This window comes from Notechis scutatus, chromosome 3, assembly GCF_049901735.1.
Source record: "Notechis scutatus isolate UNSWTSFEM ecotype Mainland chromosome 3, rNotScu1.2, whole genome shotgun sequence".
Lineage (NCBI taxonomy): Eukaryota > Metazoa > Chordata > Lepidosauria > Squamata > Elapidae > Notechis > Notechis scutatus.
The window spans coordinates 91,523,694-91,667,872 of record NC_142011.1 but is presented as its reverse complement, the minus strand read 5'-3'; positions in this window follow the sequence as shown (position 1 = coordinate 91,667,872).

Here is a 144,179-nt window from a genome sequence, read left to right as displayed (position 1 = left end):
GGTCACTTAAGAACGACAATATCTTACAACCAAATTCCGGAGCCCAATTGTGATCTTTAAGCAAGGACTATCTATAGTCTAAACATCAGAGGGGTTGTTTTCAAGTGGTTGCCATCAACTTTGGGTAGCAATTGGTACAAGTTTTTGCTAGCAAATGTCAAAGAGATGCTGAAGAACACAAGAAACTCTCGGGAGACTTCAGTTCTGCTTCCCTCTCATGAGAAGAAAGACACCTATTGTGGTGAGGGGTTGGGTGGGAATAGAAGAACAAATTACAAAAGCAGCATTAGGCACTTGTGATACAACCTCTACGCTTTTTGTATGTGACTCTTGATGTTGAATACCTATATGAAATTTGGCCAAGCTTATTCCATTTTCATTGTTTGACAAAAGCAGACCAGTTTTGCCAGCTCATGGGCAATTCATGGCTGACATCCATTTGAAAGCATGCTGATTTGCTTGCTTTTTCAGCCTACAATGTGCTTTTGATAAGACGATATTGATTAATATGTTAAGATAGATAGAACTATGCACAGGGGAAAAACTTTTTTTAAGCTTCAGCAAGAATTAAAGCTAGATTCCCCCCCCCATAAACTAATTGTGCAAACATTTTACACAGTAAACAGACTCTGTCATGCTTTTTGATCCATCCTCAGAGGAAAGTCAGTAGAGCAATTGCTGATGCGTGATCCAGAAGAACTAGCCAATGCAGACCTTCCAGACCAAGCTGAGACTGGGAAAAGCTATTGTCCTATAATTAGTAACACCTGCACTCACCCTCTATTACAGCATTCAAGCCTGTACCTAAGAGCTTTTGGTGCTGCTAACAATTGTCAGCTAATACTGTGTGGTATACAACCATTCCTGCTGTAACGCTGTATGTTTCAGCCTGGCTTTTGTGAACCTGGATTGTTTTCAGACTTTTGTGTGCCTGGGGCACACAGACTTGATGAATCAAACCTATAGATGTTTTTGATTATTAATCCTTCTTTCTTGTGGATTTGTTGATTTCTCCATTATGCTTTTCCCTTGGCAAATAGAGATTTAGTGCCACTGAGATAAGAGAGAACTATGAGAGTGCAAACCCTCTTTAGCTGCATAAGTAGCAGTTTTGTTGCAGACTATAGAAAGCAAACCCTCAAAGCTTTGAGGAGAAAATGTACAGAAATTTCTTACAGATCCTTTTCTATAAATGATAAGGAAGTTTCTATCTGGAAATCTGAATAAATCTTGTTCAAATCCTTGTTCAATAGTTTAGTTCAGGTGGTTTCACATCTGGGTAAGGTTTTACACCTAGGCAGGAAAAACCAAAGGTACATGTACAGATTAGGTAAAACCTGCCTCAAAAACAGTAACTAAGAGAGAGACCTTGGAGTCCTAGTGGGCGATCACTTAAACATGATCCAGTAGTGTGCAGCAGCAACCAAAAAAGCTAATACAATCCTTGGTTCTATAAGAGGCATAGAATCAAATTGATGTGAAGTATTAGTACCACTTTATAAAGCCTTACTAAGGCCACACCTGGAATACTATGTGACATTAAAAGCAGCTGTGTTCTCTTCGCTGATGACAAAAAAATATTTAACATCACCAACAATGCTGCTGCCCTACAAAACGACCTTGACTATGTGTCACAATGGTTGTGCAATTGGCAACTCTGAATTTCAAGTAACAAATGCTCTGTCCTACACATTGGCAAAAAAATAATAATCAGAACACCAAATACAAGTTAGGAGGAAATGATCTCGTAGACAACCCTCACTCTGTCAAGGACCTAGAAGTACATATCTCAAACAATTTAAGCCCCAGAGCTCACTGTAACAGCATTGCCAAAAAGGCTTTAAGAGTTGTTAACCTTACTTTGCGAAGCTTCTTTTCCAGCAACATTGAATTGTTAACTAGGGCAGGGGTCCCCAACCACCGGTCCGTGGACTGGTACTGGTCCGTGGAACAAATCCTACTGGGCCACTGGTTTGCTGGCGCCGCCATCTTGTTTTGATGAAAAGTGCTTCTGGTGAGCTTTTCCGGGTAAAAAGCTCACCGGAAGCACTTTTTCATCAAAACAAGATGGCGGCGCCCAGCTGATGCCGGTACCGGGCCGCGGCATAAAAAGGTTGGGGAACACTGAACTAGGGCATACAAAACCTTTGCCGGACCAATTCTCGAATACAGCTCATCCACCTGGAATCCACAGGGTATATCAGACATTAACACAATTGAGCGGGTTCAAAGGTATGTCTCAAGAAAAGTACTCCACTCCTCCACTCACAATGGAGGCATTGAAATTGATGAGTTCCAGAAGAAGAAATTAGAAATTTAAAGGACAGAACAGAACAGAACAGAACAGAATAACAGTGTTGGAAGCTAACTTTGAGTATTCTAGTCCAACCCCCTACTGAACTCTATATCTTTCAAACAAATGGCTGTTTGAATAAGGAAAACTCTCACACCTTTAAAAATTCTACATAGTAACAGTAGCAGGTGGTTACTTGTAAATGGAAGAGGCCCTCGTATAAAAACCATAAAACGTGTTTTATTTCCACAGCCCATTGAGACCAGTTATGCCTCATTCTGATGTCAATTAATCATGAGCTTTGACTGAGACCCTGAGGGGAATATTTTGAGGCTCCAGCTAAATCAGTCACTTTGAGGGAAGTGCCTTTCGCTAGAGGCTTCTAAAGGAAAATCATTAAATCAAAGCCTTTTAAACAATAACCATAAGAGTTTTCAGCACGCCACCTGAATAAACAGCATTTCCAGATTTGTAGTGCTCACAAACTTTTAGTTGCAGTTAATTAAAGCCAATATTTAGACTCAAAAATACAGAAAGAAAACAGAGTAGGAGAAGGAAAGACCAATCTGCCTTTGACCATTCTATTTACTGGGTGCATTTTATGTCTTCAGTAGCTCACCGTTAGGGAAATTAAAGGGAAGAATACATAAAATTATAAATCCAGATAACACTTGAGTTAAGAATACTTAGAGCCTCAGACCTCAAATTTAAAACAAGTCCATCTTGTGAACGATGGTTCTGAAGTAAGTGCAACATTATATCCTACTACTGTCTACATATAGCTTTTTATATATAAATGTTTAAAAAGGTTGGGAAGATTAGGTAGATTTGAACCAAACTAAGAGAGTGTATCAAGCCCCCCCACCCCCAAAGATCTTTGTGGACTTGGATCTAAAACCTGAAGGGAGTCTGAGGCACATTTAATTGCATATGCTTCTAAACCAGCCTACAGTATGATCTCCTTATTGCAGAAGAAGGTTTATAAGCATAGTGGCCGCAGGGAAGCAAGGAAAGACAAATGATTAGTTGGTATGACAACATCTTGCCTTACAGATTTCCGTCAGGCATCAGGACACAATATGTCATGGCAATATTGTTTCTTTATTTTTCTTATATGTATCCATTTCATGTATTCATAACTATGTTTATACTTATACCTATTATCTTGTAAGCGATTGACAAATCAAATCAAATCAAATAAATAAATACATAAATAAAATATTTGCACCATGACATCATGCTGTGTGCCTCATCTTTTCAGTATCATTGCAGTTTGCTGCAGATTCCACTGTCTACAAGGGGTGTTTACCTGACTCTCTTGCCTTTTGCAGATCTTAGTGTTTAATCAATCTAGTCTTACATTCTTGTTGAACAGTACATACCATTGGGAATCTTATTCCCTGCTATTTTACCAAAATCTACTCTTGTTTTTGTTTCACACATTCAACTTATTGTCTCTTATCCTGTCTTTTGGAACAACCTGAACACTTCTCCTGTATAAGATAGTCCTTCAGATATTTGATGACAGTTATTATATTTTCTCATAGTTTTCTTCTTCTCCAGGCTAAACATAACCAATACCTCCAATCATTCTTCATGACTCTTATCATTCCTCTCTACTGTATTCCTCAGCATTTAATCACATATCTAACAGAAGTTAATAAGTGTTATATGAAAATAATAATGACTAGAAGCTTTTTTATTTAAAAAGCAAAAGCAAAATAAAACTATTTAGAAATAAATTATCCTTGAACTGGGAAATATAGTGCATCTAATGTCTTCCAGTTCCAATCCAACTGAGAGATTACAAATACTAAATTTTCTTTTTTTAAGAACAGTAAAAAAAAACAAACCCAAAACCACCCCCCACCAAAAATGTAATTGAAGGATTGTATTTTCTATGGCAAGGATGTATTTTAATTATTGGCTCTACAAGTAATTTTATCTATGATTCGTTCAACTTTCTCCCATTTCAAAGCCCTGAACTTTCTCTGATGTCATGAGATAGTCAAAGAACTATCCCAATTATAGAAAGAACATTAGGGAGGAAGAAAAAAAAAAGGAAAATGGAAAGAATGAAAATAGATATGTAGCCTTTGGCAGTTACGTTTATGAGAACATCCATGTCTGTGCAGAGTGACAGAATGATATCAATTTTGTGCTTGTGGCATGAATGGGAACAATCCTGTTCATAAACATTAATCCATTCAGACTTTATGCTTTTTCTAGAATTACAGAACAAGCTATAAATGCAAGATTTTACAAAATGTAGCCTCTCTGAAATATTTTTTTTAGAAATATCACTTTCATTTATTTAGAAGTACAAGAAAATATGTACATTTGTATGTGTGAGAGAATGATGTTTTGTCTTCATCATATTGTATGAAGCAAAAGTCATCAGTGAGCTGATACTTTTGTCTGCTCATGTGAGTTCACATTTTAGTTGATTTTTTTGCATCCATCAACATATTTACACTTTAAAAAGCTAGAAGTTGTATTTAAGATTTCTCAAGGCATCCCTGATCTATGTTGATTCTATGTAAATGCTCTCTAAGACCATCTTGTTGCCCATCTAATTATTTACAACAATCTCAAATTCTGGCTGAATGCTAGGATGATCACTTGTGAACTGGTAGCTTAATTTCTGCTCATTCTTTCTTAGGTTTTCCACTGACGTATATAATTTATTTTTTCATATTTTTGAAACATATTGTGGCTTCTGGCCTGGCTTTGTAGGTAGTGTCACAAGTCTGATGCCTTATCTCTACTTGGATGCTTAATATAGTTTAGATCAGGGGTGTCAAAAACAAGGTGTGGTCAGATCCGGCCTGTGGGGCCATCCTGGAAAATGTAAGGAGCCAGCCTGCATGGCTTCAGCCTGGTCTACCCAATGCGAAGAGGAAACATTGGGTCAGTGTGGCTTCAGCCCAATCTACCCAATGTGAAGAGGAAACATCGGGCCAGTGTGGCTTCGGCCTGGTCTACCCAATGCAAAGAGGAAATATGCCAGCAGTTTGGAGAGTGGCATCAACCTGGCCATGCCCACCCAGTTGGTCATGCCCACCCAGTTGTCCACACACACCCAGTCAGCCACACCCACCTGGCCCCTCAAGGTCAACCACAGCCCTGATGTGGCCCTCAATGAAATTGAGTTTGACACTCCTGGTTTAGATCCATACACACCTGGCTGCATCAATAATTTCATAAGGGTAGGTATAAAGTGTATAAGACAATATATACATTAAGAGAATATGTTTATGAAAAAATGTAAATTTTCATGCAAAATCTTCACTGAATGTTCATGTTCATAATATAGAAAATTTGAAATTGAAGGAACCTAACTGTCAAATACAACCATCCCTACTTTTTTCTCATGATGGAATTTAAAATAACTATGACTTTCATTCAGACCAAACTTAAACTTTCTGAGCTTTCTGAAATGTGTGAAAGCTCTACTTTTCCCTTTTTGAAGATATACTTACAAATAAGGCAGAGTAGTTCAACAATACCTGTTGTAAGTTAATGTGCAACTCATCAGCTCTAACAATTCTAAATAACATTATTGTTCTAAACATCACCAAAATGTATAGATGAGTGCAATGAAAATAAACACCCATAACTTTCTAAATTCAAAATGTATGTATTGGTTACTGGGAAATTTTTGTAACCTCTTACATACACATGCTTCCTTCTTCATACAATCCCTGATCACAAGTGGCAATACTTAAGAAACTACGAAGACCAACTGGATTGAAAAAAAAAAGAGGAAAAATTCAATATTCAGTTGGATTATATAAAAAAACCCTTTCTACATTTTTTTATATGCCTCTTGAGCTGAATTCTCAAGTGTAATAAATAACCTATTTGGGGTCAGGACTCAATAGCATTCATAAGACATTGCAAGTATAAAAGATAACTAGGTGAGTCTGTCAATTGAACCAGGCAAATGAACACTGTCACCATTGGAATTACTAAATTTTAAACATTGTAATAGCCTTGTATGGTGGAGGCTGAGCAGAATGACTGAGGGAGAGATTAGTTCAGGAATAATGGCTGAGGGAGGGCACTGAAAGCTGCTTCTTCCCACCCATCATTCACTGTTCAAGACAGCTGTCTCACTTGGCTTAATGATAGAGTTGACCCTTACTGCCATTCATTTTAGCAAGGATATTGTTGGAGACCAGTCAAAATGAATGCAAGTGGAGCAATCGCATCAGGTCACCTGTTGCCATGAAGGCAGAGATCAGTAATATTCCCTACTAATGTTCCAATCCAGATACAATTATTTCAGCTCCCCTTCAAATTCCCCAATGACTCGCTCAGCAGCAACCTGTCAAAAACATGCCGTAGCTTTAGGTGTGAAGTACTAGGCTCATTGCAAAGGATACAGACTAAAGAATTTACATTTAAATTGCAGTGCAAGTTTTCTGATTGTTTGTGTGTTTATAGTAGTACTGTATAATATAAATACATAGTATTATTTCTGCAAGGACTATAGGTTTTTTTTTTTAAATTAAGGTATGCTATAAGATATGTATGGAGGCTGAAGAAGATTAGACTTTGCTGGCCCAGAGTTGTTGGAGACCTGTATCAGCAACAGATTGATTCAAGCTTAAATTCTTTGCATGAAATTTCACGTAATTAATTTCTTTAATAGATATGATGGATTATGGCATGTGTTACTAAACCAACTAACTCTACTTGCATGCAACAAAATATTGCAAATGATTTACAGACATGGTTCGTTTGCATATCCCTATCCACAATACTAGATTTATCCACTGAGCCAGTCCAGCAAGGTATTTTCATACCTCTCTTTCGTTGTTGCTCTCATTGTTTATTTATTTATTTATTTATTTGATTTGCCAATTGTTTACAAGATAATAAGTATAAGTGTATACATAGTTGTGAATACATGAAATGGGTACATATAAGAAAAATAAAAGAAGAATAAGAGAAACAATAGGACAGGGACGGTAGGCACGTTGGTGCGCTTATGCACGCCCCCTACAGACCTCTTATACGTACCTCATTGTACGAATCTAACCAATAGACCTTAAAACACTACAGCCCTGTTGGAATTTGCCAGAGGGTGATTCTAAATATTCCACTGCTCATTGTGCCAACCACATATGCACTTAAAACCCCAAGATGTGGGATAATAGTTTTCTTTGGCTGCTGACATACAGAACACCGTTATCTTTGATTTTAGAGATAATGTAATAATGACCATTATTAGTAGCTGCTGATAGCTCCATCCTTGTCAAATCCCTTTTTAAGCTGTAATGTGAGATCCATGCAATTCGATGCAGAATGCTGGATTTCAAGTTGCACTTAACCACCGGCAGAAAATAATACATACAGGAGTTCAGATTTCATTTTGCAATCTAGCTATTAATATGTATACAACATCCATGTTCATGTTTGAAACCAAACACCCATTTCTTCCATGATGACTTGAAATTTTCTCATTTTTGAGAAAAAGTGTGCCTTATTTCCCTCTCACTCTCTCCCCCATGTGATGTGATTCTTTCTCTTTTACTCTGACATCTCTGATAAAGGAAAATACGTGCATTTTTAAATTAAAAAGAAAAAGTCAAGAAAATCTATATTCATTTTCCTGTAAGATTTGTTGGAGGCCTTTTTGTTTACATGAATTAGCATACAGAAAGATTAACAATGCAGCAAATAAATGAGAAAATATAAATTTCCAACCAAAATCAGGGAAACCTGTTCTGTTTTTTTTACTGTATCAATATTTTCTCATTTCCATCTTGTTTTCTATAATACAAGCTCTCATCAGCTGTAATGAACCTCCAGATTGATGGCTGGATGATTGATTGAGTTATAACATTTTGAAAGTTTCAACAAATATTCTTTTTCTTTCTTTTTAACTCAACAGAACCTCCCACAGGAGCTCAAATTTTTCCATTTTATCTCTTAGAGTGAGCTTTGTGACAGGCATATATAGCAAGTGAGCACAAAATATTCTGGGAACTGCTCAGTGGCCTTCAGATCCGGCTATGACATTTCATTCTCAGGACTCTCTGTTGAAAGTCACTGTAAAAGGAATCTCACTTTTTTTAGAGATACAAATCAAGGATGTGTGTGGGTGTGAGGATATGGATACCAAGTTTGAAATTTTGGATTTCCAGTCCACAAAAATTAAACAATAATATTTTCTTCTTTTCTCAAGTCATAAGAATCTTTGACCTCATTTTCTCCTTCTTTGTCAAGTTCCATGGGGGAAATCATTGTGGGTTGTAAACTGAAGGACTTATACATTAGTGGGGAGATGACTGCTTACAATTCATGGCTGTATTATGCAGGAAAAATAAATACGTGCGAAGTAAATCTTTGGCGCAAGCATGGAAAGTCAAATTATCTTGAAACAGCTCTCATTATTAGTACTGATGAGCATTTTCCCCTTGAGGACTTTTAAAATCTGTTTAAATTTTGTCTGGCTTTTTTTAAAGGTGATTAACAGGAATCACTCTGAGAGTGAGGTGTGTGGTCTCTAAATTTGCTAAATAAATTTTAAAAATGGCATTAATCTTGTTGATGAATTTTCCACCGTTTCATAGACTTGTTGTCTTTATGGAGTTTAATGAGAGAAAATGGCAATTACTACAAACCAAAACATGAGTGGGGCCCATATCATGGAATAAATCACAGTTGAAATTCAGGAAACTTCCTCTTTGTTCAAGCAAAATAAAATTTTCAGTGAAGGAAGAATCGACCTGAAATGGAAAACAACCACATCTCTAATGGTATGGCCTACTCTGAGGAAACATTTTTTTCTTCTTTACACAGAATGTGCAGGCAGATTTTATCTGTCATTCCGACATTATTTTGTGCTCAGTGTGAAAGGAGAGAGGGAGAAGGAAGGAAGGAAGGAAGGAAGGAAGGAAGGAAGGAAGGAAGGAAGGAAGGAAGGAAGGAAAATCAGAACAAATTTTAAAAAGTAATGAACTAGACATATAAAAACAAATGGTGTACCATTTCATACATTAAAATGATAGATCAAAATACATATAACATTGTTTTAAGATGAATAAAATCTGGATGGCCCTGATTTTTAACAAGGCGCTCAAGAGCTGGTGGTTCTCCAGGAATTTGGGCCAGGAAATTTCAGACCCAAAAATCAGGTCTATACATGAAAATTCAATTAAAGTGTTTATAGCTAAAGCCTATGCCCAGGTTGTCTTGTCCCAAGCAAGAATTATCTTCTCAAAATACGAGTTATATAAATATATAAATATGGAGTTAAATACTACAAAGGCTTCCATACAAAGTTCTCTCTATTGGATTATAATAAGCATCCTCAAGATATAACTCACAGTTATGTTGAGATTCATCTAATGTCCAATCTTTGCATAGTCGTCTTCATAGTGTGAAAATATGGTTATCTTCATCCCATAATGGTACAGCAAGGGATCCAGCACGCTGCTGGGTCCAGGCAAGAAATGAACAAAGGCTTCCCCCAACCCAACTAGAGGTCAGTTTAGTGACCAATCAGGATTACAGATGTGACCACATGACATGAACTACATGTTTCATGAGGCATTAACTACATTTCCCTTAAGGGGACAGCTCCCAATTCCCAATTAACTATATACTGTCTGACCAGCACACAGGTATCTTCTCAACTAATGGTCAATAACTAAGTTAGATAAGGGCCAACTGTACTCAAGAGAGGTTGGATTTAGTTCACTTGTGGCTATGTAAAGATTCTAGGCTGATCCTACTTTTCACTCTGCCTCCAGGTTCTGCCATTCCATCTTCTACAGAAATTTAGGGGAACTTTGCTGATAATTCTGCCTTTCTCAGTTGGATTTTTTACTTTGACTTCAGGGGTCATTTTTATATGCCCAAGTATAATTTTAACGTCCACTGTTGGGTGGCCATATAAATAATCAATAATAAATAAGTCACTACAGGACATGTCACTCCAGATTTTCCCTTAATCATAGCTGGTATAGAAAATCTGGTTCTGCTAACTGAGTTCTCCATAGAGGTTGATCAGAGGTTGAACAAGAAGAAAATATGTCCAGTTGCTATGACTCAACCTTCAGACAACTTTGCCTAGTTACTGAGAATCTTCATTGACCTATGCATTTTGGGGAAGAAACCTCTGAGGGAAGAACTGAAACAGGGCTGTCAAACTTGCAGCCCTTGGGTTGGATGCGTCCTGCACTGGCCACGATCATGACCAGTTTAGCAAAGGGGGAAAAAGTCGTGATACATCATATGATACTGCCATGATGATGCATGTTTGACACCCCTGAGTTGGAACATTCCAATGACCCTCTGACTAACTAACTTGCTGACTCAGGAACCTGCTTGGATGAACAGTGAAATGTCTCAAACTAACAAGAAAATAATTCCAGTTGCCATGACTTAACATTCAGACAACTTTACCTGGATGCCTGAGAATCTTCATTGACATCAGAAGTTGCAGTACTCATACTAGGTCTTGCCCAGGTGACATGTTATATATGAGGAGATAAAGAGAGCCCAAGTGTCTCTATAAAGGAAGCAGCACAACAACACAAGGCTCACCCTTATCACATGGACAGAGATCCTATTCATGAGCATCACTGGTAAAAAATCTGTCTCCAAAACAGCTGATGGAAGGATAGTATCACAACAGGCCAAAGTAAAAGCTGTTCTGATATTTTTGGATGCAAGACTAGGCAGGAACAATATCAAGTCTACTGGCATGTAGTACCATGGAGCCCAGCTGAAGTCATTATGCATGTTAATAGCACATTGATTGAATAATGATTTTGTCTGTTCAAGGCCCCAAGAAGCTAACAAATTGGGAGAGTCCACAGTACCTTACGGTGGAACAAAATGATTTTCACCCAGAGGACTAAAATTTATCATGGAGTAAGGGGAAGGGGAAAGAAAGAAGGGGCGGGGAGAGAAAATGGAAGGAGAGAGAGAGGAAGGAGGAAATTCAGGAAAAAAAGTTCAGAATGGGGGGGAATCCCACACGGAGAATAAAAGGAATGAACTCTGCAGTTGATATTGTATAGAAGTAATAAAGAGAGAGCTTCTTATGAGTATGAATTTTGATCTGGCATAATCATGGATGAAAAAGCTTTTTAAATTGTTGTAAAGAGTTACTTGAAATACTTGGGGAAAATAAGAAACGTATCAGTAGTACAACAAGCAATTTTAATTTAACTTGCTATGCTTTTAAATTGCTTGAGATGTTATTGTTAAACAACTCTGCTGCTTTCCTTTAATGATATCTTTTTGAAACCATTAATGTTGTTTATTATAGGGTAACATTCTGATTAACATAAACATGAGCACAACCACTGAAAACAATGAAACAATTACATATCACAACTAACATAAACTCTTTTAACTTGAAATTGGGTGTAATTATTAGTACTTCATTTTGAATTCTATCCTTGAACTCTGGAAACTGCCTATTTATAAATGAATAATAAAAGTATTAATGTAATAAATAATAGCATGTTCTAAAAATGAAACACAACTCTGATCTTATTTCTTTTTATTGTGATAAAATATAAATCCTGTATACAGATGGTGCATGACTTATAACCATTCATTTAGCAACCATTCAAAGTTATAAAGGCACTGGAAAAAGTAATTGATGAGTGGTCCTCACACTTATAACAGTTGCAACATCCCCATAGTCATGGGATAAAATTTTGGGCAGTTGGCAACTAGCATGTATAACAATGGTTGCAACATTTTGGGGTCATAGGATTGCCACTGTGACCTTCCCAGCCAGTTTCCAACAAGCAAAGCAAAATCAATTGGGAAAAGTTGGATTAACTTAATGGTTGTGTGATTCACTTAATTGCAATGACTTATTTAGCAGCCACTTAGCAAAAAAGGTCATAAAATTAGGCTCAACTCATTTAACAATTGTTAAATGTTAATGACCTTTTCCCTTTTCTTTATGGCCTTCTTTAGCGATGGGAATTCTGACCCCAAATATGTTTATAAATTGGGGAGTATCAGGGATATCAGGAAAAAGTCTGAAAAATCAAAATGGGGAGCACAGCCAAGCAATCAAAGCCTCATCTCTATTTATCATGTATCTTCCATCTTGACTTTTTTTGACTCTATCTGCAGACACCTCTGCTTTATGTTTAACAACTAGATATCTGGTGAACCACCATCTTCCTTGGCCATTAAAACATAGCGTTGAAAGGCTGTTTCGGCTGCTGCAATTTCTGCTTTGCAATGCTTTATTTGCAGGGGTGGGATTCAAATTTCTTAACAACTGGTTCTGTGGGTGTGGCTTAATTTGTGGGTGCGGCTTGGTGGTCATGTGACTGGCTGGGCGTGGCTTGTATGTAAATATAAATATTTATGTAAATATTGAATTTTTTATAAAAAAAGAGCAACTTTTACCCAAAATCAAGCAAAGCAAGCAGACTGATTGAGTTGCTCGCGGAGTCACAGATTCACTCAGAGATCTACCTTTCTGCAATCTGCTGCCTCAGTCTGCACTGAAAAATAGAAGCTTCAGTCCTAAAGGAGGTCCAGCTCTGCTTTTAGACTAGCTAGAAAGCAAGAAACCCAACAATTTCCTGATTTCTAACTACTCTAAATTTCACGGCACAGCAGAACAACTGATAGTCAGAAGAAGAAAAAAAGGAAAAAATAGCAACTTACCAAACACAGGCAAGTTTGATGGCATGCATGCCAAGTAAGGAGTGAGTGGGTAGGGAGGGGAGGGGCAGGACCAGCCAGTGGCACGATTTGCCAGTTCTCTGAACTGCGCAGAATCGGAACAACCAGTTCTATAGAACTGGTCTGACCAGGTAGAATCCCACCCCTGTTTATTTGTACAATTAGACATCCCATGCCCACCTGGGTCATTATTTCAGAGATATTTCCTGAACCAGCATAACCATGAATGGGCAATAAATCATTGGAACCAGGAGTGTCTTTCAACTTCCTGCCAGCTTCCCCACTGAGTTTCTTTGTTGGAAGTTAACAGGGAGCATCAGAAATCTTGCTGCCTACCTTTCTTCCTGTAATTTCTGCAATCTTCCCCATTTACTTCCCTGGGATAAGCTTGTAGGAAAAAAGTTTGAAGGGGAGTCAGCAGGAAGCTGCAAATCCAAAAACCAGGAGACAGGTAAGGGTTTGCTGCCATGTGGGGGAGGGAATAGGGTGCATGTGGGGTATGGGTCAGAAAGGATGCATGGGGAATACAAGATGTGCCATGTAGATCGGATAGAGTGCATGGGGTGTTAGAGATATGTCAGGTGGGTCAGGTAAGTGCATATTGAAAAGGGTGCATGGGGAGGGAGTTACAGGTTTGTGAGAGGTGCTGCATGGATCAGAGAAGGTACATAGGTTGGGAAGGACACCCAGAGGATAGTGAGGGTCAAAAGGGTTCATGTTCTGACCTAGGCTTTCCCCAAATGAGTTGAAGTCCTTGTCCCGATAAATCCCTTTCATTTGATTTACAACGAACTCCCAGCCAACAGACTTTCAAGATAGTTCCCAATTACAAACCTTTGGCCAGGCCAATATCTTTCAGACACTGCAATACTTAGCAAGCATGCTGGAGTGAACTAATTGCTTCCTGCAAAGCCCCATTCCCCTTTCACTCCTCTTTTATCCTCTAGGGGAGGGGCCATTCACCATCCACCTGTGGCTTTACTTCCCAGTCGGCTCTTGTCCCTCAGCTGTTCCCTCCTTCTGGCAACTCTGCACATGCTCACAGTGGGAACAAGCTCCAGCTGTTCTGCCTCACTGATGTCTGACTCCGAAGGCAGCTGATAACTGTTAAACAGCCCTGGCCCCATCTCTGCCTCCAACATAGAACACTCATCTTCCCCAGACTCTCTGACTGGCCCATGTTCCTCCACAGCCTCCTCACTGCCCGAATCTTCTGCCAGCTCCACTGGCCACTGTTGGACCACAACAGTTCATGAGGTTTACAGGTGGGTGTGAGAGGTGTCATGTGAGTCAGGAAATGTCAAGGACAGTGAATGGTGGGATGCAAGAGGTACCACATAAGTCATGGATGGCACATGTGGGGTGGCACGGATCGAGGGCATGGGGGATGGCATGGGCCAAGAAGGGTGCACAGGAAGGGTACTTGTCCCTTCCCTTCTCATTAGTCAGGTAGACTTTTGCTGGGTGGGGATTGAATGACGGATTATGAGAGCTGCTGGGAAATTGTCACATAATATTAAAAATGATCAGTGGCACTGAAGCAGCACCAACCCAGCAGCACCAAAGCAACCACAACTTCCCCAAAATTCATTCCCTCAGGAGTTATGGGTTCCAGATTTTGGACACATTCTATAACATTCTGTATAACCCATCTTTCAGGGTTATAGAGTTTTAGTAGGATATAGATAGATATTGTCTTCTACTGTGGGATTTTAAGCTATTTTATTCTTTTATTAACCGAGTTAATAACCTAAGTTAATAACTTGAGTATTGTAGGATTTGAACGTTGCTTTCATAGTGTAATTGTTTTTAATGTGATATCACCCCACTCTGGGACTGTTTATCAATGCTTAAAAAATAAGTATCTAAAGTGTTAGTTTATTGAAGTGTTTAACATTATCAATCTGTTCAGATCTGAATGAGACATATCTCTAGAATTAAAGTCCCTGAAAGCAGGGAGTTAGTAGGAGACCATCAAAAACTCAGCATATGCCTGGCAATGTAGATGTCATTTATGATACTATTCAGCTTGGGCTCAGCTTTTCTGAAGTAGAGTTAGTAGCAATAGCAATAGCACTTAGATTTATATATTGCTTCACAGTGCTTTACAACCCTCTCTAACTGGTTTAGAGAATCATCATATTGCCCCCAACAATCTGGGTCCTCATTTTACCAACCTCAGAAGGATGGAAGGCTGAGTCACCCTTGAGCCGGTGAGACCCAAACTGCCAAACTACAGGCAGCTGGCAGTCAGTAGAAGTAGCCTGGAGTATTGCATTCTAACCACTGTATCACCGTCTCTAGTAAGACCAATACACCTTTTACTTTTTATTGTTGTTTAGTCACTAAGTCATGTTTGACTCTTCACAACCCCATGGCTTCCTGTCCTCCACTGTCTCCCGGAATTTTCCCAAATTCATGTTCATTGTGTCGATGACACTATCTAACCATCTTGTCCTCTGCTATCCCCTTCTCCTTCTGCATTCAGTCTTTTTCAACTTCAGGGTTTTTTTTCCATTGAGTCCTCTCTTCTCATTAGGTGGCCAAAATATTTGAGCTTCAATATCTGTCCTTCCAGATATTGGATTTCCTTAGGTCTTTATTACACAAATATAATTATGTTTCTAGTTTACCTTCCTCTTTTAGCCTTTTCATTTCTGGTCATAATATTTTCTTTGTCTTCCTAAAATGAATGTGAAAAGTAAGTAGAATATTTTAATGAATTACATGTACCTGTTAGCCAGATCTGAGATATATTGTTCCATTCATTCATTTTTAGTTTGATAGCACTTATATATCACTTCAAAGTGGTTTTACAGCCCTCGCTAAGCAGTTTACAGAGTCAGCATATTGCCCCCAACAATCTGGGTCCTCATTTTACTGACCTCAAAAAGATGGAAGGCTGAGTCAACCTTGAGCCTGGTGAGATTGGAACTGCCAAGTAGCCTGCAGTACTGCATTCTAATGACTGCACCACTGCAGCTCTTATGTTTTAGATGTTTTATTCTATGCTATAGATATGCAGACAAGATATATCTTTGACAAAGTGTTTCATGAAGGATGGACTTTAACATGAGTGAACTTTGAATAACATCCATTGTTTTTATGTTTATTGTTTTTTTTACATATTGGGAAATTGTGAAAAAACAAAACCTAAAGCCTGCTGAAATATAAAGGCTCACTCTTTCTTACCCCAATGAAGTGTTTCAAGTTTAAGTACAATAGAAATATACATCTTGCTAAATTTTATTAAAGGATAAATATAAGCAGTTGGTAAGTGAGATTGCCTTCAACCAAAACCTCTTCTTCGGAAATGCTTGCATTCTGACATGTGACAAATTGCTGGAACAAATGATAAATAGTTAAATGGACAGGTGATGAATAGCCTCATAAGCTTGCAGGGCAGCTGGTGTAAGATACTAATTGGTTCTGTGGAACTGGTTCTAGTTAATAAATTCACTTGAGGGAGGTTTGCTAAGAGGGAGGGGGAACAAGGTTTCCTTTTTCTTGGTTAAACATCTAGAAAAAATGTGGTGCTTGAGGTGACAAACCACTTAGGACCTATTATGTCACCAACCACATTAATTTAGTCTATAATGTCCTTTGTTACTTTTCATAGCCAAAATCTTCCCATTTAAGTCAACATTCATGAATTAAAAATCTGATCAGGGAGTGTTGCCTCATGTGAACAGACCTATTTCTAGAGCTGTTCACACCTATGTCTAGATCTGTGTCTGTTCAGAATTTCCAATCTCTTTAAAATGAGTGGCTGTCTTAATGGTCTTCCTTGTAGGAGAAATGAAGATGGTTAAGCCTCATAAGCAATGTGTCAACCCTGAAGCCGACCTTACCAGAGCTATTTTGAGGCTTCAGTGTTGCCACACTGGAGCTGAGGGATAGGGAGGGGGGAAATTAGATAGCTGAGGTTTTGTAGCCGAAACAAAATACTTTCTCCTGGGAACCAAGGACATTTCTACAGGTCGCCGGATGGAGGAGGAGTGAAGATACCAGGCAACCGGATGGTACCCTGATTGGACCATGTGACTGATTGTTTGGAAGGGGGGGCATTTACTTTTAATAAGGTGAAAACCACAGGAACATTCAGATTTGGTTTTCACCAGATTATGCCAATATGATATGTCCAATAAAATTATTCTTTGAGGAACCTACCTGCCTTGGAGTTCTGTTTGCTATGAGCATATTACTTGGAACCCTGACACAATGCTTCCCTGTAGCAGAAAGCTTATGGATTACTTATCCCCAAGATGAAACTGACAACCTCTTTGATGGCCTTCCAGAAATGGTTAAAGACACATTTGTTCTGGAGAACCTATGGGGATTGAAGGCTTGCTGTTACACTTACCGTTTTTATGGTTGCTTGCCTTTTTATTGGCTTTTATGTTTTTATTCTGTTCTTATGTTTTTTATGTTGTAAACCACCGGGAGTCATTTTGATTAAATCCAGCAGTATACAAACACATAAACAAACAAATATTGTTTTGGAGAACATAAACAATGATCAAAATCTCATACCATGATTAAATGTGTTCCAAACACACCCAGCTGCACAGTTAAAATAATGAACAGAAATGATAGAAAGGAAGAGGAAGAGGAAAAGCAAAACAGAGACTTTATCTGACAGATGTTGAGAATATTCTTCACAGTAGCTCTGCAAAAGCTCCTGGTCACCTAAAATAGGAATGCTAGCTAGCAAGCTAGCTACAAACACAATAAAAACAGAAAGGTTTGCTTCACCACCCTTAAAACTAGAAGGTACTTACCTGTGCTTGGCTGGCTTCACTTTGTCTTTTCCCACCAGAACTCTAGACATCTCTTTTGGAGCTGGTAAATCATGGTTCTCGATGAGATCCACAATCACAGGGAATGCACATGGATGTAATCAAACGCATTAAACTTGCCATGTTTATTCCAAACCGCAAAAAAAAAAAAAAAAAAAAACCAACTTCTGCCACACTGTGCACCAGAGTTTTGGGGAAAACCCTAAACTCTCTCTAAAATTGCATTTAGTCCATCAATTGCTGGATAGGCTTCACCTCTCTGGTAGAATTTTGGGAATATGAAAACCATTAAGAATAACCATACAAGATTATCAAGGTGATACAAGCCACTTCTTTTAACATTCACATGATAATTCATGTTTCAACATGTAGAGAAATTCTCTGAAAAATATTCTAGAGACATAATATTTTTTTTTAAAAAAGCCATGACCTAAGAAGACAGATTATAGTAGGAAAAACAATTCCATTTTCCCCCTCTCATCTGACCCTCACCTCTCTTGCATCTTGCAAGTAATATACAGGCTCCCAGTAAAATCTGAAAGATTGTTAACAAAAGGAGAGTAATGAGATCTACAACTTTAAGTTAGTGCTTTGGTGGGAATAATACCTCTATCCTAATCAAATGCATGCCATTATCATACTATTTCTGTGTATCATCTATGCCAGGAAACCATGTGTGAGTGCTGACCCAGTACCTAGAAATGGGGATAAGTTGGACAAAAGACAGAAACATGCAATTGAATCCCTCAAAGGCATAGGCACTGTCTGTTGACAGTTCATTTAGTTCAGCCTCAGTTAAGGAACTTGCATAATTTGAATTTAATTGCTTTAAAAATAAGGTGAAGGGTGTGTTCCTAGAACCATCTTTTTAAATAGAAGCACAAATGGTCTTTTTGGAATGAAGACCTTTTTTTTTCCATCTTTCACTACTTATCAGCTCGGATCATTTCTGGACTGGTATCGTTTGGCCTCACTGATTAATATACAGTATATTCAGAGGTGGTATTCAGCAGGTTCTGACCAGTTCTGGAGAACCGGTAATGGAAATTTTGAGTAGTTCGGAGAACCGGCAAATACCATCTCTGACTGGCCCTGCCCCCATCTATTCTCTGCCTCTTGAGTCCCAGCTGATCGTCTGGGTCTTCTTTAGTTGCCCTGCACAGGAAAACAGAGCTGGAAAGCAGGTTAGTGGGGTGGGGAGGGAATGGGATTTTGCAGTAACCTTCCCTCAGGAGTGGGGAGGGAATGGGATTTTGCAGTAACCTTCCCCTGGAATGGGGTGGGAATGGAGATTTTGCAGTACCCTTTCCCTGCCATGCCCACCAAGCCATGCCCACAGAACCGGTAATAAAATTTTTTGAATCCCACTACTGAGTATATTGGCAACTTCAGGGCCGAACAATTGCAGTGTGATATATTGTAGGACTACCCTGGAATTGGGCTCAAAAGTTTCAACCAGTCCAAAATGCAGCAGCTGGGTTGCTGAAGTATATAATATTTTCTGAAAGCATTGAACTGGATACCACTTTGCTACAGAATTTGTTTCAAAGCACTGCAATGATATGCAACACCATGTAAAATTGCCTGCTGCCTTATATATCTGCCAAGCAGCAGCTCCATTTTTAACAGAGATGTTCTCTGGAGAATCCTGCATCTGCCAGCAGTTTGCTTTCTCATGAGTCAGCAGAGAGCATTCAAGGCACAATTCTGGAATTCTGTTCCTGTGGCATTATGTGGTTGTCACTTACAGTAGTCTATATTGGGTTAGAGGAACTCCTTCAGTCTTCCAATCTATCCTGATCTTGCCTGATATGTGGGTTTTTAAACTATTTTTAGATTCGAGCAATTTTTTTTTTAGAAATTTGTTCTGAATTATTAATATTTTAATTGGTCTAGTTTATTGTAAACAGTATTTTTGCTAATTTGTCACTTTGGGGTTTGCGTTTTAACGTTCACAAATAGGTTAAAATATGCATAAATACACGAGACCTTCAGTACAATCTGTATAGTTATCCTTAGGTCTGTTGTGGGTAGAATACATGTCAAAAAATAAAACAGACACAGGAAAAAAAAAAGAGAGAGAGAGACGGCTGACAGATTAAATTTATCTGTGCATTGCTTTCAAATACCCTCCATCCCCCACCCCCAGTCATAATGAAATAGGCAACATACAGATTTGTTAAATAAATACAAATAAATAAATCCACTGGGAGTGGAGAAAACTGCAGTGCCACTTTCAGATAACCAATATTATGCAGAATCATTCATAGGTATATTGTATTCAGCATAAACACCTACTTTCCCATACAGTAGATCAAGTTTAAAGTATAATCTACTGCAGAAACTGTTATAAATTAGAGAACTGTCCCCCAACTTTTTTTTTTAAATTAAAAGCAACTTACACCTTGTGAAAATCAGCACAGCAATTTGTAGTGTTTTTCAAAACAAGGGTGGGGGTGGGGCTTCCTATTAATTTCTTTACAATGGTTGCCACGCCTGTTCTTATTTATACTGGTATTTAATTTTATGTAATTATGATCAAGGGATTCGGTTTTAAGAAGCCGGAAGGAAGGTTTGTTATTTTGATGCAAAATCAAATCTAAGTTAACTAGATTTTCCACTGTTTAGCATGCAGATTTCTTATAACAAAAGAATGTTTAAAAGCAGAGTTTCAGCGTCAAGGGCTAAGTTTATAAAAAGAGGAGTGCTAGGTTTAGATTGTGGTTATAAATTGAGTACTTCTCATTGCAGGTAGTCCTCAACTTATAACCGTTCATTTAGTGATCATTCCAAGTTACAATGGCACTGAAAAAAGTGACATATGACCAGTGGTGGTATTCTTTTAACACCGGTTCGGTGGGCGTTGCTTGGTGGGCATGCTTTGGGTGCATGCACACACTTTGTGTGCACACATGCACCAAACACACACTTTGCACAGGCACAGAGGCATTTGCGCAGGCACAGAGGTGTTTTGACTCATCTCCTTCAAACCTGCACTCTCCCGGTCGCTTCAGCAGCTGCTGCGCGGCACTCTTCTGTGCTGTGCAAAGCAGCTGCGCTTCAAAAGCAGAAGATAAAAGTGAGTATGGGAGCCTGGTGAGTAGGTGGGCCCAACAGCAGAGTAGTGGAGAGAACTGGTTCGGTCTCCGCTGCTCATCACTGCTGCCAGCTCGGCAGAACTGGGCTGAACCGGTAGAATACCCCCACTGCATATGACCATTTTTCACACAATCCCTAGGGTCACATGATCAAAGTTCAGACACTTGGCAACTGGCACATATTCATGACGGTTGCAGTATCCTGGGGTCATGTGATCAATTTTCGACCTTCTGACAAGCAAAGTTAACGGGGAAGCCAGATTCACTTGAAAATTAGCACTGATGATGTTATCTAGTTTGGGTAATGAAATGTCTGCAAGGAAAACAACCAAGCCCAAAGAACACTAAAGGCCTCCTCATTTAACAACTGTGCTACTAATGACAACTGCAGTGATTCACTTAACAACTGTGGCAAGAAAGTTTGTAAAATGGAGCAAAATTCATTTAACAACTGCCTCTCTTAGCAATGGAAATTTTGAGGTCAATTGTGGTCATACCCAGGGGTGGGCTGCTACCGGTTCTCCCTGGTTCGGGCGAACCCTTAGCTAATTGGTAGGTAATGTCAGGGTCGGTTTGGCGAATCGGTTGTTCCGATGACTGACTGGCTCCGCCCACCCTTCTCCTCTCAAGAGTCTCCACACGGCCCACTTTGGATCCCAGGTAAGTGCAGGGCCCACATGGAGGCTTGGGGAGGGTGAAAAATGGGCCTCCCAAAAGTTTGGGAAGGTCAGAAATGGGCATGTTTCCAGTCTTCAGAGGGCCTCCGTAGTCCAGGGAGGCTATTTTTACTCTCCCGGAGACTTGGATAAAGCCTCTGGACCCCAGGGAGGACAAAAATGCCCCACCCACCATGGTGTAGGAGGCTGATTAGGCCATGACCACCATGGCCATACCCACCCAGCAACCGGGCAGAGAACCGCTTTCTAAAATTTTTGAAGCCCATACCTATATAGTTTCAAATCTGTACGCATATGTATATATGAGAACATTGGACTTGGGATCCATTTCAGAAAGGAAAACAGGTCATTTAACATGCTCTAGCATTATAGTCTGGAAGAACAGTCTGCTAGGAATTAATCTGGCTTATGGTTCTGGAGGCATTACTGTAGTTATGATTTTTATAGAGTACTAATTCTTTTTATTTCCTTTTACAATGGAATTTTTATATATACAATATATGGATTATATTAATTAATAGGATAATTATATTAATACTATTAATATATATTGTATGTATCACAATAAAAATAATATTTCATCTTCATTCATAATTTGAAATGTAGATTTTTTTTGGGTGAAATAATATACAGCAATCCTATTTGTCTGAACTGTCCTTGATGGATCCCAGCATTATCTTGCAATTATCTGATAGAGTGACAGAGGAGGCTGAATTGATTTGGAGCTGAATTTTTCAATACCTTCCCATGATAACAAGTCTAACTTCAAATAAAGAGCCGATAAGTACTTAAACATAACTTAAAAGCTATCATGATTTTTAAAAAATACTGTAAGCTGGATTTATAGCTATTCTGTTCTCAATATCATTTTCCTCCTGAATTAATGATATTTTGTGGTCCCCTAGTAAAGATGTATGTTATCTTAAAAACAAAAGCATTAACACCAAAAATAGAAGCTATTCACTAAACAGATATACATTTCCAATTACATTTTTCTATCCATATAAAAGACACTAAAGAAAAGAGATACAGAAAATACAGCCATAATGTTTAACAATCAGTTTTTGTAATGTTTTCACATACACCCTTCCCTCATATTTCTGTATCATGACTCAAAGATAAAGTATAAGGTTTCGGCAAATTAGGTCCATGTTTAATATTTTTGATAAAGATTTTTTAAAACAACTTAATATTGTATTTGAGACAAAAGTTTATTCCTGGTCTATTCCCTTCTATGCCAGGTTTCCTTAGGGAGCCCAACATGTCCTGGACAAAAATCAACTTATTATTTAGTTTTACACAATCAGGTATCCCTTTAAGTGCTGAGAAATGCTGCATTAAGCCCTATGAGTTTTGAAGTACTTTATTGGTTTTATTTAATTTAATAAGTTTTATTCAGTTTGGGTAGCTGACCTGTAATAAAAAATTTGATTTGATTTGATTGAATTTGGAAATATGATTCAGTGAAGCCTTGAGTGAAGTCTTTCCCTTGATTCCAAAGAAGATTTAGAACATCTCTGGTCATAATAAAGAATTTCCTTCTTTAACTATTGTATTTTCCTTCCACGGATGTTTGCAAATAAAAGTAACCTGTTTGATTGACATTATTCTGTCAATCATTTTCTATTCAGTGTAGTGTGACAGTTCATAAAAAGTCAGTGTTTCTCATTCATCTAATGACCTTTCTTTTGTAGGGATATTGTTTTCCATACAGGGCATTATGCTCTGTGTTGCAGACACAGGATGCAAAACTATAAAATATCTTACGAATCCCCAATTATTTCTTCCTGTCATTACTGGGTGGGGTGTGTTGGCTCAGCGATTAAAGATGCTGAGTTTGGAAAGCTGACAGCCTGGGTTTGAGACCAAAGCACCACATCAGGGGACGAGTTCCCATTCCTTGGCCCAGCTCTTACCCACCTAGCAGTTTGAAAGCATGCAAATGCGAATAAATTAATAGGTATCACTTTGCTGGGAAGGTAACAGTGTTCTATGAACCTCTGGTATATAGCCGTGATGACCACGTGATCATGGAAAATATCTCTGGACAATGCTGGATCCCTTGGCCAAGAAACAGAGATGAGCCCTGCAATCTAGAGTCGGACAGAGAAACCTTCACCTTTATTATAATTTAGGCTCTGGTTAGGATTTCTTTCTTAACTTGTCCGATGAAGTTTGGACAGATGTAATCATTTAGGTCTTTTCTCTTATTAATTTAATGAATTATGGCCTCAGATATCCAAGTTTTCATATCTTGTCTTATTATGTCTAGGTATATTTACAAATTCATGTAACAATCTGAGTTTAGGTGGCTCTGAAACAGATAATGCTGATAGTTCTAAATTCTTCAAATAGACCAGGTCTAGTTGTCTATTTGTTCTTAAAGCATGGGGGAGATCTTCCGTTTTGCAAATAAATGGAATCATGCAGTACACTAAATCAGGAACAGAGAATGAATCTTATTGTTATCATTATTATTTTTCCAGTCAATATGTCCAGTTGTTAGAGATTACCTGAACAAGTCCCTGTAATTTTCTTGGCAAGAGTTTTCAAAAGTGTTTTGCTATTGCCTCATTCCTGAGCTGAAAGAAAAGGATTGGGCCAAAACCTAGATGGTTTCATATTCAAGGCGGGACTAGAACTCATGGTCTCTTAGTTTCTAGTTTGAAACCTTAAACACTACAACAAACTAGCTCTCTATTATTATTACTATTAATTACATTTATATCCTACTTGACTCCCAGTGACTCTGGGTTTAAGAACAACAACAAAAAAGGAGGCAGAAAAACCATGAGGCGATAGAACAATGATGACCAAGAAAACGAACTCAGAGAGAAATATAACTATTGAACACAATGTGACCATCCTGGCGTTTCTTCCACCATACACACTAAAATAAAAGACAAATAACATATCCTAACAGCGGCACATATTTCACTGGTTCAATTCTGGAAATCACCTAATATACCACCAATACAATTTATTATTCAAAAAAATTGTGAATGTGCAGAAATTGAAAAACTCACATTAAAATTAAAAGGAAAAGAGGAGGCAGAATTTTACTCGATCTGGAATAAGTGGTACGATTGGCTAGAACATAAAAAAAATGAAACGAGGAATCAAGGGGGAAAAACAAATTTATGAAACAGATTATGATACATATGATACAGGAATTGTTAATGTTAGTCTTACACTCCCTTGTTCTTTAAACAATGAATAGAAGGAATTCATCGGTAAAAATAAGTATAATCCAACAACAAACATTAATAACAGAACATTATGTTTGATAGAACATAAATAACAGAGAACCTATAGGAAGCAAGAAATAACTGCCACATAATATAATTTAGGAAATATTTAACTCACTGTCAAATGTATTAAAGGAAAGTTTAATTAGTTTTAGCACAGAGATTATTGTGAAGTTTGTCTGTATAGATCTTTGTCTTTTGAGTTTGTATATTTGTATATTTTAATTTTTTGTATTCAATAAAGTTTGTTTTAAAATTAAAAAAAAGACAAATAATGTATATACTATTTATACATCGCTAGTTTTGTACAGTTGTTTTTAACCAATATGCTCATTTTGATACAAATGTAGTGTTACATTCCGGGTCTACTAAGCCTAATTATTTCATGTTCCAACTCCCACCTCCCAATTCCAACCATTGGTAAAATCTGTTCCATATATTGTAATATTTTGTCTCCCCTTTGTTTTTTAGTTCTAATGTTAGTCTATCCAATTCTGCGTAAACCAATATTTTCTTTATTATCTCCCTTTCTGAAGGTGTATTTTCACTTTCCCATTGATGGGTGTATACCATTCTCGCTGCTGTCAGAATGTGTAATATTAAATATGAAATTGTTTTTTAACTATGTAGAAGCCAATTTGGTTTAGTGATTAAGATACTAAGCAAGAAAAAAAAAGGAGACTGAGTTCTAGTCCAGGCTTAGGCATGAAAGCCAGCTGTGTGACTTTAGGCCACAGTGCTCTCTCTCTCTCTCTCTCTCTCTCTCTCTCTCTCTCTCTCTCTCTCTCTCAATAACTTACCCTACAGAGCTTTTATTGTGAGAAAAAAAGGAGGAGGAAGGAGTATTAAATATGTTCACAGCTTGGAGTTATTTATAAAACTAATAAAAGCTGGTGGGGAAAAAAATAAACCAAATAAATAAAACCCTATCTATCTATTAAATTGGTTAGGAAAGCAAATAATGGCATTGGATACAGGGAGGTTTGCACTGAGAAAATAGCATGACATAAGGGTTAAAGCTTTCCCTTACTTCATGATGCTGATCTGAATGGAGATCTCAGCATTTTTAACAGAATATAAAGAAAAAGGTTTAATAAATCATTCATAATCAGTGTCCAATTAAATGATATTTTAAACATTGCAAATACGTTGGAAAAATCTCATAAGGCATTTAATTGCAATCTTTTGAAAAAGTGTGATCTTTCTTATTAATGTGAGAGTAAAAACTACAGCTCTTAACACTGGACTAAATTTGTAGTTATAACCTTGTACAAAATAGATTATAATGAAAAAAAGAAGATTTCAGACCTTATCGGATTGCATCATCTTAGCTCATGACAAGTTGTCAGCACAGGAGGCAATTATTTCAAGCAAAGTATTAAGAACAACACTTAACATTTTTGTACGGATGGCAGGAGCAGGAAAGGCATTAATTTAATAGGAGAGCCCAAACTTCTTCTTTTTTTCCTTTTAAACTTTCAATTAATTAGTTTAATCCTGCTTGGCCCTTAAGAAAAAAAAAATTGGATTGATGAATGGCTATTGCAAAGTAGCTCAGCAGGCTCAAAACAAGGCTTATATTTATGAAAAGGAAAGATCATATTTCCAGTTTGCTGGGCTCAAGAAAGTTTGTGTAATAGAAAGAGCATAGATCTCACCATGATGGCATGCCAGTCTCTAGCGGGTCATTGGGAAGAGTATGAAAGGAAGGAGAAGTGGGTTTTAGGGACAGCATACCTACGGTTATGAGATTTTTAGTTGGTTGCTGTGTTGTTGTTTTTAACAGAGCAACACTTCCCAGTACAGCAAGCAGATTTAAGCTAAAAAGCTCCAATGCCTAAAAAGCCTAAGGGGGCTTGAAAAATATGTCACCGAGTGGCAGGAACTTGGAGAGCATTTCACTTCCACTGTGAGTGAAACAGTTGAACAAGTTCTATCAGCAGACATAGCCATTCCCCACCCACCCCCGCCAGCCAAACAAAGGAAATGGGAGACATTTGATCTAATTTCATGTGAGAAAGAGAGAGAGAAATGTATGGCACAAAGAGATCATGGCTACATGGGCATTGGGAAATGCAGGGAAGGGCTTAGCCTTAGTCAAAATTTGCAGGATGCAGACTCCACCCATTTTTCACACACTTTCTGCTCATTGGTTCTACGGCTGTTTGCCATAGAAGAACTCCTCTTATAGAGTGGCACAAAATAAATCCCCTCATTTTATCACCCAGAAAGAGCTGTGTGAAATAGGTTGGGTTCAGATATTGTGACTGTCACCCATTCACCTCCATTCTCAAAATCCATGCCCATGGACTATTTTCACATTTATAAAGGTAAAGGTTTATCCTGTCCAGTCATGTCTGACTCTAGGGGGCAGTGTTCATCTCTGTTTCTTAATTGAAGGAGCCAGTATTTTCGGGAGACTCTTCCATGGCCATGTGGCCAGCATGACTATATGCTGAGGTACATGGAATTCTGTTATCTTCTCACCAAAGTGGTACCATATTTATTTACTCACATTTTCATGCTTTTGAACTGCTAGATGAGCAGGAGCAGGGGCAAGTAACAGAACTCAACCCATCATGCACTACTTGGCTCTCAAACCTGTGCTGCCAGTTTTCCAGCTGACAAGCTCAGCGCGTTTAACCACTGAGCCATCATGCCCCATCAGCATCTACTGCATATCCATATGTTTGTCAGTACTCTCCCCTTCACAAGGCCCACCCTATCATATACTAGAACAACTTTCAAAAGCGGCAGGACTTTGAACATATTGCTGCCTTTTTTGATCCCTCCTCCAGGGACACCCCTGCACAAAACAGTTACATTGTACAAAAAGAAGAATTAAAATACATATGGGGGAGAGCTTTTAATTCCTAATTAGACTGCAATGGTGTTTTTTTTTTCCTTTCAAATTAGGGAGGGCAACCTGACTTGGGAACTGACGAGAGTATAGATAACAATTGTTTTTATTTTCTTTATTTTCTTTGAATATATTTTTATATTTTTGATCTGGAGGAGCCTGACAAATCCACTTTTCTAAAATAAAATAAATTTGCTAGGTCAGCCTGGCCTTCATTCTTTTTCAGTTACTTAGAGATTAAATGACATACGTTTGTGTGTGTGTATGTGAGAGAGAGAGAGGGGGGGAGGGAAGGAGGGAGAGAGAGAGAGAGAGAGCATATCCATATTAAAACTATGTATTTTGATAATTGAGGTAAAGTGGAATTTTCATTTTGCTCTTATATGATAAATAAGATTTATCTACTGAAACGACTGTTCCAGTTAGAACACAATCCTTTGAGTAATCCTTCAGTGAATGTGTGAAAAATAGGGTGGGGGATTAGATAGATGTGGGTCCTAGGATCAGCCTTGTCATATCAAATGCTCTAGCCAATCAGCATTGACCAGTTTTCCTGCTTTAGGAACAGATTTCACCCTGACACATTTTCTCAGGAGGAAACAATTCATATACCAATGAGCTCTTCTTGATTCAATGATTTTTGGACACATTCTTCTCCTCTCGTGCAGTAACAAATAATGTTTTTTTCATGCGTACCCTAATTTCAAACTAACCCCAGCAAATCCAAAGTTTTTCCTTAAAATGATTTAAATCTCAAACATCACCTGGACCTTTAGTTTTATTTAAAAAAACAAATGTTTGTGCATGCTATGTGCAAATTATAGTTGTTTGGGAAGATGGCTACTTTAAACAGAAGAGCTGCAAAAGCAATTTCTAATTTGTTTTCAATACAGTGGCTTTTCTGTTCCAAACTGTTGTCTTTCCAGGACTAGCACGCCAAATAAGTCTCTGCAAAATATATATAATTGGATCTTTGGTGGGAAAAGAATCTGGTATGTAGCATGAAGCAAAGCCAAGTCACTTCTCGGTTGATTTCAGCAATGATATCATGTTGTGGAGTTGGGATGTTGCTCATTGTTGGAAATTGAAGAGAGCTGCCCTATTAACTATAGTGTAGGGAAAACTTCTCTCTCTTTCTCTGTCATATTATGTCGTGGAGTTAAGTATTCTGTAAGGTTATCTGTTTGTTGTCTCTGGCTGCTTGAATTGAAGTCTGGATGTTGAAATTCCATGTCCCTCAAGCTTCCAATTTTATATTTGAATTTTCTGCTAGGTGATATTTCAGCTCCACCCTAGTTTGAAATGACATTAAGTAACATTCCAGTGTCATTCTCTTCAGGTTCTGACATTATTTGTAAGTTTTTAGAAAACCCTGTTTAAAATCTCCTGAACCGTGAATTAAACATTTTCTTCACCTCTGTTCTCCTTTTAGGTACAAAATGTATTTATATAACTTCCTCAAATCACTTTTATTTTGCTGGTGCTTCTTATCCTTTCCCAAAATATCCTATGTGAATTCTAACAGGTACAAAGCATGTGAGTATTCAGCAGAAGAGATCCATCCACAGAATTTTAAGTAAGCATCTGGAATGTTACTAATTGTAATTGTAGGACAGGGATAATCGAAAGAGCCATGTTCACCATGTAAAGGAGTACTGAAATGAGGGGAAAATCAAATGCGCTCTTGTGTTTAGATGCCCAGGAAATGACTGGCTGCAGCTGGATATTAGAAACATGTGCATTTTTCTACTAAACAAGATCATGACAACTGAATAGGTTTGATAACCAGCACCATGGACAGCTCATTTTCTAAAAAGCCTTGCTTGTTGAAAATGGTACTTGAGAGCATTCTCATTCAAATGCCAGCACTGAATGAAACCTGATGGAATCCATCTAAACTCTGCACAGTTAAATCTAAGCCAAATGTTTATTTTCATGACAATGAAAAATGACTATGTTAGCATAGCAGAAGTGGGTGCCAGAGGGAATTGAATGGGGGAAGCATAATTTCTTCAATTAGGTTGGCATCAGTGGAAGACATGGCATTTCCAAGGGAGGGAACAGTTTCCCCTGGATGCTCCCTAATTCACAGTTTACAAGCATCAGAAAATACTAGTCTCTAACCTTTTTAAAAATGGGTAGAATGCAAAATATGTAATCAATCTCCTGTGTATTTTCTAGGAAGGCTATATTTAGTGTTTTTAGCTATTTAATAAATACTCCTAGCAATAATTTACATACACACTGAATTGAGAAGGAAATCCCCAAACATTTATTCAGATGGGGATGGAAAATTTCTGATAGGAACTGGTAGTTGAATCTAAATCTATATTCAGAAATCTAAAGCTTAATCATTAATACAATAATTTATACCCCAAAATAAATACTATAAGTCAAGGCTGCAGTCATATTTCTAATTCCAATCATGTTGTTTTTAAATGGTGATTTGTATGTAATCTTAGAGAGAAAGGGCAAAGTATAAATGTACTTATAATTACTGTTAACAAGTTTGGAAGCCATTTGCTCATTATTCTGCCTTTTTTCTTTTTGCTACAGTTCTATCATTTTTTTTTTCATTTCTTTTTCTCTTTTCTATTACTTTTCTCTATTTCTTTTACCTTTAACTTGAAATTTGTATTGTTTTTACTGTCTGGAAAAACTGTTTAATAAGATGTGGTTGGGGAGAGAGAGAAGATTTGTGTAAATTATAAGATACAAGTGCATACACAAGTGCATATGTCATGTAATTTGGGTTGGAATGTTACAATGCAGGTTTTGTCATTTACTCCTCTTGGGATCTATGGGGACAACCATGCTGAAGAATCAATTGTTGCTATTCCATATCCATCTCTCCCCCCTCCCCCTTTTCTATGTGCTTAGGAAACTATAAGAGTGGGATCAAAATTAATTGTCTCAGTTTAAGGATTCACGTGGTTTCTGGTATTCAGATATAAGACATTTAGCCAGGCTAAAGTTTTTCCTTTTTCTTTTCCCCTGGGTAGGTCTTCACTTCTTTTAGGTCAGTCTGTCTGGCATGAATTAAACCATGGCTGCTTAGAAAGTGGTATCTTATGATGTCCTGTAAATGCTCTGTTGTGAAGATATTTGATGTTACCTGGAAAAGAGAGCCTAAGGGAGGACTCCAAGCTACACTAAGAGACACTGCATGGTTGAAAGCAGCCAAGGAAAGTATTGATTTATTTATTAGATATATTTTCTGCAAAATGGTACTCAGTGTGGTCAGTAATTCCTTGATATATCTTTCAAAAGACCAGGGATTTATGTCAAATTTGAACTAGGCAACAATGTGCTTTCTTTCATAGAGTCCATAGAACATGGAGCATAGAATCATATGGCTGGAAGAATGTTGGAGGTCTTCTAGTCAAATCCATTGCCCGTAGCAGGAGACTATCTCAGTCAAATGGTTGTCCAGTCTATTTTTGAAAACTTCCAATGATGAAGTACCACAACTCTGGGAGACAAGCTATTCCATTGATTAATTGTTCTCGCTGTCAGAAAATTTCTCCCTACTTCTAGTTTGGATCTCTCTTTAACAAACTTCCACCCATTACTTCTTATTCTGCCCTCTGGTACTTTGAAGAGTAAGTCAATCACCTCTTCTCTGTGACAGCCCCTCAAGTACTGGAAGATGGGTATCATGTACCCTCCCCAAAGCCTTCTCTTTAATAGGCTGTGATAATGTCACAGGGAATACCAGGGCTTGCACGATTCTAATCTTTGTATGTATAAGACACATCACCCTGGCTTCCTGTCAGGGTTGTCTAGATTTGGAGGCATATTACTAATGTGAAATATTACTGCCCTTGCTAAAAGCTGAGCAAGATGGAAGGGCTAGTCGAGCTGAGGATTTCTGATTGCTCTGAATAGCTTTTCCTGATATTGAGACTTATCTCTATTTATTTCATCATATAACCGAATGGCTGTTGCATTTCACAGCTCAAATTGTCCATAAATATTCACTACTATCTAAGTCTGAATTCATGAACAGGTTCTCAAGTCACATTAGAAATCTTCCAGATGCTATGGATGCCAGCATGTTTGACACCAGCAGCACAAATGGATCTCTTCCTAGCTGTTTTATGTCATATATTAATGAAATGTAGTCTCTCTGTGCCCAGGAATGTATGTGTCTGTATAAAGAAGGGAGTCGGAGGGAGCCTATTTGTGATTCAGTGAGATAATTTTGACAGCAAAAGCAGTTAGATGGCATTTGGGATGATTAGCCCAGCTCTTTGCTGTCACATTGTACCACAATGTTGAGTTCCTCAGTTCAGTGTTTGTCATTTGTAAATCTGCCAACGCCACAGTGCCTCAAATGCCAGTATAATATTTCTGGGGATGCTGCCAAAGGGGAATTGTTTTCCTCTGGGTGGTCCTTTTTTGCAAACCACATAGTGATCTGTAAGAAGGGGAGGTTCACCTGAATCATCTTAACCTCCCCCTTTTGGGCAGGTTATACAGTGGAAAGCTAATGCTATCCATAGAAATAATTCTGGCATGGCTAGCCTTTCTAGGAACAAGAAGTGGTCATTAAAGTTGTTGTGCAAATGCATGGTTTTCTGGTAGTCAGTTTCACAAGGGCTATTGTTGTGTATTTGTGATTGTCTTGATTCCTGACTATTGATTCCTGACTATTATCAGGCTAATCCCTGTAGTTTTCTTGGCAAGACTTTGAAAATAGTTTGCCATTGCTTTCTTCTTTCTAAAACTGTGGGAGAGGATCTGGCCCAAGGCCACCCAGCTGGCTTTGTGCCTAAAGGTGGGATTAGAAATCACAGCCTCCTGGTTTCTAGGCTGGTGCCTTTAGCTGTTACACCAAGCTGGCTCTTTCACAAAGTTTCAAGGACCTTATTTTGAAGTAGAAAGTGTAAGGTGAGACTGTATATTCTACCATGGCTAAAATACCAACATTATGAATTAATATTCATTTTTGCATTTCATTTATATCCCATCTTATCTCTAGGAAGTCCCCCCTCAAGGATGTTTAAAGAGCTTACATCCTTATCAGAACAATCTGAGAAATAGAATTTGGCAAGAGATAATGATTAGCATAAATTTACCATGTTTAAGGGAGAATTGGTATTTGGAATTTCTTCAGTCGTAAACAAACCACAGTGGCACTTAGTATCATCTTAACAAGTATATAGTTCCTCAAAAAGTTGTAGGTTTTAGAAATATAAAGGAATACTATCTTAGATTTCATTTTGCATATAATATCTTTATCTATTTAAGTGGATTCCACCACAGCATCAATCAATTTTCTGTTGGTTTTTTTGTTCTCTCCCCCCCACTTTCTATTTTTCTTTAAATTAATTTTGAAAATTGCATAAACATAGCACATAACTGTAGTATAGTTGCATAAAAGATCTGTGTGTACTTGGGCAGCTGATATTAGGTTCATTACAGTCTAAATATATCTCCATATTATATCTCCATATGTTTATGGAGGTATCTGTAAACAATAACTATGGATATTCTTGCTTATTTTAATGATTTGCTGAATAATTTAGAAAAGCATTTTAAATTTTAGATTGCTTTTTATTGAAGGAATTTCACTGTTTAAAATGTGTTGGCACAATGTAACTAAAATACATAATCTACCTTAAAAAACCTACCCGTAAAAAAATTCAAACTATCTTCTGAAACATCAGAGTTAAAGTCTTCAAACATTTTTTTTAATTAAAAGCAACTTGAACCCTATAAGGGATGGAGCAAGTTTCATCTCTTTTGGGCTTTGTGATTCATAGCCACCTGGGTTTCATCTTAAAGCCTTCATCCCACTGTATCTATTTTATCCATTCTACTTTGGAGATGGAAAGATGGAAAATGTTTAAAAATTAAACCTTGAGCAAGAAGCACAAAAAGGTGCCTTCTGCTGAGTCAGACTGTTAGATCATCTAGTCCGTAATTATGGCTGCCGAGGGACTGCAACTTTGTCATCTTCCAGTTAGGAATTTTTCCAACTCTATCTAGAGATGAAGGAATTGGGTCTGGGCTTATTTGTCTGCAAAGCAAATCTTCTATTCCAGAGCTATAGCTGATTCCTATTCTACATAGCATTCTGATTTGACTGATGATTGAAAAAGAGCAGCTGCTGTAATCTTTATGTAAATCAGCCCTCACACTTCGCTATTTGAGAAGCAGTAGGATACAGCAGTTAAGGAGACCACGTCCCACCTAGCCATGGATAGTTATTGGTTCATTTTGGATTGGCTATACTCACATAGCCTATCCTAGCTCAAAGCAAGTTTGTAAGGAAAACTGGGAGGAAGGTAGTATATATGCTGATTTAAATTCCCGGAGAAGGGGTGAGATATAACTCAAACAAATGAACAAATAAAGCAAACATATATTTAGCATAGGAACCTCCATTTAATTATCTCTTTTATTAAACCTAGTATGATGGCATTTATTCATTTGACATCAGCCCTTGATCTGCCGGGCATGGGAAGTGACATGGAAAATTCAAATACAAAAAGCAATTCCAAGTGGGATAAAACAAACATAATCTAACAATCAACTGAAAACAGACAATGGGCATTTGTTCCAATGAAACAGGAAGATTCTATTAAAATATTGCCAGCACGGTGTATAGTAAACTCCCCATCTAACCCATTATAAATTGAGTGTAAAGCATAATGTGCTGTTGCAGGAAAATCCCTGTCTCAAGTGCTCACACTGACATCTTTCCTAGATTGCATGACACATAACAGGGTAATTGATGACAATTCCAGAGGATAGAAAGTAGCAATTTTTCAAATTTCCTGTCCTGAAATTTTTTTGGTCTTCCTGAAGACTAACAGTGAGAAATAGGAATGAAACTGGTTCAGTGCCTCTGATATTGACCCTGATTTTTCCCAGGCTTTTGAGTGTGGTTAATGTAGGACATGGCTGTTTCAGTTGGTGCCTTCCATACATTACCACTATTTTGGAATATGGATCGTCTGTGGTGAGTGACAGGGTTGTCAAGCAGAGGTGGAATTCAGCTGGTTTTGACTGGTTCGAGCGAATGGGTTGTTAAAATTCTGTGCAGTTCAGCAAACTGGCAAATCCCACCACTGGCTGGCCCCAACCCTCACCACTCTACCCACCCCACCTCTTACAGCCACTCCTTTTCTAGCCAAATCTGCTTTGGTCCCTCACTTGCCTTCGCCAGTACCCGGAAAGTAGCCTACACTCATGCCTGCAGCCCAGCTGCTCTCTGGCTCCTTCCCCATTTGCCTGCATTCAACCCTGGTCTACCACATGGCACCCATGCCCCCAGCTGTTTTCCAGCTCCTTTCTTGCTTGTCTTCCTTCACCCCAACTGTTTTCTGGTTCTTTCCCCACTTGCCTGCCTTCACCCCTGGCCTACCATGTGGTGCCTGAGTCCCAGCTGCCCTCTGGATCATTCCTCACTTGCAGCTTGCCTGCCTTCTCCCCAGCTGCTCTCCAGTTCCTTCCCTGCTTGCTTGCCTTTGCCCTGGCCTACCACATGGCATCTGGCCTCCACCTGCCTTCTGGCTCCTTCCCTGCTTGCCTGCCTTCGCCACTCACCTGGAAAGCTGCTGTCATGTATAGGGACAAAGGGACCAGTGGGGGCCTTCCTCCCCTCCCTCTTTTGGGCAGTTTTAGAAAGAAAGGGCTGGGAATTTAAAGCCAGGTGCGCCCAACAGGCCTTGCCTCGCTTCACCCACCCCCACCGGCAGCTCCGGGATGGGCAGAGTTTTGGGTTTCCTGGCTGGCTGCACCCCTGATTCCCTCCTGCCCTTCCCTTTCTGCCACAGTTGGCGGCAGAAAGGAAGGTGAGCCAGGTTGAGCTGCCCCCTCCCCTAGCCTGCATCTCACCCCAGCCTAGACTTGCCTGCCACAGTTGCCAGCAGATGGCCAGGGGCTGTAAGTTTGCACCAACTGGATTGCCCATCTCCCACCCACCCACCTGTCTGGTCAGATTGTGAGAGTGTCTGGCCTCGCAGCCACTCCCCACACTCTGGGAACAGCAGTGGCAGTGGCAGTGGCAGGGAACACAGGATTGGCCAGTATTATTACCTCTATTGTGTACAATGGGATTGGCTGAGCCTCCCTTTGTGCACCCCCCAAATGCAACTCACAGTGAGGACCGAAGTCCCTAACCCAGTCCCAATCTTATTACACTATGTGACCTTGTTGCACAATGCGCCAGCCCCACAAGTCTATCGTACTTGTTAGGGATATACACCCTAGCAGAACATGCAACGGCAGTCTAGCAGGCAGGCAGATATGTGAGACAAAACGTTGTAGTAGCTTACACTCAGTAAGACAGATACACTGTGCAAGTTAAATAGTTTTTATTCCAGCAAGAGTTATAGCATAGTCAAAACAGTCCATATATCATACACTAAGTTCAGTCCATCCGGGGTTAATCAGTTTGCAAAGTCCAGTGTCGAAAAAGAGGTCAGTAAACTTACAATCAATCAGTCCAGTGATATATCTCTTTTGCAGTCAGAGATATGAAGAAAAATCAAACCCCTTTTCTTCTTTCAGCAAACACGCAGTTTATCACCATCAATCCTTCATTGTCAGCATTCCAGTAAAAGCCGAGCAAACAGTGAGCTCTCTTGCTCCCTCTTATGGTGATTCTACAACCGTACCCAAAAACTTGGTTTACAGTTTAAAGAGATACATACACTTAAACTCACTAACATAGTTTATATATTATTTTTACTCAAACTAAGTTAGGTAACCAATGTTATCCCTAACATTCTCCCCTTTTGGGTAATATAATAATATATATATATATCTATTTACAATTTCAACCCATAGTTTTCACAATTTTCCTTGTGCTTTACTGCACCTTGGGCTTTTGTAAATCCATCTGCAAAATTTTCTTCAGTTATGCAATAGACCAATCTTATCAAACTATTTTTCACAGATTGTCTAACATTCAAATATCTAAGGTCAGTGTGCTTAGATCTAGTCTTTACAGCAATATTTGTAGCCAACCTTATGGCTGCTTGATTATCCTCATACACTACAATGGCATCTTTAACAGTTACTCCCATATCTAACAACAACTGTTTATACAGAATTAAATCAGTGCATAATAATGATAAGCATGAAAATTCTGCTTCCATTGTGGACATACTTATATGTTGCTGTCTAATTGACCTCCAACCAATCAGTGTTTTACCTAATAGTATAGCCATACCCGAAGTTGATTTTCTAGTATTTATATCTGTTGCAAAGCTTGCATCAGCATATGCACTTAAAATCAAATCATCTTTTGGCTCTAAATACAATGCATAGTGCATTGTCTTTTTAAGATACCTTAATATTCGCTTTAGCGCTTGCCAGTGACGTTCATTTGGTTCAGTATTAAATCTCGCCAGTTGATTAACGCCATATGCAATATCTGGCCTTGACCAATTACTTATATATGATAAATTACCTATTAATGACTGATAAATAGTCTTATCGAATTTTGAACTTTGAGCATCAGTACGACAAAATTCCTGACTCATTGGAGTTTTTGCCGGTTTACAAAGTTCCATTTTATACATTTTTAGCAATTGGTATATTTTATCTTCTTGTGATATCTTAAATCCACTATTGGTTTTATTTATTGTCAATCCTAAATACTGTCTTATTTCTCCTAAATGCTTTAATTTTATTCTCTTACTTAATAATGATATTATCTCACTAGCTTCATTATTAGTCTTCGTTATTAAAGCAATATCATCTGTAAACAACAATAATAATGATACAATTCCATTTGTCTCTCTCTTGAATAAACATGGATCAGCTAAACCTGCTTTAAATCCTATATTGTTTAACTCCTTTACAATATATTGGTTCCATTCATAACCAGATTGTTTCAATCCATAGAGACTCTTTTTCAGTTTCCAACAGTCATTATTATTTTACCATCCTTTATACCTACTGGTTTTCTTAAATATATAGTGTGCTGCAATGGTGCATGCAGATAGGCAGTTTCTACATCTAAATGATTTATAATATAATTTTTCTTAGCTGCCCACACTAAAACTGCTCTCAAGGTTATTGCCTTTAAATTTGGTGCAAATACCTCATCATAATCACATGCAGTTTGATTAAATCCTTGAGCTACCAACCTAGCCTTATGGGTAACAGTCCCATTTTTACCAGTTTTTAATTTAAATATCCATTTGCAACCAATGGATTTTTCACCTGGAGGTAATTTGGCATCTTCATAAACTTTCATTTCCTTTAATGAATTTAACTCCTTTTCCATTGCCTTTTGCCAATTCTCCTGATCCTTTGCAGGATACATCCTAAGTTCATCTACACTAGTTGGAACTTTACTTACTTGGCAAACTACACTTGCTTGATACCTGTCAGGTGGTCTGGTTACACGTGTAGAACGTCTAGGTATTACAGGGCTTACAGGTGGACTTTCATGTTCTTCCTGTTCATGATTATCTATTTCTTCCTGTTCTGGTATTTCTTCCTGTTCTGGTCCTATATGCTCTTCCTGAACTTCCTCTTTAATTGTACTCTTCTTATTACTGATTTTTTCTTTTTGTCTTTTGTAGGGTTCTATAATTACTTCCTTACTTGAATCTTGCTCCAGTTTTTCCCATCCTACATGTTCCAGGAATTGTGCACTAGCACTACAGTAAACTCTAGATGTACCTTTTTCCCAGAATCTGTATGATCTGTGATTAGATTCATAACCTACAAAGAATAACTTTTTAGCCCTATGTTGCCCTTTCTTTCTCAGTTGTGTAGGGATATGCACCCATGCTGGTGCTCCAAATGTGTGCATGTAGCTTAGGTCAGGTTTTCTGCCATGCCACCGTGTGAATGGTAATTCACCTGTTGTTGAATTAACAACATTATTCAATATATGATTACCACACATTATTGCTTCTCCCCACAAAGTTTTCAGGTAATCCTGAATCCGACAGCATACTACGAGCCATTGCTTGTAATGTTTGGCCTCGTCTTTCAATAAAGGCATTATGTTGTGGCCTATATGGTGCAGACTTTTTATGTTCAACACCTGCCATCTTCAGTTTATTTTGGAATTTATTGTTTATAAATTCCGTACCATTATCAGTGATAAGAGTTACTAATTTCTTTTTAGTTTTTCTTTCAGCGAATTTAAGCCAATTAAAGAAATTTTGATATGTTTCCGTCTTGCTTTTCATTAGATAACAGAAACCATATCTGGAATAATGGTCCATTATACTTAGTATGTAACGAGCACCTCCCACGCTTGGTTTCTTAGGACCTATAATATCAGCAAATACTACCTCTAGAGGCTCTTTGGTTTTAAATCCATTAACTCTATTTGCTGGTTTTACCTTGCTTTTCTCTTGATTACAAGAATTGCAGTGCAAATACTTACTGCAAGGTTTCAGTTTTATACCTTTGATAGTTCTACTGTTTGTTTAAGCATTTTAAAATTTATATGCCCTAAACGTCTGTGTAACAAATGTATGCATTCATCATGAGGTTTAACATTATTATAAACTGTGTTAGCCACCTCTAAATTATCATTTAACACATACAATTCACCTTTTAAAGTTGCAGTCACTCTTTTACCTTCTTTTTCAATTATGCAATTGTCTCCCCTAAAGGTAATTACATAACCTAGTTTAACCAAAACTCTAACAGAAAGCAAATTAAACTTAAGTTGTGGTACATATAACATTTTTACATTTTCTTTTATGCAAGAACAATATGCTATACCTTCACCTTTAGCCTTAAGTTTCCATCCATTAGCTAACGATATCTGCTGTGAACTTGTGGACATCTTAACAAATCTCTTATCTTTCGTTATGCAGTGTGATGCTCCACTATCTACCACCCATAAACTACTATTCACAGTTTTGTTGCTATACATGGCTAACTCTATGCATTTCTTATCCTTTTGATGCATTTTAGCATTCTGGCTGGCTTTTTGGCTTTTTGCTTTCTTGCAGAATCTAGCCAAATGTCCTTTTCCTCCACAATTAAAACATTTTTTAATTGTATACGCTGATGAAGATATTTTCTCTTCTTCACATTGTGGTTGTTCCCTTCTGAGTTGATCCCTTTCAAGCCTTCTCCTGGCTTCTTCAATTAATCTGCCAGTAATGTCAGTTAATGTAAGGTTATCTTTTGGCAGAATTTCAAGTGAAGTTACGTAATCATCATAACTCTCATCTAACGAAGACAAAATGATATAAACTTGGTGTAATTCAGTGAAGATAAGTTCTTTTTCATGCAGTTCTTGAAAAATTCTCTTCATTGTGTTTATATGATTTAACATGTCTCCATTCTTTTGAAGATGTGTTCTGAACAGTTTCCATGTAAGATTTATATGTGCTCCTACACTGTCTCGAACATAAATCTTCTTTAAATTCTCCCAACATTTTGCAGCTGTTTCTTCTCCACGAATATGGACAAGCTGTTGGTCAGAGAGAGTCAGTCCTATTATACAAAGAGCTTGCTCATTCTTCACTTTATATTCTTGTATTTTCTGGGCATCTTCCTCATCTTCCGGATCCCATGCATCTACCTCTGGTGGGTTTTGTATTATATTCCACAAACCTTCTCTTCGTAGAAGTAGGCTGCATTTCATAGACCATGAAACATAGTTTGTTCCATCCAGTTTGGATATGAGAGACAAACTTTGTAAATTGACTTGTGCCATCTTTATCTGGATATGAAAACTATAATTAATAAAACACAGCTGTCTGTTTACAGTATTGTGTTGCTACACAAACTCTCACTTTAATAAGCCTGTTATCCTGGTTAGTCTGACTGTGCACCTGGACCCATAACCAGTGTTAGGGATATACACCTTAGAAGAACGTGCAACGGCAGTCTAGCAGGCAGGCAGATATGTGAGACAAAATTTTGTAGTAGCTTACACTCAGTAAGACAGATACACTGTGCAAGTTAAATAGTTTTTATTCCAGCAAGAATTATAGCATAGTCAAAACAGTCCATATATCATACACTAAGTTCAGTCCATCCGGGGTTAATCAGTTTGCAAAGTCCAGTGTCGAAAAAGAGGTCAGTAAACTTACAATCAATCAGTCCAGTGATATATCTCTTTTGCAGTCAGAGATATGAAGAAAAATCAAACCCCTTTTCTTCTTTCAGCAAACACGCAATTTATCACCATCAATCCTTCATTGTCAGCATTCCAGTAAAAGCCGAGCAAACAGTGAGCTTTCTTGCTCCCTCTTATGGTGATTCTACAACCGTACCCAAAAACTTGGTTTACAGTTTAAAGAGATACATACACTTAAACTCACTAACATAGTTTATATATTATTTTTACTCAAACTAAGTTAGGTAACCAATGTTATCCCTAACAGTACTATGTTGACATGAAGTTATTTTCTGCTCAGAAGTCTGACAGCCCATGGGTAGAAACTGTTCTTCAGCCTGTTGATGCGGCTGGCTATGCTTCTATATCTCCTATCTGATGGTAGGAGAGTGAAGAAGTGCTGACTGGGATGTGAGTCACCCCTAAGAATTTTCCTCACTCTTCTAAGGCAGCGAGCCCTAGCGATGTTATCTAGTGGTATCAGGAAACAGCCAACGATGTTTTGTGCTGTGCCCTCTGTAATGCCTTTTTATCCGCGGCTGTCAAGCCAGCATACTACACCATAATGCAATATGTGAGGATTCCTTCTATTGTGGACCAGTAAAAGGAGGTCATCAGTCGTTGTTCCACTTTATTCTTTCGCAAGACTCTAAGGAAATGGAGTCTCTGTTGGGCTTTCTGGCCACCTGGGTTGTGTTGATTTTCCATTATCTTCACTGAGGCAGTGGGGAGGGAGAGGAAGAAGGGGGCAGCTGCTAGCAGAGAGGGGAAAGTGCGAGATTGGTGCTTCTGGGATGAGGGGAGCAGGAAAACGCCTGGATTCGGTTCACCTGCCTTCTCTTCCTCCCGCAGCTGCGTGTCCTCCAAACGGCATGGACAGCAACTATGTGTTGACAGTGCTTCTGCTAGTATGGCGAGGACACCAGCTTCATTAAGGTGAGGGGGGTGGCTGTGTAGGCCCCAGACATGCACTTTTGGTCACCCACTGCCACCACTGACTGATACCCCTTTCATTGCCCAGAGTTCCCTGGCAATGCCCATGACATCTCCTGGCTCTAATGGTCATGTGAAGGCTAGGGCAGAGAACCGGTTATTAAATTATTTGAATCCCATCATTGTTCTCAGGGTAGCTTTTGTTGCTTTATGTAGAGGTGCTTCTATTGTTTTTGCCTGAGTTCAGAATCCTAACCAGATGACAAAAGGCAACTGTACTTTCTGCTTTTTTCATTGAAGACATTTTTTTCTCATCTTAGAAGCTTCTTGAGCTGAAGAAGCTTCTTGGATGAGAAGTGAAACATCTTCAAAGAAAAAAACAGAAAGTCCAGTTGCCTCTTGAAAAAGCACCTTTGGGACTACCATGACCTGGATAGCTGAGAATCTCCATGGACATTTAACCAGATGAGAGTAATACAACATTGAATCTATTTTCACTAACCTGAACAATCATTCTCTCCTATGTTGTCCCTTTTTCTCTCCCTTTCACAATTCCATTTGGAATTGAAACAAAGAGTTCTGATATTTACATTTATGTTAGCTGACTCCACCTTTCAGTTTTTCCCTGAGTGCAGAAGAGTTAAGTACTTATCATCAATCTTCATCACTTGATTTTTGTCAATTTCAACGAAAGCACTGAAATTTTTTTACAAAAGGAAATGGTCACAGTTGAGAGATCGCCCCTTTGGTCTTTTTTTTCCCCATAGCTCTTTCAAAGTACCACACAGTTCATTGCCCACTTAAATGAAAAGTCCAGTGTTTCTCCTCATCTTAAAAAAAAAAAAAGAACAGAACAATGCACTAATGAAATGAAATCACTGAATTTCAATTTAGTTGGAGGAGATTGTGGCTAGTTGCTGCTTGTGAACATTTATTTTTAATTTTGAGAATCATGCCATTTTTTTCATGCTTCTTTTTGAGATTGCTTTTAATTAATTTAGTTTAGTTTTAGTTTTAGTTTACTTTATTGTCGTTGCACCTCATACAATGAAATCAAACACCATCTTCAGTGCACATCATGACCATGAAAATAAACACAAACACACATCCTTCACACTCCACTCATTGAATTGAAAACCCCCAACACTGAATTATACAGCAGAATTCAAAAGAGGTACTGCTCTGGGATAGAAGCTGTTTTTCAGCCTATTTGTCCTTGTTTTTATTATTCTGTACCATCTGCCAGATGGTAATAGTTCAAAAAAAGGGTGCCCAGGATGAGATGGTTCATTGAGAATGTTTTGAACTTTCTTAAGGCAGCGGGAGTTATAAAGCTCTTCCAAAGAGGGGAGAGGGCAACCAATGATCTTTTGGGCAATGACATTAACCCTCTGGAGTGCTGTCCTATCTGCCACTGTGCAATTGGCAAACCATACATAGGTGCAGTAAGTTAAGATACTCTCTATGGTGCAGGGGTAGAAGGTCACCAGCAGTTTTTCATTCAGTTGCTTTCTGAGAAGTCTCAGGTAGTATAGTCTCTGCTGGGCCCTTTTGACCATTGCTGCAATGTGAGAACCCCAGGTAAAGAGACTGTTATGGTAAAGAGACTGTTGAGACTGGTCTTGTAGATCGTATTACTCAGATTACACACACACACACACACACACACACACACACACACACACACACATATATATATATATATATATATATATATATATATATATATATATATATATATATATATATATATATATATATATATATACAGAAGCCTGATGATGGCAGATGAGATTCTGCCGAAATGTTGCTACAACTTTAAAAGCACAACTATAATGACGTGGGAAAATACCCGAACAAAGCCGAATACCATACATGTAAGTACCCGCTATAATGAACACTTTATAATAAGCTTTCAGCTGATATTGAATCCATAGTGTGGCTGAAATCTGATTCCAATGCTTAGAAGGACATGTGTCCAATCATGTAAAGCAGGATGGTAGCAGAAAAGTGGGGAAACTGGCAAAAACTGCCACTGCAGTCAAGAAAATGCAGCATGCTGGGCACCATCATGATATTATCCTTGCTCTTCTGAGGTAGGTGCCCCAAAGAACAGTCAGTTAAAATCTTTTGTCTGATGGGGAAACTTTAATATGTGGAATTCCTACTTCTCTCTGAGCTTGGTTGTTTGCTTGCAGATGTATCTTTACCCAAGTAGGTCACACCATCAGTGCTAGTGAGTATGGTGTTTGCTCCCTGTTTATATACATTATGTAAGACATGTTTATTACAATATGTACATATTTATATGCTGTATATAACAGGGAGCAAAACCCACCTTCACTAGCACTGATGATGTTAGCTAACTGGGTAATGAAACTTCTGCAAGCAAACAACCCAGCTCAGAGGACACTAGGGACTCCACAGATCAGTCCCGAGTTACTGTATAAATATTATATTGATAAAACATCAGAGTAATTATTGAAGATGTAAGGAACTTGGGGAGGGTGTCTTTGAGAGAGAAGGCAGCAAAATTCACTGGGTACAAAAATATATCTAAATGGGGACTGCTTCCCTCTCAGGAGAGGTCAGCAGGAAAACCTCCTGAGTTCTTCATTAAGCCCAGGGAAGACTTCAAGTTTAAGCTTGACTAGCTTTAAGTGACTTTTCTGCTTCAGATATTCTCCGCCACCTTGTTCGTCCTAACAACTGCTCTTTGGTGCATTTTCTTAAATCCAGAGAGTAAGGGAGGGGAAATCACTGTTTGCATTTTGCAGTTAAAGATGGACCAGGGTAATGCTTTAGACTGATGAAGATTAAGATCTCTGAGTAATTTGAATTTTTTTTTTTTAAAAAAATGAAATGAAATGAAAAAAGATTTTTTCCCTTTTCTGTGTAAAAAGATTTCTCTTTTTAATTTCTTTTTTTCAAATTAATCAGAAATCTTAATTTTCATCAGTCAAAAGCAGAAAAGTTGACACTTATGATAAGCTAATAATGAGATATAAATATTTTTCACATCAACTTTTCTTTTGCATTTTTGGGGTTTTTTTTTGCTTGTAGAAAATTTATCACTCTTTTACTCATAATTATAGTGATTATTCCACTGCGAGAAAAAAATATATGATTTAAATATTTATTTGAAGTGTTCAAGTTGTGTACAATGTCATATAAATCCATGTTTTCCCTTTCTCCAAAATTTAATATACTGAAAAATTCAAAGGTTTTTTTTTTCTGTCCCACATATCTGAATTCTGATATTTTTATTATAAAAACTGAACTAAACAGAATATATTTTTCTTCTCTGGATAAATACAATGGGTGCAGCTGTTCTCCATAATGAAAGCACACAGCTTTTCAAGATAAATTCTTTTCAGAGAGGAAAAAGAGAAAGGGAACTCTAGTGTCTGAATACATCACAATTCAATTAATAGTGTTAAAGATTTGTATACATTCTCAGACAGTTAAATATTTCACATTCTCTTGGATTCATTTTTTTAAAGAAAACATGTTTTTGATTTCCCTCCTGTTTATGAATACATTTGCAGAAAAGAAAGAAAGAAAGAAAGAAAGAAAGAAAGAAAGAAAGAAAGAAAGAAAGAAAGAAAGAAAGAAAGAAAGAAAGAAAGAGAAAGAAAGGAAGAAAAAGAAAGGAAGAAAGAAAGATGTTAACAAAAATACAGTCAAATGAAATTTGCACCCATTACACCATTTCTGACCAAATTTAACTGGTGGAATGGGGTTGTCTTACAAAAGCCTTTATGAACTCTATTGAATTTCATCTGGTAAAGATCTGCAAATATATTGTGACATTTCTTATTATGTGAAATTTAGTGGCAATTCCACTTCTGGGTTGTTTCAACTGAAGTTGTTCAAGAGAGGCAATGACTAATGCCAATTTAGTTTTAAAATGTGAGTTCATCATTCTGTAGGATTCGTGGAAGAGTAAATAGAAACTCACACATACACTCTTTCAAACATTTTTGAAAGACCTATATAAATATCATTTACTTGTTTTATGAAATTCTTTAAATCAGAGGCCAGGGATTGTTCTTTAATTACATGTACACAAAAACAACAAGTAGATGATGATGATCTACTTGTTGTAGATTTGTAGGAAATTCTGGTTCCTACTGTGTGTTTAGGAATGCCATGCATATTTAAATGTTCCTCTTGCCCAATAGATGAACTTGAACCTAACACAAAGCTGAAGATTCTTTTCTTCTATAACATTATTGCAGTTTTTAAAGATCAAATTACTATATTTCACATCCTGTACTGTGAGAATAAAATAGGAATTTTTAAAAAATAATTCTTGAGGATCCAGCCTATCCTAAGTCCCTATAATCTTAGGATAGGCTGGATCCTCAAGAATCATTAAAAAAAAATCTTCAAAGTAGATGTCAATGGAGATTGTCAGTCATCCAGGTCAGGGTTGTCCCAAAGGTGCTTTTTCAAGAGGCAACTGGACTTTCTGGTTTTTCTTTGAAGTTTCACTTCTCATCCAAGCTGAGCTGAAGAAGCTGAAGAAGCTCAGTTGAGCTGAGCTGAACTGAGCTGAGCTGAAGAAGCTTCTTGATGAGAAGCAAAACGTCTTCAAAGAAAAGCCAGAAAGTCCAGTTGCCTCTTGAAAAAGCACCATAGAGACTTCAGAGTAGATCTTTCAAGTGGTAAAAATTATGTGTGTATGATTTTTATTTTTATTTTACAAAAGAACTTCCCTCCCCTATGGTTATGTGTCATCTCCAATTTAGGGTCATCTGCCAGAGGCCTGGGAGTTTAACACTTTTGCTCACTATCCTAGTTGTTAGCACTGCACTCTTCTAAACAGAGAATTCTGAGGTTGTTTCTGGTGTCTGTTGGAGCCACTGCAGTTTAGGTGTAACAGCCCTGAGTGCTTTCATCACTACAGGTACCACATTCATCTTTACTTTCCACATAATCTTCCATTTTTATTTTATTTATTTATTTGCCAAGCATGTATTAGATAACAGATATAAGTATAAAGATGATTATTAATACATGAAATGGATATGAATAAAAGGGAACATTAGGACAGGGATGGTAGGCATGTTGGTGCGCTTATGCCTTGATCTTCGGGCCTTGATTCTTCTTCCTTCAGGCCCTGATTCTTCTTCAGCTTCTCATAGTTCTTCCTGATGTTACTGTGCTGTCACTTGATACTTGCCACATCTATCACCATCACTGTCTTCTAGTTCTTGTCTATTACCATAATATCTAGTTGATTGTCCAATAATACATGACTGCCTGCCTCATTCTGGAAGTCCCACAGGATCTTAGCCTTGTTATTCTCCATGACCTCCTGTGGGGTTTTCTATTTTGGGAGGGTCTGGTATCTATCTGTCTATCCATCTATCTGCCTATATCAGATAGTCCAACACATAGTGACAGGGTGTAAGATGCAGCAGGACCATCATACACTGAATGACACAACTAAGTAGCTGCCATGATGCACAGGAACATCTGCACAATATATGGGCTAGACCATCCCAAGATCAGATGGCAAATTTCATAGACGGTAATGGAGAATAACAAGATGTTTCTCTTGTGATGCCTTTCTTTAGAATTTAATTGACATACAGGAAGTCAGGGAAGCCTTAGATCAGAATAGACAGGTGAAGTTAGATTTTGACTTAGGGATGGGCTACGATGGTTTATTTTATTTTAAAAATGCCTTAGTTACCAAGTATTAAGAATCCTTTCTTGGAGTCGATTTCCCATAAAATAAAATATTTGGCTTTGCACAGATATCCCAGCCTGGATCCAGGTCACACACAAGCTTTATTTTTATATAGCTCCGAGCTTATAGGGGGAAAAATGCTTATATCATGAAATATCCCAATTGAATTTATGCCTGTCTTTCTTTCTTTTGTTCTTAAATGAGAAAACAGACACAGCCTTGTTGCTGCCATGAACAGATTTCTTATCACCTGTCCAAGACCCTGTGATTGAGATGATCAATAGTAGTCTGATCACCAGGAATCACTTTGATTTGAGGACAGCCTGTCAGTCACTGCATGTAATTTTGCTTTTCCTTTCTCTTCCCACAGTGACATTTTATAGAAGTGCCAGATGTTTGTTTTTTTCCTCCTTCACAAAGAATAGCATTTGTAATGCACTGGAATAAAATATTAGAATAAGACTTTGTGCAGGTGATTTTGGACAGATTTGAGACATCCGCTGTGCATGAGAAAATGACAAGCTTTCCTAAACATTCCTGATCCACCTTGGCATTGTGTGGTTTTGGAACCCAATTATTAGTTTAAAAACTGGGAGGGAACATGGAATTGGATCAGGTGGTGGCTAGTTCCTCTTTGAGAGAGGGTGGTATCTCAGATGGCCATTGCTGGACCTTAATATTCTAGGTTGGAATAGAAGAACGACAGAATTGGAAAGGTCTACTAGTACAATTCCTTGCTTAAGCAGGAGACCCTACACAATTCTGGACAAATAGGAGACCCTACACAACCCTACACCCTACACAATTCTGGACAAATAGGAGACCCTACACAACCCTACACCCTACGCAATTCTGGACAAATAGGAGACCCTACACAACCCTACACCCTACACAATTCTGGACATGGCTGTCCAATTAAAACCTCCAGTGATGAAGCACCCACAACTTCTGGAGGCACGTAATTCCACTGATTAATTGTTCTCAGTATCAGAAAACGTTTGCTCAACTTTCACCCAGGTCTCCAACTCAACATTTGGGTACTTGGCAACTGACCCATATCTATGATGGTTGCAGGGTCCCAGGGTCACGTGATCGCTTTTTGCGACCTTCTTATAAGCAAAGTCAATAGGGAAGCCAGATTCACTTAACAACTGTGTTACTAACTTAATAAGTAAAGGGATTCATTTAATAACTGTGGCAAGAAAGGTTGTAAAATGGGGCAAACTTCGCTTAACAAACGTTTCACTTAGCAACATAAATTTTGGACTCAATTATAATCATAAATCGAGGACTATCTGCAGTCATCTGTCAGTGCATGCATGTATGTAGTCCTTACACTACAATCATAATTGAGCCTCGAATTATGGTTATAAGCCTGCCGGTCATTAAAATGGGTCACACAGGGCTATGCCCAATCTTACGACCTTTCTTGTGACAGTTGTTAAGTGGTCACCATGGGTCGCTAAGTGAATGCTATCCTAATTAAGAGAACACTATGGTTATTAAGTGAATCCATTGTTTGCAATGGGTATTTTTTGCTGGCAACTGGGAACTCCAGTTTCCAGGAAAAATGTAAATCACAGTCATGTGACCATGGGATGTTGCAAAATGTTGTAAATGCAGGCTGGTTGCTGAGCAACTAAAATGTGATCATGTGACTTCAGGGGCAGGGGGGTTCTTGTAACTTTGAATCTGAGTTAAAATGGTCTGAGAAGGTCTATCATGATTTTGAATGGTCACTGAGCAAACAGTCATAACTCAACAAATATGCATGTATGTAGATTGCAGACCATCTGTTTAGATAATACCCGCCTTATTTTTGAATAGAATAACAGAGTTGGATGGGACCTTGGAGGTCTTCTAGTCCAACCCCCTGCACAAGCAGGAAACCCTATACCAGGGATGTCAAACTCAAGGCCTGTAGGCCAGATCTGGGCTGTGGGGTGCTTAAATCTGGTCCATAGGGCTGGCCTGGAAATAGCAAAGGACCGGCCCCGTGGTGCCTCTGGCAGCCAAAATGGGGCATGGGGGGACTGCTGTGCCCAATTTTGGCCAGCAAGTGCTGCAGGAGGCTGTCCAGTCCAAAAATAGGGTTGTGGAGGGCCACATGTGCCTCCCATGCCCCCTTTTGGCTGGCAGGGTGCTGCAGGAGGTGTCAGTCCTATTCCCCTGCCCCCCGGCTGGCCTGTGGAGAAGCACAATGCTGATCCAGCTCTCGAAGAAATCCAGTTTGACACCCCTGCTCCAGGGGTGGGCTTCTACCGGTTCTGTCCACCTCTTTAGAACCGGTAGCTCTGAAGAGCAGCAGACATAGAACCGGTTCTATGTCTGCTGATGTTTTTGCCCACCCGCCCACCCGGGCTCTTATCTGATCTTTATTTCCTGATTTTTCAACTTCAGCTGCCGAACGAGGCACAGCTGCAGTTAAAAAAAGCAGGAAAAGAGGGCTGTTTCAAAGGCTGTTTCTCTGCACGCAGTGTGCTGATGACGATTTACCGGCCCGCTCTCGCAGCATGCAGGGAAGCACATCATAAATCACCGAACCTCGTAAATCACGAACTGGTAATTAACCCTGTCGTATCCCACCCCTGCCCTGCCCTATATCATTCCGAACAAATGCTTGTGCATACTCTTCTTTAAAAAATCCAGTGACCCACAACTTATGGAGGGAAGCCGTTCCACTGGTTAATTGTTCTAAATTTCTCCTTAACTCTAGGCTGCTTCTCTCTTTGATTAGTTTCCACCCATTGTTTCTTGTGCTGCTTTCAGGTGCTTTGGAGAATAGGTTTACCAGCTCTTCTTTGTGGCAGCCCCTTCAGGACATTGTTCCACATTGTTGGCAAAGCAGGCTTCCTTTCAGATGAAAATCTACCTCTTAAAGCAGGGGTCGCCAACCTTTTGGACCTCAGGGACCCCCAAACTCATAATTTTAGATCCCAGGGACCACTAACCAGTTCTGTGGGTGTGGCCTAATTTGTGGGTGTGGCTTGGTGGTCATGTGACTGGCTGGGGATGGCTTGTATGTAAATATTATAAATATTTATATAGATATTGAATTTTTTATAAAAAAGAGCAACTTTTACCCAAAATCAGGCAAAGCAGGCAGGCAGATTGAGTTGCTCACAGAATCACAGATTCATTCAGAGATCTATCTATCTGCCATTGGCTAGCTCAGTCTGTCACATAAAATTTGCTAGCAAGAAAACTCACAAAATTAACTCACAACACACCATGTATGTAAATATTGAATTTTTTTTTATAAAAAAGAGCAACTTTTACCCAAAATCAGGCAAAGCAGGCAGATTGAATTGCTCACAGAATCATTCAGTGATCTATCTATCTGCCATCGGCTAGCTCAGTCTCTCAAATTTGCTTGCCGTGAGTCTGCACTGAATTTGCTTGCAAGCAAACCTTCAGTCCTAAGGAAGGTTCGGCTGTGCTAAGCCAAAGATCTAAAGACTAGCTAGAAAGCAAGAAATCCAACCATTTCCTGCTTCCTAACTAATCTAAATCTCCCAGCACAGCAGAACAGATGATGGTTGGAAAAAGGAAAAATAGCAATTTAGGAGGCAAGTTTACCGGGTAAGGAGTGAGTGAGTGGGGAGGGTTCCTGCGGGCCATGTGGGCGGCGCAGCCTTGTGTTTCTGTGCAGCCTGAATTAATTGCTTTGTGGGGGTGTTCTGGGAGTGAGATTTCTCTGCGGCCCACCAAAATTTCCCACGGCCCACCAGTGGGCCGCAGCCCACCAGTTGGCAAACGCTGTCTTAAAGTAGAAGATTTCTTTCTTCAGAAAGTCCAAAGCCATGGACAGCTAACATCTTTGCTAGATCCCCTAAATGAGGCATCCGAAACAGTGGTGAGATTCAACATTTTTTACTACCAGTTTTGTGGGCGTGGCTTGGTGGGCATAGCAGGGGAAGGTTAGTGCAAAATCCCCATTCCCTCCACACCCCACTATCCTCCTTTCCAGCTTCATTCTCCTGTACAGGGCAACAAAAGAGGACCCAGGTCAGCTGGGACTCGGGAGGTAGAGAAGAGATGGGGGCAGGTCAGTCAGAGGTGGTATTTGCCGGTTCTCCAAATTACTCAAAATTTCCAATACAGGTTCTCCAGAACTGGTCAGAACCTACTGACTGCCCACCTCTGATCTGAAATGATCACATATGTGCATTTCATTCCAGATCTGTGGATTCAACCATCCCTAAATTATTCATGTGAAAAATGTGCAGTTCATTAGCCTTCACAATATCACTTTCTTGCTGTGAATCCAGAAGTGAGAATGGGAAGTCAGATGACATCTGAATAAGGTACATGTTATATTCACAGAAGCCTGCTGCTACTTTTGACGGGGCATAATTGATGCTGCTCTTTAGCTAAACAACTGCAGCTGGTTACAAGGTTGAGATTAATTTTTTTTTTAAAAAAGGAAAGAAGCACTGTATCATTTATATTTTTAAAAAAAGAAACAGATTGAAAAAAAAATCATATTCTGTGAATTTAAAAACAAATTTCTTGCTATAGGTAAGAACAGGACTCTCCAAATTTGGCAACTTTAAGACTTGCGGACTTCAACTCCCAGAATTCTCCAGCCAATATGCTGGAGATGCCAAGTTTGGAGATCTCTGGGTAAGAATATGACTTTTGGGAATGCATAGCTTTTGTTTCAGAACGCTTATTCCTGTCTCCCTGCGGGTTTAATGGAAAATTCTTGAAAAGACCAAGTTTTATTCTGCCAGTCTGCTCACCAGCCAAAGGCCCATCCAGGCCAGAAAGTCTTCTTTACCTCTGGGCTCAAAAAGCAGTGATTGGCAGTGATTCATTACGGTACCATTTTTAGCCAGATGGCGGCTTTGCCTCATTCTTTTTCCAAGTCTTGGAGCAGCAAGAAACGGTAAATCTGCCTAATCTTTGGAGAATAAATACATTTTGTAAAAAAAAAAAAAAAATCTGAGAGCTTGAATTTAAGATTTATAAACTAATTTCCACAAATATGCTTAGATTGGCATTGCATCTAATCCTTATCTTGCAACGGGCTAGGAACCAGCGGTGGGGCTAGCAAATTTTATACCAGTACAGATTTTTTTGCAGGGTTGAAAGCAGATGGATAGAACTTTAAACTTAAGGTCCTTCACTTAGTGGTTTAACAACAGGACTGGAATACATTCTGTTATGCTTTATTGCTTGTTGCATAGCACCAATACACGGGAGAGGAATTGGGTAGTCAAACCAAATATTCCTCTGTTGCTGCTGAGAAAATGACACCTGAACCAGAGGGAGAATTTCACAACCCCAAACCAAGGGAGACTATGCTGTGCTTTACTTCCCATCCTTCAAAAGGTGTTTGATCCACAGATAAAGCATTTGTTAATACTTTAAAGATTTCAACTTAAGATCTATAAAGAGTCCTTTCTTTTCCTTTCTTTCCTTTCCTATTTTTTTCTTTCTTGAGGTAGAAAACTACCATATGTGATGATTTTTCTTAAGTATGAAATTCTCTTCAGTACCTGAAGCACAGTATTGCCCTCAAGGCTTTGCGCATAAGCAGTGTATTGCTGAGGAATTTTAAAACTTCAGCTTTAGGGAGGAAAGGGAGCGGGAGGAGAAGAGAAGAGAGGAAAAAGAGAAGTTTTGTTTTCTATTATTTTATTTGTAGATCTTTTCCACTTAAACCTCATCAAAATGATACTTTACAAATTTATTTTTTATTTTATTTATTTATTTTGATTTGTCAGTTGCTTACAAGATAATAGGTATAAGTATATACACAGTTATGAATACATGAAATGGGTATATATAAGAAAAATAAAAGAAATAATAGGACAAGGACGGTAGGCATGCCCCCTACAGACCTCTTAGGAAAGGGGTGAGGTCAATAGTAGACAGTCTAAGGTTAAAGTTTTTGGGAAGAAACCACAGAGTCAGGTAGAGTATACCAGACATTGACCACTCTGTTGCTGAAGTCGTATTTCCTACAATCAAGTTTGGTGCGGTTAACCTTGAGTTTGTATCTATTGTGTGCTCTTGTGTTGTTATGGTTGAAGCTGAAGTATTCATTGACAGGTAAGTCATTGCAATGTATGATTTTATGTACAATACTTAGATCGGACCGAAGGCGGCATAGTTCTAGGTTTTCTAGTTCTAGAATTTCAAGTCTGGTGGCATAAGGTATTCTACGACGAGTAGAGAAGTGGAGAACTCTTCTTGTGAAATATTTCTGGACTTTCTCAACTGTGTTAATATCAGATACGTAATGTGGGTTCTAGACTGATGAGCTGTATTCGAGTATTGGTCTAGCAAATGTTTTGTATGCTCTAGTTATTAGTGTAATATTACCAGAGAAAAAGCTACGTAGGATTAGGTTAACAACTCTTAATGCCTTTTTGGCTATGTAGTTACATTGGGCTCTAGCACTTAGATTATTAGAGATGAGTATTCTTTACAGAGCTTGGATCATCAACAAGGTCTTGACTATTCAGCTTGTATTTTACTTTCTGATTTTTTTTAAATGCTTTTAATCAATGTGAGCCAGCTCTGGAAAGATGCTCCTTTCTTTCTTTCTTTCTTTCTTTCTTTCTTTCTTTCTTTCTTTCTTTCTTTCTTTCTTTCTTTCTTTCTTTCTTTCTTTCTTTCTTTCTTTCTTTCTTTCTTTCTTTCTTTCTTCCTTCCTTCCTTCCTTCCTTCCTTCCTTCCTTCCTTTCTTCCTTCCCTCCCTCCCTCCCTCCCTCCCTCCCTCCCTCCCTTCCTTCCTCAGGAACTTTTGAACAGATGTAAAACTGGAGAAGTTCCTACAAATAAATCTTTTCATAGCTAAATTCTAGGGGAAAAAAAGTTTCAGCTTGCACTGGGTATTATTTTACATAACATAATAATATGTGTTGAATTGAAAGGGAATAGATATATAGAGAATGATTGTGTATGGTAAGAAATATTAAAGAATTGGAAGTTTTGTCACTCTTCTTCATCTTCTACAATATGGCCTTTTATCCAATATTTTTATACTATTACACTACAAACTCAAGGTTAATCACACCAAACTTGATTGCAGGAAGTACGGGTTCAGCAGCAGAGTGGTCAATGTCTGGAATACTCTACCTGACTCTGTGGTTTCTTCCCCAAACCCCAAAAACTTTAACCTTAGACTGTCTACTATTGACCTCACCCCCTTCCTAAGAGGTCTGTAAGGGACGTGTGTAAGGGCACCAACGTGCCTACCGTCCCTGTCCTATTGTTTCTTTTATTTATTTTTTATTTTTCTTATATGTATCCATGTATTCATAACTATGTTTTTACTTATACCTATTATCTTGTAAGCAATTGACAAAAATAAATAAATAAATAAACAAACAAACAAACAAACAAACTATACTATCAGGCTCAGATTAGTTAAGACTAGTCTTTGAATTTGTGTCAAAAGGTCAGCTCCTCTTTGGGGGGGCGGGTGAGAAAGGGATATATATTTAATTTATGGCTGTCAATAAAAGGAGGAGATTGAACAAGAGGAGGACTATATCGGTGCTGGAAACAATAGAGTTCAATTAGGAGAAATGGTCTTCTCAGGGGATGTGCCAAAATTAGGAAATGCTCTGCTTCAATAAGTTAGACTTGAATCAAGACCTTTCTTGATAGGAAGGCATTCATTCAATATGCAAAGGAAATTTTACATGTCACCTCTGATTTTGCTATCATTATAGTTTGCATTTTAAAATGTTTTTAAACTATTTTAAATCTTGGAATTTATTTGAAATGTGCCTCACTGAAGACAGCTTGCCACGGTTCAGGATGTAAGCTGTTTCCTTCCCTTCTCTATCACACATTCTACCATGGCTCCCATCACACTTTTTTTCCCTGTGTCCAATTAAGCTTCAACATATTGTCATCTTCAGATGACTTTATCACCTCTTTACACTGTCTGCCTATCAGAACATTTTTGGCATGGCATGGCATGGCTAACATTACTTTGGGATTCATTTATGTCCTCAGCTCTCAAATTTGGAAAAAAAAAAACATTGCCCTCTTTTACACTAATGAAATGTTCCCCTTCTGTGCTGGTCCTGCTAGCACAACTGGGACTCAACTCACTTTCAGCACTCTGAATACAAGCTAAAATTATATTGAAATTCTGAACAGTTGGGGCAGATATATGCCACACAGCAATAGGTGGATGATTTCAGGCACATTCATGTACAGTCCCTGTTACAGGTTTGATTTTTTTTAACTGCTCCAGAAATAGAAGTTGGATGGCAAAGAGCATTTTAGGCCTATTTTTCCAAGTTTGCCTGTTTCTCAACAAACTGTCTGGCTTCTGTTGCCCCTCCTAACAGAGTACTGCTAGCTAGCTCCAGTTGCAACATGACCAACACTGTCAATCATTAAGGGTTTATTTCCAGGATGAGCAAAGCTTGCCATTCAGCTATGCCAGACCAAGTGGACTTTTACAAAAGCCTTCTTGACTACTGTTGCAACCTGCTCCTTAAACAGGAGCTGTGAAGCACGGAGGAGCCTGAATTGCCTATTGACTCATTCTGGGGAAGGGTACCCAATCCAGCATTAATAAGCATGCTCACCAGCTCTAGGATTTAAAATCCAGAGTCCTCAGTCCTGCTAAGTTTGTGTTGGAACCTATTCCTCTCCATCCAAAGTCTCACAGCCTTCAGCCCTAGGAGAGGGTATTGATAGTATTGCTTTGAGCAGACTGACTTAATCTTCAAATTTACTGAAGTCTCCTCATCACTTTTTTTACTAAAACTCTCCAGTTTTTCTGTATGTCACCTTTCACTTGGCAAAATGGTGCATCATGGGGCAACAATTTTTGAGCCAAGGTACCTCAGTTACACAATAGCACTTAGCAATAGCACCTAGACTTACGTGCCATTTCACAGTGCTTTACAGCACTCTCTAAGTGGTTTACAGAGTCAGCAGATTGCCCCCAACAATCTTGGTCCTCATTTTATTGACCTTGGAAGGATGGAAGGCTGAGTCAATCTTGAGCTTCGAACTGCCAAATTGCAGTCAGCTGGCAGTTAGCAGAAGTAGCCTGCAGTACTGCATTCTAACCACTGCGCCATTGTGGCTCATGCATCCAAAATCCAGGATCTATGACTCCGTTGAAGTGAACTGAAATTTTGCAAATTTTATAAAACCTTTCATGACTTAAAATATGAAACACTTTAGGATGTAATGCAAAATGTCATTAAAAAAACTTCCTGTGTTCAGATCGTGATGTTTGACAATGTCACACAATGTACCCAGGCCATTTTCAGAGCAGATATAAAATATATACATCTCTAATGATCTCTCTGAATTCTTAACATTTTTTCAAGTAGATTAGAAGCTCTGCCATTGCTGAAAGCAGTGAGGAACTTAATAAGAAAATATCTCTGAAATGGATCATGGGTTGCTCAATTATAAACTATGAACAATTATTTTTTGAAATTGAACTTTGAATCTGGAAGCAGATTGGCTTAGGTGGCCAGTGAATATTGAATTAGAAACTTAAATTAAATCATGCCTATTTTGAATTTCTAATTCTAATCATATCAGGGCTGATTCTTCTTATCAGTCATGTTTTTTATTTTTAAAAAAAACTGGGGATATTGATATGCCTTTCCAATTCTGCCTTCCCTTTCTAGTGTGCTATTCGTGCCAATTATCTCATGGATACAGCTACTTATTTCCACTTAGCATGGCAATCCTGAATTTTTGAACTTGTCTTCTGCCAGGTTAAAGGGCTCTCTTCTGGTCTTTATTGCTTAATTGGTAAGTGGAAAACACCTTTTTTCCCCATTTAATGTACTCTTCTGTGGTGGTAAATTATGGGTTGAAAGATGAAAAGACACAGAAACCAAGTGAGAGCAGTTTCTTGGAGCTGAGGAGTAATTGAAACTAAAAACCTCCCTGACCCACAAAATAAAGTAGCATAGAAATAACCACAGTTATTGGATTCACTTATTTTCTTAAAGGTTTTTTCATAGTAGTTGACTCAGATGAAGCAAGATTCACCCAGTTTGAGAATTATGATAGACAATATACTACACACATTCAAACAGTATTTCAGGTAAATTACAGGTTTTTTTTTAAGTAATATTTTTAAAGTAGATGACATGATGTAGAAATTATTTACAATTTGTCCATATTCCTTGAAAAAGTGAAGAAGATAATTTTATGCCAATTTTACGTAGAATTTATATGAGATGCTCTTTTTTAAAAAAAGTAATCAAATTATAAGTAAACTGCTAATTTTGTAGATTTCTATTTCCATTCAGTATATAAATCTGTGAGGTTTTTTTTTAAAGATCTATAATATGAGGTTAGATTTTACAGTATCTGAGTAAGTGGGATTTTTGGAATGGAATGCAAAGAAGATATTTTTTTTCTAGATTTTTCACTATAAACAAAACTTCAAGCCAGTCAACAAACTTGTTTGCGAACAAATCATTTTTGTATTATTTTCCAACAATTTTTGATTATCTCTGGATTATAGTGGGGCAGATATTGTGATCAAGTGGCTATAGAAAGGTTTTATTGTTTGAGATCATTTGGAGCAAAGAAACAGCAGTCTCTTATATTAAATCTTTTTCTTTTCATGTATTTTAGAAAGAGGTAGACCACTTTGGCTCTTTTAATTTTGATTTCTGTTCTAGTTCATACTTGGCATTTTACTTTCCTCATCTGTATCCCTATCTTTTATTGTGGTTAGTTTTTCTATTCAAAGTTTTCAGTGTTTTTATATAGATTTTCATATATTTTTTCTTTTTAGTTCTTTAAATATTTATTTGGTTAAACGAAAATACTTTTCTTGTTTCATGGAAGTATTGTTTTCCTTATTTTCAGTTTTTTTCTTCATTTATGTCATTTAAGTTATTTGTTGAATAAGAAAGATCTTAGAACTTTAATATACAGGGCAATTTATACACTTATTTTTTTCTTTTAACTGTAACTTCACGTGAGAAAAATATTTTATCTAGAAGATAAAAATACATGTTAGTGCAAGTTCAAAACCAGTTAGAATTATTGTAAATTAAATGAGTAAATCTTCTAAATGTGTAGTTGAACAAGAAACAAATGATCTAGAGATGATTTTTAGTATTAGTGATTATAGTCTAATAATTATATTGTGTCTATTAATTGTTATACATGCATTATAGACCATCTGGATGCTTTACATAGGTATTTTGAAATCTTTTTTTTTAGTTTGGCTGTGAATCAATTAATCATAGCTGGAGTTTTATTCATATTTTAGAACCTTTTTCAATGCATGACTGCTTCAAATAATATAATTACATGGAAAATGCTACAGTTTTTGTCTTAAGAGTTTAGTTTGGTGGATATATGACAATTTTAAAAACTCTTTACAAAAAGAACATACTTTTCTTTTCCAGTTTCATATCTGACTTATTTCTTGAGTGATTTATTCCTTAGTTTTTAGTTTCTTCATTGGATAGCTTGATATAATATACATCTCATTACAATATCTAATCATGCTGAAGTAATACTCTCAGACAATATATGAAAAAAAAAAATCATCCTTTTAAAAATCTTTCATTATCAAAAGGCAAACTTTTTGAAAAACAGATGAAATAAAAGATTAAATTGCTTTTAAAAAAATAAACAGATGCACTGCAAATGTAATAGTCATTTCAGATGTTTTTTAGCACATATATTGGTGGCCATTATGTTTCAAATGATTCATAGGAAAGGAATAAAACATCATTATGACAAAATTTGGAAAATAGTTAAGAAACTTTTGGGCACACTACATTAGAACCATATACATCTTTTGTGAGTACTAAATGGGAACCTAATTTTCTTTATGCATATGATAAAATATATTCATTGAATCACATGAAACAAACATGCTGAAAACAAGAGGGAAGGACCTATAAGTTATTGGCCGCTCAGCTAAAAATTTCAATCATGAAGTAATATCATTTCTATTCTTAAGGAAACACCAAACACCAAGAATGAATAATATCATTTTTACTGTTAAGGATGCTCAAAGCAAAGTATATAATGATTCTGATCTAATAAATACATATTTAACATTTTTTATCACACTGGTCAAAGGCTACTGAGTAATAACTATAATTCTTCCAAAAATTATATAGTGCACAATTAGTATGATTATTCTACTATACCTTTACCTATATTCACAAAATAATAGATACAATAAAACCTATGAAAACAAGGAAAGCTGCTGCTCCTAATGGTTAACTTACTAACTTACTTTCTCTATAGTATTGGAAAATTGCAATTACATTTTTCTGAATAATAAAAAAATCAGCATCCATTAATGAAGCTTTTGTAATTGTGACTTCAAGGCCTTGTACAGATTTTGCTCATTGTATACTATCCTCTGATTCAGTGGTAGGATTCAATTTTTTTTACTACTGGCTCTATGGGCGTGGCTTGGTGGGCGTGGCAGGGGAAGGATACGTTAAAATCTTCAGTCAGAGGTGGTATTTGCCGGTTCTCCAAACTACTCAAAATTTCCACTACCGGTTCTCTAGAACTGGTCAGAACCTGCTGAATACCACCTCTGATTTCCTTGTGACATGACAAAGCTAATGTTTTGACAGTGACTCTGGCAATTTGTATGCAGGTTGTTGTTGTTTTTTTGAGACATCAGATAATGTTTGAAAAGTATTGGTTGGAAATATAAATTATTTCGTGGCAACATGCTTGCTTGTTTGTCTTGGACAGTTTTGGTGGGCTGGGGGCAACTATAGTCTTACAAAAACATGGTTTTACTTTTTGTCATTTTCTTTAATATTGTTAATCTAGCTCGATACCCATGCTTCACTACTAAACTATGTGGTGGGCTTAGTTTTGGGGGAGAAAAATAAGGCGGGAGGAAATCTGCCACTGCCTACCAGCATCCATTCATCTGGCTAGGATCCTGTCAGTTGAGGGCTGTTTGGAAACTGAAACAGTATTTGCTGTGTGAGCAAGAAGGAGATAGCAAGGAGCCTGGGCGTGGCTTAGCTCAACTGTTCTGTACTAAATTTGGTTGCTGCTGTGAAACTGAAACTGAAACTCCTCTCCTCTGCTTGTGTTTTCCATTTGGAACAGATTTCTTTTCAGGTGAGGAGGGGGAGTAGAACTCCTTAGCATCAGAGTGTGTTAATAATAATATACGAAATACTAATGCTCTGATGGTCATTTAGAAAAATCCTTTCTTAGTGAGCACCTTGAAGCCAAGTATATATACATATATACTTTTTATACAGTATAATACAATCATATTAACAATATATGATCACAACTTTGAATTATGTACTCCAAATTTGGAATTAGATTACAGGTAGTACTTGACTTACAACAGTTCACTTAATGATCGTTCAAATTTACAATGGCACTGAAAAAATGACTTGTGACAATTGTTTACACTTACAACTATTGCAGCACCCCCTTGGTCAAATTTTGAAGTGATCAAAATTTAGTTGCTTGGCAGCTGGCATGTACTTCTGATGGTTGCAGGGTCCTGGGGTGATGTAATCAGCTTTTGTGACCTTCTTACAAGCAAAGTCAATGAGGAAGCCAAATTCACTTAACAACTATGATACTAATTTAACAACAGTGGCGAGAAAGGTCCTAAAATGGGACAAAATCCATTTAACAAATGTTTCATTTAGCAACAGAAAAGTTGGGTTCCATTGTGGTCGTAAGTCAAGGACTACCTGTATTTGAAGAAATGTGGGTTTATTAAGCATGGGGCATAGCAAAAAATATTATTATTATTTTTAAAATGGAAGGACATTACTTCTGGGATTTACAATCTTGGAATGATGGTATGTGCTCTTTTTTGGCTTCTGAACCTGCTCTTTATTGATGGAATGGAAAACTAATCAATATTTCTCTGGGTGGTCAAGGTTGAGTGTTGCATTTAAATACTGAGTGTCTTTATATGTACAATGGTTCTGTTCTTCTTTGCATTTCCTTTTTGCCTCTTTTTTTTTTTAAAAAAATGTTGCTTGAAATTGAAAATTGTGGCTTCATTTTGCCTCCAAAGGATACAATGAAGCATGGAAGAAATCCCATGTTCAGTTTTACTATGTCCATTTTACAGAACGGCTGATATTAATTTGTGTAATTTATTTAAGAAAGGGAATAGAATAGAATAGAATAGAATAGAATAGAATAGAATAGAATAATTCAGCCAAGTGTGATTGGGAAACAAGGAATTTGTCTGCGGTGCATAAGCTCTCAGTATACATACAAGCAACAAAGAGATAAATCATAAATCATAAGATACAACCAATAAAGTGATTGTCATAAGATACAAATAGGAGTAGGTAATAGGAAAGATTAGATGCTTCTCCCATAATATCCTGGGAAAGTGATTGATAAATTTAGTAAAATTGAATAGTTGCCAAATATTTTTGTAAAAGAACTGAAGTCCAACAAGATCATCTATAGTTTCACATGAAAGGCTAAAATCTCATGGAATTTTATTCAAGAATGTTACATTTTGGCATTTTCCTTAGATTTCAATATTTTAGTATTCTCCATTAATTTTAAAAGATTACAGTATTTTTACCTGAAATTTCAAGACATGTCAAGTGAAAACATTGAGAGCTCATTTTTTTCTATTCATTTATTCTTAATATACAGGTTTTTATGGACATGGAATATCTCTCTCTCTCTCTCTCTTTCTCTCTCTCTCTCTCTCTCTCTCTCTCTTTCTCATCTGGATCTAGAACAGATATAGGATATGTATAGTGGAGAAATATTCCTCTGTTATATTTACTTTTTTTGACACCTTTGGGCTGGCATAGATTTGCTGCTATTGTCTTTCTCTGCCACAGACCTACATATTGAAGTGTAAATGTGACAAAAATGTGAATGCAAAACATGTGCTATATAATTCGATAGTTCCAGTAAGCCTAATATTGTATATTAGTTGTATAAAGAAAAGCATAGAATTGGGTATGGCCAGTTTAGAGAACAAAGGGTGACATGATAGCAATATTCCAGTATTTGAGGGGCTACCACAAAGAAGAGGTCAACCCAGAGGTGGGATTCTACCGGTTTGGACCAGTTCTATATAACTGGCTGTTATGATTCTGCGCAGTTTGGAGAACTGGCAAATTGTGCCCCTGGCTGGTCCCACCCCTCTCCACCTGCTCCTCCCCTCCCTGCTCAGTCAGTCCTTATTGCACATGCCCGACATCACTGACTGTGTTCTCCCCAGCCCAGTCACTCCTTAAGGTATTTCTTTTTTCCCCTTCCCGACAATCAGCTGTTCCAATGATCAGCTGTGCCAGGATCACCCTCGCTCTTACTGCTTTGCCCAGGAAGCTTCCCTGAGGTCCAGGAGGCAAAAAGGGGCATGTGGGGACAGGGTGCTGTGCCCCCCATGCGCTCAGTTTTTTGCCTTCCTGGGTCCCCCAGGGAAGCCTTCTGGGAGCAAAAACACCCCCCAGGAGGCTTTCCTGAGGCCCAGGAGGCAAAAAAAAGGGAGAGGGTTCAGAAGAAGAAGAAGAAGAAGAAGAAGAAGAAGAAGAAGAAGAAGAAGAAGAAGAAGAAGAAGAAGAAGAAGAAGAAGAGAAGAAGAAGAAGAAGAAGAAGAAGAAAGAAGAAGAAGAGGAAGAAGAGGAGGAGGAGGAGGAGGAGGGAGGAGGAGGAAGAAGAAGAAGAAGAAGAAGAAGAAGAAGAAAAGAAGAAGAAGAAGAAGAAGAAGAAGAAGAAGAAGAAGAAGAAGAAGAAGAGGAGGAGGAGGAGGAGGAGGAGGAGGAGGAGGAGGAGGAGGAGGAGGAGGAGGAGGAGGAGGAGGAGGAGGAGGAGGAGGAGGAGGAAGAAGAAGAAGAAGAAGAAGAAGAAGAAGAAGAAGAAGAAGAAGAAGAAGAAGAAGAAGAAGAAGAAGAAGAAGAAGAAGAAGAGAAGAAGAAGAAGAAGAAGAAGAAGAAGAAGAAGAGAAGAAGAAGAACGCCCACCCAGTCACTTGGCCAGGCCCACCTAGCCATGTCCACAGAACTGGTTGTTAAAAAATTTGAATCCCACTCCTGGGTCAACTTATTTTCCAAAGCACCAGAGGACAGGACAACAATGGATGGAAGCTAATCAAGGTGAGAAGCAACCTGGAATTAAGAAGAAACTTCCTAACAGTGAGAACAATTAACCAGTAGAACAGCTTGCCTTCAGAAGTTGAAGGTGCTTCATCACTGGAGGTTTTTAAGAAGAGACTGGAGAATCACTTGTCTGAAATTCTATAAGGTCTCTTGCTTAGCAGGGGGTTGAACTAGAACACCTTCAAGGTCCCTTCCAGCTCTATTCTAATTCTAATAGCTTAGTTTGATCTGTAATATTCTGAGACTCCTTTTTCACACATGCCAGAAAGACAAAATCCTATAAAAAATGCCAGACATTTTTTTTTTTTGTTTGCCATGTCAAAATACAAAATGCAATAGCTAATTTGGGGTAAATGTTACAATCAAATGTTATAATTTTTTTAAAATAACATATTTCCATTTGTGGACTTATCTGCTCATAAGATGGTTTCTGTTTGGAGGTTCAAACTGGGTGCAATGAGAACTTCAAACTGGAGACAGACTAGGGACATGCATACAGAATATCCTGTACTGTACACTCCTTAGCTTCCATGCATTGATCTGGCAATATTGCACATAAAGTGTGCTTAGATTGATTTATCTACAATTACACCACTTCCATAGGAACTAGGACCATGGTTAAGTAAAGAGATCTCTATCCGATTCATATCAAAGGCACAGTTTAAGGTTCTTCTGAGTTCAAAGGATTAGTTGCTGACATCACTGTTGCCTATGGGATGCCTGTGGGAGCTCCTTTCATGTTCCCATCAAGGAGCTGGAGTAAGCGACGGGAGCTCACCCTGCCATGCAGCAGCATTTGGGTCTCAAACGTGGGCTTACTAATCTCCAACCTAATGTTCTAACTAAAATGAGCCACTATCCCCCTTAGCAAAAAGAGATCATACAAAGTGTTGTAGTCAATGCAAGTATGAGCATGCCTCCCTTTCAGATCTCCAACTGATGGCATAAAAATTGGGGAGAGATTACTCATCCTTTCTCACCCTTTTTAACCCTCAATTTATTTGTTTAAGATCTCAACTAATGGCAACCAAACTAATGCCACCTGGCCTAAGAATAGGTCAAGATTTTCCAAGAAGCCAAGGAGAAGAGTGAACCCGAGAGGTCTGAGTTCACTATTGTGGAATATTGATATATTCAGTGCTTTTTACCTAACTTAATTATGCCACCTTCAGTCAAAAGAAACTGTTTGGTGAGTCTGCAGCTCATCAGGCTGAAGCTGCTCTATGGTCAAGGCTGTGATTAGCCGCTGTTACAAGGTCCTCTTTTTCTTAATTTACCATGTAATTAGCATAGAAATTGCACTGATTTGTTTGAAACATTAGAGTACTTTTGCTTTGCCTTGTGTTCCCAAGCTTTGTTTTCCAGCCATTTTTCTGCTTTAATGCTGCATGTGCTACCACAATTTAAGGTCAAATTATTTTCTCATCACCTTGCTGATGCGTGGAATGAAGTTAAAATTTGATTTTAATGTGCCTTTAAATATATATAATTGTGTTGCTGCTACAATAGCTACCAGGAATGTGTAATTCTCTGTGTGATACTTTAACGATCAATGGGAGACACTCATAGTTTACTAGACTCTATTAGCATTAAACAGTTAATCTGAATATTATTATTGCTTTTATCTTGAACCAGAATTTCCCAAACTCTTACATTCTTATTAAACCAGTTGAACACATTGCCAAGTTGTGAACACTTAATTTGATACCAATATACAGAACAAAATTCTAGCTCAGCTTGAAGCACAACTAAGAGGTACAGTATATAAATTGCATGTTCCTAGCAAAATCTTTAAATCCCTTTGCATGTCTCTGTTTCAATTAGTGCTGATTCAGGAACCTCTCTGCCACTAACATAAATAATTGCATTGGCATAATGAGGAAATACAATTAATTTAACATTGTGCATCACACCATGATCACACTAATGTTTTCCATTGCAAATTTATTCAGGGTTCCAACATGAGTACATAAGAAAGATTCAGACTTTCTGCATTTTACATAAAGATACAGATGAACATATAAATTATGCAATCCTATTTTTTGGAATGCCATACCTAAAATTAACACATGTCAGAAGATGGCTTTATTAACACACTGAGAATAGTTTTTTGGGGGGAGAGGTACCTATGGACATTGGATAGACAAAAGGTGGGGCAATGGGTGAAAGCAGTATTGTGTCTGCAGCAATGCAGACTCTGTTTTCTGACATTGCACATCATTATAAAAAGAACAAAGCTTAACATGCAATTGTACAATGCTGCTTTTTTAATTTTAATCAAGGTTTCTGATCCTGAAAATGTCTCTTGGGAAGAGTTGATTTTCATAATTTGAAACTAATCAATAGGTTGTATTCAAGTTGTATTCAAGCAAAGGCTAAATCAGAGAATATATATAAAGTTCATATAATTTTCTTCCCCGTTTGTTTTATTTATTTAACTGAAATCATATGGAAGACTTGATTTGGACTGAGTCCATTATGAAAAACAGTGAGAAGTTTATATTATTTTCCAGATTCTTTATTCAGATAATATTAAATCCTATCTGGAGGGTACACATTTTCCGTGTTTTTCTAAATCTCCATTAGCTTTATTTTTATTTTATTTTATTGCTTGAAGAAACAAATCCTAACGCACCCATGAAAAGGATTTTTGATAAATAAGGGGGCAGGGAGAGAAGATTTGGCCCTAGGTAAGGCTTCTCAACTTCATGAAATTAATGTTGATCATCACTAACTCATTTAATTTGCTACAGACTACCTAAAGATAAATAGCCTACTCTGAGTCCTATTCATAATATTTCTATATTTGAAACATGATTGGGTCATATTAGAAAAATATTTTTTCCTTTTATTTATTTTACAAAAAATTATGCTATGAATGATAATGCTGCATTATCATCTGTATTTCAAATTATAGTGTACATATTATTTATTAATCATGCCATGTGGTTTGTGACTACCTTGACTTAAGTACATATTCTTCTAGGCTCGGAAGAGTTAGGGTTTTGCTTTTGTTTTAGTTATTTTGATAACAAAACAGTGAAACATTATTCTTGATCCTGGTGTCTTTTGTTTGATCAGTGCTAAAGGCACAAGAATGACTTTATCCACTATTTTATAACAGCAATTCAGAGGTGTCATTGGAAAACTCATATGTATTTCTACATGAACAGATTAAACTGTAAAATCAGTCAACAGATTAAACTACAATCTTATACACTAGAGTAAAGCTTGGTGAGACAGATACTAATAGGTTTGCACTGCAAATGTAATTCATTAAGTGTAGCATCAATTTTAAATGGTTTTTAATCTAAATTTTAATGTTGATTTTGATATCTTTATTTTGTCTTAATGCACTTAAATGGTTGAATTTTTAATGTAAATGGCCTTGAGCTGTTTAGAAAGGGCAACAGTACAGAAATGCATTCACTAAATGTTACAGTTGCTTTGAATTAATTAATACCAACGTACACTGCACCTTCTTATAGTTTATAGACATATTATATTAGCCCCAAGTCTAGATGCTCCTCATCTGACACCTTCTTTCACATGAGGGAGATCTACAAATGGGTTCCTCACTGTTTGAGTTCCTAACCTTGTGATTCCACCTGAAGGTTAAGCCATGTTTACTGACCTTGCTAAATAAACATTCTTGAAGAAATGTGTTTAGAATGACAATGGGCATATTGAGAAAAATAAATGGCTTCTTCCTTTTGCTAGCTTTGAGAGAAGAGACCGTTAGGATAATTATGAGGTAGGAGCTACTGAATAGGTGTTACATTATTCTGCAAGGCAACATTTCATGTTACCTTTTCATTTATTACCTAAATAAAAATTATTGCAGAAAAAGAAGAACAAGATGAAAAAAGGAAAACAAACTGCATAATATTGACGCTATTTGTAAAAGAGTTCCTTGCACATTCTGTCCCATAGTTCTTGCTTTCAGCAAAACATCCTTGATTATAACAGGCATCTGGTTATTGTGGACTAAAGAGTGTTTATCGAAAGCAGTTTTTATATAAATAGTAATAATGCACTGAGCTCAGAGCAACTGTGTCCAAAAGGAAGGGAACGAGAGAATTGCAAATGAGTTTGCAGGCAAATTATAATGTATTATTTTGATGAAGCTTGTATCAGCTTAGGCATGCGTGGGTTTGCATGTTTATCCCTCTCTCTGTGTATATGTGTAAGAAATGAGAAGGAAAAAATAGTGAAGGAAAAGCCAGAAATATTATTTAGTCATTTTCTTATTGAATTTCTGGTTTGGGGATGTTTATATAGCAGGGGAGGGGATTGGGCAGTTTTGGGCTGCTCTGAGTTATAATTCTCTCAATCCCTGATCAGCAGCCATATCAGGTGAGCCACGAGTGAGATACTGTACATTGATGGATAATTACTACCAAAACATGGCTTGAATTAAAAAAAAACCACTATTGCAGAAAACTACATTTTCTTCTATGATAAATTGTGTGTGTGTGTGTGTGTGTGTGTGTGTGTGTGTGTGTTCATTCAAATATATAGAAAGTACGTTATAAATTGCAATAAAGGGATATGCAAAAATGTACAAAACAGGACAAGGAATTTCCAAATTGTTCATCTGTTACTTCATATAATTTTTTTTACAGAAAACTGGTTTGCCCACTCTAGTGCTAATAAAAAAAAAGTCACGAGAAAACTGCATACATGTTTTCCAAGTTCAGTTTGAAAGTCATAGAAAAAATACATTGTTTTTGCCAACTTTTGAATAGACTTCAAAAGTCCAGGATCTGTGATATGACGTTTTCTTTTAAAAATAAAATAAAATGAAAGCATAATGGCTTCATACATATCATACATACCACTATACCGTAATGACATTACACTGTGGTTTGAAAAGTTTGTACATCTGGAAAATGCACAGAAAAGAACAACTGTAAGTTGCAGGGATTGGAAACCATCCTGTGATAAAATATGGGGAGATGACATATTGATGAATAAAAGTCTATAGAAAATTAATAGGAGGATTTCCCCTTCATATATCTCTCAAAATTGGAAAAATGAAATAAAGCCGTGATCTCCTTCCTTCCTTCCTTCCTTCCTTCCTTCCTTCCTTCCTTCCTTCCTTCCTTCCTCCCTCCCTCCCTCCCTCCCTCCTTCCTTCCTTCCTTCCTTCCTTCCTTCCTTCCTTCCTTCCTTCCTTCCTTCCTTCCTTCCTTATAATGTAAGCATTTGAATGTTTCAGTTAGATGACGAAGAAAAGCTGTGGAAATCTATATAAATACATGATTTTAAGGCAAATTTATTTGACCATAATTTTACATAATTTTTGCACTTATCTACAGAAACAAATACTTTGTGGGGAATTTTACCTCAGAGTTGTCAGCAGCCTAGCTATTGCATTCTGTGCCAACTACAAATTCTGAAAATTTTTGACTGATACCTCAGCACTTATCAATAAAAGCAGGTTGCAATTAAGTCTTAGATAATTATGGCTAAATTAGCTGACTCAGGAAAAGTCAGGGTTGCCACACTAGCTGTTGTTGTATGCTGCCCAAAGTCATTTCTTAGGAGATGGATGGCCATACAAATTTGATAAATAAATAAATAACTTAAAAAACCAACATTCCTTGCATCTCTGTGACTATAAATCCAGTAACAGTTGAACGTGACAAAGCACTATCAAAGTGTAAATATGTTCCTTCTCAAGTTGAACAAACACATCCAGAGCAAGTCTTATTAATTAATCACACACATAGTCACACAACCCTAAGCATGGAAGTAGTCAGCATCTGGCCGATCTAATTGGCCAGGAAGGACAAGGGACAAGTAGACAAGTGGTAGCCCTCATTTCTCCATACACCAATCCACATCTTTGAGTGCTAGAAACAGAAAAGAATTCATTTGAATCTTACAGGAGTTTACAAAGAACATACCTTGTGATGTGCTGCAATTTGGAATTCAGATTGAGAGAAATCTGAGTTTCTCTTCAAAGAGTAATAAAAGTTGCTTATCATGAGCATTCATTACTTCCAACCCTTCCCATCAAAAATTTTGATGCAGGCATCTAGCAGGTATACAAAAATAGTACCAATCTGGCCAGTGTAAGATGCAGGGAATAAGACGCCCACTTCAACAAAGTAGGATTTCAAATGGCCCTCAAATAGGCCTTATGCTCTGTGCAGTTCAATTTATCATGAGTTTTTCCATTTGTTCTCTACCTTCTGCCTGTGTACTTCACTGGTAAACCAAATTGCTGCTTGAGTCCTGCTAGAAAGAAAAGGATGCTTAAGTGTAATAGTAGAAATTGGCATGGACACTCAGAGCTGAGACAAGTAGCCTGATATAGTTTGCCATGCTGGAGATCACTTTGACTCACTCAAGAAGACGTACTGGGAAGGTATCCTAACAATACAGCTATCTCAACATAGCAGCAAATGGACAAAATGTAACCATTTTGTCCAATGGAGCCTCTGGTCAGTAAGATGTTATTCTGCTAAACTAGTCTCTCCACACTCCAACTCCAGCCTGCTACAAGCAGAATATCTCAGTACACATTGTTGGGAGACAATATCTCCCCCCTTTCTTTCTGAGATCACTGTACTATATGCACATTTTACAGGATTGAAACTTGTATAAGGGTATTTTACCAGCCACTAGCCTGACATTATAAAGCAGGCACTTCGAGATGGAAGGTCCATCATTTCTATTAGCCAGACTTCCTGGGCCAGACTAGATGATCAGGGCAACTAACCATGGCCAACCTGACATGGCCATCTTGCCATGGCCAATCTAGCACACCATCTCACTGCAACTAACTTGCCATGGCCAACTCACCATGGGATAATTCCAAGTGGTATAACTCAATGTAATAAATATGGTCCGCCACTGTTTCTTCAACATTATTGCCATTGACAAAAATGGAAATAATGTAGAGGAAACAGTGGTGGAAAACTTTTATCGCATTGAGTTATCCCGCTTGGAATTGTGCCACAGAGAGTTGTCCTGTGGCAAGATGGCCATGGCAAGTTGGCTATGATGAGATGGTCACGACAAGTTGGCTGTATTAGACCTGGACCAGACTGTAGCCTTAAAGGATTTGTTTTTCTTTCCTAGGTTAGTCAAAGAAAAAGTGACTATTATAAAATTATTAGCATTGTTAATGGTGCTTCTCCCTTATCTGTTACATAATTTCTCTCTCTCTCAGAAAAGTTTGATGAAACATCTTTATTCATTTTTCCGTAAAGGGAAAAGAGGAACAGAGAATGAGGAAAAGCCACTTATAAAAAGCTCTTATGTCACCCAAGGCAAAAGTAACCACAAACATCAGTAGATATTATAATAATGGGCTGTATTCCTATGCCTTCTTTAGCTAATAGAGGTAAATAGATAGCTGGCAAAATACCTGCAGCATTTTTCTAAATACCTGAATCCTCATTTTGCACAGCACTAACAAGTGTGTAGAGACATCCAAGCTGGAAAGCAAATGTTTAATTATAGACACAATAAAAGAGGCACAGCTGCACATGGGCAGAAAATTACTCCTTTTGAAGAAATTTTCACTATGATAATCTACCTACATTATCTTTTAGAAAACACCTTTCAGTTTTGGTAAACAAAACATAAACTCATCACACTACTTTTATAAAATTAAAAAACAACAACACCCTTCATCTTATGGGGAAGGGGAGGAAAAGAAACGGTGGTGATTTTACACACAATTTATTTCTAAATAGAGTTTTTCTGCTTGATTTTCTGCAATGGAGTTTGTGCTTCAAGTAAGGCTTGGGCATTTACTGGAGTTGCCTTGAAGAAAGATCAGTGTGGCTAAAACTGAGGTCGTCAGTTCTGTGGTTAGTGAGAATCTTGGAAAATTTAAAATAACATGCCTAAGGACTTTATAAAATCTTGGGTAACTATCATCTAAAAAAGCCTCTGACTTTCCACTAAAAACAGAGCAACATTATTTTCTTCTACTTCACTTTGAGCTTTGAACTCAAGGAATTGATTTTTAATCATAAAATGACCATTGATCTTTTTTTCTCCATTGAATTCCCTTGGGATTTAACCCCTCGGTCTGTTTAAATGATCTGCTCTACTATATACTATTTATAAACCCAGATTTAAGTTTTTTTAACTAAATTTCTGGAATGACCAAAAGCCATGTGGGAGCAGGAGATGGAGAAGGAACTCTAATTACTATGTAGTCTCTCTATGATACGTGCAGGAGATAGTTGATAATTCTTAGTTATAAAAAAGTTTTCACTAGGGAATTTTTTGAAGGGGAAATTCCAAATTGGAATAACTTGTGTGATTCATTACTTATAGGAAGAGAATTTGTCTTCTGGCATTTTGTGCTATTCGTCTTAGGAAAGTCCCTGCCTTCTTGACAGCAAGCTGTTGTGATTACTCTTCAAACTGATTTTAAATGCCAGCCTTTGGAGTTGACAAGTCTGGCCTATAATCAAACAATGCAGCGTATCTTCAACACTTACTTCTTGGCCTATTAGTTGTCCAGGAATATGGCAACATCAGTCTATGCAAGAACCTGGGCCAAAGCTCCAATCCAGAATAAAAGACTCTTTTCTGAATGGACCTGATCCGCCCTACCTTTTGTTACAGAAGAACCAATAAAGTTCTTACTAACTTGGAATAGGCTTGGGAGTACACTTCGAAAGTATGGCAGCACTGAAGAAGATTTTACATTAGCACCACTTTTCTTAACAGTCCTGCTCCAAGCCTACAAAGCTAATATCTGTCATGTTTGCTTTCAGTTACCGTTATTACTTGTATTTGGAAGAGAATATTTCAGAACAACAGAGTTAGAATGGACCTTCCCTGATCAAGCAGGAAATGGTATACCATTTTAGACAAATGGCTATCCAGTCTTTTCTTAAACGCCTCTAGTGCTAGAGCACCCACAACTTCTGAAGGCAAGCTGTTCCACTGGTTGATTGTTCTCTCTGTCAGGAAATGTCTCCTTAGTTCCAGATTGCTTTAGTCCTTGGTTAGTTTCCAACCGTTGCTTCTTGCCTTGCCTTCTGGCGCTTTGGAAAATAGGTTCTTCGTGGCAGCCCCTCCAATATCGAAACACTGCTTTCAGGTTGCCCATTATTTTCACTAGACTAGATATATCCAATTCCTGTAACAGTTCTTCATATGTTTTAGCCTTCAGCCCCCTAATCATCTTTGTTGCTCTTCTCTGCACTCTTTCCAGAATTTCAGCATGAGGTACATATAGTTTGAGCACAGATATGAGAGCTCAATAATATTCTCAATTGTCAATATGCATTTTGAATGATCTTAAACATTAAATTTTCTCAGTCTTGGTCTGCTTTCATTCAAAATTTTATATTTTGTAGGCGGAACATCCCCTCGTGTATAGCTCCTCTGAACACTTGGAATTTGCTTGTCCCATTTCTCTAGCTATTCTTCTCTTCCTCCTCTATCCACCCATACCAGGCTTCCCCATGTTAATTATTAAGTTCCAATATCTTAGATATGTCAGCTGGAGCAGGCACAGTCATTGAGAAATACCTTTCTCTTGTACCCTGCCAGGTGCAGCTAGAAATCTTACCAGTGTAAGGGAAATTAAGATGGGTACAAATAACACATATCAAATCTCTTTGCTTATAATTGTGCCCATAGTAGCCTCTCACTGTCCCAGGGGGACATTTTTGTGGTGCAGAAGTTATAGGGGAATCTCCCCTCGCTCCACAACTTAAGAGGAAGAGATGCCTAGTTATTGTATGCAGGCAACATTATAGCTGGGACACAACACACCACCACCAACAAGGAGTAGATTAAGAGAGACAGCAACTTGATGATCCTTTTTCCTTTTCTGCACTGATAGTCATATTGTTCACTTATTTCAGTGCCCATTACTTTTTCCTGCAAATTTAGATGGTGAGGACAGGCAATTTGCCATTCAGAGTCAGGACTCATTCTTGAACGGTCCCCAAAACAAACTTCCAAGGAACCCAGCCCCAACACAGTTTCTAGATTAAAGAGGAAAAATGACATGGGCAGAAACTACAAATGTGCAGGGGTACAATGAATGTGACAGGAACCCCCCACTCCCTTTGATCAAAGCAAATAAACCAGGTTGTTATGGGGGTGATGCCCACTTCAATAAGGAACCAAGTGTTTGGAGATAGATGCAGCAAATATCTTTTACTGACATGCACATACCATTATTGCTGAACTCCCAGCCACAAGAATGCAAAAAGAAAAAAATGCTTAAAGCAAGGTTATAGGTTATATACCCTTGGAAATGTTACATAGGAATAAGGAAAACAGTATAAATCATACAGTAACCTTTACAGCTAGAATGCAGTATCTGATACGCAATGGGATGACCTTGTTATAGCACTTCTAAATTCCACTCTCTGCTAATGGGACTCTACCATCCTCTTGCCACATTGATGTTCACCATGTACCATAAACTTTTATTGTGCCCATACCAGTGGTGGGATTCAATTTTTTTTACTACCGGTTCTGTGGGTGTGGCTTGGTGGGCATGGCAGGGGAAGGATACTGTAAAATCTCCATTCCCTCCCCATTCCTGGGGGAAGGTTACTGCAAAATCCCATTCCCTCCCCATCCCACTGACCTGCTTTCCAGCTCTGTTCTCCTGTACAGGGCAACAAAAGAAGACCCAGCTGATCAGCTGGGACTTGGGAGGCAGAGAATAGATGGAGGCAGGGCCAGTCAGAGGTGGTATTTGCTGGTTCTCTAAACTACTCAAAATTTCTGCTACCAGTTCTCCAGAACTGGTCAGAACCTGCTGAATACCATATCTGGCCCATACACTAACTCCTTTTCCCTCCAGAAAGAAGACAATAGCCTGGTTTCTATTACCTGTCTATTTTCCTTCCAGGGTCATCTAGTCTAGCCTGTTTCTATGCCATGTACATATCATTAACCCTCCACAGTGAATGTCGCTCCATATCAGAAACTCATTTTTTTTTAAGTGGTATGTCTCCACTGCTAATAATTGCACAACTACATCTTTCTCTTCTTTGGAAGTTCATGAGAAGAGCAGAGTGGATCTTTATGGGTCTTTGCCATAACAATTTTAATCTGGAGCAGTGTTAAACAGGGATTTGACATGACAATGAACAGTAGCTATGGTGGGACTTGGAGGCCAAAAGACAGAATCTAAGAAAGAAGCTTACGTGTTTTATTTTACAAACGATATACAAGGCTCTTGTTGCTTTTCTACTGAAAATAAATTTAAACATTTTTTAAAAATCCCAATGTCTGCCTCTTCTGCTGCTACCACTAGTAACTTTGTACATGCTTAACCAATGCAAAGACACATTAAAGACAAATATAAGAATTGAAACTAAGCGCCTCTCTATAATGGAGGAAAGAACCTCAGAAAGGTCGCTGTTTTAACTGGGGAAACATTAATAAAGGAGAATGTTTGTAGCTCAGGGTTGACATGAGGGGTCCTTGGTGCAACTCTGAGCAGCGGTGGGATTCTACCAGTTTCCCTACCGGTTCGGTGATCATGCACTTCGTGCACGCGCGCACCTAACATGCGCGCATGCACAGCTTTCCAAACACTAGCTGAAGCTCTGCCGTGCCAATCAGCTGAGAGGAGAAAGAACAGAAAAACATAGGGGTGGGTGGGAAGACCGATCCTACACTTTTCTCTTTTTTTCTCCTGTCAGCTGATCGTCAGAGCTTTTTTTACTACCAGCTCGGCTGAATGGGTAGCTGTTAAGTTCGGAAGGTTGGGCCCACAGAGACGAGAGACTCAGATTCAGTAACAACAGCTCTTTATTTACAGGCTAGATCTGAGCAAACAAGTGGCAGCCGCGGCGGCTCTTTTATAGAGCTCGCTGCGGCTAGGCGGCCAATGACACTGCTTTAAGTCTTCCGCGCTCGGTTTCGACCAATCGCGGTAGACTCTTAGCGGGCCAATCATAACCGCCCAGGCTGTCCAATCAGGTAGCGGTTGAAACGGACCAATAGGAATGCAGGGTTTCAAGCCTGCTAATATGGAACAGTAGCAATTTTTGATACCGGTTTGGCTGAACCGTGCTGAACCGGTAGCATTTCACCACTGTCTCTGAGCTAGCACTGATGATGTTACCTTGTTTGGGTAATAAAACGTCTGCAAGAAAACAAGCAAGCTCAGAGAGCACCAAGGACCCTCAAAGGGAAACATTTTAACATATGGAAGGGGCACATCCATATCTGAATCACTACAAGTCAACTCTACTTCCTTCCTTCTTTTATTTTGAACCTTTTTGCTCTGTTTTTCTCGATATTTGTTTCTGCTTTTATACACGTACTCAAGTATCATGCAAAGTATCCCTTTCCCCTATTTTATCCCTGCAAGAAAACTGTGTAGGGTTCGACTGAGAGGTGTGAATAGTCAAAATCACCCAGTGAGCTTCAGTGACTAATGGCAGGGCTTCAAATTTCATTTTCCTGGTTCTAACAATTAAACCAGGACACTGCACTGGCCACTCTCCTGTTTTTGTAAACAAATTGAAAATAATATTTTCAGGATTGTGTGTGTGTGTGTGTGTGTGTGTGTGTTTTTTTTTAAAAAAAAGATTGTGAGATGTTCATCACTGAAGAAGGTTGCTGCAATTTTTTCTTTGTCCAATCTACATCCTTTTTTTTTTCTTTTTCATGTTGTTTTCATTAACTTCACTAACAATGGCAAATGATTATCTCATGGATTGTATATTGCTCATCGGAATCAGTTTAGTGAAACCAGCTCTGAGACATAGCTTCTTACCTCGCCAGTGAGACTAGGTGATTTCACTATTCAAGGATACAGACAATATAAATAACCGTTACCTTTAATATCAAAAGCGCACGGATTTAAAAAGGATTAAAAAAAAATACAATTTTGAAAGCACCGGCTGTATTGGTGAAAAGTAGCCACTTTCAACTCAGATCTGCTTAAAAGGACAAAAAGGGAAAAAAAAGAGAATGAAAGGGGGTCAGAAATCAAAACATAACCAACCTCCTCAGTTCAATTAAATAAGCTCTTGAAGTGACACAGCCTTAACGGAAGACACTGCTTTATAGACAGTCAAAATAGGCTTCTGATTAGTTGATCTATTCGGTCATAATTTAGGGATGAAGTGTGAAGTTATTGGTGTCCTCTTCTTTTCTCCAGGCTGCCAAAAGGTTATGTAAAATTGAGGACTGCTTGCTGTAATGCATATTTTGTTCAGCTTACTGCAGCCACTAAATCTCCAGAGGAATGTTCTAGTCGAACATGATTCATTCAGCTCTGTTGATATGCCTCTGAGACTTGGGGATAACTCTATAGCCACTAATGACTCTGTAACCGCATTACAAGGAGACACAGGAAGATGTGTGCAGGTGATAAGGGCTGAAAAAAATGGCTGTGGAGTGTAAATGATCTCTCCGAGTGTGACTGCAAATGCATTAACGAGAAAGATAAAAATGACAGGCTACGAGAACTTGAAGCAAGACAATTACATTAACTTGTTGGGGAAGAGAAGCTCATTTATTTAGCTGCAGATTTGTAATCTGGGCTATTCTGGAGGATGCCAATAACCATTTATCTGCAGATTTTGTCTGCTTTTGATATTGTGTGTGTGTGTGTATAAAATTTTAAAATAGAAATGTTGTAAAATGGTTGCCACATTTGGAAATTTAAAAAAAGATAAGAGAAATAAAGAGAAATTGGATAAGGGGTTTTGGTATGTTTATATGGAAATGGTTTAAAACAGAATTATAGTTTATCTGACTTGTTAAATTTATAATGGAAAAAGGTTTAAACATGTAATGGATAATGATGATTTGTGTGTTTTGAAAATTAATAAAACTTGTTTTTTTTTTTTTAAAAAAAAGATATGAAATTATTGTGGAGCAAAAAATAGAAGGGGTCAAGATTGGATTTTTTAAAAAAGTTAGTTACTGTGGAAAAAAATAACAGAAGGGGCCATAAGATGCTTACTGTAATTGTACGTATTATCATAGATATTGACCATACTTTTATTGTATAATATGCCTCTTTACCTCCTTCCTTTGAGTCATGTTTTATGGCTACTGTGTGAATTTAGTCAATTGTGCTAGCACTAAGAAAGAGGGGGTTGCTTGAAGCGTTGATTTGTCTGTAGGCATCTGACCTTCACTTAGCATAGCTCTCAGCTGCTATAACTATAGTACCAATGTCATATACTAAAAGGTTTGTTTTTTGTTTTAGTGCTACATTCTGACAACATATTCAGCATGGGTCAGAAAGAAACCCAGTGGCTCCATTCTCATAATATTCAAATGATCATGTTTTTACCTTGGCTAGTTTTTTCTAGCTTAATATATTATGGAAATACGTCCAATTATGCTAGTTTATGATTCATTGTGCTGTGCAAATCCAATAAATTAGTTAATCCAGTAACCAGGTTAAGCTTGCTGTGAAGTCATTGAATGTGCAAGTGAAGAATGTAATGAGCATTTTTAAGGATTAATCATGTTAATCCTACCCGTAATCCTATTTATTTCATTGTTATTTACAACTAATCTTGTATAATGAATCACTTTTTTTCGGAGTGAAACAGATTTCTTTTATTTTTATAAACATGAGAATTTTCTGAGTGGTAATATCTGATGTGTAGAACTCCCTATCAAAAGAAGTAAATAATAATTCCTCTTTATCTGATTTATCCTGGTAATTGAGGACACTTTCTTTTCAACAAGCATTTAACCTGTTGTTGGTGAATTCTATGTATTGACTGTCAATTTGGGCTCCTTCCATTTTTATCTTTGTTGATAATGTTACTTTATTACAAGTACAGTTGAATGATTGGTATAATGTGTGTCTACATTATTTTATATATTTACACCCGCATAATGAGCAACTCTGAGTTGTTCTTTTTTGCAGTGAAAAAGAAGGATGTAACGTACATTAAAATAACAGTAAGAATCAATACGGTAATACCAAGTTTAAAATCCATTGGTGTGAAAATGACTGACACGTGAGAAGTGAAAAATCAACCTAGCAGGAGAATTACAAGCTGTTGGGGTTAGGTTGTACAGAAGCAATCGCAGCAGTTAGAGAAACACTTCACCTGGCCTGATATTTCCTCCCACACTTTTAATTCCTAGTTTATTTAGCAACATAATGCATATATAATTGCGAACTGTCACCTTGACGTTCATAAGATAATTCTAGAGTTATTCATTCACATAAACTTTGAAGAGCGCATATGAAGAAAAACCGGTTCTTCCTCACTAAAAGGCATGTAGGCCTCAGTACTACTCCTTTTCCCCAGTTCATATACAAGGGGGTTCTTTGTATCCTGAATCATATCATCTTAAATGTGGGAGGGCAGGTTGTACACGCACATAAGGTCAGCAAAAGGGAGGCCCTTTCTATTTACATGGGAACCATTATAGTGATGCTCATCTAAAGAGTTCTTTAAGGTATGAAATGTCTTGATGAAGCTCTTTTCCAAGGCAGAGGTGAGTCCCTTCTTCCTACTGGGTCACTTTGTCCCAGTGAGGCACATTATTCAAGATAGAGAACAAGTCAACATGCAGTCCCTTTTTTTAAAAAAATTCATTTATTTATTAAACTTGTATGCCACCCATCTTGCCAGTGGTGACTCTAGATCAAAGTAACCTGCCTGCTCCAATACAATGCTTTGCTGCGAAACTTCAGTCTGCCTCAGCAAGGTACTTTGAGATCAGTGGTGGGATTCAAATTTTTTTACTAACAGCTCTGTGGATGTGGCTTGGCATGGCTTGGTGGGCATCACAGGGGAAGGATACTGGAAAATCTCCATTCCCTCCCCACTCCTGGGGGAAATTTACTGCAAAATCCATTCCCTCCCCACCCCACTAACCTGCTTTCCAGCTCCCTCCTCCTGTGCAGAACAACAGAAAAAGACCTAGCCGATCAGCTGGGACTCTGGAAGCAGAGAATAAATGGGGGCGGGGCCAGTCAGAGGTGGAATTTGCCGGTTCTCTGAACTACTCAAAATTTCCACTACCGGTTCTCCATAACTGGTCAGAACCTGCTGAATACCACCTCTGTTTGAGATGCTTCACCACACTGAAATGTCCCCTGTACAAACCTTATGTATCAATTTGAGGCATAGTGGATTAGGATCTTGGACGCCAAAGTCCAAGGTAAGTACAGGTAGTCCCCATGTTATGACCAGAACTGAGATTAGAATTTCAGTTGTTAAGCAAGATGATTGTTTGTGAGCTACATCCAATTTTATCACTTTTTTCATCCTTGTTTGTTAAGCAAATCACTGCCCTTAAGTGAATCATGGCCCTTAAGTGAATCTGGCTGTTCCCATTGACTTTGCTTTATCAGAAGCCAGCTGGGAAGGTTGCAAGTGGCGATCATATGACTCAACCATTGTAAATACATGCTGGTTGCCAACTGCTCAAATTTTGATCACATGATCATGAGGATACTGTGATGGTTGTAAGTGTGAGGAATGGTTGTAAGTCACTTTTTTTGAGTGCTGTTGTAACTTTGCATGATCACTAAACAAATTATTATAATTTGAGAACTACCCATATTCTAAACAGAGTGATGCCATGAAAAACGTCAGCTGGGTAGCACAATGTTCACTTGGCTGATAGAGCCTGCTACTCATTAGAGAGTTTCTGATGTATTATTGGATTATTCAACAATTGGGGAAAGATTTTTAGCAATTCAAAATAAAATTACAGAAGTAGGAATAAACATTCCATAAATCAGCAGAAGTTTTAAGGTGGAAAATTTCCAAACCACCAAATGAACCAAATGTCTTTTATAATGGTGGTAGAGGAAGAGGAGGAGGAGGAGGAGGATTCAGTGGAGAAAACCAGGACAACTAGACACAAGGACAATTTTTCCCCGAACGCCATCACTCTGCTAAACAAATAATTCCCTTAACACTGCCCAACTATTTACAAAGTCTGCACTACTATTACTGTTAAGCTTCTCATCACTCCTTATCACCCATCCCCTCCTCTAGTGACTATAGGACTGTAACTTTGTTGCTTGTAACTTTATGATTTATATTGACTGTCTCCTAGTATGATTTGATTGCTTACTGTACCCTATGACTATTATTAAGTGTTGTATCTTACGATTCTTGACTCTTGATGAATGTATTTTTTCTTTTATGTACACTGAGAGCATATGCACCAAGACAAATTCCTTGTGTGTCCAATCACACTTGGCCAATAAAAGAATTCTAATTCTAATTCAAAAGGAAATTCTTTGGATTACATGACAATCAAACGTATAAGTTGCCACTTGGGAATTTTAAATCCCCTAGAAACGTGATGTCTTTCACACACATGGACATACATAAAAAAAGAATATTCGTGTGGCTTCAATTTGTCTTTTTCTCTTTTCCTCAACATGAAGTGGAAAAGCAAGCCAATCTGTAATTAGAAATCAAAGTAATTCTATGCCATTAAATTGCTGCCAACCACCCACAATTTTTAAGAAATTATTCCTGCAAAATGTGTCATGCTAAATCTTTTTAAACATATGGTCATTGTCAGTCATAGCTGATTCATGTAGATATTAACCCAGAAATCTTGGAATGCTGCAAATCTGCAAATCAGAATAGAGCTGGAAGGGACCTTGGAGGTCTTCTAGTCCAACCCCCTGTGCAAGCAGGAGACCCTATATCATTTCAGACAAGTGACTGTCCAGTGTCTTCTTAGAAACTTCCAGTGATGAAGCACCATCAACTTCTGATGGCAAGCTATTCTGCTGGTTAATTGTCCTCTTAGGAAGTTTCTCCTTAGTTACAGGTTGCTTCTTTCCTTGATTAGTTTCCATCCATTGTTTCTTGTCTTGCTCTCTGGTGCTCTGGAAAATAAGTTGACCATCTCCTCTTTGTGGCAGCCCCGCAAATACTAGAATACTGCTATCCTGTCACCCTTAGTTCTTCTTTTCTCTAGACTGGCCATACCCATTTTCTGCAATTTTTCTTCATATGTTTTAGTCACTAGACCTTTAATCATCTTAGTTGCTCTTGTTTGCACTTTTTCCAAGGTCTCAACATGTAATGTGATGACCAAAACTGGATGCAGTATTCCAGGCCTGGCCTTACTAAGGCTTTATAAAGTGGTACTAATACTTCAAATGATTTTCTGTGCTGGATTTCATTCACATTCCTGCCTGAGTGATCTTTATGATGGAATCCGAACAAAGTCACAAAGGAAAGGACCAGTGCTTAGAATAAATATGATGAAAACTGGTTCTTGATTAGGTACACCATGTGCAATAATGGAGATAATATGTGAAAAGTGATGTGATGTGACCTGGCAGCATCTGACTATATTAGCATCAGGGTTTGGAAGAAAAGTGAGCAGTGTGGATTACTCATTTTCTCACTTGACATTTATGGAAAAGCTGTATTTATTTACACAGCTAAGTAACACAAAGCAATCACTTTACATGTATTCCTGTGGCCCCTGTTAAAAAAAACCCAAACCAACCAAATTGGACAAAATAAAGGTTTGGAGGCAGAAAAAAGTACTATTCAGCCATATCTGTTAACTTAAATACGTACCTCTACTGTAGCATATTCAAAGAATAAAGAAACAATATTTCGGGGTGTTTTTTTAAAAAACAACAACAACAACAAAATATAGAGATTAGTATTTTGTTTTAGATAGTTCAAGCAGCTGCTTGGGTCACTGTTTACACTAAGAAATGCAAGACAAATTAAATAGCTGCTGAATTTTAATAAACCATAGGAACATTTTTACAATGCATCCAAAGGTCAGATTGTCAGTCTGATGGAATAGAAATATAAAAATTAAAATAAATACTGTTTAGCTTGTGCTTACATTGTATCACATGGTGTGTGTGTGTGTGTGTGTGTGTGTGTGTGTGTGTGTGTGTGTGTGTGCATGTGTTTTCTGTGGTTGAATCATATCTGATTCTTGAAGATTGCCTGGATAGATCTCTGTTGCTTTCTTCACAAGGTTTTTCAGAAGTGGTTCTCTCTCTCTCTCTCTCTCTCTCTCTCTCTCTCTCTCTCTCTCTCTCTCTCTCTCTCTCTCTCTCCTTACCTATCATCTATATCATCTAGCTATCATCTCTCTATCCATTGTACAGTATATCTTTATCTGTATCTGTCTCTATATTTATCTATCGTCCGTCTGTCCATCCATCCATCCATCCATCCATCCATCCATCCATCCATCCATCCATTGTACAGTATATCTTTATCTATCTGTCTGTCTGTCTTTCTGTGTATCTAGCTATCTAGCTATCTCTCTCATTATCTATTTATCATCTATCCACTGTTTATCTATATCTGTATCTATATGTCTATGTCTGTCTGTCTGTCTGTCTATCTCTATCTATCTATCTATCTATCTATCTATCTATCTATCTATCTATCTATCTATCTCATACATTTCTCTATATCACAATTACAAAATTGTAAAAAACACTATTAAACTGGCATTGATGAAACTGATCTCTATCACGCTTACTAATAGTCTGTCACATTTCTTCTCCAAAAATTGTCTTTGCCAAAAATTTATTAAGCAGATTACTATGTAAAGAGAGTTTACATATCTAAAATGATCTAAGCTGAGCATGAGAGCTGGAGCCAAACTAATTCAGCACTAGATGGCTTTAGTTATAGTTGCTTAATAATGACTAGGCTTTATAAAAAGGAGTTGGACCTCATCACTTTTTTTTAAACCAGTGTCCTCATTTTTATTTTTTATTCATTTACTCAATTTCTATAGCCGCCCATCTCAATCCAATTGACAGCAAACAATATCACAACAATTAAAAGTATAAAAACACAAAACAGGTACAAATGTTACATATAGGCTATAGAAAATTATTATAATAATTAGATAAAAATTAACAGTGCAACCATCTAACTGCAAATATTGAAGGGAAAATGAATATATATATACATACATACATACCGTTACGGTATATACATGCATACATATCCGTCAATGCTATTGCACAAAATGTTGAATTGTAATCTGTAAGCTTGGAGCTCCCATGCTGGGATGCAAAAATCTAAACGAATAAAAAAAACTCTCTTTGTTTCCTTTTCTGAACATCTGGATTTTTGCATCCCTGATCCAATATTCCTAATTGGGCTATTTAAAAATACAGACTGAAATAGATAAATACTTTTTTAGTTTTAGACAGCCTTTCTATGGTGAACCTATTTGCTTTTCTGTGAATATTTTATTGAATGTAATAACACCAAATGATGCCATGCCTTGAAAAGCTAACATTATAACAAGCTGCTTGAAGATGTGTGTGACACAGTGCATTAGCCAATATACCCAAAATAATTACCATATTTTTTGGAGTATAAGAAACACTTTTTCCACCCCCAAAAGTGGATGGAAATGTCTGTGCATCTCATACAGCAAATGTTGCCGAAGCCCCACCCACCCATTGGTCCCCACCCTTTGGCGTCTGACTCCCAGCAATTTGCCTCCTTGCAACAAACAGCAAAAAGCCTGGTCAGCTTCAGCACAGCCTGATTAGCACAAGCAGCTGATTGTCGGTTGGATCGGCCTCCCGACGATCAGCTGTTTCAGGCTGCAGGGATTGTTATAGCCTATTAATGCCTCCGTGCGCCCTGTTTTCAGCCTCTGCATGCCCCATTTTCCACCCGTTCTGATCCCTGTTGCCCAGAATGGGCGGCAAATGGGGCCCATGGAGGCTGAAAATGGAGCATGCAGATGCTGAAAACGGGACGTGTGGAGGCCGAAAATGGGACGGAGATGGCAATAGGCGATGGCAATCCCTGCAACCTGAAACAGCTGATCATTTGGAGGCTGATCCAACTGACAATCAGCTTTTTATGCTAAATCAGGTTGTGCTGAAGCTGATCAGGCTGTTTGCTGCAAGGAAACAAATTGCTGGGAGGCAGAGGCAGATTTTTTTTCCCTTGTTTTCCTCCCCAAAAGCTAGGTTCATCTTATACTTCGGAGCATCTTATACTCTGAAAAATACAGTAACCAAAATCCTGAAAAGATTTTTTTTCCCCCAAGCTGAGCTTTAGATAGGTTGCAATTATATTTTACAATAAGTGAAAATAACAGTTGCCTAAAGCTAACTTTTAGGAAGAGAGGATGGGGACACTGCTCAGGTGAGATACCTTCCAAGAAAAAGTCAAATTATTTCTTTAAGATTAGAGACATTTCTTAGGGTAGTACCAGTTTGGGGAAATGACTTATAATTAATTGGTTAGTATCAATATGACATGAGCCTGTGTGGCATTCTATTTGTGTAAGAACAATAGCAATTCAAAGGGCCTCATCGCTCTGGTACGTATATAGGTGTTACCTAAGAATATGAAACGTCTTTCATTTTTCCAGATTGACGTGCTTTCAGTATCATTTGCACTGAGCATATTTACAGTACACAAATGCAGGCTTAGATAATATTATAGTAATTCCATTGGAACACTGACCCCATCATCACCAGTCAGTTTTTAGAGATCCAGTTGCCAACAACAACCCAAAGAATAATTTGTGTAACATAAAACAGAGATCTCACTGGGGTGTGTAGTAACTTAATTAAACACGTGAGCCTCAGATGAAAGATTACACAGTAAATCATCATTGTTTATAATGATTCATTAGCTTGTTCTCCGAAACCACGGGGTCATTTTATAACTGCTGAAGTCATTGTCCTTTATCTGTCACTTTGTTGTGCTCCTTACAAGTCCTCTTTACAAAATGACAATGTAACGCTTTAAGAGGAAAGTGAGAAATAAAGAGCAGGATAAGAAGTCACCTATCAAGGTCCAGGCACAAGCCTGCCGCTGTTTAAAATTTGGTTTCTATAGTAACCACGACATCTGATTGTACAGAAAGCTCTCTGAGATACAAAGATGGCAGTGTCTTCAAATGTTGTGCTTTTCTGTCAGCATATATTGCAGCATTACCCCCTGTCCAAAAAATAGTTTCTTTCCCAAATCTGCTTATTGCTCTCTATCTCATTCTCAACAAATTCAAACCTAGTGGTCTTCCTAAGGAAACATGCTCAGGCCATCCTGGACATCTTCAGCCAACCTGAAGAGCTTAGTATCAATTTGATTAGAAGATAGTATCCATGTACTTCTCATGAAACTGAAATGAGACAGGCTGTAGTTGAAAAGGGTACACAATTAGTCAGAGGACTAGGTGTTGTTTCTGTTTTTGTTTCTGTGCTCAAGAGAGCAGAAAACTAGCATTAACTATATTTTTTTTGTGGTTAAGAGAGTTACCTTCTCTCCTACCATAAACACAGCAGGAGAACTTTGTGGTGGACTTTGGTGTTCAAATAAATAACAACACTAACAAAGTAACAAAAGCCATTGAAGCAAACAAATGGTGATTGGATAAAGTAATGACTTCTAAGACCTCAGAGCAGCAAGAGACAGATTATTTACTATCTTTCAGCAATACTGTCTTTCAACATTTAATGTGATCGAGTCACTGAACTCTTCTTACAGATCAGATAAGTGCAAAAATGAAAGGCAGTTGATAAATGACGATAATAATCAAAATGCTTTTATCAGTTTTAATGATGATTTCGTGAATGAAAAGGGAGATTATACTGTAAATCAACTCCTTTTTTCCCCATAGAATTCTGATTGAATTTAGTGGCTGAACACCGCTTCCTTGATGGTCTCAATTAATGACCAATTCTGACCAGTTGTGAATACAATTGGTGATTTTAAAATTTTAATGGACGCTTTGATCCAAATTCAGAAAAGAAAACTCTTAAAGAAACAAACAAAAGAGAAATGAATGGGGATAAATTGCTCTGCACCTGGAAATAGCAGAAAGTATCTTAGAGCAATCTGTGGGGGTTAGTAATAACAATAACAATAGCACTCAGACTTATATACCACAATCTGGATCCTAATTTTACTGACCTCAGAAGGATGCAACCTTCAGCTGGTGAGAATCGAACTCCTGACAGTGAGCTGAATTAGCCTGCAATACTGCATTCTAACCACTGTGCCACCACAGCTAAGCAGCCAGAAAGAATTAAGCTGACCTGAGCATTGTGCAACAGGGAGAGCTCGGGTCTCAAACCCAGACTGTCAGCTTTCCAGCTGATATGCTAAGTTTCTTAATTGCTGACTCATCACACCCACTTCTGTTCTTGTTCAAGGTCCTGCCCACCTAGCAGTTTGAAAGCATGAAAATGCAAGTAGATAAATAGGTAACAGTGTTCCGTGTTTCGCCGCATGTTCTGCACTGAACCATGATGTTATGCTGGCCAGATGACTGCAGAAATGTTTTCAGACAGTGCTGGCTCCCTTGGCTAAGAAACAGAGATAAGCACTGCCCCCCAGAGTCAGATACAACTGGATAGGGGAAACCTTTACCTTTAACTGAGATAGGTCTTTCATAATGCTAGTGTTAATACCAGCCAAAGACACTATTTTTCCCTTCAACCAAAAAGAATGATTTTGCAGATAGCAAGAATAGTATCAGTAAAGGGAAGTGGTATTACAGAATGGCAGTTTATAAAACATGATCTCAAATTAAATGGGTCCCAAATCTCTTTGCAGGAAATCATATGGATGACTACCCAGAATGGACACAATAGATAATTGCCATCCTTCAATCAGTTTATAATTCCCTATATGATTTTAAAGATGGAAGCGTATTTGCTGAGATCCCAAATCTTTCCAGTTAGGGTATTTAAAGATGCAAAGCCTTCTCTCTTCCCACAAGAGGAGAGTATAAGAAGTGTGTATAAGTATAAGAAGTAAAAGCAGTTTAGGAGTAGGAGCAGGTGGAAAACTAAAAGATTATACTTTTGATCAGATAGAGCTAATGTTATTCTTCCCCACAAGGTCAAATGACAGGGAGAAAAGTTGGAATATCCCCGGGGGACGGAATGGGGAAAGAACTTGTTAAATTCTTATTAAAATCTGTCATCGATGGTACTGAAGGAATTCATCTCAAGCCTGAGAAACTAAGATCTGCACTGATGGCAATTTTGTGCACCAACTATTCAATTAAAATTGTCTCCCTTTCACTGATTGTAACAATCATATATTTAATTGATTTATTCATTTATACACAATAAATTATGTATCCATTAAAGAAATTTACACACACACACCCCAACTCACAGTGGCTTCAGGTGGCTTGCAGGAACGTCACAGAAAAAAGAAAATGAAGTTCTAATTTTCATCAAACAGGAAGCTATTAATCTTTTACCTAAAGTCATGCTTAAAAATAACATGTGCTACAGGCAGAAACATCTACTCAAGGAGTTGATTGCTTCATATTAATTGCAAATACCTGCTCCCTCCTCTCAAATCAATCTATGGGTGATGGATTGCATCTAACCAAAAAGGAACAGAGAACCATAGAAATTAAAAGCATAGAAAAATCTGACTAGGCTTTTAGCTGTTCACTTTGATGATCAGTCTTGGCCTCTTCTGAAAGAAGACCTTTTCGGGAAGCTACAGCAGTTGATGGGTAGAAATAAGCAGGTCAGAACTTAGAAGGAATAAGCATCTAGAATATCTCTCCCTCTGTAATCAGTTAATTCAGATTATAGTCTGATTCCTGGTGCTTAAACACAACATCCCTTAACTAGCTGCATCTAACTCAGCTGATTTAATGTAGTGCGTTTATGCAATATTTCTTTTGTTCCCATGAAATATGATTGGTTGAAAGTGCTAATTCTTTTATTAAATATTTTATCCAAAATTGAAGTTTTATTTCTGTAAGAAACTAGAGCATCCGGGAGAACTGAGCATAGATAGTTATGCATCCTCTTGTGAGAAAGGAGAGAATTCCAGGGTGGTTGTGGAGCTTTTGATTATTTCTACTACTGATCTCCAAAGGATATTATAGAGATGCCCTTTCATGCTCATTAACTCCTGGAGTGCTTTTCAAAGTTTGAACGTTTCAGTTTGCTATTCATTAAGGCATATCTATCTCTGTAATGCAAAAAAAACAAAAAAGCCATAGAGTCCAAGTTGATAAAGTAAATTAAAGAATATAGCCTAAAACACTGTAATTAGAGGGGGTCATCTAAATAGGTGTGGGTGGAAAGCATTTGAGATTTATAGTGTTTCAAGTTTGAAACAACAGCTATTTTGATTTAAAAACTTTGGAATTTGAAACAGGAATTTGAATTTTATACAGATTGGGTTGATTTGATTGACAGACAATAGAATTTTACAGCAATAGCACTTAGACAGATATACTGCCCCACAATGCTTTAAAGAACTCTCAGGGCAATTTATAATGTTAGCATATTGCCTTCAACAATTTGGGTCCTCCTTTTACCAATCTCAGAAAAATGGGAGGCTGAGTCAACCTTGGGATCAATGGGGCTCTAGGCTGTGAGTAGAGTTTGCCTGCAATACTGCATTCAAACCACTGCACCACCAGAGTTCTCTCAATTTTATATTTGGAATATTTGTTAAGAAATTATTATTTAAAATAGTAATTTAGTAAGTATTGATGGGAAAATTTACAATTATTTGTAGACCTGTCAAACAACAGGGAGATCTATTATATTTGTTTGAGTTATATTTATCAACATTCAGCCAGGTGATATCGATGATTTAATTCTGTATGTTTATCATCATAGCAGTTTCCCTGGATAATGAGGTTGCAACACGAATAGTAAAACATTCTTTTAGGGATGCTAAAACCAATTTGGCTGGGTATTGGCCTTATGATGATTTTTAAAGCCCATAAATTTAATCCTTCCCCAAATACTACTTATATCCACTCAATTGGAAATGAAATTATGCATCTCTCTTCAAGGACAAAAAGAAAGCTGCTATGCTGAACTTATGGCAGTAATTATCACGAGTCAGCTTGGCCCAGACATGATTTGAGCTGCCTATTGTATCCCTATAGGAGTCTTGAAAGCTTATTTTCCATTGGAGTACCACAAACATAGTGATCATACTGTCATGTCTGATTTTACTACTGGCAGTTTATCTGATTGGCCAGCTGTCTCAGTCTCTAAAATCAACAACAGCAACAACTACAACAACCCCCGATTTACTGAAAATGGATAAATCCTGCTTATGATAGTATCCTAACAGTAGTGAGACAACTACTGATTGGTGAGGGCCATTCCTAGATTGTTTTCTATATATTTTCACCAAATTACATTTATTGGGATTATGCTGTAAAAACAATCTTTCATTTTTCCATACATAAAAAGAAAAAGAAAAAGTAATAGAGAGAACCCTGCTCCCAGAAGCTCATTTCCTCTTGAATATGTTTAAGTTACATATGAGATACATTAGTTGGAAATGTTAGAATTGTCTGGATCAGGAATATTACAGGAGAAGCAACCTGGGTTTATCTATAACTTAACTGATTGAAAACTATTTCTTCAAGCCATCTGATGCAGCCTTTGTTGATTTCAGGATTGCTTTTCATTCAATCTTAAAAGAAATCCTATTGGAAAAACATAAAGTCCTGTTAATAGATAAGTAATTGCTCCTATTGTTTCCTAGTATGATTTGATTGCTTATTTGTACCCTATGACTATATTAAGTGTTGTATCTTATGATTCTTGACAAATGTATCTTTTCTTTTTATGAACACTGAGAGCATATGCACCAAGATAAATTCCTTGTGTATCTAATCACACTTGGCTGATAAAGAATTAATTAATTACTTAATTCAAATATAAATTACATTAAAAAAAGAAAACTGGAACTTACATGTACTCCATTGATTAACTTCCTGATACTGTTCCATCTCAGAAAGCGTTAAATCAGATGCGATATCAGCACCTTTTTATATAAATAATAATTATTAAAGAATTAAGTGTTTTTAAGGGCAAGACTTTCATGTCCCTAAATTAACTGGGAAACATATCTCAGTCCTTTAATGTACCAATGAGACAATGGTCCTAACAGTTTTGTGATGGACTTAAGAAAACCCAAAAGAATGTAATTCAAAATGGCACCACTACTCACCTTTGAAAAAAGAAACATTGTGGTCTTTTATAAAGACCAAAGTTCTACAAATGAAGTATTAATACTGGTAGTAGCAGATTTGTTAGGTTAAGTGTTTTAAATATCTTGGTATAATATTTCAAGTAAAAAAGGACCTAGTCAATTGTGTCATTCTTTCTGCTACTGAGGGCAATAGCTTTTTATTTCTTCTCAGAAATAAAAGATGATTTTATACCAACCACTCCATAATTGTTTCTCACCAAAACAATCACTTATCCAATTTCTTCTTGGAATCCCATTATAGCCATTTAAAAAAAATATTACACAGCTCAAGAGACTACAGTCTAAATTCCTGACACCCCCTTTTTAAGCTTCAAGGCAGAATTTGGCTCTTCATGCTTAACTAGTGATTGCAATTAAATTTTCTCCCAATTGAGCTACTGCTTTAGTCGGTACCAATTATTTTCAATTCAGCTGCATGAAAACTGCTTTCATATCTGTGAAATCTGAAGGGTATAGACAGATGGTACACTTAGGATACAAAATACAAAAGTGATTTAAGCAAAATACCAGAAATTACCTGAATCTTAGTTGGAAAGTCAACTATTGGGGTATTATGTTCACGGTTCCCAAAAACTGGAAAAAACATTTCCCAAGATATATTTCAATGCTCTGACATTTGCTTTGTTAGATGGTAAAGCTAACAAATTACTCTTTTGCTGTTTTCAATGTGCCCCTTTTAACTAATGCAACAGCCACTATGGTTCTGGAATTGCAGTATAAAATGCAGTTCTCTTATATTATGCAGAATTAGCAGGGTCCAATACCTGCAGACAATAGAGCCAATTGATTAAGTAATGCAATCATAGTTCATTCGCAATGGACCATTCTGATAGAAATACCAAAGAAAATAATAAAAAAAAGAAACAACAGGACATGGACTGTAGGCACGTTGGTGCGCTTATGCACGACCCCTACAGACCTCTTAGGAAAGGGGTGAGGTCAATAGTAGACAGTCTAAGGTTAAAGTTTTGGGGGTTTGGGGAAGAAACCACAGAGTCAGGTAAAGTATTCCAGACATTGACCACTCTGTTGCTGAAGTCATATTTCCTGCAATCAAGTTTGGTGCGATTAACCTTGAGTTTGTATCTATTGTTTGCTCTTGTGTTGTTATGGTTGAAGGTGAAGTATTCATTGACAGGTAAGACATTGCAATGTATGCTTTTATATACTATACTTAGATCGGACCGAAGGCGGCATAGTTCTAGTTTTCTAGGTCTAGAATTTCGAGTTTGTTGGCATAAGGTATTCTGCAATGAGTAGAGGAGTGGAGAACTCTTCTTGTGAAATATTTCTGGACTTTCTCAATTGTATTAATATCAGATACATGATATGGGTTCCAGACTGATGAGCTGTATTCAAGTTTAGGTCTAGCAAATGTTTTGTATGCTCTAGTTATTAGTGTAATATTACCAGAGAAAAAGCTACGTAAGATTAGGTTAACAACTCTTAACGCCTTTTTGGCTATATAGTTACAGTGGGCTCTAGCACTTAGGTCATTAGAGATGAGTACTCCAAGATCCTTGACAGAGTTTGGATCATCAACAAGGTCTTGACTATTCAGCCTGTATTTTATTTTCTGATTTTTTTTTTGCCAATATGTAGGACAGAGCATTTATTTGTTGAGATTTGAAGTTGCCATTTGTTTGACCATTCTGATACATAGTCAAGGTTTTTTTGAAGGGTAGCAGAATTGTCTGTGGTGTTGAATAGCTTTACATCATCAGCGAAGAGAACGCACATGAGAACTTGATATGATCACAGAGGTCATTTATGTAGAGTATGAAAAGAGTTGGTCCTAGAACACTGCCTTGGGGGACACCACGCACCAACATGCCTACCCTCCCTGTCCTATTGTTTCTTTTATTTCTTTTATTTTTTTTATTTTTCTTATATGTAGGTCTTGTGGGGTTTGTATAATTAAACAAAAGTGCCAACAATCCCGTCTTATGTTTCTTTTTTTTCTACCCATCATGTATTCATAACTATGTTTTTACTTATACTTATTATTTTGTAAGCAATTGACAAAAATTAATAAATAAATAAATAAAAATAAATAAAACAAAATCAAGGCAGGAGGAAATTAAAGCAGCTAGAAAGATTGGACTTTGCATCCTTCTCTCTATAGTCTGATGGAGTGGCTTTCCATAGAACAGGGACACGTAAAGGAGAGCTAAAGGCTGGAAGGGCTGCTGGAGAAGCTCAGTTCTGATCTTTCCTTTTGTGTTGGCTGATTGATAAACACAAGGAACCGAAAATCACTCCCAAATTAAAGCCAAAGACAAGTTTGTGGTGAACTCACAGAAAGAAATTGAGGAGCTTCAAACCTAGGGTGCGTAAATGTTTATAAAACTGAGAACATAAGGGGATTGTAAACAGCTAAGTTGAACAGAACCATCAGCCGGTAAGATTAAAAAATGCAGTGAAACCAAATCAGCAGATTGGCTCATCCTTAAGCTAGCACTATCTGCTTAGTTTATATCCACTGGGTTTATTTAAGACAAGTTTACTCCTCTGAGAAGAACAGAGTTTATTTGTTCACTTGTTCCATCCTTGGCTGCAGAGGCCATACTAGACATGAAGATGTTACTGAAATAGTTAAATCTGAATTTTTGATTATTATTTTTTGCTTTGGGGGGTACGGTGAGAGAGATTTATATAAAAGATATTCTCTCAGGGACTTGGCTCAGCAAAACAAAACCCAAACTGGCAATGCCAAGGATCACAATTTTGTCATATATTGCAACAATGTGATCCTGAGGTATCCAGAGGCTGCATGTACCAGAACATGCCCAAGCTGAGCTTAAGGTGAGATGACACCCAGGTTTACAATAATCCTGGGTTGGTTGATTTATCTATTGTAGTGCTGGTGAACCTTTTCAACACAAGTGCCCAAACCGGAACACGTGTGTATGCATGTGCATGTGTGCATGCTGGAATGCTGGCAAACTAAAGACCAGCTGGCCAGTATGCATGCCTGTTTTTCAGGCTGTTTTCAGGCCATTTTTATGCTGTTTTGGGAGCATTTTCTGGGCTTTTTTTGGTCCATTTTTGGCCTGAAAATGGCCCAGAAAACAGCTTATTTTTTGGCCATTTTCTGGGCTGTTTTTTGGGCTGTTTTTGGCATGAAAAATGACCTGAAAATGGCTTATTTTTGGCCATTTTCAGGCTGTTTTCTGGGCTATTTTCAGGCTGTTTTTTTGTGCCCAAAACAGCCCAAAATGGCCTGAAAAGGGCCTCAAAACAGCCCCCAAAAGACCTGAAAATGGCCTGAAAATGCTCAAAAAACAGGCCGTTTTCCGGGACATTTTTAGGACATTTTGGGGCCATTTTCAGGCCATTTTTCAGAAGGCATGGAAATGGCATGAAAAACGGCCTGTTTTTTGACCATTTTTGAGGCCATTTTCCAGCACTCCGGTGCACGCAAAGACCAGCTGGCCGTCACGCTCATGTGTGCCAGAAACCAGAAGAGCAGCTGGCTACAGCGCATGTGGCCACTGAGATGGCTCTGCATGCCACCTCTGGCACACATGCCATAGGTTTGCCATCACGAGCCTATTTTATGGTCAGGGAGCCTTACCTTGGGACAACAAGAAAGGCTACAAGTTTCATGTCTCTGGCAGGCTAAGTGTCTTCCCCCTTTCTTGGATGTGTCAAAGGTCCAGTGAGCTAACTGGTGATCACTGCTTGTTGGGGTCAGAATCATATGGGCGTAATTATTTATACAAAACCCTATGGCAGTTTTGCATGCCAGTTGGATCAAACTAAGTTATGTGGTCTGGTTGCACAGGCCTTCTTGACTCTGGAGCAGGAATGAGTCAGTCCATATAGAAATATACGTGAGTGTGTGTCTATATGGCAATGGAAAGCAGTTATTTCAAATTTAAGTTCTATTAGAAATGATCATTTTTCCACATTGGGCATGCTAGGGAGTTTTTCTAAATGAACATCGGCTCAGCGTAATATATATTATGTTGTATAATATTTAATCACACCACTATAGTCTTGGGCTTAGTTGTTTTTCACAACATAGCTTAAATAAATAAACAGTGTTCCTAAGTAAACCCAGACTAGTATTTCTCATAGTATATGAACCATCTCACACTTTTCTATTGCCTGTTTTGCATCTTGTTAGCTGTTAAGTGCATTAGACCGTAAGTGCTACAATTTTGTAATTGAATTTTCGGAGTGCATTCTTCCTATATTAATTTACCTTCAAAATGTAATGTATTTATCCATTTTTCATCTAAGCATTCAGGATTCTAGACCGCATCTATTTCTGTCTGACTGTCATTAGTTATACATATTAAATATATTGGCAATAACGGTTGCACAAATGGTTTTATGTCCTTTCCTTATGTCTAGCAAGGTTCCAGTAATTAAAATGCATATTGGATCCTTTTCTCTTTTTTTATCCTTTTAATCTCTCTAATGGGCTTTTCATCTAGTTGCATTACAGTTTTTCCCATCTCTTACAGATATATAACAGTTCTTTGCACATCATCATTTGCTCGGAATAGGGTTTGGGTTTATAGATTTATATGTATTTATTTCGTTTCTAAACTCTACCTCTGTAAACTTACCCATTGCACATTGCTGCGAGGGCCATTTTCTCTCACAGTTATGAACAGTTTGAAGAGTACTGAAAAGCTAAAACTGGTGGATGAAATGTATATTTTTTCTAAATCAAAATGGCAAAGATGAGGTACAAGTTATCTTTTGCACATGAAAATACACAAGGTGTTACTGCTTTAGATGAATAGGTACAGGAACAGCAATTAAAATGGGTTGTGGAAAAGTGAGGGCAATAAGACTTTACTTCCCTTAAGAAAACAGTTGCCAACAAAAAATAGACTGTCTACTATTGACCTCACCCCTTTCCTAAGAGGTCTGTAGGGGGCATGCATAAGCGCACCAACGTGCCTACCGTCCCTGTCCTATTGTTTCTCTTATTCTTTTATTTTTCTTATATGTACCCATTTCATGTATTCACAACTATGTATACACTTATACTTATTATCTTGTAAACAATCGGCTAAATAAATAAATAATAAATAAATAAATAAATAATAAATAAATAAATAAATAAATAAATAAATAAATAAATAAATAAATAAATAAATAAATAAATAAATAAATAAATAAATAAATAAATAAATAAATAAATAAATAAATAAATAAATAAATAAATAAATAAATAAATAAATAAATAAATAAATAAATAAATAAATAAATAAATAAATAAATAAATAAATAAATAAATAAATAAATAAATAAATAAATAAATAAATAAATAAATAAATAGAGAAAGATTATTGCTCAGCCCTCACTCCTGTCTCTGGTTCCATTCTCCTTCCTCTGACTTTCTATGTTAAGCAACTAGGTCTGGAAAAGTGTTCTGTCTTCTTCCCTCCTGTGTAAGTGGAATCTTCAGTATAATTCAGATTAGGCATCTGTGCAACACATGCTTCCAACAGGATAAGCATTTCAAGTCAATGCAAGTTACCACCCTTTGCAGACTTTACAGTTTTGTAAAGCTAGTCTGAAAAAAGAGAGGATGAGCTTAGTAAATGTAAAGATTCTGAGGATTGGACTTGCATGGGCCACCCTGTTCTCTCCTGATTGAAGTTCCTTACTCATGTAGGTTTTGGAAGACTCTCACGTGTCTCAAACAAGCATTTATTAGTATTGGCGTTTCTTGGGTGAATAAAAAAAAAAGCAGGGATAAGTAAAAAGGATGGAAGGATGATAAAGAGATCAATGTTTCTGCCTTTAAATTTCATATTGCTTTTGGGGGGGAAAATAGGATCTTCCCTTAGAGACACAAATAGCAACTTCAGAGAGATTATATGAGTTGGAATCATGGAAGGGAGAATATCCCCTGCCCTACTAGCTTTTCTACAGTTACATTAAAAAAACAACAACATGTTCTTGTTAATCAGAGCTATAAGATTACAGGTGATTCTCAATTTACAATCAATTGCTTACTGTTTGAAGTTACAGTGGATCTAAAAAGGGTACTTATGATCTGTCCTCAAAGCACATCTGCCGCACACATTCTCTCAAGTACATACGTGATCAGATGTTTCTCCAGCAGAAAATGACAGAAAACATGTATTGGATATGCTGAATTTGTTTAACATGGCTTGCTTAATGACCAAGTGATTCACTCAATGACCATTGTGAATCATAAAAGTGAATCTAGTCACATGGTGCCTCCAACTTACAATCATAATAGCTTATGATTGAAATTCCATCCTGTATTGTTATCATAAATCGAAGACTACATGTAACATGAAGTCTATTGGGCCCTATATTTGGACAATGTACATACAATAGATAGAGGTATTAATCTGCTAGATATCTGCACCTTCTTCTAATCATTTGGCAGGCTAAAATAAAGCATCTAGCTATTCCAAGGAGTTGGCTCATCTAAGAGAGCCTGCTGATACCTGTCAGCATATTTGCTCTTTGCTTAATGTGGTCCATGAAATATGTGTACTTGTAGTAAAAATATACGGAACACAGAAGGCTGCTCACTTACCCAAATGCCAAGCACCTGAACTGCAAAAACAATCAATCTCTGCTATTACCATTTCTTTTTAACTCACATTCTATAATAATACCATCTTTACAAACAGAATGTTTTTCCTTGTTATTGAGCTTCCAAACATTGCAAATCACGAAGTTGGGGTTGAATTTCTCACTTAAAGTATAAAAGTTGATTTCAGATGTTTAAGATTTTATCTATGAAGATTACTTCTTTCTTTCTTTTTACAGTTCCAAAGTATAAATGACAAAATACCCTGCAATAATATATTCTTATCCCTGTGTCCTAAAGCATTTCTCGTCCTGATCCTGTATCAAAATTGAGTATTTCCTTGGACAAAGGCTTGATATCAATTATTCTGAAAGCTAGGTGATGATGTTTGTCGATGTCATAAAACCATGTGTGGTGGTTAAACAACCAATTGATAGAACAAATTGGACCCTCTAATATAGGCACTGTTCTACGTGACACTGGCAAATGCAAAGCATGCACTTGAATATGCACATATCTGTACACTGAGCATAAATGCGCTTAAGAAGTTGTTCTTCCTTTTTGGGCTGGTCCTAGAATATAGAACAATAGAGTTGGAAGGCACCTTGGAGGTCTTTTAGTCCAACACCCTGCTCAAGCAGAAGATGCTATACCATTTCAGACAAATGATTGTCCAGTCTCTTAATGAAAGCCTCTAGTGATGGAGCATCCACAACTTCTGAAGCCAAGCTATTCCATTGGTTGATTGTTTTCACCATTAGGAAATTTGTCTTTTGTTCTAGATTGCTTTTCTCCTTGGTTAGTTTCCATCTATTGATTCTTGTCTTGTCTTTTAGTGCTTTGGAAAATAGTTTGACCCCCCCTGGTCTTTGTAGGAGTCCCTCAGATATTGAAATACTGCTATCATGTCTCCTCTAGTCCTTTTCATTAGACTAAACATACGCAATTTTTGTAAACATTCTTCATATGTTTTAGGCTCCAGCCCCCTATTTATTCTTGTTGCTCTTCTTGGTACTTGTTATTATTTTGTTATGACCAGAACCGGATGCAGTATTCCAAGTGGGGCTGTTCTAAGGCTTTGTAAAGTGATACTAATACTTAATGTAATCTTGATTCCAGCCCTCTATTAATGTAGCCTGGGATTGCATTGGCTTTTTTTGGATGCTGTTGCACACACTGTTGGCTCATATTTCAGTGATTTTCCACTAGGACCCCAAGATCCCTCTCTCAATTACTTGTACTAAGCCAAATTTCACCTGGTCTCTACCTATATAATTAGTTTTTCTTGCCTAAGTATATAAACTTACTTTTATCTATGTTGAATTTCATTTTGTTAGTTAGATTAGCACGCAGTGTTTAACACTGTAAAAATCTTTTTGGATGTTGAGGTTGTCTTCGGGGGTATTGGCTATTCCTGCTAGCTTAATGTCGTCTGCATGAATTCTCCTTCTATTCCCTCATTTAAATCCTAAATTTAGGAGGCTTTCTCTTTGATTAGATTTAATGCCCTCTTGACAGCTGTCACTGAAAGGAGATACCAGGGCATTCAGTTTGAACAAAGACAATGCTCTGTGGCACCTGATCAATCGAGACATTGACCCATGTTGATTTGTATTGTTTCCATTATATTGCTTCACACCAGGAGCTATTATTCCCACTGTGAGACACCTGTCCTGGTTGCTCAGGTTCATTTTATCTAGCTCTACTGCTGTTTGACCAATCTGACCAATGAATGTAGCTAAATACTGTTTTGTTTGTCTGTTATTTGCCATAATATATCAGTAAGCAGCTGCTATGCATCGTTTCAGTCAAAAAAGTTGATTATTTATCTTTTGGTTTATTTTGCTTTTTAAAAATTATATATAGTTTCACAATTTTATATATTATTGTTCATTTTCATTACAGGTAGTCCTCAAATTACAAGCATAACTTAGCCCAAAATTTCGTTGCTAAGCAAGGCAATTGTTAAGTGAGTTTTGCATCATTTTACGATGTTTTTTTCCCTTCAATTGATAAATGAATCTGGCTTCCCCATTGATTTTGCTTGTCAAAAGTTTGCAATAGGTGATGACCTGTCTCTAGGTCAATGCAACCATCATAATGGATAATCAGAGTCAGAAGGGACCTTGTAGGTCAACTAGTCCAACCCCCTGCCCAAGCAGGAGACCCTACACCATTTCTGACAGATGGGAGTCCAATCTCTTCTTGAAAGTCTCAAGTGAATACATAAATACATGCCAGTCGCTAACACATCGGAATTCTGATCACATGACCATGGGGATGTTACAATGGTTGTGAGTGTGAAAAACAGTCATATGTCACTTTTTGAAGTCTGTTGTAATTTTTAATAGTCACTAAATGAATAGTTGTAAGTTGAGGACTAAATGTGCTACTTTAGGGAATTGTGTGTTTTAATTTTGGAATTTGTTGAGTTGGTCTATGATCATAATAAATTAAATTGAATCAAATGGACTTAATTTTAGAAGTATAATAAGTTACTTTGTTTTCATAATTGCAAACTACTTTGGTAAAATTTAGAGTTGATGTGTCCATCATGATGATTCAGACAGAGAAATGAACCAAGCGGGGCTTCTGGTTAAGAAATGCCTCTTCAGCAGAAGTTGGCAGGCTTGGCTGCAGCAATTTCTTCAAATTGCTACAGACTCCCCACTCCTTATATAGAAAGCTATCTAAAGCAGAAGAAACCTCCCTGGGGAAAGGAGATCAAAGAAATAAACCACATTGTGACTTCATGTCAGGGTATCATTGCACACCAAATGCTAAGACAATGAGTGGCTGAACTGAACTGCAACTACTTTTTGGTAAAAATCAGGAGGAGTCTAATAACATCTTTTCCATCACATTTTATTAAAAGACATGAACTTCTGTGGGCAGTAGCAAAGTTTATCAGTTCTGTACAACGGCTAGACTAATGTTGGGTTGAAACTGGGTTGATGTAGGGGGAGGAAGAGAAGTTAGCTAGGTTATGCACACAATAAATTATACAGTATGTCAGTCAGTTTACAAATATTTTATCAATTAATGCTAACATTTATGTTTTATATATGTTAAATCATATTTGTTTAATTTTAAAATGTTAGCATCATTTGATATGTTGTATATACTAAGCTACAGTTTTAATTTCATAGGATTCCCTCACCCTCATGAGATCCTTGGGGAGGTTACTGGAGACAATAATTAAAGGAACTGGGAAAAATCTCCTGATGGAAACAAATTTTCAGACTACTTTACACAAAACATATGGCAGTATCTAATAGATTGAGATTGAGATCGAGATAGATAGATAGATAGATAGATAGATAGATAGATAGATAGATAGATAGATAGATGATAGATAGATACTGTCTGTCTGTCTGTATCAGTGGTGGGATTTAACTAGTGTTACTACTGGTTCGGTGACTACGTTTTGCTTCCCTCAAGCCTTCAGGAGGGTGAAAACGGCCTCAAACGGGCCACAAATCAGCTGGGAGGGGCGCGCACATGCGCAGTACAGGTAAGTGTGGCTGGGGCTTACATGCCCACACAAATGGCTCTGCATGCCACCTGTGGCACACATGCTATAGGTTCGGCATCACAGAGTTACACCGTCAAAATCAATTTTTCAACATCTCATAATATTTATGTTTTCCTTTTCTACAATTTTTTTTAACACTAGCGTATCTAGTATTCTGCTATTTAATCCCATTTCTTGACATATCCTCATCATTCTTTTACATTGCTAATACTCCTTCCACACCCCCACACTTCAATATTTTTTTCTCTAGATACCCATTATATACTATCTTTCTGTCGTGGTATTGGTCTATAGATAGTCCTCGGCTTCCAGCCACAGCTGAGCCCATTTTTTCTATTGCTAAGTGAGACAGCGGTTTGGCCCCATTTTGCCACAATTGTTAATTAGTGATTAAGTGGATCACTGCAGAGGTTTAGTTAGTAACACAGTTGTTAGATGAATCTGGCTTCCCCGTTGACTTTGCTTGCCTTACTGCTTATCTTATGATTACCTGCATTATTCTTTTGTTCATTCCAGCGCACAGTACTCTGTATGCAGTAGTCATTATCAGAGAGCTTCTCACACTCCTGCTCAGTGTAGTTTGGGTTGATCAAAGTTGCTGGATAAAACTTTCATTAGTGCTTAAAGGTGCTGAGCTTGTCCACTGAAAAGCAGACAGCTTGGGTTCAAGATCTGAGTGTCATTGCGATGAGGTGAGCTCCAGTAACTTACCCCAGCTCCTGCCCACCTAGCAGCAAATTTGAATTGATAAACAGGTACCATTTTGGTGGGAAGGTAACACCGTTCCATGCGTCTTGGTGTATAGTCATGTTGGCCACATGATGATAGAAATGTCTTCATATGAGGTTGTCTCCCTTGGCAAAGAAACGGAGAAGAGCACCACCCCCTAGAACAGGGGTGTCAAACTGAAGGCCTGAGGATTGGATCCGGGTACTTAGATCTGGCCTGTGAGGCAGCCCTGGAAACAGCAAAGGACCTTCCTGCGGTGCCTCTGCCAGCAAAAACTGTTTTTTGCTGGCAGAGGGTTGCAGGAGGCCATTGCAGTTGAAAACTGAGATCTCAAGGGCTGCACCACAGGTGCCCCCAACATGATGTCAAGCTGGCCACAACCACCTCATCCATGCCCACCCCAGCCCCCCGAGGTCAAACACAATCCTGATGTGGCCCTCAATGAAATTGAGTTTGACACCCCCTGCCCTAGAGAAGGACATGACGGGATGGTGGAAACCACGACTGGACAAGGGGCACCTTTACCTTTACTTTTAAGATACAGAAAGTACAGGTAGTCCTCGACCTACAACAGTTTGTTTAGTGACTGTTCAAAGTTACAACAGCACTAAAAAATATGTGGCCATTTTTCACAGTTACTACTACCTGTGCAGCATCCCCATGGCCACATGATCAAAATTCAGATGCTTGATTCATATCAAAATGAATGACACTCAGACAGCATGCTGTCCATGAAATGATATTGATATATGTTTAAAAATAAAAAATAAACTTTACAAAAAAAATTCATATTCACTTAACAACTAGGTGACTAACTTATCAACTACAGCGATTCATTTAACAACTGTGGCAAGAAAGGTTGTAAAAAATGGGGCAAAATTCATTTAACAAATATCTCGCTTAACCACAGAATTTTTGGGCCCAATTGTCGCCATATGTAGAGGACTACATGTATAGACAGATTGTCAATCTTAATCCTACCTGTGGCATATGAAGCATTCTGGCTCTTTTGGGCCAAAATGATATAAGCACAACCAAGGCCCATTTATCCCAAGCATGCTCACATTGTTTTATGCTACTTAGGGTTTCTGATGTACATGACATAACAAAGAAGCGTACAAAAAGCTAAGGCTGGAAATTTGAGAACTCTTTGTTTCTTCCCCTACACTCAAGAGTGCAATTTGACATTTCTTCTGGGAGAACATGTGAAATGCGCTGATTCTCTTTAGTTTCCTAAAGTCAAGTAGTTCCAAGTAATAGGATGGAAGTTCTACCTGCTTCAAGTTTCTCTTTATCGCTCTAAAGAGATACATTTCCTCATAAAGTTGATGGTTTTGGTCTTGAAAGAACTCACCTAGCATTAAAAGGAAGTATGTGGTCATTTATAAATGCTAGTTACAAGGTACATTGAAAGCTCACCTCTAACAAGGAAGTAAGTACAATGACAACCACCGCTAACACACTGCTTTTTTAAAAATCAAATAATAAAACAAGGCGATGATCTTTTTTCTTTTACTGGTGCTAAGCCTCAGATTGCAACAGTGATCCATTCACAAGAAGCTATTATAACAGCATTAGCTGTTCTGGCTCTCAAAAACAAAAAAACAAAAAAAACATTAAGAGTGAAAGAGTAACTATGCTCTTTGTTTGGGCTTATAAATAACTACTGAGAGGATTTTTCACACAGCATTAATGGCTCATGATTCAGATATCCAACACCTTACCTTCCTCTGTCTACACATCATTGTGTCTCTCCTTCAATCAAACAAACCTGGCTTTATAAAAGTTAGCCCCAGTTTTCTTTGAACAGAAATGGGCCATCTGAGATCAATCCTAGGCATGCCATGAACTGTTTAAAATCTTCATCTGTTCAAAATCTTCATTGGATAGGCTTGAGCAAGCTTTCTCAGCCAGTCAAACCTAGATGACATAGTGGGGAAACACACACACACATACACCCATCAGGAACAGTGCAAAATTCACTGAGTTAGTTTTGCAAAGTATCTGTTTTCACCTTAACATCATTAGCCTGTACTAAAAGGTGAGGCCTTGCTGCAAAAGTGAGCAGATCTAAGTGGAATGTTAAGTAAAATTATGAAAAAAAGTAATCAAATAAAGCCAAAGTGCAGACTTTTTCTAAAATGCCCCTCCCTAACTCCCCCACTCAAGAATTCATGTTGTTTTTTGTACCATCATCATTAGTGTTTAGTGTTCCAATATGAGGGCACATTTCATCAGCATATTATTTAAATTGTTTTGGAAGCTTCAATAGAGAGTCAACATTGTATTATTTAAAAAGCTGAAGCTAGATTTAAGTCCATGCTAACCACATCCTCAGTCATGCTCTAAGCTCAGCCTTTTGTGTTAGACAAGTGGAGAACTGTTATGGAGGCAAAGCATGATATTAATCTAACAGATCTTTATGAACATCAACCCCTTCAATTTTCAGTTCTTCAGCAATTAATTACAGGGTGGCATGAAAATGGATTGAGACATTCCCTGAAATCTAAAGGTTGCAAAGGGGAAAAAAACTACATACATATGCTTTTTAAGACTGTAGAAAGATCAGTCTTAATCTAGCCCTCTCTCTATATATATGGACAAAGAGTTATGCTCATGGTTGAATGTAATTTTACTCTACAAATGTATCATATATACACAGGTTTCTGTACACAGAAAGTAACCCTTAATATATACCTTTGTAAGAGTGAACTTTTCCATAACATACAGTCTTTTAAAACGCAACTAACCATAAGATATGATTGCTTTTATGTAGAGTGCTCAAATGTGAATCTGTTTTATGCAAAGTATATAAAACACAAACAGGGGTTCGAGCAATCCCCAGGCATTACTGACTATTACTGACATTACTGACTGTTACTGACAACAGGTTTTCTATTGATGGATCATGTCCTTTAATTCTAAAAGAAATCCATACCAAATGGATTTGACATTCCTATCTCCAAGGAGTCTACATGTATACCATTTGTTGTCGTAGAGCTCTACATTGCCCAATATATAACAACGTGGGATGTTTCCAGATGTAATGATGCTTGGAGTATATTAACTTTTGTAACTTTTAATATGGTTGTTCAATATGTCTGGAACCCTCATTACGTATCTGATATTAGCACAATTGAGAAAGTCCAGAAATATTTCACAAGAAGAGTTCTCCACTCTTCTACTCGTTGTAGAATACCTTATGCCACCAGACTTGAAATTCTAGAACTAGAAAACCTTGAATTACGCCGTCTTCGGTCTGACTTAAGCATGGTATATAAAATCATACATTGCAATGTCCTACCTGTCAATGAATACTTCAGCTTCAACCATAACAACACAAGAGCACACAATAGATACAAACTCAAAGTAAACCGCACCAAACTTGATTGCAGGAAATACGACTTCAGCAATAGAGTGGTCAATGTCTGGAATACTCTACCCGACTCTGTAGTCTCTTCCCCAAACCCCAAAAACTTTAACCTTAGACTGTCTACTATTGACCTCACCCCTTTCCTAAGAGGTCTGTAGGGGGCGTGCATAAGCGCACCAACGTGCCTACTGTCCCTGTCCTATTGTTTCTCTTATTCTTTTATTTTTCTTATATGTACCCATTTCATGTATTCACAACTATGTATACACTTATACTTATTATCTTGTAAACAATTGGCAAATCAAATAAATAAATAAATAAAAAATAAATATGGTTGCATCAGACTCATTGCAACATTGAAGGATAACTATTGAATTAAAACAATTAATTTTTAAAAAAGTTTTCATAAAATCACAGCTGTGTTTGTCTATTTCACTGAGATGCAGCCCTTCATACCCTCATTCTTAATATGTGCATTTAACAGCAGGATATTTTCCTGATTTTGTGATCTAGCATTTTTGGGTATTGCTCTATATTAAACAATAGCAAAGCAGTGGTCAACTGTAACAGATGAGTTAGCAAAAGCCAGAAGGCAAGATGAACAAAAAGACTGTGCAGGGTAATATCAGGAATTAGGAGGACTGATTTTGAAAGAAAAAGGTTTTATTGCTGAAAAATGGATTCAAACCACATGTAATATGAGTCCAAGTACATTCCAAGATATCCAATGAAAATTTAAACTTGATGATTCTAAAACAGATTGAATTTCTGGTGCAGTGACATATTATCCTGAAAAGGGAAAAATAGATTAAGAGGAGTAGGAACAATGGCCCAGTAGAGGAACAATGATGATTGACTTCACTATGAAAGTCTGAATTAAATTTCTCTAAATTAATTTTTCTTATAGCTTGTTTCAGTGCTATGAAACTATACAGCTGGGCTTGGAAAATTGTATGCCAATTTTTGGATGACTGTGATTGGAAAGCATAATGTTCTATCACAATTTCTGCAGCAGATGTGAACGTTTGTGAGACTGAAGAAGCAAGGACATACTTGCCTTTCTTTTGTTAGTAGCAATTTTATTTTAAAAAATCCAATTGCAACAACAAAAATTAATACAAACTAAAAAAGGCAAAAAAGAAAGATAAAAAATAGAAGATGCAGAAAAAAATAGAAATAAAAGAAAAAGAAAAGAATATAATAAATAAAATAAATATATAAAGAAACAAGTTCCCGCTTTATCACAACCTGTGTGAACAATTTTAGGAACATATCACTTTCTCTTAATATACAACAAATTATCTGTTCTTCCCTCATTCCATCTGTTATCTATAGACACATCTTTAAAGTCTCATCATTTTAGACCTATGACAGTAAAAGTCCATTAAGTCCATTACCAGAGATAGCAATATATCTATTTGAACTGTGATCAAATAAATCAACTTTATATTTTTCCTTTTAACAACCTCCACCTTTTGTCTCTTCAATGTCCTAGAACTTGATTTATTTTCATTTTTTTTCTTTGATTCTATGTTATAAATAAATAGGAGGTGGTGCAAGACAGAGGGGCATGAAGAGTGCTGATCCATAAGGTGGCTGACCATCAGACATGACTGAATGGCTGAAGAAGACAATGATTTATGTTTCTTTTACTTTATATAGTTTTTATCTGTTATGATTATAATCCGGCCAGAGTTATCTTGAAGTAAGATGAGCAGCCAATAAATTTTACAAATAAATAATAAATAAATCAAAGTGTCCTTTAATTGTAATCTTTAGTTCTTTCTGATTCCCTGTAGTGTACAACCTTCAAAGCCTCAACTTGCCATGTCTTTTAAAAAGAAAAAAAAACACATTTTCCCATGGCAAAGATTCTTATGATTAATTACAAAATCTAATCTTAAATCCATCTGGATCCTTAGTTCCTCCCCCATTTCTTTCTCTGTCTGTCTCTGTCTGTCTGTCTGTTTCTGTGTGTGTGTGTGTGTGTGTGTGTGTGTGTGTGCGAGAGAGAGAGACAGACAGACAGACAGACAGACAGACAGACAGACAGACAGACAGAGACAGACAGACAGAGACAGAGAGACAGAGACAGAGACAGAGAGACAGAGACCTTAAACTTGTATTTAAAATATCTTTTGCTAAGGGTTGAATGAAACTCACCAAATATTTTTTGACTTGTTCCTAATAACTGAAAACAATTAACAATCAATTTCTGGAAATAATTAGGAAAAGAGATATGCAAACCCAGTGTCCTTTTAAAGGTAGTATCATAGTTAGAACAAAATGGCGATTTCTTTGCCTCACAGAGCTCTAAACTTGTGGTCTCCTCATATCTGGAGCACTTGTGGTGATCTTAGGCTCTCTCCTTATCTGGAGAGGTCTTGCAAAGACAAAGTCTACTTGACATTATAATCCTGCCAATACAGAATTGCATCTTTATTAAAGATGCTACACTGATTATCAGTTCAACTTGCTTTTTAAGTGGTAAATGAACTAGCACTGGAGACATCAAGCAATGCTTTGGCAGAATTAAATCTACCCTTCCAGTCTAGTCACTGAAGGAGGACCTGGGAAATTTCCCTTCCCTAGTAAGGTCTGAAAGAGATGCAATATTAATAATTCCCACCTAATGGAATATTTTCCCCCAGAAATACACGCAGTCCCTGCCAAGTTTCAGTTTTATAAATAAGTTAAAGCTATTTTATTTCAATGTGCTTTTTGTCATTAGTGGTGACTATTTTAGGAATTACTGTATATCAGGGATGTCTTTGCTTTTTGTGTTTACTTCTGACTTTTTAAAAATTGTTCTGATTGATTTTGTTATTTTGATGTTATTTTTCTTTTTCTTGATGTTTATGCTACCCGGAGTACTTTGGGACTGGGGCAAATTATACATATTGTAAAGGAATATGTAAAAAATAACCCAAAACAAATGCATTCTAATCTAGTGTTTATAAATCATAGCAACTGAATTCGTATAATTCACTGAGTCAAACTCCAGATATTAGGTCTACACTTAATCTGATGCAATGTTTTTAGTTTAAAGCAGAGGTGTCAAACTCAAGGCCTGAGGGCTGGATCCAGCCTTTAGAGTGCTTAAATATGGCCCACGGGGCTGCCCTGGAAACAGCAAAGGATCAGCCCACAGTGCTTTTGCCAGGGAAAATGGAGCTTGGGAGGACCACATGTGACCCTCCCAAGCTTTGTTTTTGCTATCAGAGGGCTGCAGGAGGAACCCCCAGTCCCACCCAGGCCACAGGTGCCCCTGAAATGAGTGGTGTCAACTGGCTATGCCCCGCCCCCCCAGCCACATACACCCTGGCACCTGAGGTGAAACACAACACTGATGTGGCTCTCAATGAAATCGAGTTTGACATCCCTGGTTTAGAGTCATAGTGTTGCAGTGTTTCGAATACAGTATTGCAGGCTAACTCTGGCCATAGACAGGACTTTAATCCTGATCAGCTGAAGGTTGACTCAGCCTTCCATCCTTCTGAAGTCAGTAAAATGGGGATCCAGATTGTTTGGGTTAATATGATGACTCTGTTAACTATTTAGAGATTGCTGTAAAGCACTTTGAAGCCGTATATAAGTCTAAGTACTACTATAGCTGTTTGCTATTAGTTTGTACTAGAGTGATAAACACACAACTTGTGTGGATGAGGTCTTATTCAAACTCTCTCACTTATTCATAGAAGAGACTGAAAGAGTACATGGTGTCATTGCTTATCACCAAGTGACATTAGCATAGAGAAAAAACCATAGTAGAGTTGATTAAATAACTAGCAAGAAATTTGGTAATTTAATACCACAATTATTTCTAATGATAAACCATAAAACTTTTACATTTAACCATTTATCTTGGCTCTATGAGAGTTGACTCCCTTTGGCTAATCAAAAAAATTGGTAATTTAATACCACAATTATTTCTAATGATAAACTATAAAACATTTACATTGAGTCGTCTATCTCAGCTCTATGAGAGTTGACTCCCCTTGGCTAATCAAACCTTTTATTGTTTGCAAACATTGAGAATGATAGCTCTTTTCTCCAATGCATTTACCAGCTAATGTAGCAGTGTAAATATTTAGAATAGCATATTGGGATGTAGTTGGATTATTCTTATTTACATGAATAAATGTAAATATTTACAGCATGTTTTTTCCAGAATATTTATGCTGAAATTTAGCACAACTGCAGAGCCATAAAAGGTGCAATGGAGATTGAGGAGAAAGGAGAAGACAACGAAGAAAAAGCTATCCATGGTAAATATATTTTAGCATCCAATGCAAATAAGACTCTTTATAATGCTTCTTCGGACAGCACCTAACATGTTTTCCAACAAAATGAAAAGATAAACATCTATTTGATATAAATTGTAAAGGAAAAAATCTACCATTATGAAATTATGTGACAATTGTTAAGAAAGGGAAGGGAAGAAGTGGATATTGTTGAGGTAATTCCCCGTTAGGAGAATATGCGCATACAGGGAGACGTATTTGAGAGAAGTGTTGAATAATACACACACAGCACACAGATACACTGTACAGTAAATGTAGGGTTTTACTTTCAATAAAGGTTTAAGCAAAGTTCAAAATAAGCAGTCCAAAGTCATTCACAAGTTAAATCAGTCAGTTTTCAGTCCAGGGATAATCCAACAACAAAGTCCAGTGTGAAAAACAGTTCAGTATCAGACTTACATCAAATCCAAGAATATTAGGATGAACGGCAAAACTCTCCAACAGAAGGAAACAGACTCACTGAGACTTCTTCTGAGACTAAGACTAAAACAACCCAGGTTTCTGGCTCCATCTTATGGCCATTTTAGAAACCACACCCAATTACACTTTTAGGATTCTCTTAAAGAGACAGTATTAAAATGTCTATCCTGGTTTGTATATTTCTAACCCAAATACCTGTTAGGTGACTTACATTCCTAACAGATATCATAAAAATTAATTTTCTTGTAGACGTCCAACTAATCCATGATACAAAATGTATCTCTTACCTTTCTTCATGCCTTCCTAAAAAATTCTGGTAAGCCCAAACAACAACAACAATAGAAGGAACAACAGCCATAACAACAGCAACATATTAAACATATGCTGCCTGGCTATATTGAAATTTATAAGTTACAATGTCTCTGTGATGGAGGGAGGGAGGGAGGGAGGGAAGGAAGGAAGGAAGGAAGGAAGGATGCTTCCTACTAGCTCCACAAGGAAAGGCAATGAGGAAACTGGCAGAAAGTTGGAAGTTGCTTCACCCCTACTGCTTTTTTTGCCCACCTGTGGTCATTCTGTTTCTCTGTTTAGATAAGGAAACATCTCTGAAATGATCCAATGGGACATGGGTTGTGTAGTTGTTTATAAAGCTACAGCACAGCACAGTGCAGTGCAGTAGCTTAGCAAATTTAGTTATCTTCTCAGAGATATGATTGACAATTAAATTTATTATCTACACTAAAGAATATATATTTTTTCCAAATGAATGTGCATCCTATGGCAGCCTGACCATTGTATATTGCAATGACTGTTCAGCATCAATTCTAGTGTATTGTCCTTCTTAGCCTTTGATGCTCCAAATCAAACAGGGGTGACCACAAACAACAGAGTTAGTATTGTTTAACATTTAATACATAACAAGGCTAGTTGCTATATATCAGATGGCTCACAATACATTCACAATATAGAATAGGAATGTGCATTTGCCTGAAGTAAACTGCACAGTACCAAGTAACCACAATGCTGCACCACATTTATGAATATTTATTTATTTAGTCACAGTCATTCATTGTTTATATAGCTGTCCATTTCACAAACATGATTCTGAGTGGTGTACCATATAAAATAAGCCATAATGAAGACAACATGAAAAAGCATTCCATAGTTAAAAGGTTTTTTTAAAAAAATATTATAAATAGAGTACAAGAAGGCACATTATAGACAGTGTAGCCATTTCACTAATTCACAATTGGTTTGAGATCTCTCCCCCGCCCATGCCTGTTGACATAGCCATGTTTTGAGGGATTTCCAGAAAGTTACCAAAGATGGAGCCAAATCTACTTCAGAAGCTTTTTGGATGAGAAGTGCAACGTCTTCAAGCAAAAACAAAGAAAGTCCAGTTGCCTTTTGAAAAAGCACCTCTGGGACAATTATGACCTGGATGAGTGAGAATCTCCATAGACACTCAGTCAGCTATGGATATTTAAAGTGTAACATAGGGCCAGTCTCTCTTTTCTATCCCAGCTTATCCCAGAGTTTTTGTGGAGAAATGTAGTGTATACTTACACTGTGTATTTCCCCTGTAAGTTTCTGAGCAAAAAAGGGGGATATAAATATTTAAATTAAATAAATAAACTTACCAATAAAACCACAAGGAAACATCCTTAGAGTTTAAGTTTCAATATTTCATTAAGGAAAAACTCTACATCAAATTGAATTGTTTGTTGTCTAGAGTAAAAAATAGTGACTCCAGAAGTCAACTGACAATTTGGAATAGATGGATCTGTTTTCTCTGCTCTGTTTTTCACAATTTTCAAGATAAATTCTGTTTTTAATGAATGCTGTTAAGAATACTCCACTGTACTGGTTTGCTAAATTACACCTAAGTTGCAATTACGCATACTGCATTTTGTATGAATGCTGTACTATAATTAGTATTTATATGAGTCTTGGGCCACATAGAAACCTAATTTATACATGTTTCTTATATATATTTTTAGCGCCCTTAGAGGAAGAAATACAATTCAAAATGATCTTGATAAATTAGAGAAATGGGCTGAAACTAATGAAATGAAATATAATAGAGGCAAGTACAAAGTTACTTATTTAGGAAACTGAGATGAAATGCAGAAGTATAGGATGGGGAAAACCCAATATGGTATGTATGAAAATGATGTTGGCATTATTGTTGTTCACCGAATGAATATGAGTCAGTGATGTAGCTTGAAAATGCAAAAAACACCGTGTTAAACTGCATCAAGGGAAGAATTGTTCCCATCAAAGTACATAGCTTCCATTCTGCTTGGCATTAGTCAGACCCCACACATTCAGAAGGATTCAAACAAATGAGATTTAGATTCAGAGAAGGACAGGATGAATGTTGAGAAAACTGAAAACTAAATTGCAAAAAAGTAGAAAGAAGGCAAGAAAGCTGACAATGTATATCTTCAACTATTCAAAGCTCTTTCAAGGAGGCCAAGATCTGCTTTCTATTATTACCAAATTCTGGAGACAGAATAATAGATAAAATCTATATTATTACAGCAGTACATTCCCCCAACTATAAAATAGATACCTTTATTATAATTATTATAATACCAAGGTGAGAGAGATTTCAATTTTTGAAGAATCCTGTGTTACATCTCCCAGCACATGTATACAAAAAGGAAATCAACAAACACACATCTGTAAGAGCAGTTCATCCTTGGGCCCATTGCCAAGGAGGTGGTAGGCTTCTTCTAGAAATATCTGGAATTGAATTTTTGAAGAGGGATGAATTTGGATTCCTATGCTGAACAGAAGTTTGGATGCTAAGATCAAATGCAACTTCAAATTTTACATTCATAGTTTTTAACTTTTTTTTTTTTTTTAAAAAGAGAATATATTTTGCTTATGTTACATGTCTATGTACTTCTTATTTCCTATCTCTTTCCTGGTCTCAGTTGTCATTTCCTTAAATAATTTCTCGCTATTCCCACTTTTCCCAAATGTAACTGATTCCCAAATGTAACCAATTCAATCTGAATTCTAAAAATGTATTTTCTTTGCAAAGATGCACATATGCTCAAATAATTACATTTATTACTAGTTCCCTATTATATGCATATTCAGTTTGACTACAGACATCAACAAAACTCTCTAAGAATTCAAAGCGGTGTGGAAGCTTGCAGGAAAAAGTATTCTGATCCATTAATTATCCATATCATGCAAGTGCTCATCATAATAAGCAAAACAGACTTTGATTTATATGGACCTTGGCCTACAGAATTGGTCTGTTCCTGTTTAGAAAGAACAAGAAGAAATCAAGAATCAGAAAAAGATTCTACCAGAACAAGAACTTTCAAAAACCTGAAGAAGATACTACCAGAACAAGAACCTCCAGGAATCAAAAGATATTACCAAAACAAGAAACACTAAGAATCAGAAGTTTCTAACAGAACCAGAATTTCATTACCAACAGGACAAGAATCTCCAAGCATCTGAAGGAAATGCTATTAGAACAAGAACCTCCAGGCATCCAAAGAAGATGCTACCTAAATTATCTTTCAGCAGACAATCCTGGGTATCCTGACATGTCAGATATTTTTGTCTATCAAATGTGTAGTGTGTTCAAATATAGACTTCTAAGACTACATTCCTATTGGTTAGTTAATGCAACATAACGATTGGTTAATAACGATGGTTTTGGATTGGCCGCCTAAGCGGCGGGAAGTTTAAATAAATGCCATTGGTTGCGAGCCGCGAGCAGCCGCTATAAAAAGGGCTGCCGCGGCTTGACTTCAGTTGAAGTTACTGGTTACTAATAAAGAGCTGAATTCAACTCCGGTCTTCGAGTCTGCTTTTGTCCTGGCGATAGAACAAAATGGTATTTGGAAAATTGTATCCTGCAGAGTCCTTTTGAGTTTGGGAGATTGTAATTTTTCCAGCCTTAAAGTGCAACAAGTTTAGTTTAGTTTAATTTATTGTCATTGCACCTCATACAATGAAATCAAACACCATCTTCAGTGCACATTATGACCATGAAAATAAACACAAACACACATCCTTCACACTCCACACATTGAATTGAAAACCCCTGACACCACACCAACACTGTGCTAAACAGTAGAATTCAACAGAGCTATCCCAGAGCCCTGGGTAGAAGCTAATTTGCATTATTTCATAAGGCAGGAAGAGTGCTTAAACAATGACAACAAGCTTAAAGCCCCAGAAAAAAGAGCCACAGTTGCATCATCACAAAATGTATATGCTTGTGTGCATATATATGAGCAGGCATGTACAGTATGTGTGGGTGGGGATCTTAGAAGCATAAGCACAGAGCGAGCGAGCGAGAATGGCTCTGAAACCAATATTAAATTAATTATCCAATTATAAATAATAACTGTTTAATAGTTTAGATTTTATTTTTTTCTAGAAGAATTAGTTAATGAAGTCAGCTTTGTCTTTTGCTTCATCCCAAATCCCCAATCAAACCAGTTCAGAGTGACGTCGTGGCTCCATGTGGTGATAAGGGATTCTTACAAAGTGATCAGAATCCAATTAAAGTTGTCATGAGATTTTTGCACTCTTTCTGCTTCCAGTTGCTATTTCTGCAAGAACAAAATGTTGATTTTTTTCTTTTATTTTTGTCAAATGATATTAAAAATTTTTTTTCAAAGAGAGGAAAGAGTGGAATACAGCAAAGTAACTGGGAGGTCAGTCTTCTAATTGTAGAAAATTATCCATCGGGGGCACTCCAATCATTCTCCTTTGAGGAAGGAGTATTGAATATTATTTGCCTGCAAAGCTAGCTTGTTCTCTCCATAAACAAAAAGTTATGAACTATATAGGGTTTTTTTTTTTTGGGGGGGATTAAAATCTATAGAAACTTAGGTTCAAAATCCTGTGCTTATTTTTCCAAAACTGGACACATTTTATCTCCACAGAGTGCTCCCCACTGCAATTTTTATTCTTTTCAACTCTGATTAAAAGCAGATTTCCCCTGACTAACTTCACTTGGTGGGGTCTTGGTTGGATGTGAATTTACAAATTGATCCTGAGCCAAATAATTTGGCCAATGGACAACTGGAGATCTGTAATTATATGTGATAGAACTAAATATTATGCTGTTACGATCACCAACCTTACTACTACCGCCGCCCCCCAAAATAACAGTGCCCCAAACAGTAGCTTCATAACAAACTCATCCCCAGAAGCCAAAGACAGCCAACCTGCATTGGGATGTCATAGCAAAATGCTATTACTCCACATTATGCTTTCTGACAGTAAAGAATGGAAAAGAACTTGCCATGGCATATAACATGTGGATTATAATTCCATTCTAAAGCCTATTTGTTAAATTAATGTACAGAGAGACCTTACCATTGCCTGAGATAATTCATTGATTTGTGAGCTGACTAAACCTTTTGTTTTGCTTGACCAAGCAATGACCAAACATGAATTCCTACATCTTAAAAAAAAAGATTTATTTCAATGAGGTGGGCTATTGCACGTTGTATAGGTGACTCCTCACAGGATTTGTCCCTACGTGCCTTTGATGCTTAATGTATGTTTGCTTGACAGACTTATCCTTTTGAAGTGGAGAGCACTTTCCCGTGGAATCTGCAAAAGCATTTTAAAGTTGGCAGCTAGGCCAGCAAGTCAGACTGATGGATGACACTGAGGGCGATAATAAAAGAGTTTGAGTCATGCAGGGAAGAGCATACCTGATTGAGGCTATTGTGTGGCTGTCACCCTAACAAGCACACAGATTCAATGACTAGATAGAGTTAATGTCATCTTCAGACAGAACTCTCCCTTGCAATATAACCAATGGTAATATTATTGTCATTGCCTTCCCGAAATCTGGCTGTCTCAAACTTTAAGCCAGGCTTGAAAAGAACAATTTCCTTGTTTCATTTACACACACATGCATTTGAACAACTGCAAACAAAATAAAACAAAAACATATAATCACAGGGCAACTTTGGGTAAATTTAAGCAACATTTTTTTTAACGCTAGAAGAGCAATTTCTTATAATGTAAGTCAGATAAATGTAATGAGTGATCAGGAATGTAAATGAATACATCCTCATACTATCCCAGTACACTGGTAATAATGATTATCTTAAGGAATGCTCTACTGTGATCTCTTCAAAATTACATAGCTCAAGGACTATGTTAAGAATTGCCTTATGGTGGATTCTATCTGCAGTTAGCCTTGCCATTATCAATCATTTGAAGCTGCTCTTAGAAATTTAAACCTAGATGTTCATCCAGCTTGTGCTACAAAGCACTAGAGACTTTATGCATCCTTATACAAGATAAGTTATACAGCAAAAGGAAAGGAAAAAAGTGGCCAGTGGAGCAAAGAACTTAAAGCAGAACATTAAAGGAAGTTTATAGAATTGTACAGCTGGAAGAAGCCATTTATGCCATGAAATCCAGCCTTCTACTGAATGTAGGAATCCACATTAAACAGTCTTTGATATATGACTGGCTGGTTTTTGCTTAAGCATGCACAAGGAAGGGGAAGTCATGCATTGTTCTTTTGATTTTATCTGGAAGGAATTCTTTTTTTGGGGGTGGGGTGGGGGCATCAAATACGATGCAAGCTCATCTTTGGAAAATTCCATGCAGTTTTTAAAAAGTGGGAGGAATGGCACTTTACAAAAGTTCTATCCCTTTTCAAATGCTAAAAATTTCTGTAGGTCAGCGTTCTGATCATAGATAGATAGAGAGAAAGAGAGAGAAAGAGAGAGACAGACAGACACACACACACACACACACACACACACATGAGTCCTACTGGGCCAGCTTATCATGGCAAGGATTTGTTCTTGAGAGGAATGAGTGAAAAACATCAGGAGTGTAGGCCAAAAGTACATATTCCCTGCAGGCTCACCCAAGGTGTGAGGGTGATTCCAGCTTCCCTGCTAAACAAGCAGACATCTATATTGTGTCTAAGACAAACAGACACTGCCCAGCAATAAAACAGGAAGATAATGGAAGCCTTTAGTAACAATGGTAAAAGCATTAATCCATAATGTGCAGGAAAAGACCAATGTGGTAGACCACTATTGTATTTTTCACCAAGAAAGCCGCATGGATAGTAATTATAAAATAATTGACAATATGGTGCTGGATGATGGGCCCCTCAGCTCAGATGGCACTCAACATGCTACTGAGGAACAGCTAGCAGTCTTTCAAGGTACTAATGCCATTTATGACATACAGTAGCTAGATTAAAGCTTTCAGGATGTGTAGTTGATGATATTGCTATGCAGGAAAAAAAAATCTAAAGCTGTCAAGACAGAAATACAGTAGGAATGTGGAACATAAAAAGCATGAACACAGGAAAGTTCAAAATACTGAAAGATGAAACAAATTGACTACAACTTTACATCTTAGGTATTAGTGAATTGAGATGTACTGAAATTGGACACTTTGAATATTATCCCGAAGAAAAAAGCCAATTTCCATGATATGATCTTGAACATATACCTACCATTCAAGAACATCAGAAATTGCTTTGAAGGCCTGAACTTTACTGATTGAGAACCAGAGGAATTGTGAATGAAATGTAATTTTGTATTTTTCTGCTGTTTTGTCATGATATTTTCATATTTTGCTTTGTTTCTATGTTATACATATATTCTGAAATTCATTTATCTCTTGTACTGATTGACTACTATTCACAAGGCTCACAAATATGCACACAATATATGTGCAGAGTGTGTTCAATTTTTTAAAATCCTCAGAAAAACATCAAAGTATTATAAAATAAGTTGCAAAGTTTTAAGATTATATGAATTCACTACTAGCTCATGTCTGGATTTGCATGTTAGGCGAATCATTGTATAATCTACGTTTCTTTGTAAATCAAATATATTATTTCCAAGCTGAAAACAGAAAATCTATTAATTATTTTGATGCTGTTTAGAGTGAAAAAGAACTCTCCCCTTATTTATCATAATAGATTTGATTATAAAATGTCTGTGATAACTTGCAAAGGTACAGTACCACAATAGGATAAAAAAAAAAAACAAATTGACAATTTCTTGCTCTTGTAAAAATAATATAGATTTCACAAAATTGATCATGTTAACTAGAATTAACAAAGACTTGATTAAGCAACAATAAGCACAACTGCATTATCCAACTGCTGTTTTTATAAGTAAAATTATATTTAGGATACTCAGTCTTTCTAATTAAATATATTAACCATTTTTGCATTATTATGCATTTAATCATTAATGTATTCAATAGATTAGCTGTGGTTTATTAATAATTGCCCATTATTAATAGAACTATGTAGTTGTAAGCTAACCCATTTTCCTAGTTCGCATAACACCTTGAATAATAAACTTATCATATAGACTGCTTTGTATAACATGGCTAAATATTAGGGCTAAAATGAAGCCCATTTGGAAACCTTGAGAGAAACCAAAAGAGACAATCTTAAAATGTCCTTACTCCTGAGCTGACACTAGTTGGATTAGCAACAAGTATGAATTACAGTTAAGCTATTAAATTTATACACAGAATTAGATGGTGACTACCAAAGATAAAAAGCATTTAAGAAGCCAGACAAGATTAGTGCTTTTATAAAGTAGTTAAATTAGTTTATCAATAATTGCTCTTATCACAAAGATCTACATCCAGTACATTTTAGGAACAACACCATTGAGATAATATAGTGTGGGTGAAAAGTAAGGGTGAAGGGTATGTAGTTTAAATAAACTACACTCTTTGTGTTCTACTAATATATATTCCCTGATCATCATCATTGTAAAAGCAATGCTGCTACTTTCCCCCTTTTCTTCTTCCATCTCTTCTTCATATCATCTTATGCTATTATGCTTAGCCCTTGTATTCATTCATTCATTCATTCCTTATTTTTGTAAATAACTCAAGGTGGCAAACTTACCTAATACTCTTTTCACATAATATTTTCCTCACAACAACAATCCCTTGAGGTGGGTTTAAAACTCACAGTTTTCTGGTTTCTAGCCACTAACTCAAACTCTTTCTAAGATTTCTAACATAAGTTAGCTTAAATGAAAGCAACAAAGAATCATCAGTGTGATTATAAAGTCTATGTGGATTTTTTTTAATCGGCAAATGGGAATGTCAAGTGGACCTCCCATGTCCCAGCCCACACTAGCAGTAATTACAGTCCGTTTTCCTTTTTTAGCACACAGTTCAAAGATAGATCTCAGAGACAGATATCTGGGAACAGGATTTAAAGAAATAAGATGGTAGACCCAGTCATAATAAGGGTTATGAGTTCAGGTGTTACGCTAGGTTAATGTCTTTGCAGACATTGCATCATATGCAAGCAATGATTTATGCTGCTAGATTGAGAAAACCTGTCTCTCGATGTTGCTGGACCTTTAGCTGACCTCAGTCCTTTCAACCCAGACAAAAACACTAAACACTATTGCAAAAACAATGAAACTAACTATCTTGAAATGCTTTTGAAAAAACATTCTATTAGCATGATTGCCTTTACAACCAAAGATACACCACAGATTTCAATCAGGCCTTTCTCTTTCTACTTATAATAGTTGGGAAAGTACTTTACTGCCTGAAGTGATTCATGATATTGCTACCGTGAAATGTTAAGTTAAATTCTTGTTTAACTAGATCATGCACAACTGAGAGCTGTCTCTAAATGAAATTGCTTCAGAGTAGGAGCGTACTTTGTTTTAGGGCTCCAAAACCACTTTGGTCTTGAGTAATGCACTGAGGCCCTCCTGCAAAAGACAAATGGGGCCAAGCTAAAGAAAGTGCTAGGACCAGGATAAAAACAAACTGCCTTCTCCCATTCCACATTTTAGAAAGTAAAATGCTTATCCTCTATGTTATGAACTAACATAAACGTATTCAATAAAGTTTAACAACCTTAAATGAAAAGCAGGCTCGTAATCCTGCACTTTTGATTGGTCCGTGAATAGCAAGCTGGGATTGGTCCTTACGGGGCTATCTGATTGGCTATTAGCGGAACGTCTCCCATTGGGTACAATTAAACGTCTCAACGGAAGTCATTGGTTAATGGGACAGCAGCCAGCCCTATAAAAGAGCTGTTGCTGCCCAGGGTTTTTGCTCTGTTCCTGATTGTTAATAAAGAGTTGAAGTTCACTGTTCACAGCCTCGTCTCCGTTCCTTGCGCCCATGCTCAGAACTTAACACTCTAGGCAACTGAATTGACTGAAAGTTGCAGTTCAATAGCAAGTTCTGGGATCTGCTCCCAAGGCTTTGAAGATGCCTCAGGTTATGCTTTCCTTTCTTAGAACTATCAAAGGGAAGCAGATGCAGTCCAAGCTGTTCAAGTTGACTTCTCAGTAGCTGATGGGACCCCGATGTTGATTTTCCTCTTCAGGCTGTGCAGTTTCAATGAAGCTTTGGTCAAATTGCCTTCCTGATGGCAGATTTCTACATCAAAGCAGGGAAGAACATCTCAGTAGCAAATCAAATTGGGTGGCCATACAATTTTGCAGACATATTGGGCTTCTCTCCCACCCACCCACCTACCCACCACAATGAATTTAGGGATTTTTCCAGATATTTTACTTCCATATGTGGAACATTCTAATAAGGTTAGGATAGGCCTTCAGATAGACCAACGATAGCCAATTCTGTCATTTCATCAAACTCTTCTGAAATGGCAAAAGTTTGCTTTGGCTTCCTCCATTTCCCCCGCTCTCAGCTTCTATACTTTCACTTTGCTCTCAGTTGTGCTAATGGAACATTATTTCTCTGCAACATAGCTGAACATTCAACTTATCTCTCTGTGCTGTATTATCTGACAATCCATTATGCATACTTGCCAAAATGTTTATGGCTTTTAAGAATAAGTCAAGTCTGTGTTCTCTCTGCCTTGAAGGTATTGATACATAACTTAAAATGATTTCCTGTAAAGGTTCTGCCATACATGCATATTTTCATGCTGCCAAAAGTAAAGGAGTGAAAGAATCTTGATGCATCCCTGTTATGGCCTATCGATAAATCTTTTCCTCAGATTTAATTTCAATCTTGAGGCAGCTCAACTTAAATCCATTTACCCTTAAATCCTGAATTGCAGACTCAAATTTAATTATGCCCTCTTCAAATCTCAAATCTCCACTTTGAATCTAAAAAAGCCCTGATTTGCATAGGATTCCTCTATCGCTTTTATAACTAGGAATACCATTGTAACAAGAAATAACTAGATCTAGGAACTTATTCTGTTAACTGTTTTCTTTCAAAAGAAACTCCCTCACTATTGGTATTGAATAGATGTTCAACAAGTAGACATGTTGTACATCCAGTTTGAATGGATGTACAACAAGTAAGTGGCTCAGTGGCTAAGATGCTGAGCTTATCAATCAGAAAGATCGGCAGTTCGGTAGTTCGAATCCCTAGCGCTGCGTAACGGAATGAGCTCCCGTTATTTGTCCCAGCTTCTGCCAACCAAGCAGTTCGAAAGCATGTCAAAATGCAAATAGAAAAATAGGGACCACTTTGGTGGGAAGGTAACAGCATTCCGTGCACCTTTTGCATTTAGTCATGCCAGCCACATGACCACAGAGATGTCTTTGGACAGCGCTGGCTCTTCAGCTTTGTAACAGAGATGAGGACCGCCCCCTAGAGCCAGAAATGACTGGCATGTGTGTGCAAGGGGAACCTTTACTTTTACTTACAACAAGTAGACATGGACGTGGATGGTCTTTTCCCGTAACCGTTTCAGCATTTTTGTTAATGTTACAGTGTTTGAATGTTTTGCTTCTGAGGTTTAGGGGAGAGGGTGGGCAGGCTTTAAGGCACATAACTGATGCCCTAAAACTGTTATATCTCACCTATTGAAAAAACAGAGAAATCAATCTGATGGGGAGTGGGAGTTTAAGGAATATTTTGTAATTCTTGAGTCCCTTTAATCAAGATAATAAAAGAAATGGAGTTTGGAAATTTAGGTCCACTGGTTATGAAATACCTATGAAGAAAACACTGGAGAGGTAAAATGGGTAAATCAGTCTTCTGCTTCATTTCAATTTAATAAACCATACGGTCCAATTACCTTTTATTATTTACTGTTTCTAACTTTTGTATTCTAGTTTGTGGTCATAAGCAGCACATCTTTTGGATATGTTGGGTCGATGTTAAATTGAACTTGATGATAAAACACATCACCTTCCTTTTCTGCTGCATCAGTGGCTGGAGCATAAACATGAATTATTGTGATATTAAGGGTTGTCCATGAAGTTCATTCAATATTATTTGGTCATCAGTTCCATTGTAATTGAATACTATTCTTGCTATAATCTTCCTAACTATAAACGCAATGCTGTTCCTTCTTTGTTTTCCATATCCTGAGTAATAAACAAATATCTAATCCCAGTCCATCTGAATTGACTGATGCATCAGATATCAATTAGTAATTGTTTCATTTCATCTTTCACTACTGGGTTGAACTTTTTCTTCCTTATATTCCATTTTCCTAGTGTAATTCTGTCTTTGCAGCTACAGATTTTTCCCCCCTGTACAGCAACACAACTAGATGTCCTGAAAGGTTTAATCTAACCATTCATAAATAACGTTAGTACTCTGAAAGACTCTCAGCTTTTCTTCAGTAGCCTGTTGAGCGCCATCTGAGCTAAGGGGCCCATCATCCAGCACTACATTGTCAATTATTTTATATTTTCTATCCAAGTGGTTTTCTTGGTAAAAATACAGGAGTAGTTTACTTCTGCCTCCTCTTGCACAGTGTGAACTGATGCCTTAGCTCTTGTCAGTAAAGTGATCATCTCCCTCTGGCATCTTCACGTCAGTGCTGCCTAATATATGTGTCTGCTTGCTTTAGGTGGGCAGCTGAGATACCTTTCATGCCTTGGGTGACCCTGCATAGAATATGTACTCTTAGCATATACTCCTGGAGTTCTTCACCTGTCCCTCCCAGGAACAACCTCTGCCAGAATGTAGCAGCACAGCAGGATATGGGAGTATTCCATATAGATGAGGTGATTTTTCTTCACTTACATTTCTTCATTAAACTATATTATTCCCTTCGTTGTACTAACATTCTCAATGGAAAACCTAGTTCAGAGGCTAGCATGTGATTCCTGTGCCTCAGGGTAGGTACCTGGGTGGTAGAAGCTCAAAAGATATAGAAGGTCTCAAGGTTGACATTTGAATGATGGATATTCATTTGCAAAAAAAATATATTACACCATAGTGGAAGAGTTTTCTTTTTAATGTCTGTGAGGGAAATAGTTCGGTACTTCTTTTGTTGCAGTATAGAGTACATAGTGAGGAAAGTAAAGAGCTGTATTTAATTGAGAGGAAGATTGAAAAATTGCATAGAAAATCGCAGCAACTGAAAGTAGCTTCCCTTATATTGCCAGAGATAAGGTTCTCAGCTTCAGCCTAAAGCATTTCTAGAGATTATCCCTTCCTCAGTAAAGATATGTCTTGCCCAAGACTCTGCATGCAGTTAAGTCAGTGAGTACATCTGACTGCCAGAAGCCATCCTTCAAAAAAGAGCAAGGCCTGGTTTAATAACTACTGATTGAAATGAATTGTCTATAAGTAGGGCAGCCTAATTATAAAATGGACCCTATCTGCATAGTCCAAGCACACAGGTTGACACACACACATTCCCGTGTTTCCCCCCCAAAATAAGACTGGATCTTATATTAATTTTTGCTCCAAAAGGCCCATTAGGGCTTATTTTCTGATTAGGTCTTATCTTGGGGAAAATACGGTACTAAATGTGTCCGTCTGGCTGACAATCTTAACCAGGGTTTATTCTGGGGATAGGGCTTATATTACAAGCATCCCGAAAAATCATGCTAGGGCTTATTTTCCAGTTGGTTGTTATTTTGAGGGAAACTAGATAGATACTTTTTCTTCCCTCTAGAAACAGAGCAAAATAGGCCTAAGAAGAGATAAATGCACTGGAAAGACAAGTGAAGGGACAGAGGGAGAAAAAAAAACTGAGAAATGGGAGCAAGAATTAAGCAGATAGAAAGGGAGGGAAGGGAGGGAAGGTCCTGTTTAGGTATTACAAAAAGGTATAAAGTTCACAAGGCAAGTACTGGCTAGACTGCAGCCTGATGTTCAAAGGCATTCACAAGTTGGGACAGCATGGATGTTTCCAAGCATTTGTGCTTCTTGCCCCTTTCTTTGGTTTCAACAACAGAGCGCAGCCACTTACTGTAAATGCAAATCAGTCACAAATTATTTGGGAACCAAACTTCATCTGCCTAATGTGTAAATAGGGTACTAAATCCAGGTAGTCCTCGACTTATGTCCGTAACTGAGCCCAACTTTTCTGTTGCTTAGCAAGACTTGTGAAGTACGTTTTGACCCATTTTATGAGCTTTCTTGCCACATTTGTTAAGTGAATCCCTGCAGTTGTTAAGTTAGAAATGCAGTTGTTAAAGGAATCAGGTTTGCCCCATTGACTTTGCTTGTCAGAAGGACGCAAAACGTTATCACATCACCCCGGAACATTGTAACCGTCATAAATATGAGTCAGTTGCTAATTGGCTGAATTTCGATCATTTGACCAATGCTACGATGGCTGTCAATGTGAAAAACGGTCATAAGTCACTTTTTTCAGTGCCATTGTAACTTTGAACAGACACTAAACAAGCAGACTCAACTACCAGACATAAGAGATGCAGAAGATAATGCAGTTTCAATAAAACAGTTCAGGTTTCTGAGACAGATGGATTTGATCTTCTAACCCCCTGTATGAACATAATCTCAGGAGTTGTTAGTTAAACTGGGACTTTTCCATATGTCTTTGTCTAAATAGATTTATATGTCAGAAAATAGGAAGAAATCTTGTCCCTGCTGCACAATTAAATAAATAAGCCAACATTAAATATCCATTTTCTTTTACACTTTCATTCTGTAAATGCACTTACAGTCCATTACAGCAGGGAAGATAAAATCCATATAGACATAACAACAATGTAGCTTGTACAAATTCAATTTAGAAAAGCACTTAAATGTTACTTTAAAATATTTGAATGTTTCGGTGCCGGTGTTTTAATAATCAGGATTCATTTTAAAGAAAGGAAAGTCGCGGAAAGTTTTATGGATTCCCAACTCTATTTCTCAATTCATATATAGATTGGGTCTTATAATTCCCTTTATGTAACAAGGAAGTGGTCATGGAATAACATCACACAAATCACTTTAGCTGTAAATCTTACACCAGGGAGTACATCTCTTCTTCTTCTTTTTTTTTTTAATAAAGTTTTATTTGGGTTTTCACACACAAAATACAAGTAAAACATCTTTTTTGAAAATAGCATGGTCCCAGGTTGAATTTCTTTATACAGACACAAAACTCAATTTCATGCTCCTTTTTGTATTCTACTCCATATCTTATACTATTCTACATTTTCTATATAGTTTTTCCCCTCTTTTAATTTTCTCAATTTTATTTTGATTATCTCATCTCAATTCAAATCATTATATTTATACTTTTGTCTGTTCTGTTTCAATTTCATATTATCTTTTCTCATTAAACAAATTTTCTCCTGTAGTTACTAATTGGAGTATGACATCTTTATATCTTTTAATTACATCCATTCAACTCTTATTTAAACTTCAATATATACCTTAAGTTTATGACCTTCAATATAATACATAATATATAACTTCTAATCGAATTCTGCTTGGTACATTATTATAATACACACTGTATTCTTTAAAAAGAAAGAAAGATTGTAAATATGTGTAATTATAAACCCTCATTCCATTCCAGTTCAGTTCTATCATTAATAATCATTAAAATCTTAACATCTTTAACACTTCTTTTCAATTAAATATCATACTTCCTTAAAAACACATATAATCTCCATAATTAATTTTCCCCTTATTTCTCTTCACATATGTTTTATAAATCCTTAAATATACCTTTTGTTACATTTATTTATTGACAAGCATTCCACTGAATTACGATAGCTATTTTATCAGACATTTTAATCATACATTGTTTCATATTTTCTAAAATTATTTCTGGTTCTAATATAACCATACTATCTTATGTACCTTTGCAGAATCCCTTTTTCCATTAAGTTTTCACCCATTATCTCTAAATAGACCCTGTTTCTCTATATTTTGCTTCTGTCCTTTATATCTTCTTTTCCTTTCTTTCTTCCCTCTCATCTTCTCCCTCCCCTTTTTACCCCCTTGTCTCTCTACTTCTAATTCTCTCTTCTGCATTTCCCTCTTCTGTTGCTTTCTGATTTTATGCTTATTTTTCACTCTTTCTTTTTTTTGGAGTTGTTTTTCCCAATCTTAAACTTTCCATTCTCTTTCCCCCCTTTCCTTTTTTTCTCCCATCTAAGATTACTTGTTCATTAAAGATGGCTTCTTCTTTGTCGCAATCTTCTTGTTCTGCAGGCATTTCTTGTTGTTTCTCATAATCCCAAATCTCCATTTCTAAAAACTGAAATACGAAGCCAAAAGAATCTCTCCCTTCTTGTGCATCCTCTTTGTACTTTGTACTTTGTACTTAGTTCCATTTTCAGTTCTTCTAAAAGTAGAGCCATTTTAAAAAGTTTTAAACAAACACCCGATTGATTTTAGTCATTCAAAACAATAACCAAGAATCCAGAAATCATCAAGTAATCCAGATAGTACCAAGTTATATCTTCTTATTTCTTTTTCGACTTTCTGTTCCTGGGGTTTTTGTTGCGATATTTCAGTTAGAATGTATCTTTTGGAAGTCTTGTTGAGATTTTGCTGTAAGTTCTTTTTTAATTCCAGGCAATCTCCTCCCTTCCAGATCCTACCTTTTTATTCTTTTTCTCTCCTTTCCTGTTTTCAAAAGCTTTTAATTATCCAGAAATCTTTATTATCCCCTTGACTTTTTATTTTCAGCATTAAATGCCTATTGATATCAAAGTTGATTTTTTTCCAATTTCTTGCTTAAGTCTCTTAGTGTCAGTATAGGAAAAGGAAAAAACCAAATCTTTTCCTTTTTCTCTCTCCTTCGCAGCTTAAAAATCTTCTTAGGGAACAATGTTATTGTTTTTTAACAGTTTCAGTTCCAGGGTACCTTATTTGTTGCTTTTGCTGTTTGATCCGGTCAACCAAAGCTTTCTCTTCTTATCTTCTTCCTACACATTCTTTTCCAGTCGAGTTCTGACCACCACTGCCATTTCTGACCACCGCTGCAACCGCCTTCGGGAAAGGGAGTAATGGCCAGCTGGGGAGGAGAGATGCGGCTCTCCTCAACCCTGGTGGCAGTCTCCCCCCTCTTCACCACCTCTACGGGGTGGCTTAGCCCCGAAACCAGCCGGCTCGGGGCGCTCCAGCGGCGAGCACGGATCGAAGCCTCGCAGAGACGAGGTTTTGGTCTGTCGCTGAGGAAGCTCAAACCGGAAGTCAGAGGGAGTACATCTCTTCTTGACTCCAAGGCCAAATTTGGGTTTTGTGTGTCATGTGAAACCCAAAGTCCATTAAATGTTTATGAATTGATTTATTTCTTGTTCCTCTATATTTAATTATTTTATCATTAACTTTGTAATTTATTTTATCGTTTGAGTTGTTGTTTTATCTTTATATTAACGTTGATTGTCACATTTCTTTAATATTTATGATTATAGGTTGGAGCTATAGCAATTAAAAAGAAAACCTATAGTTTTTTTTTCCTGTGGGTATTATATGAGACTCTCCTCTCCATCCACCAACAGGGAAAAAGAAAATTATTTATTGCCTCTGGTGGCTTACAGCTTTCATTTATTATTATTATTCCTGATGTTATCCTAAAAGGGGAGAAAAAATGTGAAATGCATAAAGTATTAGGGTAGAGGAGCTATTACACAGAATCTCAATCTCACTGCTTTTCTCATTCATTGGGTTTTTTTTTATTCCTGTACAGCCAGATCCAGTTCACTTTCAGACTCAACCTTTCTTTTGCTGGGTTCTCCTACCATACCAAATTTGTTCACATTCTGGTCAGTTTTGTGAAAATTAGCCAGCTGATGGGCAAATCCCAATCTCCTTTACATAATTTCTTCCCAACATACTCTGTTGGGTTGGGGGAAAGAAATGAAAAAGGTCAGAAAAATGTTGGCCTTACAGCTTCTAGTGCTGTCATCATGTTACCAGATAGCCACCCAAGGACCTTGAAATTACAGTTATCATTTAACATATAGTTCAGGCTATCACATTATACTGTAATAAGAGTTTGCAGAAAAAAAGCTTCAATTGAGCCTGCCTTTGGGTTCAAAAGTACATGATACAAGGAGATAGGATGTTTCACAACCCTATGTATTTGGCAGAAAGAGAGGGAGAGATGATCCTAACCCAAGTTATATTGCAAAAAATTATCCTTCTAAAACCTGTATGTTTATTTGTACATTGGTTCTATTTTGTAGATTGGGGGTGGGGGTGGAGGGGGGGAGAGGAAAGAGAAGCAGGAGAAGAATAAAGACACAGCTGAAGCCATAAATATATAAGTCCTGAATAAGGTAAGAAAGTAAACAGAGTTTACTGGACAAGACAGGTCAAAAATGTGGTCCCATGTCAGAAGGCATAAGAAGAAAGACACAGCTGAGTGGCAGGCAGGAGTTGAGACTAGTGGTGTAACCCCTGTGTGCAAAACAAAAAAAGATTTTCTTTCCAATAACTTATCTACTTAGCATGTCTCAAGCCCAATCCCAGTCCTGATTTAGCTGGTTTGATTAGTTCACCTGGTGCTTGTTATTTGCAGTGCTAAGGTTGTGTTGTTGCAATGCTCCATTTGCTGTCCCTCTGTGCTAAGGAGTCATATCTGAATCCATAGGATTTGATTAACAACATAGGCATGTTATTGGATTTTCTTTCCCTTTTATTAAAAAGCATATTAAAGAAAGAAGCATGAGTATTTTTGTTTTCTTAACCTTATTTGAAACTAAACTAACTGCATTGCATTTTGTTGCAAATCACTCCCTTGTCCCAAGCTTTAGGGGATAAGCAGATTAAATGGCATGGCAAGAACATTTTCCTCACTGTAAAGAAGTCTAAAACAATTCAAAACAGGGATATTTATTTTTTTATTTTATTTATATATGACATTTATACCTTGCTATCATCATATACAGAAACTTGGCAGCATAAAGAAATGAAATAATAATTAAAAAAATATAAAATAAAACTGACAGTAAAAGAGACAAAATAACTCCAAAAGACATCGATTTCAGCCTCCAAATCCCACTGCAAAAGCTGAATTTTCTAGAAGGTGACCAGAGTTGGGGTTAAAGGCACTAATTCATTCTACATTTCATGAGTAAAAACACTCATTAAAGTATTGGATACCACTAAACATGAATAGAACCTTTTCTTGCAACTTCATTCTAAGCACTGGCATTCCACAATATACCCAAATGATGTCTTGGGTGATCCCATAAACACTCCAAGATTTACTTACAGTCACTTGTTGTACATTGTCACTCTTGATATACTGCAGCGTTGTTTAATGTGAAGCCCTTCTAATGTTACATTATGCATAGATATAATCCTACACCATTTTATTTTCTGCTTTACGAAATATGATGCAGTTCAGCTCAGGCCATAGCCTTCCCTGAAAGTTTTCAGAATAAGGATGATAGAGATGAGTTTTGCATTCATTGTTTCCTACATTGCTTGGGTTTTACTTGATGTTTCGCTGAGCCTGAATGGCAGAAAAAGAAAATCTAAGCTTGATCCTATAATCCTCCATTGGGAGAAAGAAGAAAATGGAATAGACTAAAAAAAAGCTACTGTTAAAAATACCTTTTAGAAACTGCAGTAAAGCTACATGACTATAGGAAGAAATCTCCATAGAGTCTTACTTGAAATAAATTCCACAATACATGGGCATAATCTACCAAGATGTGTGCAGAATGATGGGGATGGTTTAGAACCTGCAGGTTTCTTCTATAACTTGAGAATGCTCCAATATGCAAATGAGGAAACAGACAGTGAACTGTGATTGGAATACTGGCTCCTGATGTCACAAAGTGGTCCTTAAACTTATAGAGAAAAATAATTTTCTCATTTTTTTTCCAAACTGAATTTAACAGATGAAGAAGAGTATTTTTCTAGTTGAGATTGGCTTATTAACCAAACATGACTAGTCTGTTTTCTCTCAGGCTTGTTAACTAGACAAAAAAAGTAAGTGGACATAGATGTGCCAATGGAGATCTGTTCCTTGTTACAAACAGAAATTCAATCCATCATTTTAAATATATAAAACTGATAGAGATTTTGAAAGGTGACTGTAATTGCCCTTGTTTAGCTTATTATTGAATTAATTTTTTTAAAAAAATCCTTTTGACTTTCCTTATTATGTTAAACCTTACACAATTGAGAATGAGCAAGCAATTACACTTTGATCCAATGGATTTCCAGATATCTATGCCTTTTTTTGCAATGATTTGAGGAAGGGGGGAAATACATCTATAGAGAAAATGAAATATATTTAGCTCAATTCATTTGGATGCATGAAAAGTCATATAATTTCAATATTGATTCACACATTTTTGGAAAAGAAATCTCATGTTCATATTGGGTCATAGAATAATATGTAGCTCACATTTGAACCGGAGAATACTTAGTGTTCTCTGAGCTTATCTATATTGCTTACAGAGAGTGATATCATCAATGCTTGTGAGCATGGAGGTTGTTCCCTGTTTATATCCAGTAGTAGTAGTAGAGGGTGTGGTTGCTCCATGATAGTTCCTGGATTTATAGCATTGCTTTCTTCTTGATTGTCTAGTATTAATCCCTACTTATCTGAATATTGGTTAATGGAGAGAATGTCTGGTATTTTTATTTCCTTAACCTTTTTATTGTCTCCTTTAAATGGTGTATAAATGTGGTTTATCTCTATGTGCCTTTGATGGCTGATTTGTCTGAATGCCTAACTTCTAGGAATTCCTGAGCATTTTTTGCTTTAGCTTGATCTAGCACAGGGGTGTCAAACTTGTGGCATCATGTTGCTGTCACATGATGTTTCATGATGTTTTTTCCCTTTGCAGAGCGGGGGTGGGCATGGCCTCTGCGGGCCACCAGTTTATTTATTTTATTTATTTATTTGTCAAACATGCATTTGATAATATATATAAGTATAAACATGATTATTAATACATGAAATAGATATGAATAAAAGGGAACATTAAGATAGGGACAGTAGGCACATTAGTGCGCTTATGCACACCCCTTACAGACCTCTTAGGAATGGGGTGAGGTCAACAGTAGACAGTCTGAGGTTAAAGTATTTGGGGTTAGTGGAAGAAACCAGAGTCAGGTAGAATATTCCAGGCATTCACCACTCTGTTGCTGAAGTCATATTTCCTGCAATCGAGTTTTGTGCAGTTTACCCTGAGTTTGTATCTATTGTGTGCTCGTGTATAGTTGAAGTTGAAGCTGAAGTAGTCATTGATGGGTAGGACATTGTAATGGATAATTTTATGTACTATGCTTAGGTCAGACCGAAGGTGGCATAGTTTTAAGTTATCTAAACCTAAAATTTCAAGTCTGGAGGCATAGGGTATTCTGTTGCGAGTAGAGGAGTGGATGACTCTTCTTGTGAAATATTTCTGGACTCTTTCTATTGTATTAATGTCTGATATGAAGACAGATGATTGCAGACAGATGAGCTGTATTCAAGAATTGGTCTAGCAAATGTTTTGTATGCTCTAGTTAGTAGTACAATATTACTGGAGGAAAAGCTTCACAGGATTAGGTTAACAACTCTTAATGCCTTTTTGGCAATGTTGTTACAGTAGGCTCTAGCACTTAGATCATCAGAGAGGAGAACTTCAAGGTCCTTGACAGAGTGAGGGTTGTCTACAAGGTCTTGTCTTGTTTGACACCCTGGTCTAGAATACCTGCACTTTCCCAGTTGAAACTATGGTTGAGTTGTCAATGTGTTGTAGTAATTAAGGAGATTTCATTGTGTTTTCTGACTGCTAGTTGATGTTCATGAATGTGTTCTGCTAGCCTTCTGTCTGTCCTACAATAGTGGCTGTTAGTCATTGTACTTTATGCTTAGATGACTCCTGGATTTTCTTCTTGGGCTACTGAATCTTCTGGCTTCTTATGATGTTTAGGAGACTTTAATTGGTTTGTGTGCTAGGATGATGCTGTGTGATTGTAATAGATATTTCTGAGATGTTTTTGATATATGCTACTTTGTCATAGTTTGTATTGGTTGAATACTCAGTCTATCTTTGATCCAATAAGGCTATGATTTGTTTGATTAAGATCATTGCATGTAATAGAACTTTCTCTCTGTATATTATAGAAGAGATCTTTTTGTTAATTTTTATTGATATCAAATTACAATAATTAAACAAAAATATTTGTTTTGTTCCTGTTTTATGGGGGCATTATTAAAAAGAATATAATAAGAAATAAAAAACATGTCAGGAGAATAAAGGAGTAAAATATTAGAATATGAATATGAGAAGAAGGGATCTAAATTATAAAAATACAATTTTCTAATATATAATTAATTACTTATGTAGCATTTTTCATTAATTACTCTCATATAAGTTTTTGAAGAAAGAACTGAAAAAACTTATTAAACTTTAAAATATTTTATGAATACCATATAAATCATTGAGAAAAAGTGTATACGACCATGAATTAAATCAGTACTAAAATCTAATTTTCCATGAAACTGAGTTATAGACTCTAGAAAAAGCGATATTTTGGTTATGGTACATATCATGTATTAAAATATAGGCTGGGAATGCTTTCCAATTAAAACTGAATTCTACATCAGAATCCAGAAGATGTGTGAACACCCAGCAACATATTCAAAAGTCCAATTTAAAATCTAGACTAAAAAATCAGTATCTTATTTGTATGCAACCATTTCCATAAAGAACTATATTTAATTGGACGAGACCAATTTTTTTTTAACCAATGTTGTAGTTAAGTTCTGTTTCAGCCCTTGCAGTTTCCTGGAATCTCTGTACTTCTTTTGGTTCTTTGACTATCTAATGGCTGCTTCACATTGAACATTCAAATGACTACAAGTCACAATGGCTATATATTATTCCCTGTTTCAGAGGCAGTATGTCTCTATTAGTATCAGTTGCTAAGGAACATGAACAGGAGAGGATATACTTACATCCTGTAGAAGGCATCCCATAGAGGTCTAATTGGCCAATCTGGAAAACTGAATTAAGATGTGTCTCAATCCTGATCTAGAATTGTGTTTCTCATCATCCTCTGGTACCTAACCAAGGTGGTATTCAGCAGGTTATGACCAGTTCTGGAGAACCGGTAATGGAAATTTTGAGTAGTTCAGAGAACCAGCAAATACCACCTCTGACTGGAGATTTTACAGTAGCCTTCCTCTGCCATGCCCACCAAGCCACGCCCACAAAACCGGTAGTAAAAAAAAAAAATGAATCCCACCACTACTCTGTAAATACCAGTAGTAAAGTTAAATCTTTAAAGAGGATTTAAAGTTAAAGAATTGGTGGGATTGAACTCTCTCTTCTGTGGACTTGAATTAGGAGACATAGCTGCTTAATAAGTAGCCTCCAAAATGTGTATGGTCAGCCCAGTTACCCTGCACAAACCTCATGGAGCCTAAAATTACATTATCATTTGTTTGGAATGACAGTCTTACTCAATTTACTTTAGGATAAGCATGAATGCTGGTTGCCTATGGAAGAGCTCATCAAATCCGAATAATGGTGGGTTACAATATGTCATGTTTTCCTTCCATCTTGTTATCTCTCTGTAAGCAATCAGCAATTTTTGTTATATATTTTCTTAGGTAATTATAAAATACAGTGAGGATAATTGGACATCTTTGGGCATCCATATCTAATTAAATTGCTATTTCCATCAGCTTCAGATAACATAGTTTATAATGTTAGGTGCTATAAACCATAGGAACAATACTGAAAGCAAGGTTTCTTGTCTTGATATATACCATATCATACTCAGCAAACTGAGATTGTACCAAAGAGATGAATATATGCAGTGATGTGATGTCATGATACAATCTGTCCTCTCCCATATTTGTATCTCAATGTCTGACACAAATGTGGTGTTGGGATCAAGACAATGCCCTCTTGTTCCCTGCAGATGCTTTTAAGAATAATTCAGTGAGTTATTTTCTTTACCTTCTGACCTTAAGCGTGCATAAGCAATCTGTATTAACAATTAGAGCTGCTATCACTTCCAGTGAGATTTGCTAATATCTTGAGTTGGCTCCAAATGACAATAATAAAAACCAATTGCATTTTCCTCTCCTCAGCCCAAGACTCTTAACTAAGCTTTACATAAGATTCTGGGGAAATGTGGCTATAATGACTTGGTCAAATTTGGTTTAATAGCAACTATGTAGCAACTATGTAGAATTTACCACTAGATAATGTTCTATACATATTTAAATCTATAGGTTGTTTTCTGTAAATGAATACACAAATTCACAGGAGATTGACTTTATGAAGATTCAATTAAGTGACTAGCCTTTGTTATGCCTGTTCTTGGAAAACCAGAGATTGGTAATACAATAAATGATAGCTAGGACAAAGATATGCTAATACACTTATATACCTATTTCTATTTCAGGTATTTAAACTTATGTTTATTCTTATTTCTATTATATTGTAAGTGTTTGACAAAACAAACAAATAAATAAATACCTACATAGGTGTGCATGTAGGTAGGTAGGTAGGTAGGTAGGTAGGTAGGTAGGTAGGTATATATATATATATATATATATATATATATATATATATATATATATATATATATATATATATATATATATAATATATATATATAATCTGTAAATACCTATATAGATGGTAAAGATATATATAAATATATCTATTTTCCAAAGCAATAGGAGGCAGAGCAAGAAGCAATGGATGAAAACTAATGGAGAGAAGCAATCTAGAAATAAGGAGAAATGTATTGACAGAACAATAAACCAGTGGGGTGGCTTGCCTTCAGAACGTGTGTGTGCTCCATCACTGGGGACTTTTAAGAAGAGATTGGACAGCCATTTGTCTGGAATGGTTTAGGGTCTCCTGCTCAATTATTATGCATCCATGGCCTTCTTGTTTCACTACTGGAAATAGGAAATTGAATTCAATGAACAGTATTCTGTTCCACTAAGAAATTCTTAATATTCTTAATATTCTTTGCTGTCATTTTGACCTCCTGCCTTTTCATCCTCAGCTTGTTCCACTTTATCTCGATTTTGACTTCTGCCTAGATAATTGATTGCCCCCTCTGGTTAGACATGTTGGGCTGACCTTATCTAATGTGTTTTATCCCTAGCCTGCCTAGACCTTTTTCTCAAGCTGTTCTCTTAGGTCTCTGCTTATTGCTTTGTCACGGTCCTGCTGCAAAATATCAAAGTCTGTCTGGTGCCCAATAAATGAAGGGTGTATCTATTTCATTTACAATTTCCCTATTTCTCATAATAGCAGTGAAACAAAGAGCCACTTTTATTTAAAGGAAAATGTTATTGTTTGAAGAAAGGGGAGGGAACAGAAAACCTGCAGTACACCAAACATTTCTCCTGGCTTTCCTTTGGAGTTAGTTTTTGTGTTTATGCAATTGCTGAAATGTGAAAAGCAGTCATAGGCAATAGATAGTTAGAGAACTTCCAAATTAGTTCTTGCATACTTGCATGGTTTTTTCCCCAATTAAAAATGATAGAAGAGAATTCATATGTAGGCTACTGTGTGTCATGGGTATTCCTAGTATATTTTAGAGATTCTTGGTGATCTCTAATGAAAGAGTTTGAAATGTAGCAGTTGTAAACAGGATAGTCCATAAGCAATTAAAAAAAAAACCAAGATGGCAGCCACAATCACATGACCAAGCCATACTGTTTTTTAAAATATGCATAACTAGTATGATGTAAAACAGAAGCCTGGATTCAAGTGTACAGTTGTGGCTACCATCTTTACTTTAAAAAAAATGTGTTTATATCTCTCCTGAGATGGTAGTATTTAAAGTCTTGAAGGTAGAATATGACAATGAAGCGTTACTTGACTCTTTTAGATGGGTGAAAATGCCATCCAATTTATTTTTTATTTGTCTGTAAACTAAGACAAATAAAGAGAATGGAATGGGATCAATTTGTCCTTCAGAACTAGTGTTTAATGTATAATGCTTATTTCTAGGAGCTTCCTTTTTCCTCACTATCTCTCACAAAATTTATGTGAGACATACAATTTTGGATCACAAGCTCCTTTTCCACACAATATCCTCTCTTGTTATATGTAAATTCATTCAATATTTGTGAAAAAGGGGGAATCATCATCATCATCATCATTCCATTATTATATAAGAAATTTTAAATTTCTTGGTATTGTATTCTTGGTATTGTATTCCTGAAAACATTTTTCCTTCCTCATTGTACTATACAGTTGAAATGTGTACAGAAATATAATAGAAATTGTCACAGCTTAGTGACCTAATGCTTACTTTGCATGTAAAAATTTCATAGTTCAGTCACTGGCATCTCCAGTTAAAAAGATTGTGAGTTGAAGGATTTCTTTTCTTTTTCCTTTTTACCTGAAATTGTGGACAAAGGCTGTCAATCAAGACAATATATTACCTGGTAAATGGTCTCTCACTCAACATAAGGCAGTTTCAGTGCTCATCTTTAAAAAGTTTTAAGTATAAGATGATTTTCCTTTTCTCCTACCTGTAAAAGATCCAAATAGCTGGGGAATTAAAATATTAGAACTGATAGCATTTTCCTATAATAAAATTTTCAGGGAACTAGTACAGAATCCCTAGATCTGACAGAAAATACACGTACGCTTTATCTGTTTTGAAGGATGGTGTTTATAAAATATTTGCTGACAAAGGTTTGGTGGCATTTTTATTTATTATTTTTCCTAAGACTGACATCCACAGGGTGGTCTGGTGGCATAATGCCATCACAGGTGATCATTTGCCCTGTGTGGAGAGGTGTGGGGTATTAAAAATAATATTTTTGGGTGAACTCTTTGAGGCTTTACCCATTTTATTTTGTTTCCCTACTTAAAAAAAAGTATGCTACTATCAATCTGTCCCTACATGTCAATAGTCCAGCTTTAACTGGAAGATACAAACACTGGGTTTAAAAGAATAAATACTGCTCATAGATATCTGTTCCCATAGTACAGTATAAGAAACTGTAGGAAACAAAGTTAATTCTTCCAATGACTAATATAGTTTTCTGCCATTTTAAGAGCTCCTAATATTTTCAGGACAGTAGCCACACTTGGACTTTTAAGAAATTTTAATGAGCCTTTTCACAAAATGGCTGTCATGATGGGTGCAAAACAACCAGTTACTAGGGGAAGCCATGAGGTGATTCTCTACCAGCTCTTGTTGCCTGTCAAGATAATATTTGCCACCTGAGTATATTCCACTTTTTTTGCAAGGAGGAAAATACAGATACAAACAGGCTGCAGTTCCTTTAATTTTTTATTTTTGAATGTCTGTATCAGTTAGATTGAGTAGAGTAGCATGACTGGAATAAGGACTGTGCTTCAACAAATGAGCAAAAGGAAACAAATGAGCCAGGTGGCCAAAGAGCCTGGCAGATGTCAAAGGAGATATCAAGATGTCTGAAAAGGTCACATTGACAATTCCAAGATGAGTCTCCCTCAGAATGGAGATTCCCTTGGAAGATGGATTTAGGCAAACTCAGTACGGACTATAAATGTCAAGGAGAATATTTTTATTCAATTGCTCTGAATTGTTCTTTGTTGGGGAGCTTTGGCTACATGGACCTTCTCCATTTTGACCTTCCTGTGTTGAAAGCTAAAAGATGTGAAGATGGATTGAGGGTAAGGATTGTCTGCATTTATAGTCATAATGAGGATTCCTGACTGTGGGAAGGAATTACAACTGTATGCAGCTATCATTGTCTGTTTGATGGAGGAAAGGGAGCAGGGGAACACACCGAATGCTTGCTCTGGATCAACTCACCTAAGGTACAGACTAAACAAGGCTTTCATAGCATGGGAGCTGCAGGCTGAAGGACCAGGTGCTGGGTGTAAAATAAGTTTTTTTTCTGCTCTTGATTCTTATTCTGGTTTCATACAGTATCTTAAAAATATATTTAACAATCCATGAAATGCCCAGTTCTTTATTTTAGTCTTTAGGAAAACATAATTCATCAGAAATTTGAAGCAGCGTCAAGAAACAAAGAAAAGCAAAAGATCCAGAAACTAACCATCCTTGCTGTATGCACACTTTTAGGCTGATATTATGCAGAGGGACTGTACAGCTATCTAGGAGTAAACATCATTTTTGTTATTTAATTCAGAGTCAAAAATAGGCTTTCTGCCTCTCTTTTCTTAAAATCTCCAGGGTCAGTCTTTGAAACGTGAAGCAACTGAGTATGCATAATCTGTGAATGATGTACTTCTTGGGCAACCTTTTATCTAAGTGTGACACCATTCATTGCTTTTAGGAGATGACCCTTGAACCTCACCTGCTTGCTAGTGGTTTCCATGGCAACTGACATGCATTTGGCATGAAAATTCTATTGAATCTCAGAAATGCTTCCTAAGTGGGCTGCTTAGAATGCAGGTTTAAAACAATGTCCTGAGGGTAAGGTGCTTTGAACTCAATAAGTCTTACTTCAGAGTAGAAAGCAATTGCACTGTTATGAGTTTAATAGGGGTGTATAGGTGGTGGGCAGGATGGAAAGGAGCAGAGAATGTTTTTCTCTTCCTTGAAAGTCAAAAGTGCCATCATCATCTCATAAATGCTAAACAAATACACGCACAAATTCACCTATTCATTGTGGTTCTAATGAGATTAGGGTTTTATTAGTACCCCTACGTATACAATCCTCTCTGGTTTAAATACTTAGTTTCAGAGGTTATGGGGTGTTTTATTAATGTTCTTACTGATTTGTTGTGTTTTGTGGTTTTAAATTGCATTGTAAGCTATCTCAGAAGGTTTGCACTGATGGTCAGCTTATGAATCTTTTACATAACAAGAGTTTTCTGTATGCATTTAGTTAAACGGTCGATCTGAGGTAAGAGATAGTTAGCAGTGTTGGTAGAAGTAAATCTTGGCTATCACCAAAGAGTCATTTTGTGGTTGTTGGTTTTGGCTGGAAATGCAAGGGAGAAAGGATGCTGAGCCTGAAAAAGAATAAATGCTGCCATGCATAGTTTAACAACTCCAATCACCCCCATTTCTGTTTTAACAAGGAACTTCATAGGCTTCATCACATTCTCCCTACCACCACCACCTCCCACACAGAGAGAGAACAAAAAGATTGAGTAGATCCAACTACTTTGAAAAATAATTAAAGTATGAATTGTTCCGAACCATCTATTCTTGCTGATCAAATTATGGAGGCTGAAGCCAAACACCCAGGTTCCCTTCCCATCATTTTAGGAAATTTCAATCAAGTAAATTTAAGGAAAGAGCTCTCAAAATATTTCCAGCATGTAAATTGTCCCACCAGAGGCAAAAATACTTTAGACCACTGCTACACAACAGTAAAAGATGCTTATAGGTCTTTACCACGAGCAGCTGTGGGACACTCTGACCACTGCATGATTCACCTTGTACCTGCCTACAGACAAAGACTTAAAACCATTAAAACAACAATTAAATCAGTGAAGACTTGGTCGGATGAGGCAAAGATAAAACTCCAGGCCTGCCTTGATTGCACTGATTGGAATGGTTTTGAAGATGCTTCTGCAGACCTAGATGAGCTCACAGATACTGTAACATCATATGTTAGCTTCTACAGAAGACTTATGTGTACCAACAAGGAACCTGCAAATATATAGTAACAATAAATCTTGGTTCACAGCTAAACTTAAGCAGCTACGTCATTCCAAAGAGGAAGCCATCTGAAAAGGTGACAGAATGCTATACAACCAGGCCAGAAACATATTAACAAGAGAGATCAGAGCAGCAAAAAGAAGCTACTCTGAAAAGTTAAATAATCAATTCTCAACAAATGAACCAGCAAACATGTGGAAAACTCTTAAAAACATCACTGGCTTCAGCAAACCTCCTTCCCAGGCAGAAGGAAATCAACAACTAGCAGATGACCTGAATGTGTTTTACTGCAGGTTTGAAAAGAAACTACAGCCACCTATCTCCACAACCCACATCTCAAACACACCAACAACAGCCAAGCCTCCTACAACTGGCCCCAATCCATTAGCCTCACAACCTCTGGTGATCACAGAAAAAGAAGTGCAAGATTTATTACACAGACAAAAGTCAGGAAAAGCACCAGGGCCAGACAAGATAATTCCTTCTTGCTTAAAAGTCTGTGCTGACCAATTGGCCCCCATCTTCACCTGAATCTTCAATAGATCACTAAAGATGTGCTATGTTCCTTCCTGTTTCAAATGTTCTACCATCATCCCAGTGCCAAAGAAGCCCTCCATCAAGGAGCTGAATGACTACAGATCAGTTGTTCTAACATATGTAGTTATGAAAATCTTTGAGAGGCTTGTGCTGTCCCACCTGAAAACCATCACGGATCCACTATTAGATCCCAGGCAGTTTGCATACCGAGCAAATAGATCGACAGATGATGCTGTTAACATGGCTTTGCATTACATCCTACAACACCTTGAATCTCCAAATACCTACTCAAGGGTCCTCTTTGTAGACTTCAGTTCAGCATTCAATACCATCATTCCAGACACTCTTCTAAGTAGATTAAACCAACTAGCAGTACCTGAACACACTTGTAAGTGTATCATAAGCTTCCTAACAGACAGGAAGCAGCAGGTGAAGCTAGGCAGAATCACATCTGATACCTGTACAATCAGCACAGGGGCTCCCCAAGGCTGTGTGCTATCTCCTCTTCTCCCTATATACCAATGACTGCATCTCAAATGATCCATCTGTTAAAATACTGAAGTTTGCTGATGACACAACAGTGATTGGTCTCATTCAAGACAACGATGAATCTGCATACAGACAGGAAGATATACAACTTGCCTCGTGGTATAACCGGAACAATCTGGAACTGAACACATTCAAAACCGTAGAAATGGTGGTAGACTTTAGAAGAAACCCTCCCATACTACCACCTCTTACAATACTAGACAACACAGTATCAACAGTAGAGACCTTCAAATTTCTGGGTTCTACTATATCACATGACCTAAAATGGACACCTAACATCAAAAACATCATCAAAAAAGCACAACAAAGAATGTTCTTTCTGTGCCAAGTCAGAAAACTCAAACTGCCCAAGGAGCTGCTGCTACAGTTCTACAGAGGAATTATTGAGTCTGTCATCTGCACCTCTATAACTATCTGGTTTGGTTCTGCAACCCAACAGGACAGACACAGACTTCAGAGGATAATTAGGACTGCAGAAAAAACAATTACTATCCACCTGCCTTCAATCAAGGACCTGTATTCAAAAAGAGGGCTGTGAAAATATTTACAGACCCCTCATATCCCGGACATAAACTGTTTCAACTCCTTCCCTCAAAACGACACTATAAAGCACTGCACACCAGAACAACTAGACACAAGAACAGTTTTCCCCCGAAAGCCATCACTCTGCTAAGCAAATAATTCCCTCAACACTCTCCAACTATTTACAAAGTCTGCACTGCTATTACTATTAACCTTCTCGTCACTCCTTATCACCCATCCCCTCCCCCTTGTGACTGTATGACTGTAAGTTTGTTGATCTATATTGACTGTTTCCTAGTATGATTTGATTGCTTATTGTACTCTATGACTATCATTAAGTGTTGTACATTATGATTCTTGATTCTTAACTAATGTATCTTTTCTTTATGTATACTGAGAGTATTTACACCAAGACAAATTCCTTGTCTGTCCAGTCACACTTGGCCAATAAAGTATTCTATTCTATTCTATTCTATTCTATTCTATTCTATTCTATTCTATTCTATTCTATTCTATTCTATTCTATTCTATTCTTCTCTCACTGCATTAATAGAGCAACGTTGCATAAATTTTCAAAATTCATATAGGCCATAGACCTTCCTCTTTAGTATTAACTGCTCCCCCCCCACACACACACACAATCAGAGGTATAAAAATTGACTTTGTATTTGAACTGGGTATCCATACCAATTTGTTAGAAATTCATGGAATAAATGCAAGAAGTTTGTGACAAATTGTTGGTCCCCCCAAAAAAAGCTGAATACATAATTGGGGAATACACACACACACAAACACATATGTACACAGAGGCACACAAATGAAAGTTGCATGCATAGACAAGCATAGACAAGAGATAGTTGCATTAAATGTAACATATATTAAACATCCTACAGAATTTGGTGCTTCTCATTGTAGATATTGTAGGAAGACAGCAATGCTAGTCTCTGGAGCCCAAAAGTTGGAAAGATTTTGATAGCACCTTTTCAGATGTTTTATTAATAAACAGATTTTATTAAAAGGCATAAACTTTCAAGAGCTCACACTCACTTCAACGGATGCATAGTCTGAAAAGGCGCTCCAGACTCCTGATACTTTGCATGTGAAACCATTTTTATTAGGGAAAGGGGTTGAAAAATGTGTATTTTAGAAAAAGTTGTTCACAAAACCTTGTGATAGTATGTTTTAAATAATTTATTTTACAAATTGCTGGAAAAAGCAATTGTGATATTCACTAAATTTAGACTGATGTCTATATGTGTATGTGTGTATGTATGTATGTGTATATGTGTGTATGTGTGTATGTATCTTCAGTCACAGCTGCAACTTCCCACATTGGTCACAAAAAAATACAAAGTGAAATAAAGCATGCTTCTAACATAACCTTTGGCTAAATTGGCAGGCGATGAGGGGAGCTTCAATTCAACACATCTGCCAGACTAGCAGAAGCTCTTCTAATCATTATTCCCAAAGAAACCAATGTTTTCTCAATTTCTGGATTAGTAAACTACTTGATGCAAATCTGTTGAGATGACAGACAAGCTATTTTTTTATCCACATCTCCAATGTTCATTTCATGAAGATGGTAAATATTTTTAAATTACTGGAAAGGGATATCATTTAGTACGTTATTTTTGTTTCAGTTTATGCATTGTTGTATGATGTGCATCAATCAGGCATTTTTATGTAAGGGTGAAATTCCTAATACTGTGCTCTCCATCTTTTATCAAGCTTTTTATTGTGGTCTTCATCTACATTATAGATTTCTGTTGTGCTGAAAATTCTGTGTCCTTTATTGTTCGTATTAGTACAGTATTCAAAACAGACTGCTTTTCTATGGAATTAAAAGAAAACCTTCATAATATTTTAGATTTACAACATCACATAACATATGTAGATTTAATACCAGTCTGAGTGCTATTTCACCCTGATCATTTTCTGGCAGACATTTCATTACCCAAACTAGGTAATATCATCAGTGCTAGTAACTAACTGATGTTATCTAATCTGAGTAATGAAACATTTGCAAGAAAACAAGCAAGCTCAGAGAGCACCAAGCATTTCAATCCTAAACTACAAATGTTTTCCTTTATTGGTAATACCAGTTTTTCCTTCATTTAAATAAGTTAACTTTTTTTGAAGTTTGCATTCAACTTTTAGTAAGTACCATTTTAACTGTTTTGTTTTTTAGATGTAATGTAATGATTAGTGCTTTGTACAATGTTCATTTTCTTCTGTTGAACAAATGTCCAAATTTGTTTCTGCTGGAATTTATGGTGGAATTCTTTATATGCTTAGTCCATACAAACTGTTAATGTAATATCTAACTTGGTAACACATCAATGAGTTGGATGTCAAGTGTATTATGTAATATTTGTTGAATATCTACTTTGTTGAACTATTTTATCTAATGCCAATTTTTAGATTTTAGATTTGTAATTTGCTATTTGGCCCTTTTTGTCCTTTTAGCAATAATAAATTGAAATATATAGCAATTTCTCATGCAAACATAAGCCATGATATGCACTTTGTCACTTGTACCCTTTATTCTCTCTATATAGCTACATATGATATATAATAATATATAATAAATAATAGATATAGATGATATGGATAGAGGAGCTAGGGCCTCTCTGTTGAAATATTTCTAATAAAACTTGCCTTGCTTTCCCATCAAAAGTTTTCTAATTTCTCATTCCTTATTAAGTTTTAAAAAGCTGTTTCTTACCTTCTGAATGTATATCTTTTACTCTCTTCATTTTATTGTCCCATAAAGGCAGCCAATTCTTTCCATGTTCATTGAGCTTTGAAGATATTAAGTATCAATTGAATTAGCACATTATACAACACATCAAAAACAATTCAGATGCTTAATTAAAACAGTGAACATAAAGGAGTATAGTCCCATTGTAATGTATATGCACACTTTCCTAAAGCTTTAAAAGAAAGCTGTTCATAAATAGAAAGAAACCCTCAACTCACTGTAAGGATATATTTTTCTTGTTTGAAAATGGAAAAATATAATCCCTAATTATTAATCAAATTCTCATTAGGAGAAAGCATACATTTAAAAATCTAGGAGCAATGGCTGACCAATCTTCTATGTGCTAATATAATTATGCAAAATTGTGATTTTTTTAAAAAAAGTTGGACCAGATTTAGGTCCAAAAAATCTAAATTGCTTCTACATTGCATGCATATATGCATGCACAAACAATGAATTTAATCAGACTCATAGATGTAGGTATTCAACAGATTATATTGTAGTTTAAGTTACGGTCCCTAATTTTTTTTTTTTAGTCTTATAATTTAGGTTACTTTTCATGTTTTCCATATAATTTTATTCAGTACTGGTTTCTGTTGTTGTTATGTCTGGCTTTTCAATTTGGTTTTCAGTTGAAACAAATTATTATGGGTATTTACAATAGAGATTTAAAGGATGGACAAATCTGTCTATTTTTGTGGTGCGCCTCTCTTCCTAGTTCTTTTCTTCACAAATCTATATTTTTTAAAGGATTTCAAATTTACAGTTTACAGTTAAAGCCCTATTTTGATGCAGT